Source organism: Mya arenaria, chromosome 9 (genome assembly GCF_026914265.1).
Source record: "Mya arenaria isolate MELC-2E11 chromosome 9, ASM2691426v1".
Taxonomy (NCBI): Eukaryota; Metazoa; Mollusca; class Bivalvia; order Myida; family Myidae; genus Mya; species Mya arenaria.
The window spans coordinates 58,078,985-58,223,163 of record NC_069130.1 but is presented as its reverse complement, the minus strand read 5'-3'; the positions used below and the strand labels follow the sequence as shown (position 1 = coordinate 58,223,163).

Here is a 144,179-nt window from a genome sequence, read left to right as displayed (position 1 = left end):
TGCCCATTCGACGAATGCTAATAAGACTTTTAATCATTTAAGTTTTTTGGAGCATTGTGCACAGACCGAATGTAACCCTGGTTAGAGTTACCCTGGTTCTTTAACGTGCATTAGTGTATAGCACTGTCATACAGGACCCCCATTTAACGTTCTTCCCGAAATACCATTAGTATTTTTCAGTGCGGCGCGAAATCCAACCTGCGACCTCTGGATTGACAATCAAAAGTGTAACCACTAGACCATCAGACCACGCATCCACCATTTGAACATAATCCTCGGGCTCTATTTCAAAATCAACTTTAACTTAATTTTAAAATTAGAAACAAAGTGTTTTGATTTTACTACACAAATAACTGGCAAATATACTAAATGGAATCACTGAGGCTTGTCTAAGTATAAGGATAAAACTGATATTGAATACAGTCCCTTTTACAGTGCAAGGCGTGGTGTTAATACGCTTGTGCCTCTAGTTCACTGTCGTTAGGAGCATTGCCTTGTGCCTCTGAACAGGGTTTATTTTTTTAATTTTCGACTTCTTGGTGTTTCGCTGTAATTTTCATTGGGTTATTATCCAAAAGGTTGCCATTGTTTTATAAAAATTATAACTATTACGCGGGAACATTATCACATAATACGGTGGTGCCTGTAGATTCGCCAACACTTCTTATTAGTTTTAAAGTGCATGTGCTAAATAAGAGTGATAGCCTGGCTTATATGTATTTCCCATTAAAGCCATGAATGGTGTCAACGAGAACCAAGGGTTTCATAGCTAATTACAAATAAAAGACATTCATGTATTTGAAATTAACAAAGAGCTTGATGTTCAAAGTTCTCATGTCTAATTACGGACTAGGATTATTAGCATGACGGTAACATTGCAATTGGAGAAGTACAAAGCACACTAAGCTGTTGCTGCAGACGGCGGAAGCTACACAAAAATACTCTCTAATGGAAAGATATGATTTAAATAAGCATCTGCTATCGGGGTTTACAGTTCTGCTCGCAGGAATGCACAGGAGGCACATTTAAGGTGAACACGAGGTTCCTACAACCCCAAAGGGCATTGTTCTCCGATATGGACGGATTTTAAATGATAAATACATCTCCTATATGTCAGGAACATATTCTCACGTTGATTTCTTTCAATTTTTGTTTTAACGTTTTTCTTGCAAAACATCTTAATTATAGCTTAACAGATGGTTATACTTTTTAAATGACGTTTTTTGAACGATTTCATAAACACCATGATATACGATATTTTATTAAAAAGAGATATTGCTTCATTAATATTTCATGACATTTGATCTTAGGCAAATGAATCGTCCCAGAGGGAATGCTTTAATTATTGAGAAGTGCTGTTCTCCAGTAATTAATATTCATGTCACTGGTGGACATTTACACTTGATCATGAGAAAGTGTTATAGTTTAGTTTAAACATAATTATTTTTACAACGATTGTGAGACAAGTTATTAAAACATTATATTAATCACTCTCGTTTGGCACGATTTTACGCGAGAGTGTGGTCTTGTGGTTGTGGAGGTCTAGAGAACCCGGAAGAAACCTACACTTATTCGGCTTGTTGACCACAAACCAAATGTACATGCGGCCAAGCCGGGAATCGACCCCGTGTCGCCTAGGTGAAAGGCGAGTGCGCTAACCACTGCGATAAACCGGACTAACAAAAGGTGTTATAACACATGACAGAACAGGTGGTTATGTTTAACATTTACCAAAGGACACAGACATGGCATTTAACACATCTACATACGAGTATATAAATTCAAATATATACAAAACATGACGATGAGCTCTCGCATACTTATATTGTGAAGAATGATTTAATAGTTTTAATTGAGTCCTGGACCGGTAAATCAAGCAATGTTGATATTCCAGGATACCATTGTTATAATTATTATAGGAAGTATAGGCATAGGCAGGCAAAACGAAATAGCGGTGGTATTGTTATTTTTGTTCGCAACACTATTAAGGAAGGTATTTCAATAGTTAAAAATAGGCATGATACAATTATTTGGTTAAAAATTGACAAACATGTTTTTTAACATTGATACTGATATATATCTTGCAGCAGTATACATGTGGCGGGATTCATCACCTATTGCTAGGTTGATAGACACTGATCTTTTTGCGAGTTTAGAGGATGATATAAACCAATATCAAACATTGGGCACAGTTATGATTGCTGGTGATTTTGATACCAGAACCTCATGTAAAACAGATAGCATTATTTGTGACATGTATGTCCCAGATATTGATGGTGATAATTATGTATGTGACAATTCCTTACCTAGATACTCAATGGACAGGGGCAGTAACTCTCATGGAAAAAAAAGTTATTAGACTTTTGTAAGGCCACTGCACTAAAAATTATTAACGGCCGTTTGGGAGCTGACTTTGGCGTAGGCAATTATACATGTTTCAATACAAATGGCTCAAGTGTTATCGATTACTTAATACTTAATCAACATAATTTTAATCTTGTTGATAAGTTTGAGGTTGGTCATTTCAATGATTTCAGTGATCATGCCCCATTGTCTTTTGATATTGCGTGCAATACACATATATTTATAGAAATACCATGCATAAGTGAATATCTAAAATGGAGTGATGAAGAAAAGGACGCATTCAGAAATGGATTAATTGCTAGAACTGTTGATTTTAACAATTTAGTTCAAAATTGTGATGTACAAAATGTTATTAATGTTGACTTTATGGTGAATACTTTTTCAGATATGGTTCGTGAGGTTGCCGACCCATTATTTGTTAGGCATGTAATAGAATACCCATGTTTTGAAAAATGTTTTATAACTGATTCTGCTAAATGGTTCGATCAAGAATGCAGAAATGCTAAGAACTTATATAAAAACGCCTTGAATGTTTATAATAATTCGCATAGTGATCGAGACAGAGTTGAATTGTGTAGATTGAAAAGTTTGTATAAAACTATTGTGTTAAAGAAACGTTAAGCTTTTAAATTTAAACGTTTAAAAGAGTTTGAAAATTTGAAACGTAATAGGCCTAAAGAATTCTGGAGATATTTTCGTTCACAGATCGCAAATAAAAGTGTTAATGTACCTCTGGAGGATTTTAAAAATCATTTCGAGCAAATGTTCGCTGATATTAATCGTGATAGTTATGAGGAAGCTGAAAACTTTAACAGGAACTATGATTTTAATGAATTTGATATTATTTTGGGAGACCTAGATAACCCGATAACATACGATGAAGTTCGTAAAGCTGTTGCCTTACTTAAGAAGAATAAATCTCCGGGTGAAGATAAAATGCTAAATGAGTATTTTATTGAAGCATGTGATATATTAGGTGGATATATTACAGAGATTTTCAATAGCGTTTTAAACTTCGGAAATTTTCCGATAGCTTGGACTAAGGGAATTATCATACCATTTCACAAAAAAGGCGATAAGACTGACGTTAAAAATTATAGAGGAATAACTCTGTTAAGCATTTTTTCTAAACTGTTTACATGTGTACTTAACCAGCGAATATCAAAATGGTGTGACAAAAATAATGTTATTTCTGCCGCCCAGTTTGGTTTTAGAAGAGGTCGGTCTACAGTTGATGCAGTATTCTTCACTCAATTGTTCAAAAATATGTAAACTTGAACAAACGATTATATTGCTGTTTTATTGATATGAAACGTTGTTTTGATTCCATATATTTGAATGCGTTATGGTTGAAGTTGTATAAATCCAATTTAGACGGTTAAATGTTACGTATTATACGCAGTATGTACCAGTCAGTTAAGTCCTGTGTAATAGTTATTCAGATTACTTTGATATCGCAGTAGGCTTAAGGCAAGGGGAGTTCATGTCCCCAATAATGTTTTCTCTATTCGTTGAAGACTTGGAATTATATTTACAAAATAGAAATGATTGTGGGTTAGCTTTGCAGGATATATGTTTATTTTTATTACTATTTGCCGATGATATGGTCGTACTTAGTGAAACCCCAGAAGATTTACAAATGTCACTAGATAAATTACATAATTACTGTACTACTTGGGGTTTAGAGGTAAACATTGCTAAGACAAATATTGTGGTATTTCGCAAAAGGGGTGGTACAAAAAGAAATGAGACTTGGATATATGGAAATGAAAACGTGGAGATTGTTAACGATTTTAACTATTTAGGCGTTACGTTGAATTATACTGGTAATTTTAATCTTAATACCCAAACACTATACGGTAAAGGTTTAAAAGCAATGAACACGTTGTTGTCTAATTTAAAAAAAGGTATGAATGTAAACCAAGGCTAGCACTGCAGTTATTTGATGCCTTTGTTTCATCTATTATTACATATTGTTGTGAAATATGGGGATTAACAAAATCTGCAAATTTGGAGAGGATACATTTGCAAAACTATACTTAGGGTTGGACAAACAACATCCAACGCTGCTATATATGGTGAATTGGGTAGATACCCGTTACATATTAATAGATATATACGGATTTTAAAATACTGGTTTAAACTTAAGAAAAGTGATAATATAGTTATTCAATCGGTCATTGAAGATGCTATGTTAGATATTGATAATGATAAATCAAACTGGTTTAGTAATGTGAAGAACCTTCTTGCACGATATGGATTTTATTATGTATGGTGTGTTGATTCACAGATAAACGAAAACCATTTTATCTGTATTTTTAAACAACGTCTTATAGACGAATATTTACAGCAATGGCAACGAAATGTCAACGAAAATGGTATTTTAACTTTGTATAGAGAACTAAAAACCTCCTTTGAATTTGAATATTATTTAGAAAATATCGCGTCCCGAAGACTGAGAATTGATATTACAAAATTACGTATTTGTTCCCATAATCAAAGAATACATACTGGTAACGCCTCGGTCCATGTACACCTTCGGGGGCTGACTGGCCGGTCCTTATAATGTCATATGACCCTAAGTGGTGTGTAATATTTCTTAAATAGAGGATATTTGTTGATTTCAGTGTAAGATCGTATCTATATCATGAGTATCTTAAAAACACAAATTTTCACGAATATAAATTTTGGTGCTCACTCGGTGAACTATATTACGATCTTACACTGAAACAAATAATTATCCTCTTTATATTCTGGAACAGTCATAGAACCCTTTAAACCCAAATTAAGTTCTACAAATGCTTCTGACGTGGGGTTATGTAACATTTGTAGATCTTTTCAAGATTTTATAATTATACTTTTTAACTCAATCAATTAAATTAAGTTTTCACCCGGATTATTTTAAGAGAATAAGAACACTTCCAGAACCAGAAAAAAAGATTAATGTTACAATGTGAGAGTTTAGGCTGTTTAAACACTGGCATGTAACCTGTCATAATTTGAAGTTGTGAAAATAGCATTGTGGTTTGCTCATGCTTTTGGTATAAATCCTTCTTTTGTTTGTTTTAAAACCAAGTTGTACACGTTATGTGATAGGTTTGTATTTGTTCTTCATTACTGAAATTTCCAATTTGTCCAATGCGTTGTTGAAAATAGCAAAGTTGTATCAAACCCTTTATTTCCCATTACGGAACTTAATCGTCATGAATCTTAGCCTTAAGTAGCTTGAATATGTTAAAATGATATTGCCTTCGATGATTGGGGTTTGGGGAGAGGACTCTGACACTGAACTATCATTTCACGAACTCTTTCACCAATGATAAAAAATCTCATTTCCAGTTCTTGCATTATTCATGAATAGTCCATGAACGATTCATAAATTTATCCATGAAGAATTCATGATATTTTCAATGAATTATGCATGTGTTAATATCCACATTATTTTTATCGCCCATCTTATGCAAAGGTAAATGCAGCAATAAGCTATAACTAGCATTGCAATATCAACTGCCTCTATTTTTGCCATCATTTTTATCTCCCTTGTATGGTATTTCTGGTAAATAGCTTAAAATAATATTGAACAAAATACCAACAAGGGTTATGCCTCTTTCTTTTTTCACCCCGTTTATATCTCCCTTTTCACGTAGAAGTATTTCTAGCAGCATTGCACATTAGTCATAACTATGGTATTATCGTATGTGGAATATTGGAATAATGTGTGTAGTATAACTAAATGGTTTCTGTCTTAACACTAAGTTATTTAGCACGTATCTACATAGCAGAACAAAGGTAGGTTTTATTTTGATCTTGCATTTTCATTGCTCTTTGATCTTGTAAATTAAAGAAGCAATTGATGTGATCACAATAATTTTGGTATCAATTTCTTTTCCTTTGTATAACATCATCTCATATGTCATCCATTTCGGAATCGTCTTATTTAAAGGGTTGAAGGCATGCCGTTTTAAATATTTCATTTGATAAATAATTTTCGGAAACCGTTTATTTGGATAATGAGGATATCAATCGAAAAAACGTATCTGACTCGGCTAAGTAACTTCTTAGAACTTAACTGACATTTTATTCAGACTTGTACAATGTACATCGTCTTAATGTACAAACATGTTTACATATATCATGTTAACGTGTATATACAACATGTAATTGTAAATGGTAAATATTATTTGATGTATTACACGGCAGTTTTCACGTAACTTAAGTATAAACAACATACTAATTGCAACAATAATTAGAGGTTGAAATAAACATCTGTCTTTCAACATAAAATTAACTATTTCTAATAACACGAGTTTCCATTATAAAGGTTTTGATTATCATTTGTATGACCTTATCCAAAAGGAATTCAAGAAAACGATATTAACGTGTTGTTGTTTTTGTACGTAGAAAATGATCGCCATTTTATTGTTCATGACGAAGCTTACCGCAATTATGCACAATGTACTAAACTTGAATACATAGTTTGCACGTTTGTATCAGTGCATTCGAGTAGCCTGGATTAATAAAATAAGACGCAAATTTAATCTTACATTGAAGAATGTTTGGAGTTAAAGAGTTTGTGAAATATAGTAAATGTCAAAAACAGATACAAACTTTGACAAGTTTGACCGTTACACTAGTTTCCGTTTTTTTAATACAACGATGGCCTTAAAACTGTTATGAACGTTACAGAAATGTCATTAAAACCGAAACAACTTCAGAGACGGACATCGCAACTTGCAAATATGCTTTAACACCGATTAGCTTGCAACAGAGTCGGTCATTATTATTGACTACAAATTCCTGTGAGACATAATTAAATCATTCCGTCTTCAGTGAGTACTTTTAAGGCAATATGATCATTGAAAAAGAGCGATTAACAAGGGACAGATTAGATTTGGCAATTTGTGCCGCTCTCTACAATTGTGTAGACGTGAACTCGCATTGTATCTTGTCCTAAGCGATGCCTCTGCGAGAGCTTTTTGGCGAAAACAGTATTGAATGAAAAACGTTAGTGTAGAACTGTCCGTAGGAAATACACTTGACAATAACTAAATATATATCGGACTGATTTTCCTTTGTTTTTGAAGGTAAACAATTGACAAAGTTACCGATACATACGTTTGATAGAAGGAATTGCGTTAGGGCATGTTATCTCATTTAATTGATATCACAATTAATGATAATCCTCTATGGAATATTAAAGTCGTACAAATTTTCTATCTTGTCGGGCGTAGGAATGGCTAGTAATACATTGCAAAACATTAAAAGATCAACCCTTTTACGATATATATCGATAAAATGTATAGAGGATATTTGTTAATTTCAGTGTGAGATCAGCGAAGCCACGAGTGAAAATATAGTTTTTCTATATTCACGAGTGAAATTAAATACGATCTTACATTGAAATAAACATACTTTATGTTTCTTTTATGCTTATTTTCGGAGTTTTATTAGTGTGTTTTTTTTTATTTATTATATATAAGCCTTTATACGACAAATATCAGAGAATCCCTGATCGATCTAATATTTACAAGACGAAAAGTCTACCATTATTGAAATGTCGTTCGTTTTATTCACCGAGCTGGGAACATGATCTGTTTCGTATGGTGGCAAAATACTGCCGTAAGATAACCTGATAGCGATAATTATCTTACTATCTAGTTAATATTCGCGATACGTTTTTGGTAAGATAAATATCAAAAGACTACAAAAAGGCTTAAAAGTGCCTAGAACTGCCACCTATTACCCTTTTAGAAATGGAATAGGTAGGACATAGCGTTATATCCGGAACATATCCGGAAAAGCATTTCAAAGGAAGAAATATTTTGAACGAATTGAAATGTTGGCTAATTGACTTGTTCTTATAATTTCGATTTTATTTTTAACCTAAATACAAAAATTTAAATGTAAAGACTTGTGAAGAACCTTACTACATCCATCATTTTTTTTCCAATCCTTGATGATGAAAAATAAATACCAAGAGAGATTTAGCATTCGTTTTATGTTGGCGATCGCTCAAAGGGTTAGTTAAAGTTTTAGCTCAAGCAAAAGGTCTTATATCCTCCAACTCAGTAAAATAACCAAATATATACATATATGGGTATTTGTTGTTTAAAGTTCGGTAGACAAGGAATTTGTACGCAAAAGTAGAAATTCAAATGATCGTTGTTTTGGTAGACAATTTAGCTCAATATAATTAAACGAACGACCGTCATAGTATTGCTTTGAACAATTGATACTACTTATAAGTTGTTCTATTATTCAGTGTACTCATTGTTGGGGAAAAATATGATTAACTTGGTTAAAATGTTATTGAAAATGAGTATGTCAACGTTGTTTATTTCCATCTTTGAACAAAAAAAAGTTTTATGTCAATAACTAATACATATTATCAATGATTTATATGTTTTCACATTTCTGTCCTTACTAAATATAATGAATTTTTTTTTGTCAATCCTATGATCGAAATATTTTTTTCCTGGGACATGGTAAAAATCAGTTGTCATATGCAGGTGAAACTGCAAATATTTATGATAAAATCAAACATAAAATAACCATTCGTACCATATTTGTGATTGTCATATAACGTTACTAAGAGCAATTGTCCTGATTGTTCAGATTATGAAAAAGTCTATAAGCTAGAATCGTCATTACATCCGTGTCACGGCATGTTCAAAAACAAACTATATAATTTTCCTCTCGTTAATGACTGTTTGATGGTGAAAAATGTCGCCAAGAGCACTGATTTCCTGATCCAAGGAGCGCTATATGATATTTTACGACCTCGTGTTAAATAAATGCGAAATTGCTTAAGGTCTTGATTTTATAGTTAAGCGCCAATTTGACCTGCACTTAATCATGTATGAACGGATTGGAACGATATTATAGAAGTGAACTTTTTGCAGGCGGACATTGAAATCGAAACCATACACAGTTTATAAATACAAGGGTACGGCATCCAAATAGTTCACAGTTATTCACAACCAGGATATTTCATCAAAACGTGTACTAAGTTAATCAATACCAGGGCATATGACATATGACAAGTATGACATTAACTTAACACAGCTGTATGTTGCTCTTTGATGTTTAATTGAGTACCTACTTGAATCCGATTGACTTTGAATTGTGTGCTTACCTGTTGCTGTTTGATTTTGATTACAAGATAAAATGATCCTATTTAACAAAATTTAGAAACGACCAGTTTCCACCACCAGTTGCCTTGATCGACGTATTGTGTCATTGTAATTCACATTAGAAATGCACAACAAGGTTCCATTCCTTTATTCACAGTCCTAATTTGCAATGTATACACTGTTAATTTATACAGTTCATGAAAGATAAGATTTTTTTTAAGTTTTCTTCAAAACTACTATCAGGAGTGTTCACGTGCAATAAAATGCGAGTTTTATTACACTAAATAGAACTCCTACCCATGACGGCGACTATTTCCATTTTAACTTCTGCATACAAATGCCTTGTCACGCAAACCTGGTTCAATAAATACCCCATTTATATCGCTATAATTATCTTAATGAGTTAAAGATATCAGATCTTTTGCTCATGTCAATACCTTTATGATCTCTTGAGTGATTGCATTCAAACAGATTATAAAGATGTTCGTATGAAATCTTTCCTCATTTATGACAAAAGGGTCGTGAAAAACACTCCCTGTGTGCGGAAATAAGCACTTTTTAAATATGCATTTACTTTTTTTCAGATTTATAAGCGCTAGCAATATTTGAACACTACATTTAAGTTATTTATCACACCACTAGGTCGGGCAATGTTTATGAAGACAATCAATATTTCCTAAAGACGGCGGAGTAGGGACATTTCGTAATAATTGACCTGAGTATCTTATAACGGCACAAGACGTAACACCAAGGCCAATTATCACACAACGGCATCCGCTCCGCCATGTACCCTGGTAGTGAATGACTTAGTACAGTTTTGATTCCTAACTTTGGTAATTTATTATCAAATGTGAACAGTTTCGGTGCATAGACCCTGGTATTTATTACCTTTTACATTTTTGATGGCATACCTTGGTTGCTGTAAACTGTGTACCGTTTCGATGTAGGCATGTTCTAAAATCTGGCCTGGCCTGCTGACTCAGCATTTTGAGTCGGGCCAGGCCAGGACAGGCCATATTTTTTACATACTGAGAGTGGAAGCACTGAATATACAGGAACACAAAGATATATCTTCTTTTAGAAATCAAACTGTATGTTTAATGTTATGTATTTTTGTTGCTTTATTAAGATAAAAGGTAGTTTAATTGAATGCATGGAGAAAATCTAATACTAATCGGATATTTTTTATTTAAGTGCACAGCTCTGGGTTTACAAATCGATTTTTAAAATCAATGTGTTCAGACTCAACTTTTACATACATATATATTTTATTTTTACATACATATGTATTTTATTTGTGACGATTTTTATGTTTTGTTTTTATTTAAAATGTAGAAATTCTATCTTACAGTTCATACAATAGTTGTTCATCAAGTTGTTCAAAACTACATGCATACTTTAATTGAAAACCTGATTTTTGTATAAGTAAATTAATTAATCATTATTAAACTACACTCTTTATCAAAATAAAACCCAGAATTTTTTTTTATATTAAACATTCAGTTTAGTTTTTAAATAAATGTAAATCATTGTGTTTCAGTATATTCAGTACTTGTAATCTTATTATGTATAAAATATGGCCTGGCCTGGCCTGGCCTGGCCTGGCCCGGCCTGGCCTGACACAAAATGCTGAGTCAGCAGGCCAGGCCAGGCCAGACCAGGCCAGGCCAGGTTTTAGAACATGCCTTCGATGTAGTACCCTGGAGATAATTAACTTGTAACATTGTTGATGTTATAACCTCGTTGTTATTAGCTGTGTCCAATTTCGATGCAATAGTCTGGTAATAATTAACTGTTCAGAACAGCTTTGATACCATACCCTGATAGTACATAAACTGGGTAAAGTTTGGATGCTATACCCTGGTATTCATTAAATATGAGCAGATGTTATATTTTATATTTTCGGTCCAGTTTCTAAAACTTCTTTATCATAGTTGAAGGTATGATTAAGCCTGATAAAATAGCGCTAAACTGTAATACCTAGATCTTTAGCGAGTTCCCATCAATGGAACCTAAACTCGTACAACATCATAGAACGCTTCCTCATTCAGTAAAACAATACCCTTAGCGACATTTATTCACGATCAAACAGCAATTAACGAGACACCATTAATATTTTGCTTTTTTGTTATAATTCAATGATTCAGTGCAGAAGGTGAAAAGAAGTTTCTAGCGCCAAGTTGTTTCTTGTAACGATGAATGATAATAGCAATTGGTGCGAAATTGTTTATTTACTTAATTCACTATTTAGGTTTGATTTTGCCATTGATATTTGAAAATTCGATATCGTTTGTGTTTATCATGTTCCTGAATTATTATTTTGACCTAATAAAGGGAAAAAAATCGGGTTGTCTTAAGAGATATATATATTTGTCGTGGCCAACTTGTGTTTGGATGACATGTCATGTGAAACCCGTCACGTAGTTTGTAAGAGAAATTTCAATGTACATTTCATTTAATGCGATTTTTATTCATTCCATAGTTTTTTTTAATATTGTTCAGTACCGATGACAGATAATCGTACGAACTCGTTTGCCCTGGTGCAGGCGAAATAAATGAGGTATTGTAGACTTTGTTTACTTTGATGAAGGTTTAATGTTTGCAAATCAATCTGGTCACACAATTTGAACAGCGAGAAATATTGCACCAAACAAATAAGTTACGCTGTCCTCTATACAGTATGGTCCTATGATCTAGTTTAGCCTTAAGTGTGTTTTATTTCGCTGCAAATAAGCTTTCATATCTGGGTAATTAGTATTATATTTCGTAATTTTGGCCACGACATATATATGAATCTATTAAAAGAACCTGATTCAGTCATTCGTTGGTCATAATAGTAATTCAGCCACATGAAAAAAAAAAAAAGCTGTCAAACCTATAAATATAAATGGTAAAATCAAATATAAAATAACAATTTTGTCCCCAATGTTATTATCATATAGCGTTTTCAGCATTAATTTGCCTGATTGTGCTCGGGCTAAAAATGTCCAGCAGCTAGAATCTCCACTTCACATTGAATTAACAAAATATAAACCATATTAATTGCCTCTCGTTAATGACTGTTTACCATGAATAAATGTCGTTTGGGTAAGTATTTTCCTATATAAGGAAGCTCTCTACGTGATCAGGTTCCATTGATGCGAAAGTGCTAAAGACCTAGTTATAACAGTTTAGCGTTAGTTTAACTGCACGTAATCATAGCTTCAACTATGACTAAGAGGTTTTAGAAACTAGTACAATATTATAAAACAAACATCTGCAGCCGGACATTAAATATCTCAACTGTTTAGTGTTAACAACTATAAGTGTCTGGATGTTCATATTAAATATATACCATGGTATAGCATTGAAACTGTACAGTTTATTTTCTATCAGGATTTGGCATCGGAACTGATCTGAACTGTTAATATTAGTAGAGTATTGCATCGTAATGGTGCACAGCCATGGTATGCCATCATGGATTTGCGGTCCGTCTCACGTTTGCACGCGATTTTATCTTTTCACATTGAAATGATCTTTTTACACTCTATAATTGTTAATTTTTCAAAGGGAAGCAAACGTTAATGCGGTACGGAACATATGATAGTGATCGATAACCACGCTGTAATATATCGGCGTCTTGTCTTTCGCGTTGGCAGTGAAAACAAAACAAGGTCAAATAATGCGACACAAATTGAATACACTGTACATAAGTTTCGACATCATGAAATCGAATTATTTTAGTTGGTGTTGTATTATTAGATCAAAGGTTGCGTGCTACAGTTTCAGAGTTATTCATTTCAACTGTGAAATTTAAATGATCACAAGAAAGGGCTACGATTATTTATAAAGAACACATTCGGATAAGACTTGTAGAGTGTTATTTAATGGGAAAATAAATTTGAAACACAATGATGTTTGACTTTTTAGACATGGCTTACTCTTAAAATCAAAATGTATTTGAGAGTTAGTGTACTCTTCTTCGGCAAGCCTGAATGTGATGAGAATACAACTAAAGTGGAGGATAACCTTTACAAACATATACAAGAAACTAACAAATGAAGAAAACACATTTTTATTAAGTTGGTTTAAACATGGCGGAGCGGATACCGTTGCGTGATAATTGGCCTTGTTGCTACGTCTTGGGCCGTTATAAGATACTCTGGCCAATTATTACGCAATGTTCCGACTCCGCCATAAAATACAAATTATCTCTTTATGGTAAATATTTCCCGCCCAGGTGGTGTTATGTTTTACCCTAAGAAAGTGGTTGAAATATTGCTAGCGCTTATATATGAGAATGGTGAATGTATATATGACATTATTCTGTTTGTGTATTCATATAAAGCATCAGAACGATCTTTACATAAAAAGTGGTGTACCCAGTAAGTGTTTTACCAAGTAAAGTTGTAACCTGTGTACCGGTGCTTAACACCAAGCATGTAAAAGAACAAAACAAGAGCTAGGGTATCGCACCCGGTATCCCACCACTTTCTCTTCCGCGTGATGTACATTCTGCAAAAACAAAAAGGACCGTGTTGGAAATAAGTGCTTGCACTTTCACCGTTTATCATTGACCAAGATTTCTAATAAAATGCACATACAAATACACGTAGCTATGACTTTGTTCAAATATATTAAAAAAAAGGTTTTACACCAACATTTTAATTATCTGTTTGATGACAAAAACTGAAAGGGTCAAAAAAAGTATAAACACGATAAAATGGTCTTATATCCTTAACTCATTAAGATAACTATATAGATACAAATGGAGTATTTATTGAAGCAGATCTGCGTGACAAGAAATTTGTACGCAGAAGTAGAAATTGAAATTGTCGCTGTCATTGCTATAGGTTTTATTCTGTGTTATAAAACTGGCATTATATTGCACGCGAACAATCCCGAAGTGTTTCTGAAGAAACCTTTAAATACTTTACCTTTCATGAACTATGTAAATAAACAATGAATGCTTTGTAAATAATGACTTTAAATAAAGGTATGGCACCTTGTTGTGTATTTCCAATTGGAATTACAATAACACTATACGTTATTTAAAGCAACTTGTGGATGAAAAAAAATATCTTCCAACTTTTCTTAAATTGGTTCATTTCATCATATTTTTAATAATCGAACAGCAACAGGAGATCTCTTATATAAAAAAAACCGCAACAGGTAAGAACTCATTTAAACTGTCAATAGCAACAGGTAGGCCCTCATCACAAACAACAAGAAACATCAAAATGCAACATACCTGTATTTCCTTATTTAAACATAAAAAATCAAAGGTATGCACTCAGTTAAACATCAAATAAAAACAGGAAGGCATTCAGTTAAACATCAAACAGCAACAGGTAGGAGCTCATTAAAACATCCACAAGAAGGTCAAGACCACATTTTAAAACATCAATTATCAAGTACGTTAGGTCCTTATTTAAACATCAGCAAATAGGTAAGACTCTCATTAAAAAAATTCAAACAGTACCAGGTTGCTAAAGCACTTGTTGAAAAACATCGAACAGCGCCAGGTTGGTATAGCTCTTATTCAAAAACATCAAACAGCAACAGGTAGATACGAACCTCATTCAAAAACATCAAACCGCACCAGGTAGATAAGTCACTAATGCACATAAAATCAAACAGCAACAGGTAGGTACGGACCTCATTTAAAAACATCAGATAGTAACAGGTAGATATTGCCCTCATTCACAAACAAATCAAACTGCAACAGGTAGGTACGGACCTCATTCAAAAACAACAAACAGCACCAGGTAGATATTGCCCTCATTCACAAACAAATCAAACAGCAACAGGTATGTAAGGCCGTCCTTTTGTTTAAAAGACAAACAACAAATATTTTCCAAAAAAGGGAGCACTTTTTGGTCTTTTTGATCAAAAGATTTCGATATTCTCATTTTAAATGCGGTTCACTATACTATACAATGCATTTAATAAGTAATCCTTTCTCTTTGCCCACATATAACTAGAATAGTCAATATTTGTCTGTATTAAACATGAGTTAGAGCTTTCAAAACAATTTTGCCTGGTACAATTTTACACATTTTATACGGATTAATAGTGAGTTTAATTCTGGTACGCTAGGAAGCATCAAATGACGAAATTTATTTGTTTGGAAATGGAATGGGATTAAATGTGTGTCCATCATTACCATCGAGTGCGGGAAAATAATGAAATGCTAAAATCTTTCCGCACGCATTGAAAAGATCAAATGTAGAAAACTATTTGAAGTCAATGTTTCGGAGTAATCAATATTCCATGTCGCTTCGTGTTGCAGGAATCTAGTTTCAGAGCATTCATTCAATACCAGAAAGGTGTTAATGTGTTGCAGACATCTTGTTTCAGGTCATTAAATGCCTGTCCAATAAGGTGTTTATGTGTTGCAGGCATCTTGTTTCAGGTCATTCAATACCAGTAAGGTGTTCATGTGTTGCAGGCATCTTGATTCAGGTCATTCAATACCAGAGAGGTGTTTATGTGTTGCAGGCATCTTGTTTCAGGTCATTCAATACCAGTAAGGTGTTTATGTGTTGCAGGCATCTTGTTTCAGGTCATTCAATACCAGTAAGGTATTTATGTGTTGCAGGCATCTTGTTTCAGGTCATTCAATATCAGTAAGGTGTTTATGTGCTGCAGGCATCTTGTTTCAGGTCATTCAATACCAGTAAGGTGTTCATATGTTGCAGGGTCTAGCCTAAGGTCAAACAATGTTTGCAAGATGTTCAGGAGTCTAGTTTCAGGTCATTCAATACAAGTATGGTGTTTATGTGCTGCAGAAATCTAGCCTAAGGTCAACCATTATTTGAAAGGTGTTCATATGTGCTGCAGAAGTCTAGCCTAGGGAAAAAAACAATATTTTCAAGGTGTACATATGTTGCAGGAATCTTGTATCAGGTCATTCGAAAATATTAAGATATTTGTATTGCAGGAGTCTAGCCTACGGTCAAATAATATTTGCAAAACGTTCATATGATGTAGGAATCTGGTTTCTGGTCATATGCTGTAGAAGTCTCGTTTCTGTTCATATGATGTAGCTGTCTGGTTTCTGGTCATATGCTGTGGAAGTCTCGTTTCTGTTCATATTGTGTAGGAGTCTAGTTTCTGACCATATGCTGTAGGAGTTTGGTTTCTGGTTGTATGCTGTAGGAGTCTGGTTTCTTGGAGTAATACTTACTTTAGATGGACTCAAAGATAAGTATCAAATGGACCGCCAATCAAATGTGGTTGCTGGATGGCAAAACAAATTGACAGTAAAGCTGTGAAGAGGAATTATGTAATGAATTATTTTACATACTTCAACCTAAAATTGTTTAACACAATCAGTTGGCATGTAAATGCTTATAATTTATGAAAGTCTATGTACTTGGTAAAAAAGGTAAGGTTTTATCAAAATGTTTATATAGTTCTCATTTCAACAGGTACATTTGACTTTAAACGTATGTCGAAAGGTGTGACAGCTATTATAACATGTAGATGGGCTTTTATATTTATTCAACTTTGTATGCAGAAAATTATCTGAGGCGAACGTGGATTTACTTCCTGATTTTGGCACTTACATTCATAGAAAAGACGTTGGTACAGAACCAAATCCAGAAATTCTTCGATGAACTTATACTTTAAATTATACCGATTGGTAAACCCGTCGATACACTAGGTAAACGGCTTAATGAGGTTATTTTTAAAATGTCCAAGTTTTGATAGGAATGTAGTAAAAAACAATAATTTGTTTGAACGTGATGTTGCAGTAAGTTTCTAATGCTGTTGGCAACGCAGGTAAATCTACGACTTTAGCATCAACTTTTTAATGGATATTATTTAGGAAAAAGGCGATATAATTAAATTTCTTTGCAGGGCCGATTTCGACAATTTTCGATAATTTCCACGTCATGAACTTCTGAAATACGAATTACGCATGCTGTTGTAAAGTGCATGTGTAATTGTACAACTGACATTCAACTTTGAATAATGAACAAATAATCCGTTCGGAAACACCCCCTAATGAGCAGATGCATGCATACAAAAGTTATAAATTACTTGTACCGATGATTAAGTATGATTGCATGATGAGCATTGAATGTAAATGAAACAAATTTGAGCCACATTGATTTACTCTTCATAGGCAAAAACGTTTTCAAATACTCAAGGTTACATGACATGGTTTTTTTTTGTATTTCAATATGCATAAGAAACGAGGTAAACATACGATTTTTTCCGTTGGCAATAATAAATGTCAAACATCCCGCTGAAAAACAGGCTCCTGTATTTCCCGTACAACGCTATGTCTCTTTAACGCAGTAGGATGGACGCAAATCTTCGACCGCGACAAAACTACCTCCGTTACTTTGTTATGCCTAGTTTTGTAGAAACCAATGAGTTCATCGAGTATCACCTAATTCAGATAATGTACCATATTATTATTCAATCAGAATGCTTGATCTTAAATACTTTTGCGACCTGGTGTGATTCCGTTAATAATAAGTACATTACTTGATCATCTTCACCGTAACTTCCACCCATTGCGTTTCAAATACTCGTTCATGTTATACCTCAATCTTGCTTAACAAGTTCTATATATTTTGAGAGTCTGCGTACCAAATAATGCCATTTGTTTTATTGAAGCGTACCATGTAGCAACCCCGTGGGTCCCGAGTACAGGGTATAACAATCCAAGTTTAGAGTGTCTGTGTACCCCCTCTTTATTATTCAACCGACTATCTGTTTCTTCACATGTATGTATACGTCGGTTTTACACATAAGGAACATTAATTTCATTCCAGAAGCCATTGATGACATAAAATATTATAGAACATTTACCTAAATTGTACGTGTGTACTTCACATAATATTCCAAAAATGTAATTGTTGGCTCAGGTTCTTACTTACATATATATCGCTAACTAAAGAAATCACGTCACTCAAATAATTCACCAAAGTACAAAGTGGCAACGACAATTATGTGTTCATCATTTACTCTCTACAAATTATCTGATTTGTGTCCTATGATCGTTATACGATTCCAGAAATATGGTAAGGAATTAGCTGTCATATGCGGGCAAAACTACAATTATCAATGATAAAATCAAACATTAAATATCAATTTCGTCCCTGTTGTGTTTGTGACATCACGTTACCAGTAGCATATTGCCTGATTATGCTGTGGCTGGAAATGTCCAGAAGCTACAATCTTCATTTCAACCACCACCTGCGTGTTATTAAAACAAATAACCGTATTAATAGCATCTCATTAACAGCTGTTTGATCGTCTATAAACATCGCCAAGGGTATTGTATTCCTAAACCAGGATACGATATGTGATGTTTTACGGCCTCCATTTCCATTGGTGCGATAGTGATCCAATCACAGCTTAGTGCTATTTTCCACTTCACTTGAATATTCCTTTCACTATCAATTAAAGTTTTTGAAATGTATGTATATCGTGACGTTGAACAGCTAATGACAACCAGGATATGGCATCGAAACTCTATTCAGTTAAGAAGAAAAAGAAATAAATACGAAAACCCTTCCACCTGCATTGAAAAGATCAAATGTAGGAAACAAATTGGACTCCATGTTTCTGTTAATTAATATTCCATGTAGGTTCGTGTTACATGAGGCTAGCCTCAGGTCTTAGAATACATGCAAGGTGTTCATTGCACGGTATTTCGGGCATTAGAGACCTGCATTATGACAGTTGTAAAGAACGTATGAATAATTATGTACAGGATTGGGACCAATTAGCCATTTTCATGACCTTTTACGAGGAGGTTATCAACGACTATCTCGTTTAATTAGTTGTTGTTTGCCCAAACTGATGTTGAACCGATACATTATTTAAGTCTATAGAATCGTAGACAATAGCCTACGCACAGCTATGAGGCCTTAAAGAAATGCTAACTATTTTGCGTATGGTATAATGTTTTATTAAAAAGATACAAACCTACATTGTTTTTTTCATTTATTATTTCAATACCATAATTGTCATTAGAATAATCGTGTTCGTCATAACCATCATCTGTATAATCATCTCGTCGTTTGCTTCTTCCTAATTGCCTTGCAGTAACAATAATAAAAGAATTGTATTTTGTAACGACTATGAAAACCAGTCATTAACTTTTGGCACTTGCAGTTTTGGGGTTGTGCATCATCATTATGTAATTGTGTTTCCCGGGCTGGCTTTTGATTACTAGTACATTAGGTTTCAGACAGACATTGGACAATATATGTTATTGTCATCAAATAGCACACGACCGTGGCTATACATAAAGATGGCCAGTTTTGTATGCAGGCACATGGTCTCACTAAGTGACGTCCCGTGTGTCCATAAAACAATTACAAATTTCCACACAAACAAACAAAAACACCAAGGTCGAACTCGAAAAAGATTTCTTATCGAGTTTTGGAGTTTTCTAGAGATGTTAGTTCGAGGGCTTATCGTGTGGCTGTTGTAACCCATTATATTTTTATATATTACTAAGTATTGTACCAAGACATCAAGTTACTTTTTGCCATGTATCCCATTATCAGCTCTATGCTCTGATATGAACCTGGTTTGAAATATAATCTTGCATGTAAGTACCATTCTTCAGTGAAATGACAACCTGTATAGCTGGTATCTAAATAAATAAACAACGACAACATGGTTGACCAGAAGTTTATACACCAACATTAAACAGAATTGTCCTTGCTATGCACAGTTAAAAGTATATGGATAATAAAAGCTGTAACATCGATTTAACAGCGACTGACATAATTAAAACAAAGTATTTTGTCTTGGATGTAATGCAAACAATCACACCGTTGCGTCAGTTCGTACTATGTCACGAAACTGTAAGTCGACTCAATATTGAGATAATTAAAGCGATTCTTTGGTTGTTATATTTGAAAGAAGTGCATGAGAATAGTGTTATTTTGTCAAAAAATTCTAAATTCATATCACACATTAACATAGTGTAACATAAAACCAAAGCATTTAGTATTCATATTACGTAATTATTGAATTGAAAATATAATGTACAAGAAAAATGACCGAAACTCTATTATGATATTTTAGTTGCACGAATATCATAAGATATATTTAGAGTACTTAAAACCCGCTATCCACAGCACATTTATATCAATGTCACCAATGCTTGCCCCCTTAGCACCGTTAGCGAAGGCACAGACATATACGCGTGTCGATGAAACTAAAGCCTTGAGCCGTTTGCAATAACATTTAACATTTCTATTGGCCACGTTTGGGTTTATTCCTCTTGGAGAGAAAGCTTGACCACTGGATCGCATCAAACATACTGCCTATCTCCATCTATGGTAGAGTCAACTACTTTTGAATGTGACATAAGTCATCTTTATACGATCAACAATCATGTGCGTCCTTCAGTTTACACCATCGAGTGTTGTCTTCAGCAAGATATCTACATGTATTTCTTAAGATGTACAACAATACAAACAAAATTGTGAAATTATTTTTATATGTTTAAACTCAGTTTTTTAAAGCATAACTGAAAGAGGGTATGTTGCCCAAGGAAACAGACACAACAGCCACAGAAAGTTGAAAAACTGTGTTGCTTCAAAGAAAAATGCGTATCACTCCAATCACAGGAAGACCAGGCGCCCTTCCGCGAATATTGGTTTTATCTGGCGTTGAGCGCTGCTGGCCCAGCTTCTCACGGTCTGGCACGTTTAAGAGCAGGTCCAACTATCCAATCGGCGATCGTCTGCTGGTTCACATACAAGCTAATTGGCACGAGCGCTCACTCTTTGGAATCATCTGGCTTGATAAAACCAACTGATATTATACTCATTTGTAAAAAGCCCTATACATTTTCGTTTATATTCTGAGCACTGTTTCGGTCGTTGGGGAAAACATTCTTAATAAATATTTGAATGTGAATTAATTTCAGTTTACAGGAATATTATTTTGGATGAATAAAGCTGAGTCATAAATCAAAATTAGACGTTAGAAAAAAACTGCAGTTTGTTGTTCCTGAGATAAAACAGTAAAATAGTAATTCTAGAATCACCCTCATTCCTCAAAATTCAAATAGTTATGAGAGCAAGGTTTTCACCGTATGGATTGGTAGTGTTACTTCTCGTGGCTGGAGCCAACTGTTCAGAGAAAAAGGTAAGAACTTTTCCAGTATGAATTTTCATAGCACTTAAATCACGATGTAAAGTGCTGACAAAAAGTTTGACCATATGTCAAATCACACCATTTTTTTATTCCTTGAATACCGGACGCATAAGGTTATTGGATTGTTTCAATAATGGAAGTCGACTTATTTGAATAAGTGTTCGATAATTTGGAGGAAATACTATTTTAACAAGCCCGAGGAAAGATATTTATTTGTGTGCCCCTGATACCGTAGCCTTGAGCTATTAAATTGAGCTTAACCCAGGCTTGTTCCGTTCGTTTTTATTGTATCATATAACGTAAAAATATCAAATTTAATATTGAAAGATGATTTCACTTCAAATGCTTTATTACTGGAAATGAATAGTTTGGATCTACACTTCCGTATAATAAAAATATCAGACACTGTAAAGTACTTTACGACACTGTTAAGTATTTTACGACACTGTTAAGTATTTTACGACACTGTAAAGTATTCTACGAAACTATTAAGAGTTTAAACAAACACGTGACTGAGACTAAGCATCCGATCTAAATTTCTGAGATGCCTGAGACCGACCACTTTTAAATTATAGGCGTCTTGCCCCTGCTGACATATGACAGTATATAGATTATAGTATTAAAAAAAAATCAAAATTGAAATTTAAATGACGCTGACGACAAAGTCAAATGTTCCTGTTCAGTGACATTTTCTATCGTTGATTTAGATACATTTGTCATTCGGTCGTAACATAAGCAATCGTGAAACATTATTTTTCAGAAAGGGAATCCATTTCGTCTAAATATTGCATAGTTCTGTAAATACTCAACCTTGGTATTCCCTTTTCCCGGTGGCAATGTACTTAAATACTATCGGATGGTTTACCGTTAATTGATTTTTCAACAAAAAAAAACATGGTTAAGATGTTAATTTTCTGATATATCTGATATATTTGCTTGTAATCTTCATTTCTTTCGAATTGCTGTTCACATCTTTGCTATGATATGAAATATAGCGATACAGAAAGTAACACACACATGAGTTTTAAATACTTAGACTTCCATTTAAGATAGAATCTAAACAAATATGACAGGTAATTATCTTTCAAATTGTCTTTTTCACTCAAGATGTGACGCGTTTAAAATGTTGTCACTATCATCTGTCTGTACAAGTTTGCTAGGTGAAATAGTATACATAAATATTTAGAATGAGTACCTGTGCGGAACTTTTATCTAGTAGATATGAGAAATCATCGAAAAATCAGTATATGATATATATCTTCTTAGAATCTAATATCGCAAAACGGTTTTCTGATGCGTTCGTTCATAAACCAGTTCATTGTATATTTAAATGATACATTTTCCTCACCGTAAAGCGTTAGATTTGATTTGGTTGCCAATAGTTAAATTCGCGACATTTCTTAAAGACCGTCCTTGCGAGTAAACATATGATTCAATGCAGAGGTAATGAAAGGCTTGCACATTTCCAAAGCGCATTAAACGAGACGCCATTAAATTTCAACAAAAGTGGATAAAATTTGGGAAGTTTATGTTGAATCGAATTATTGAACACAGCGTTTCGAAATTTTGTCATTTGTATACATAATCAATGTATCAAATATATGCATTAACAAAATAGACAAATACTTTCAAAAATACATATTAATACTCAAAGTGATTTAATTTTTTGTATGTTTTACACCTTTAGTGTTTTTAGCCATCTTGATTTGAATGGATATGTAATATTGCAATAGTTTGGTTTGATTCACATGCACCAATTAAATTAAAGATACATACTGATTGAAAATGCGATAGTACATCATTATCGGTATAGCTACAGCAATGTGTATAGAAACAGGTTTTTTACAAGTACATTTTCAAACAACAGAGAACACTGGTACGAGTCCATCAAATGAAGAATACGCACTGTGGTCAATGTTTGTGTTTAAGCTTAACCATGGATTGATTACAAACAGAAATCGCAGCACTTCTGCTGGCTTATAAGGTCATACCAAATTTCGTTCTATGTTAATTAAGCGTCCGCGGACGGATATGCGTTGGGCTTCCCGATCGAAAAAAAAGAACATTTTATACGATCAACGATCTCTCAAAATATTTGTATTTCCTTTTACTGAAATTTCGACTACAGATCACTCGTGTTAGCAACATGCTTATACTTTGTACCAGTATTCTTGGCATCTAGTATCAGAAAATGACTCATTATGTGTGATTCCCATGATCAACACGATAAAATACAAGTTTTATTTGAACTCATTTTGCATGGGAAATCCATATAACAATTGAGAATGGTCCAGATTGGACTAAGGAGGCTCTGGCCCCTTTATCACGAAAATACTCAAGTTAAGTCTCAATCTCAGTCTTAACTAATTTACCACATAAAAGCATGGTATTATTCAAAACCTTGTATTTTTTTATACTTTTTAAAAATGTATTTTCTCATAAAATATGTAACGATTTTGACAATATAATATATCAAAGAAAACTAATTCTAGAGCAAAAAATATACTTGCGTAATGGTTAAAAGGCTATGAATTTTACTCAAGTACATATCTGGCTGTAGAATATTTTTCCCATTGAATCTAGAACAAAGATTTTAATCAACATATTCAATGATAGAATGCGGTTTTAAAATCTGTAAAATCATATATATTTTTTAATAAATTTTGATGTTTTATGGAAAATGAGTTGAGACTAAGTTTGAAATGTGACTTAAGAATTCTACCCTAGATGCCACTTAAGTTTTTGTTTCTTTTCCGGGGTCCATTTTTTAATGATTACTAGATAGGTTCGTACTAATGTTTAACGCGAGTCAATATAAACGTTCAGACTGTCCATCTCACACCTAGTGCAGCTTGATTCTTGACAATAATTTCAAAAGTGATATTTAATGAGATCAAACTTGCTGAGGGTGGGATTCAATATTCCACTTAAGTACTTTATGAACTCATTTTGTCAGTTATTTATAACCAGTAATCCGATTAGCTACATGATTCCTAGATCCAATTTAGACCACTGTTAAATACAAGTCAAGAGCGATGAGATTCTTAATCTTGTCACGATACATCTGTTAATCCTGTGGGCGAAATGAAAGGCGATATTACAGAATAATTAATGATCATGGCAAGAATTTTCATGCCGATACGTGTTAAAGCTTTCGCTATTAAAGATTAGAAATGAAGGATTATTTAAAGCGGAATTTAAGAAATACTGTAATCTTAACGTGTTTTACTCCCCAGTGACAAATGAAACCCAGTATTAATGGTACGAAGGATGACGACGTTTCAAATAACCCAGCCTTGAGGCGTTGTTTGTTATTTTCTTTTACAGAGTTTGAGTTTATGTTTATCAGTTGTGGCAAGCAAACCCCGAGCTTGTTGATAAAGTCTGGATCCAATGTCACAAAAATGCATAAAAGACTTGTCTCAACTGCGAATGGTATTAAGTGTTGTATGAATTTGTAAAAGGGAAATAAATAAATTGTGGTTGTCTTAAATTCTTATTTATATTTTGCTTTTTGCAATATTTAAATGCACAAATCAGTGTACGATATGGAAAATAAGGTCATTGACTATGCAGACAACAAACTAAATACAGTTCGCAATTTTTAAAAAGAATGTTTTTTTGCTCTTGAATTTTTTCTCCCACCCCAAATAAGTAGATCCGATTATTTGCCCACGGGCAAAGATAAAAAGTAACCGTTTGTTAGATAAAATAAAATACTTCTTTACTATACTTTGTTTATCTGGGTTGGGAAAAATAAACATCTACCATGGCCGCTCGTGTAAGATAGGTCCACCCAACCATCGGCAGGGTGTTCTGCCTAAAATTGGTAAACCTCATTTCCATTGGAATGAACCTGTTTAACATAAGCGGCCATGGAAGGTTCGTATATTCTTCAGAATATTGAGGAAAATGCGTTTGTAAAAGGAGTAATATATAAATAATTTTGAAACATGCCATGCTGGTATGAGATTTTTTTTAGTTTGAGATTGAGAAATGACTGGAAGTTTGTTCCTGATATTGGTGTCTGGATTTACAAAGGATAGTAAAATAAAAGAAAAAAACATACAATCCAGACTCATGGAAAAACCATACTTATTAAAACTAATCCATTTTATTTTTACCCTAAGATTTAGATTTAGAAGCATTGTCGACCAAGTTATGTGTTTTGTTAGTTCTGCGCTGTTTTAATTTAATATAAAATGTGATACTAATCGAAAAGCTATAAATGGACGTTCCTCTATATCCTCATTAGTGTTAATATGAACTGAAGAAGTTCAAGTCTCTATAACAGGATTAAATTAACCTCACTTTTTGAATTACTATATATAGTCTATATCTTAAAATGTTTGTGTGTAAGAGGTTTTGGAATTTTAATGGATATTTCCTTGGTAATAATTAATATTGTGTTTTTGCTTAAATTTAAATGAGTAAGTTGCAAAATAAAATAAGCGTCTTGAAGGGGCTGTACTCGGTATGGAAAATAACGGAAAAAAAGAAAATTGTCGAAAACTGATATAAACTTGGTATTGATGTGTATAATGCATTGAAACTTACTAACTGAAGTACCACATAGTTTACAATTAATTAAGGTTTTTCGTATTTTTCCGTTAAAAATATTACCAGGTATGTCTACCTAGTAGAATTCATGCCTTATGCGTGATTGGCTAGTCAATGTTATCAAGTGATATTACCAAGCTATGTATATAGCTTAAATATTCCAACCGTTGAGAGTAACCTTCGTAGCACAGTGGATACACCACTGGAGTGTAATTTTGGCGACACCGACTCGATTTTTATTTACATTTTGGTATTTTTTTTTACAATTATGATATCAAAGAGTAAAACATTTTATTAAATAATTGTCCTGAGATTTGTTACAGAAAAAAACTGTTTTGGTCCCAATCTGGTGTACAGTCCATTTAAGCCTGTAATCTTAGTCTTTTTCGAGAAACTAGGCCTTTGTCTTGTCCATACATTGTTTTTCATGTATAACAAATTCAAGGGTATTTTTTAAATACAAAGAAGAGTTTAGTTGCGATAATAATAAATTCTTTTCTATTAAAAACCTTTAAACTCTTACAGAAGTAAATAAAACACAAAATATATCAGTACAATAATAGTGAAATTAGCTTGATTATGTTGTTAGAGACCTAGGTTAGTTCGAGAAATCGGCCAAATATCTTAAAAACTGGGATAGAATGAACTGAGATAATTCACGAATGCAAAACAGTGGCTCCAGCTCTTAGGAGCTGTGTATAAACAAGAGCCAGTGACACTTCCGAGCTAGAGCAAAAGAACGGATATCATCGTAAAACGTAAGTATGACTCGTTATTTTATTTAATATCACAATTATGAGGGCTTATTTGAGAAATCGGGGAATGCAGTGCCATATAAATACGTTTATTCTTCATACATATTTCGGTTATTTTGTAAACAAATTGTTTATGGAGTTATAAAACCGATTCTTTCATCAAACAAATGCATGTTTACAAACGAAAGTAGAACATTTTCACCAATTTTCAGCGGAATATCACTCAAGAAGCTTACATTTAAGCTAAAACCAGTATTATCGAGTGCTTTTATTTTGTTGGGAATAAAAATAACCGCCTGTTTACCGGAATAAGTATGTTTATACTCTTTTTGGGGGGTTGAGCTGGAGCTAAAAGCCAGGGAGCTGGAGCCAAAGCGTGGAGGCTGAGCCAATACGCTGTATTATATTGCACTCAACTCGGCATATTTGGAATAGTTGAAGTTCTGTTTTTATAACTAGTATTAAGATATTGCTGTATTTTTTAAAATATATAATTATTTATGAATATTTAATGCAACTCATCTGATAATGGGGGTTGCAATCTCAGAAATGTCGATGAAGCTAAACAATCCGTTCACAACATCTTTATAATTGTATGGCTACTGTTACCTGACCAGTGTTTTACTCCAATCAGATTCAAAAATAAATTAATTGTAGTGGATCATAGAAAGTGTGTCATTTAACATATCATTAGATAGACGAAAAACTGGTAAACTATGTGCTAAATTGCATCAACTCAGAAATGAAATGACTGCTAGTACACCAATGGGATTGAATACGTGTTAGTGTCATTTTTCTTATTTTTCTGTACATTTGATTAATATTTGCTATATGTGCATTCTTACAATAATGCATTGTTTCTTCGACCAGCAAGGTCGTAATACAAGTAAGCACACGATGTTTAACCAATAAACATCAGTGTGTGTGCGTGGTCTTTCATTTGGGATTGACAAAGTTAGTTGCTAGACATTGTGGGTATAGTGATGGTACACGTTAGTACAGCCAGACTTAAAACGAATCACTAATTGGTTTAAGTGTACATTTTTGGTCATTGAAAAACTACTGTATTTATTTACATTACGGTTCAAAAGTTGTACATGGAAGTTCATCGCATTTATGTCTTTACCATCCGACTTTGATTAAAACACTTTTTAAAATCCCTTAACCCTTTTAAGATATTGTCAAACTAATTAATTTATCATAATATAACACAACACGGGTTTGCTTTATTATAACGATGACTTAAAAAATAAGTATCCTCGCCCATTTTCATATATATAAAACAATGAATAAACATATATCTTTCAGATCAAAATAGCTCCCAGTTTTTGCTGCACATCTGACTTTCTGACTTGGAACATATCGAGGAGTAATACATATTACAGTTTTTTATTAAGTAATCTTTATTAATAAAGAATTTAGCGTTCGGAATTTCCCGACATTTCTCATCAAAACGTGCATATTTAAACAGCGTATTGGCTCAGCCTCCACGCTTTGGCTCCAGCTCCCTGGCTTTTGGCTCCAGCTCAACCCAGAAAAAGAGTATAAACATGCTTATTCCGGTAAACAGGCGGTTATTTTTATTCCCGACAAAATAAAAGCACTCGATAATACTGGTTTTATCTTAAACGTAAGCTTCTTGAGTAAATTTCAGCTGAAAATTGGTGAAAATGTTCTACTTTCGTTTGTAAACATGCATTTGTTTGATGAAAGAATCGGTTTTATAACTCCATGAACGATATGTTTACAAAATAACCGAAATACGTGTGAAAATTAAACATATTTATATGGCACTGCATTCCCCGATTTCTCAAATAAGCCCTCATAATTGTGATATTAGATATAATAACGAGTCATACTCACGTTTGATGATGATATCCGTACTTTTGCTCTAGCTCGGAAGTGTCATTGGCTCGTGTTTATACACAGCTCCTAAAAGAGCTGGAACCACTGTTTCGCACCGGTGCAATTGTCAAGAGCCAGAATAAACAGTTTTTATATAATAAGAATAGTAACAAACCGCGTACCCGCTTGTTTTAGAGCTGTTTTTTATTGCTTATTTTGAAAAGTGGTACACATGCAAAGTAACCGATCAGCCATTTTTGCATGTTAACAATTATCAAAGCTATGCATCGTTTTACGACCAATGCTTTATTCCTTACAAATGCATATGTAAATCAAACCAGACGTTTTAACTTCCGGTGTGTAATGAGTTAGAAGTGCTCAGCACCGTCTTGTCACAATGCATTTATTAATCCCGGGGGGAAATTAAGGAGGGCAAGGCGCAATTAACAACCATGACAACAATATTCACGCTGATACGTTTTAATGATCTTGATGTTATTAAAAGGAAAAAAATGTAAGCATGACATCTTGCGGGCGTCAAGAAATAATTAAGACGTGTTGTAGCTCACCAGAGTAAAATAAAATCCTATATGGATGAAGACCTTTTAAAATAATCAAGACATAAAAAATACATATTTTTGCGATCACCGCCTTGAAACGGTCACTTATTGGGTTTAAACATGTTTTCGTGTATACGACCTAGGCTGTCGCGCAGTGGTAAGCGCATTCGCTTCTCACCAAGGCGATCCGGGTTCGATTCCCGGCCTGAGCACAGCGAGTTTGGTTGGTGGTCGCCAAGTCGGATAAATGGGGTTTCTCTGGGTTTTCTTGTTCCCCCGCAACACAAGACCACACTCTCGTGCAACATCGTGCCAACGAGAGTGATAAAGCATAAGTTATTGCAACTTTCTTTACAATCGTTGTAAAATTAATAAAGTAAAAACTAATCTCACAGCTGCCCCAACATTGGGCAAAAATTACAAAAACAAAAAAGATATTACTTTAATAACATTAATATATCTAAAATGTAATTTCAAATATGGATATTTTTCATGACATCCCATGTACATTTGATTCGTAAACCTTGAATTGATTAGATAATATGCTAATTTAGTTCTATATAGTCTATATATTGTATGACTTTGGTTCAATGGCACCTTACAGAGATGCACTTCGCATACGATCACCTTTCCCATATGATTACAAACTATATTGCGCTATTACAATTGCAGTCGCTGAAATTATAACACTGGGCGGCGCTCGTCATTAGGAAAATTAGGAAACGGTTTGTGATATGACAATGATTTGTTATATTATGTTGTATTGCGTCTGTATTGTTCCATTTTGAAGCCGCATCCGCTGTCCGGTTTCGTTTTGCAATCTGTTAAATGGAATAGACGCATTTTACACAAAAGCCAGTGTGTTTTTTTTCATGCCCCAAAATGATGATTGCTTTTATCATAGCAATCGAGTCATACTTGCACATTTCTCATTTGGATATGTTTGATATGGATGATGAATTTCATTTGATTTAATTATTTTAACTAGAAAAAATACATAAATTATTTATATTTCATCAAACTATATGTTTTATTGCAATTGTTACAATTCAAAAATACAGTGGAAAAGATAAAACTGTGTTTTTATGTTAAAGCTGCCATCTCATAGATTTATTGTTTTGACTAGTTTGTCTTTAAATGAGCCATTTTTTGTCAATGTTTGAAAACCAGTTGAAGACTGTTGATCAAAAATCAAATCGCAGTGTTTATATTTACATTAAAAAATCATGGATTTATGACTAAAAGCGTTACTAACGCTCTAAGAAAAATGCATAAAACATCATTTTTTAACATAAATATGAAAACCTGCGATCTGTTTTTAGTTATAAGTCGTAACTGGTTTAAATGCATTTTCGCAATTATTGGATAGTTCCAAGACAAAAAAAATAAAAAAGGTGTCAAAACGTTCAATCTGTGAGAGTGCATTTTTAAGGAGTCTCTGTGTGTCATACTTGCGATCAAAATCCACTAGTGCCCCTTACTCATTTTAGCATCCAAAGTTCGTTTTTATTTTCTATACAATTACGTAAAAACCTCGTTGAAATGATAGCGTGTAATATTTGAGAGTTCGTGTAGGATAGTTAAAGTGACCTGATTCACTCTCATATCCCGTAATTAGACAAGAGAGATTATGATTAGCTCCACATGTGTGTTCTCTGACCAAGCAAACGCAGATAGCTTCATTTTACCTGGGAGGTTTTATTGGTCCAAGAATTTACCAATGGTTGCGATGCATGGTAAGTGAACCAGAATGAATCTTCAGTTAACCAGTTATCTATTAGCTACTTTCTCGACATTCGGAACTCCTCGGAAACAACCTCGGATGTATGCAGGTACATCAGTATAAGTAGTTCGTAAACTTTTAAATAACGGTTTTAATTATTGATAGTGTTTTAACTTATATTTTGTATGACTTAGTTTAAATTGATAGCTAGTGAGGTATATTATTGCATAAATAATTAAGATACCTTAGAGTAACGTCATTAAGTTTGACTGCTAAATTAAAATTACTACGCGATCTATTTGCAGCGTAGTTAATCTGTATAGATTTATGACATTGTAAACCGTCCATATACATCCGAGGTTCTTTTGATGGAAATTGTCCGAGAAGTTCCGGATGTATTCACAACTGTATTTATCCGAGGGAAACAGGTCTCACATAACCATCACACAAAATGTTAACCAGAATCTAGTAGGCATATTACTGGCTGTACCTAGGTCGATGTTATAATAGAAAAGGAAATACATACTTAATAAATAATAGGGAGTCATTTTATAATTCAAATAGTCCACTACATTAAATAGTCCTTCATGGTTTGTGCGCCAAATCTGTTTTGCAAAAAGGGAACACTTTGGGAATAGCATTTATACATTAAAAGTACGTACTTATGGAGAAAAGGTCATGCTTTTTTCTTGACAAACCTTCACGAAACTTGCTTGCATACCTATATTTTCTCAAAAGCAGTCAAATTTACTTTCTAGTGTATATCTTCATAGGACCAACTCGCGTAACTGCTCATTAAACCTGTAAGTAAATATGCGCCTGTTGTTGGACCGCCGGGTTTTATTAGGTAGGTGTTTTACTTACTAAACCATTGTGTAAAGTACGTTATCTGCTCTAAAAGGGACTAGTCACCAGATGTTCCCAAAATCGGCATATATAGTATTTCCTCCAAACAAGATTAGAATTGTCAATAGGAACTAGTATGAGGCCAATAATACATCATTTTACTTGATTGAAATTACACGTTTCAAAATTTCACATAATGGTTTCCCAGGTTATAACGTGTATACTTACCATGTGAATGTCATTTGATTAGTACATATAACATAGCTGGGATTTACGTGGTAGACAAACCCAGTAAATTATGAATTGGACAAATACGCAAAACTTCGAAAGATACATGTATCGTAAGCGATGTGATACATTAGTAAATAAGATTAAATGCGTTGGACACAACGATATTAACTTTATGTAAATGTTGACATTGTTTTGCGTTGCAAATCATCTAGTGTCTAGTCACTTCAAACTAAAACCTTGATATGAAAATCACTCGGACCACCAGAAACATGATAAACGACGAACATTCCTGGCGACTTCACAGCAAATTACATTAAGTTATTTAACTGTGAACGCGGTTTCAATTTTAATCTTTGGCTTCCATTAACTTCTTGCTGTCATCATTCAAAAGTAGTTACCATGGTTACTATTGCTTCGAATGTTTAAGATTAATGGCATACTTTATACAAAGTACACATTAAAGTCCTTCAGTTAATGACCTAAAGATTAGTTCTAAATTTTATGATGTTAAATAATAAAAAAATACCGATATGAAATACGAATTTGGTGGTATCACCATCTTAGTACGCATACATTTGATAAAAATATTCAACAAATATTTAAGTGATCAATGGTCTGATAATAGGTTAGAGTTTTAGGAAAAAGTGAACCTTTTTGTAATAATTTACCTGTTCGTTTATAAGGATGTAAATATCATGTTTGCGTATACTCTCTTGAAGTTGTTGTGGTTGGTTTAGATATATCGGTGAAATAAAAACAATTCTACACTGATTCAAACTGAAAATATGAATTTGATATTTTAAGAAGTTCTGAAATTTAAGCTTTAGCGCGCGCAAGTCTGGGTCACAATATAACCGATTCAAAAAGACGTTAAGTTCGCATACAGTTTAGCGCTCTTTGGGATCTTTTACTGAAACAAACAATTTACTTTATATTTTCACTGTTGATATTTTCACTGTTTCACTTAAAATATTTGCACTGGTCTTATAGACATTGTTCCCCGCGTTGCATTTTAAAAGAAGCATAGCATTCACTTTGCATGGTTAAATTGTCTTGAAATGACGCAACAATTATGACGTCACATTGCAATATTTCTCATGTGATTTTCGAATAAACTCCGTGCCACCTTTATATTTATATCTTTATATGACTTATCGGTTTTTTTATGACGTTAGAATACAACCTCCATTTTCAGCCAATAAATTTGCAGATGCACAATCATTAAATACTAGCCTAGCATTAAGAATTTCAACCTTCGAGGGTGTTTAAAGGTCCGCGTACTGCCATTCATCCGATAGACACTCCCTACGTCAGATTTGGCTCGTTTGCTACGCTCACTCCGACCATTCTTAAGCAATACAAGTTTACGTCATGTCATCTAACCATTACTTAAACGATTATGACGAAATATCCTCTATTCCGTGATCAAGTGTAAATATCGACGACATGAATGGCAATTACGTGAGAGCAACTTCATCCCCAGTGGGGAAGCTAAAAGCTATTTTCAATGGCAGATTCGCCAGGTTTGAAGATAAGTTGTTTTTCATATTTCATTTTTGTACCGGATATACACAGCTGCAATAAACGAAATCTTCACAGGAAAATGACATTTTCTAAAAAGAAAACATGAAAAGTTACTTGTGTCTGTAAAGGTTGTGTAATAATCATTTAAGATCCAGCAAACAGGCGAATGTTACCCTTGGGGAATTAAAGAGTCTCATTTTCACTTAACACGTGTCCTTCATATACCGTTGTGATCAGAATCCCAGATGACATACTCGTATGCTTATTTTCTTACACATTCACAGTAAGGCGCATTATGTGTAGCGCCGTCATTAGCGACACCTTAATGTCTAATCTTCCTTCTTCAATTACCATGTAACGACAGTGGTTGATGAAAGGAGCACCACGTGTTGCAATAATACGTATCAGATTCGTTCTCAGACAATTTAATGGGCTCTGAGCCACCCATTGTGGTGATAACAGCGATCCTAAAAATCCAAGGTGACATGTCCAAAGGCTGGCCGACCTACATTCAATCCCTCAGTCTTTTTCTGCTCTCTTTTCGAATGTTTAGCGTTTAAAGATGCACTATTACATCCAAATAAGATTTACCACAATTAATACAATTAATATACCAAAAAGGATGAATAAATGTCGAAAACAATGGTTCTAATGAAGGATACCGAGTTTATTTTGAAAGAAAAGTGCATGAAAAACGGTATTTTTACCTTATGATACAATATTAGATCCAATTAAAAAAACTCTATTTTGTGCAAAAAAACGCGTAACTTTGATGCTCGATGTACTCTTGTTATCAGTAATTAACATTTTCTATGAATGCAGTTTTTAGTAAGTAGTTACAGATTTTTAACGCAAAATGTATGTTTGTTATGCATGTGTATGTATGGATTTTGAATAATAATGTCACTTTAATGTGTTATTCAACGTTGCTAACACTATTTCGGCTCTTAGTTCTCCGGCTACGATTTCACGAAATTACAACAATATCAATCTCAACTCATTTTATTACATAAAAGCCTGGTATGATTTCAAACCTTGTATGTTTTAACGCTTTTCTGAATAGAATGCGCTGATGAACATGTTGTGACAACATTACAAGGAAAACTCATCCTAGAGGCTGAGCAAAACATAAACTTTCATTTACAAAAATATACTGATACTCAAGTACATTTTTGGCAGTAGAATGTTTTTCTTTTCAGTCTTGCCCAAAGCTTTTCATCAACATATTCTATGATAGAATGTCCTTTGTTAAGTATAAAACATATACACTTTTTAATAACTGCTATTGTTTGTAGTGAAATGTGTTTATTACAATTAACTTCAGCCTTTCGTGAAATTTGGCCAGATGATAGTAATTCCCCAATTGAGCATTCCGAATTACTCTTTGACATTGCAGACCTTATAAACTCTAACATCACAGCCAGAAATACTCCGTGTTCCACAGACTTGCTGTCGTTGTAATAACTGAAACGTCTCACTTAAAGGGACTCGCTGGACCTCATTTTTTCATGGTAATGCATCTGAAAACATTAATAATATAAATAGTTAGTTTACTCTTTGGTGTCGGATTGGCAGGAAAAAAACAATTAAAGTATAAACAAATGATCTGGTTTAAGAGACGAAAAAACCTAAGTCTCACAGACAGTTATTGAGAGACTCACAAAGTCAAAGGCCTAACAAACAGCTGGGTAGAGGCATTTGGTTCAATCGCGAACAAACACCTGTGTAGAGGAATTAAGTCCAATGGCTTACGAACAGCTGTTATCAGTGTTTGTATACCACGTGAAAAATTGCGTCATAAATGCTACGTCGGAAGGCAATATTTTGCTTTGAATGAAGACTTTAAATAAAGATAACTTCACGATTTCTTCACCATTTTAAATTAAACATAGTGCACTCTACGCCGCTTACGGAGCCCCGCCTTCAGTCTTTTACCAGAGTTTGATTGAGAGTTTAGTTTTATAAAACACTTCAACAAACCTTTTCACAATACGCCAGTCTCACGAATCACTGTCAAAACATTATTTTGGAAACAGGTTTGTCGAAGTGTTTGACGAAACTAATCACCTTATCAAACTTCGGTAATAAAACGAAGGAGGGGCTCTTTAAGCGGCATAGACTGCTCTTTGTTTTATTTAAAATGGTGCAGTAAAAAAAAGTTATCCTTGATTTAAGTCTTTATTTTAAGCGAAATGTTGACTTCCGACGTAGCATGTATGACGTATACACACATTGGTTTTGAGTACTTACACACACAAAGTCCAAGGCATAACAGACAGCTGTTTAGCAGCAAAATGTCCAAGGCCTAACATCTGACAGCAATTTAGAGACAAAGAGTCTAAGGCCAACCGATGTCACTTCCAATATAAGAGACTTTTCGTAGTTTTCCATTCATTTCGTTTTGACATATTGAAGAATATTCGACATTTTTATTGTTTAATTTTATTTTATTTTTTGGGAATTTGCCACCGAGTTTGTACAATTATGTTTTCATTATCAGGCTATGAATTCATAGTAATAAACCTTGAATTTGCTTCGGCGAACCATATTTGATGGCTGTCCTTGAATAACTGCATCATTCCTTTTAAGAGTTAGCACTTAAGCTCCGGCTTGCTTTATTCGTTTGCAGAAAATTTCGGTATCCGGGCGTTCAGTACTGGAAATTACTTTTATCAGTTTATATGGTTGGTTTTTGCTTAGTTCTTCGTTGTTTTCAAACTGATGCTGCTTCTGATTATACTTTTTTCAATATTCGTACAAATTGATAAATGTTGGCACAAGTGTGAGGTTATGAGAATACACACTGGATTAACTCTGGTTCCAGTGAAATCGTGTTCGATGACCTTTCCAGGGCGGTATTCCCATTATGTATCGGTAAAGCTAGTTTGATGTGTGTATGGTCTGTTGTGGTGTTTGTATGTGTGTGTTTGTGTTTGTGGGTGTTTGTACGTGTGTTTGTGGGTGTTTGAACGTGTGTTTGTGGGTGATTGTACGTGTGTTTGTGGGTGTTTGAACGTGTGTTTGTGGGTGTTTGTACGTGTGTTTGTGGGTGCTTGTACGTGGGTTTGTGGGTGTTTGTACGTGTGTTTGTGGGTGTTTGAACGTGTGTTTGTGGGTGTTTGAACGTGTGTTTGTGGGTGTTTGTACGTGTGTTTGTGGGTGTTTGAACGTGTGTTTGTGGGTGTTTATACGTGTGTTTGTGGGTGTTTGAACGTGTGTTTGTGGGTGTTTGTACGTGTGTTTGTGGGTGTTTGAACGTGTGCTTGTGTTTGTACGTTTGTGTCTCTCGTTCAGTGTTATTTGGGTCATTGCCTTTGGCCTTTAAGCATGGTGTTTTTATTTGAATTCTTAACTGCTGTTCTAACCCCTGTAGTTTTCATTGTGTAATGGAATCCAATATCATTGATTTTTGTTATTGTTGAATAACAGTCATGAACATAATTTTGTTGAGATGAAGCGGGGCTCCGTATGCGGCGTAGATCGTACTATGTTTCATTTGACATGGTGAAGAAAAAAGGAACTTCATCTTTGTTTAAAGTCTTCTTTTAAAGCAAAATATTGCCTTACGACGTAGCATGTATGACGCAATTTATCACGTGGTATATACACACTGGTTAAGTGCTCTTTTTATACATTGAATCATTCATGCGATTGATTTATGACGTCGTTTCCGGAATACTAAGTACAATTTCGTTGTTTTAAACTACGAACAGTGCGTGATAAAATGGGATAAATCGGCGAACACATATAATAAAAGGAATGTTACGATAGGACACTTTTCTTGCTACCTAAATAACGTCTAGTTTGGCGCAAAAACACGCGTCTGACTCGCGTCTGTCTCGCTCCCTACACGCACTTTATGGGTGCATGGATCACGACGAACTCAAAAAGGGGTCCTATCATAAGAATCTCCTATATATTTAGTATATTGTGCTACAAAAGTCATTCAGAGGCGTATCCTTTCGCCCCTCCCCCCGATTCGGAATATATTTGGTCAAAAATGGTACCAGAGGGGTTTGGGAGTTCTCCCTGAAGACAATTTTAACAATATTATTATTTCAAGTCTGAAGTGGTGCATTTTGAGCGTATTTTATTACTTTTTTCTCCGATATCACCATAAAGAGTAAACTTGTTCGAATGTGAAATTTAATAGAAGCATTCGATGGATTTCACTTGCAGTGCGTGCAAGGATATTTTTGAAATCTGAAAGCGTGCAATCAGAAAAATCTTAAAAAAAAACATATTGTAACTTAAGTGGAATTATTGGAATTGTTAAATTTCTTTAAAAAACTTGTTACTTATATATTATATTTTTTTTTCATTTTTTAAAACTTAAATATCCATTTTTAATTGCGTTAAACATGTATACACTAAGCATAACTCTTTTTATCAGTAAAAAAAGACAGTTAAGGAAGTTGTTGAATTTAAAGTGACTCTTTTTCAAAATCAATACATACACATGTATAACAAACATAAGATTTTAGTGATAAATCTTCACATACTTACTAAATAATTATTGATAACAAGGTTGTAACTGTGTATCTAATAGCTGAAAACGCAAAAATATTAAATGATTGGTGAATGCTAAAAGATTAACTGTGATCTACTATCGTCTCATAAGGTAGAAATACCGTGTTTCATGCCCATTTCTTTTTAATTAAACTCGGTATCCTTCACAAGAACCATTGTATTCGACATTTATTCATTTTTTTTGTATATTAAAACAATTGAATCAATTTTGGTAAATCTTATTTGGGGGTAAGAGTGCATCTTTAAGGAAAATGTACAATTTTAACTTATGTTTCAATTCACCGATGAATTAAAATACGAAAACATACAAAACCTTCAGGAATGCGCAATTTAATTTGAGTAGCGTTTGATTACCCAATGATACACCGAGGGCAATGAATCAGCACTGAACATTTTTCATTCATTTGTTTGGTAACCCGGGCATGATTTAGTTATTCTTCGTCACGAACAGCAAAATTACAACCATTCACCGCAACAAAATACATTTGGTTCGTTTCCTTGGATTTCGTTGTGATCAGGTCATGAAAATAATTACCAAAGCCTCGCTCATTACTCTAGATTATTTTAGGGAATATTTGTTTTTTTTTCAAACCATTCAATTTGAAATACTTATTCTCCAAGCATGTTTTGTTAAACATGGTTTTATATTTAATCTCGGACTAAATTGGTTAAACATTGAAAATTATATCACACACATAATATTATTCTATGGTGTCGAAATGCGAATACCCTCCACATATGTGGAGGGGTTTAACAGCGCAAAGTGGCAGGGCGAAAATAAAAAAGTGCAAATATGCAAGGTGTGGCAGGCGAAGGCGCGAAATAAAAAAGCGGTGCATTTTCGCCTCGCAAATTGGCGCACTATCACATTTACGGTTGCCAAGAAAAAAGCACATGTTTTTAAATGTTCGCGAATTCGCCACGCCACTAGGAGGAGCATTTTCGCGCCACACCTTGCACATTTTCGCACCGACACTAGGAGCATTTTCGCGCCAAATCTTGCGCATTTTCGCACCGACACTTAGTGCATTTTCGCCCAACACCTTGCGCATTTTCGCACCGACACTTGATGCATTTTCGCCCCACACCTTGCGCATTTTCGCACCGACACTAGGAGCATTTTCGCGCCACACCTTGCGCATTTTCGCACCGACACTTAGTGCATTTTCGCGCCACACCTTGCGCATTTTCGCACCGACACTTAGTGCATTTTCGCACCACACCTTGCGCATTTTCGCACCGACACTTGGTGCATTTTCGCGCCACACCTTGTGCATTTTCGCACCGACACTTAGTGCATTTTCGCCCCACACCTTGCGCATTTTCGCACCGACACTTGGTGCATTTTCGCCCACATCTTGCGCATTTTGGCCCTGCCACTTTGCCCTTTTGCATTTCAGAATACCCCTTTTGTTGATTTATGGCAATTTTTTATTTTTTTTATAGTTTGCCTTTCTTACAAAACTCAATTTGCTCTTAACTTTACATATGATTAAAATAATGAATGCGATTAAATTCATTGTTTTCTTAACATAATGATATCGGATCTTGTTTATATTTCATGACAGTTGATCTAGAGAAGTATCGGATTATGTTGTTCTCACGTAATTGCTTTTTTATGTCACTCATGGGAATTTACACCTGATCGCGTGTAGGAGTTATTACAAATTAAAGATTCTTTACTTCTGAAAACGAATAAAAAATATGTATCTATTTTCAATAGTTGTGTATCCATTATTTATGTAGCAGAATAAATGTTTTGTTTTGCTTAAATCTTTGGTCAGTATCATTATGGTGGCTGATTTCTGCCATTTCTTGTTTTCGCAAGCAATATTATTATGCGACGCACTGTCACTTGACACATGTTCGCCTTTTCAAGTGGTTTGAAGAACATTCGAAATGATCCTAGTTATGGGACGAAATTGCCACAAGAGGCGAGAGCAAAAAATCCGGTATCGTTTTGTTAAAAAACGCTTAATTTCATCCCCTTTATTATTTTAACAAAATGTAAACTTTTAAGGAAAGATAGTTTTTTGTAAGAAAACTAAAGACACATCTAAATAAACAGAAAAGAGTAAAGGGAAAAGCGGGAGTGCGTTAATGACAGGTTAAAGATGTATTAGTTATTTAATTCCGTCCTCATGGAAAAATCTGACATTCGGGGAATTTAAGACACTCGTTCTTCCCCTAAATGTGCCCAAACGTATGTGATACAAATTGCGAATACCGATAACATACGCTTATTTTCTTACATCAACATCTTAAGCCGTACTTAATCTAGGAGCATATTGTAAGATCGAGAATTTCTTATCCAATATTCTTGTTTGAAATGTTCATTTTAAACGTATAAATATAATGACACAAAACGGATTTCTTGGCACGGTCAACGAAACAAAATAATTCACTGTTGTTGTTTTTGGTGTTTCTTCATAAATTGTAATCATAGCTAGTAACATTAGAATACGGCATCCTTAGTTTATATGGCATGCAACTAGTCCGAGTCATAATTATTTATAAAAAAAAAATAATATCTAAACATCGTGTGTTGTTCATGTCATCCGCTGCATGTCCTTATAATAGTGTAGAAAACCCTCTTTCATTGACGTTTACTTAAAAATGTATGAGTATTACAATGAAAACCGACAGGAAGAAGTTCAGCAGTCAAATATTCAAATATATCGCACCAGACAATTGTAACCACGCCCCCAAAGTCCGGGGGTGAACTGGGGATAGGGGGAGATGGGCCGTGTTTTACCGTCCAGATGGCCCCGCAGTGCCGAATGAATGCGGTTTCGTTTTCGCGCCGAAAATGGGCCGTGGTTTTGTGCCGGGAAATATCCGTTTAAATAATCATCTGTTATCTTAAATAAACACCAATATGAAGTGAACACAAAACGTATGTTTTAAATGTGTACATTATAATAGGCCTTACGTAGGATGTCCCCAGGGTTCTGGGGCATTTGGCGGGGATTTTACCAGCAGTTTGTCTCTGCAGGGTGGGGATCTTACATTGGATTGGCTAGTAGTGGACTGAAAGTCAAAGTCCCCGCAATTCCCCGGACCTGGGGTGGGGGCGTGGTTACAATTGGCTGGTGCATATAGCCTGTTAAAGGTACAAGGTCAGGTCCCTAGGGGTCAAGCCATAATGCAGCCACTATAGGGCGCGGGCAGACCTTTATAAACTCAACAACAACAACAGGTCGGCTCCCTTAACGACACTGAATTAGGACACAAATGTACAGACACCTCAAACAGACCACAGTCACATCAAAATAGCTTTACCGATAAATGATGAAGACGGAATGATAAAATTACCCTTTCAAACGGTCAGGGAAACTCGAGTGTCTTATTTGTATACAAAAAGCTACGGTTTTAACATCTCAATATCATGTAATGTGTCTATATGAAATAAATCAAAGCCAGCTTTAAGTACTTCATTACAAAAAGATAGGAAGGATTGGCGAAACGGATGGCAGCACGATTTATCAGATTTAAATCTTTTTATCACGATGTTCACATGATCTATGGTAATAGTTCACTACAGTGGCCACGACATATTCCATCAAACCTGCATTAAGAACTTAAATATGTGTTAACTTACCCCTTAAATTTATTAAACATCAGTATATCATCAAATAATAGGATAATTAGGTTCAGAAATTTGCATATTTTATTGAGTCCTGTATTAAAAGACAAAACAATGTCAAGAATTATGCAGCTCGTACTAAATACTATAAAAACTTTTCAATCTCAACTACTTGGACACTATAAATGGTTAATACTCGAACTTCATGGCCATATATCAATGGTATTCTGCTTAAAACATCAGTTACATTTACAACAGCTATAAAATCAAAGTAGCATTTACATATACATGGCGTGTGTCGTTTGCCTAAGTAACAGACTAACGGTTTAACGGCCCATTGCGAAACAGATCATGTTCCCAGCTTGGTGAATGAAACAAACGACATTTCAATAATGGTAGAATTTTGGTCTTGTTTAAATAAGATCGATCATGATTTCTCTGATATTTGTCGTATAAAGACATATATATTTATGTTATCAATGTACCATTGTAAAAGTATTGATCTTATAATGTTTTGCAATTATGTTACTAGCCATTCCTACATCCGATATGATATTAAATCACCACTTTAATATTCATTCAATCGAGGGTAGTGCCATGTCGCATTGATTGTCATATCAACTTATGGTGATAAAATGCCCTGACGCCATTCCCTCTTTCAAACATATGTATCGGTAACTATGTCAAATGTTTTTGTTCTTAAAACTCAATTCGACATATATTAAGTTATTGTCAAGTCAATTTCTTACGGATAGTTCTACTCTTATGTTTTTTTCATTCAGTACTGTTTGCGCCAAAAAGCTCTCGCAGAGGCATCGCTAAGGACAACAAGCAATGCGAGTTCACGTTTACACAATTGTAGAGAGCGGCACAAATTGCCAAATCTAATCTGTCCCTTGTTAATCGCTCTTTTTCAATGATCATATTGCCTTAAAAGTACTCACTGAAGACGGAATGATTTAATTATGTCTCACAGGAATTTGTAGTCAATAATAATGACCGACTCTGATGAAAGCTGATCGGTGTTAAAGCATATTTGCAAGTTGCAATGTCCGTCTCTGACGTTATTTCAGTTCTAATGACATTTTAGAAATGTTTGTAATAGTTTTCAGTTTTAACAGTTTTAAAGTCATTTGATTAAGTCTTACATGAGCTAATGGTAAAACACAATGACCTACATATTTGCAAGTTGCTATGTCCGATCCTGAAGTTGTTTCGGTTTTAATGACATTTCTGAAACGTTTATAACAGTTGTAAGGCCATCGTACCGACCGAACATAATTGTAGAGAAACTTCGTAATGCTCAAACTGGTCAAAGTAGATATCAGTTTCGAAAATATACTATATTTGACAAACTCTTGAACTCCAACATTCTTCAATCTACGATTAGATTTGCATCTTACTTGATCAATCCATGAAACTGGTATGCACTGATACAAACGTGCAACCTATTTATGCATTTTAGAGCCCTGTGCATTATTGAGTTAAGCTTCGTCCTGAACGACACAATTACGACCATTTTCTACGTACAAAAACATTTAACATCGTTTTCTTGGATTCCTTTTGGATAAGGTCATAAAAATGATAATCGAAACCCCATTCGTCATTCTAGATTGACAACGTATTTGTGTTTTTGTTTTTTTGTCTGGAAGTGTTTTAAAACTTAATTTAGTCCTAATAAATGTACATTGAACATGGCTTATACCGGAGTTACGATAGTTTTATGGTGAAGTTATGTATTTTGGCTCTAGATAAATGCTTCTTGGTTTAGTTTTACCAGTATGTATTTTGAAAATATAATAAAATGATAAACATAATATGAAATAGACAGATTATCACAATGTAATCATGGTAGTCAATATTTTTAAGATATCAATATTTAGTCCTACTAGCAACTAGGGTACACATTTACAGAATTGAAAAGTAAGCATAATTTTTTTTTATCTTAGTCTCTATTCTGTATATCTTAGATAAAATGACATGTGGTGTGACAAACCAGAGTTGACGTGTTGTCATTTTTTATTCATAATTTACAATAATACACTAAAGAAGAATAAACAAACATTGGTAATTGTTAAAGTGGATGGAGTAATCGCGACGCAACAAAGAATTTGATATACATGTATTTCTATATGCATAAAATAAAGAAATCTTTGACGCTGTGTAGTGCAGGAGATAGAGCAGGAGTGAATAAATAGAACGGAAAGAGAAGATTGAAGGGAATGTGAAGTTACTTAGCCAAGTCAGAGACGGATCTTGGATTGATATCCTCATCATCAAAATAAACGGTTTCTGAAAGTTATTTTATTGAACGAAATATTTAAAGCGGCTTGCCTTTAAACCCTTTTAATATGATGATTCCGAAATTAATGGCGTTAGAACATATAAAATGATAGTATTAAACGAAATGAAATGTGTACAAAACTATTGTGATCACACCATTTGCTTCTTTAAATTACAAGATAAAAGAGCAATGAAAATACAAGATCAAAGCAAAACATACCTTTGATCTGCTATGTAGATACGAGGTAAATAACTTAGTGTGAAGACAGAAACATGAGTTATAATACACACATTATCCCAGTATCCCAGTATTCCATTTACTATAGTTATGACCTATGTGCAATGCTATTAGAAATACTCTAAAAGGGAGATAAAAACCCTTGTTGGTTTATGTTTAATGTTACTTTAAGCTATTTACCGAAACTACCCTGGCATAGAATGGGAGATGAGCACATTCACGAATATTTCATGCATGTTTGAAATTCTTGAAATATGAATGAACAGTTCCCAAAGTTCATGAACTGTTTTAAAAAATCATGACCTTTTACCAATAGTTTTTCATTAACTGTTCTTGGAAGTCATTAACATATTCTCAACAGGGTTTTTATTTGTTTGTCAACAGATAAAAAAAAAAAATACAACGATATTTAACGCAGAAGAGTTTACATCCGTGAGGAATCAAACGTTATTTGAAATGCTGATTTAGACTTTAAATTTAGAAGACAAACGATTAAAGTTCAACTTGCATTGTAAAAAATGAAAATTGTTGTTCTGTATTTTTAGATTTTAGCAAGGCATTTGATTGTGTTAAGAATACATTGTGGTCATAAATGTATTGATCTGACATTTGAGGTAGAATTATAGAAAATAATTATAGAAAAAACAAGTAATTAAAAAGGTAAATTCGACTGTTACAGTGTTAAATGCTTTTTCTAAATATGCAATTGGTTTGATTTTAAGAGGACTTACTTTTTTAATTCCAAACAGATATGATTTCAGGCCTGAATAGAAAAACTTATTTGCAATTGACATGCTTATTCTAGGTAACACATGTGAAGATATAAATAAGTCAGTATCATTGTTATAAAAATGCTTTATTAAATAGACAACTTTAATATTACTGACACAAAAGCTATGGTGCTTCGCCAATGAGGTGGCCTGTTAAGGAAATAAAGGTTATGAGCAAAAACTGACACATGTAGTCAATGATATCACTTATTCGGGGACAGTATTACATAACAGAGGTGTATTTTCCATCAATGAAGAACATCACGTTAAGAAGGCCCTTATGATATATATTGCGTTGTTAGTTTATTGTTATAAGTAAAGTATGAAACCAAACATTTTGAGGCTTAAGCTAAAGATCTGAGGATTGAGGAATTGCATAAAAAAGAAGTGAATGAACTCATTTCATGTTTGTCAAATGATGTAAAATATCAGTCTTAAGGCGTTTAGTTTTTCAGTGCGCTGTATTTGGCGGATCAATGCGTAATGTTTATATCAGAAGAAAACGCAATAGGTAATATATTATGTAAGAGCAAGCATATACAATTTCAAAGAACAATTAACATCTGGAAATAGTAATTATTTATGTAAATTGTCTAAATATATTTAAAAAATATCGAATACTTAGAATTTCTCTTATATTAGTATATGACAGCCCATCGCAATGTTTTGTATCGATGAGAATTTATATTTATACACTCACGGCAACTTATTTATTACTATACAAGTTAGATATTTTCTGTCTAGTATGACATGTTGAATTGATAACCTCGTATATAAACGTGTTGAATGCCATGTCTGTGTACTTTGTTGGTATACGTTAAACATAACCACCTGTTCTGTTCTGTAGTATAACACCTTTTGGTTGTCCGGTTATAACAGTGGTTAGCGCACTCGCTTCTCACCTAGGCGACCCGGGTTCGATTCCCGGCTTGAACGCATGTACATTTGGTTTGTGATTACCAAGCCGGACAGGTGGGTTTCCTCCGGGTTCTCTGGACCCCACAACCACAAGACACACTCTCGCATAAAATCGTGCCAACGAGAGAAATTAATTTTGTAATAACTTGTTTCACAATCGTTGTAAAATAATAATGTTTAAAATAAACTATAACACCTTCTCATGATCAAGTGTAAATGTCCACCAGTGACATGAATATTAATTACCGGAGAACAGCACTACTCAATAATTAATGCATTCCCTTTGGGACGAGTCATTTGCCTAAGATCAACTGTCATGAAATATTAATGAAGCATTATTTGTTTTCATATAGTATCGTATATCATGGTGTTAATAAAATCGTTCGAAGAAGCGTCTCTTGAAAAGTATGACCATCTGTTCAGCTATAGTAAAAAGATGTCTTGCAAGAATAAAACGAAAAAATGAGAAATGAAAAAATCGATGTGAAAATATGTTCCTGGCATATAGGAGATATATTAATCATTTTAGTTCTGTCCATATAGGCGAACAATGCCCTTTGGGAGTGTAAGAACCTCGTTCTCACCTAAAATGTGTCTTCGCAGCATTTCTGCGAGCAGAACTGTGAACACTGATAGCAGCTGCTAATTTATAACATTACTCCCCATTAAGAAGTTTTATGTGTAGCTCCCGCCGTCTGCAGCAAAGGCTTAGTGAGCTTTACTACTTCTACAATTGCTATGTAACGGCAGCGGTGGACACACCAAATGCAACGTGTTGCAATAAAGCACATTATTTTGACCTCTGTTTGCTCCTGCTTTCGTAAAATAAACAATTTTAATTATTCTGGATTGAACTGGATTCGTGTTTAGCTTATGTTCAGTTTGTATTCAAAATACAATTCCAATTTTACCAGTTTATCGTTGAAAATGGTGAGGAAAATATCAAATAATGGTTTGACTTTCGTGAATAAGAATTACTGTCTATTGTAAAATAAATCTTAATCATATGACAATTTTAGATAAAAGGCATGCTTCTAATCCTAGTCTTAATGAGTAATTAATCAAGAGAACTTTGATCTGAACATCAGGCTCTTCGTGTCATATTATTGCTAATTCTAAAGTGCGGATGCGTGGTTTAGTGGTCTAGTAGTAACACACTTGACTGTCAAAGCTGGGGTCGCAGGTACGATTCCCCGCCGCACGACTAAAACATACTTATCGTCTTTCGGGAGGGACGTTAAATGGGGCTCCTGTATGACCTTTCTATACACTGATGCACGTTTAAGGACCAGGATAGCTCTAACCAGGGTTACATTCTGTCTGTTCACTTTGCTCCTTAACCCTTAAATAGCTAACAACCTTAACGGAGCACTCGCCGAATGGGCAAGGCCTGAGTGCGGGAATAAATAAGCTTACACACCATCGTGTTCAAAGGCAAATGACCAGTGCCGAACAAACACGAACGAAAGACACAAAATGTCACAAGACAACACACAATGCACATATATCAAAATGTCACCGTTTCTAAATATTGGGAAAACCACCTTGGCACTGTCATTGACAATTAAACAAGAACTCAATGTGTCTATCCCGCTTGTGGACGCAAATATTCCATTACGTGTTGTATCTGTAATTAGAAAAACCTTTGCATTACGATAACTAACTTTACTCTTTCCTGTGCATTATATTTGGTCTTATTAAAAGGAATTATAATCAAATATTTAAATTAGTGCCATTAGATTGTATTGTGTAAAACATGCAGTAGAATGAAACTTGGTTTTTAGATTCGATCGTATCTCTTTTCCAATTTTATATAACACAACAATTTGACGCACTCGTACTTCGTTATTAATGATACTTGCAATCAGACCTACATGTTTCAGGGGAGCAGCTGCCGGTATGCCATGTAGGCCGCGGCGTACGCTTTTTTTCCAAAACACCGTTAGGAAATGTACGACAAATGCGCGTCCAACAATCTAGATGAAAAAAAATCTCCGCACGGAGAAATCTGCCCACGCATCATTTTTTCCAAAACTACGCAATATATAGTGATATTTTTGCTACGTTAATACCAATATAAACACGCCAGATATCAAGCTGAATGTGCTCTTAAAGTCAGTTACGTAAACAGCAGTGGTAAAACCAAAGCAACATTTACATAATGAGATGCGTGTGCCATGTACAAAAGTATGTGATACGGTTTAATGTTCAATGGCGAAACAGTTTTACATCATCTTTGGATGATGATACCGTTTGCCTGGATTGAATGGACGACATTTCATTTATGGTAATAGTTTCTTCTTTTCCAGAGAAGTGATCGATCAGTTATTGTCTGCTATTTGTCGTAAGACATATTTATGTTCTCAATATAGGCTCATAAAAGGCTGGTGTTTTGTATAAAATGTAACAGATAGCTGTTAAGAGATGACCTTAGCTTATCGGTGGTGGGTAAGAAATATATGGTGATTGTTAAACATCAGGAACTAGGCATTTTAAGTTTCAACCGATGAAGTCATTTTTCATTTTCATTTGGTTACTAATTAATTAGTATCTAATATATTGGAAAGTTCTGTTGTTTGTTCTTAAAAAAATATTTTATTATTTTTAAGAAGTTAAACATAGCATACCATAGCTTAAAGCTGCACTCTCACAGATTTATCGTTTTTGACAACTTTTTTATTTTTTGTCTTGGAATTAGCCATTTTTGCGTAAATATCAGCAAACCAATGATGACCAAATATCAGATCACTGTTTTTTCATATTTGGGCACGAAAATTAATATTTTATGGATTAAACCGTTACTAACGGTTTAAGAAAAATGCAGAAAAGATCAATTTTTGACATAAATATGAAAATCTGCGATCTGATTTTTTGTCAGCAGTCTTATATCACTCGTTTCCATGCATTTCCGCATAAATTGGCTTGTTCCAAGACAAAAAATAAAAAAGTTGTCAAAACGTTCAATTAGTGAGAGTGCAGCTTTAAATGTCAATGCAGAAAACACATGTATAATTAACGTATGGTGTTGTTGTTTTTTTCAAAGTTTATAACTGTTAAATCTGTTTACATTTTTAAATATCATTTACAAAATATGAATTTCAAACTTTCAAATCAATTCACCGGTAAAAAGTAAAGATAATTTTATGTTTATATTTTTCTTAAAACGTTTGAGTTAAACAATCTGCTTACATTATTTAAATATATGTTTTCAAGCGTATAGAATCTGTGCATAGGTAAATAATCGAATATATGTAGGTAAATCTCTTCTTCTATGAATGGTTTACTGAAGTTGTTTATCCTAGCATATTACCAAAAGAACGTCTCAATTAACGGCAACAGGTGTTTCTGAAGTAATCGTTCATTGTTTTGTGAATAAAATATTGTGAACATGAATTTCATTCGGTTCCAATCCTGGTCCAAAACAACTGGTAGGGACGGCGCAATATACCAATTCAAATATGTGCCTTCTTCAATAATTACATTGCCACAATTGTACTCAATAAAAAGGAAATGGTTTAATTCAGTTTCTTAGAAGCTTTTTGTTTTTTTACATTAAAGGCATATGTTTGGCGCAAAAGCATGTCTGCAAGTGACGTTGTCTGACTCTTAAGTTATATAGGTTCTAATGGAACTTCCTTATAATCACAAAAACGTTTGTGACAGTTTTATGTTTTACAATATACTAAGGCAATCGCCGATAGCACAAACGATTTTTAAGAAACTTTGCAACCACAAATTATATCAGTTTTGAAAACACACAGTATTTTACATTTTTTGATTTCCAAACCTTCTTAAGTTTGCGTTTTATTTTATTAATCCCCGACACTTCGCTAGCAATGATTCAACCTTGCACACTCTTCATTTATTTTAGTAAGCCGGGCGTGACAAGTTATGCTTTGGCACCAACAAGAAAATTACAACCGTGCACGACTTAAAAATACTTTTACTTCGTTTCTTTTTTGTGATCAGGTCATAAACATAAAGACAATTATCAAAAAACCTCGGTGTTTAACACTAGCTCGAGGTTTGAGGTCGAGCTCCGGCGTCCTCGTGTCAATGCAGTTTTACTGAAGATTGTCAATGAACAAATACAAATGTAGTGTTTAAACCGTCTTTGTCTAAACAATTACTAGCTCAATGTTTGTCTGCTATAGTATAGTATACCACTGTAGCCTTTGCTTGTCTTTGTAGTTTCCATTTTATTATGAATTATACAAGTCCAATTATTTAAGCAAAAATCCTGTACAGTGGAACACGACTAGAGCCCTTAGAGACACTGCAGCCTGCTTCAATACAGAGTTAATCTTTGCTTCACCACATAACCTATTTACCTTGATATCTAAATAAATAATTTTAAAAATTATTTTGTCGCATATATTAAATTGCTTACAAACCGTATGTCAACAGTAGTTATAGTGGTACTACAGTGTTGCAATCGTCTGTGTAGGCATGACCTCTATGGCTAGCTAGTAGCATGGTCTCAAGGACAGTTACTATTGCTTGTTCTGTTTTGATATAATATTGCATTTTTAAAACCAGGGAATTAATTTTCCAAGTACACAAGATTCAAATACCTTTTGGTGAAAAAATTGTAGTTTGTCAGTCTATCTACGTGTATAGATTAAACACAATTTATGGACAAAAATATTAAAAATGTAAACGGTAATAGAATACCAAATATGACTTTGTTTTACTTCTTTAATAAAAGCGAAATATTTTGGTGTCTTTGTCATCATACCATATACACTTTCAAGTGTAACTGGCCACGAGGTACACGAAATAGCAATTAATCGGGAACAACACCACCCAATACTGTTAACAACATTCCCCTTGGAGCGATTCATTTGTCCAATATCAATTGTGATGAAATATTAATTAAGTGTTCTTCGTTTGTATACAATATCCTGTATCACCATGAAAGAATGTACTATGGTATCATGTTTAAAAGACTCTCTTGTCTGTGTCATCTTTTATATAATAGCCCTTAGTTGCTTTAACCGTGTTTGGTGTTCGCACATATTTGTGGGCCAATGACAATCGAAGATTATCCCTAGAGATACCAAAAGGTTTTGCAAAACCTCGAAATAAAGATTTTAAATCAAAAAGACACAATTAGAATGTTCGTTCTACGTTCTTTATCGTCTCAGTCATTCAAGGTTTGTCCATACATAAGACTTTTATTTCCGAGGAATTTACGAATTTCGTTTTCACCTAAAATTTGTCCCTCGCGTGTCTTTGATCAGAGTTGCGCACCCGATGGCTCGCGGACACTTCGAAATTAAGACGCATCATGTGTTGAGCCGTCTGAAGCAACGCCTTTATGTGTTATGCATTGTCATTTGTGGACATGAAAAGTGCCATGTGCTGTAATAAAACGTCTTTCATTGACTTCTGTATAATCTTGTTGTCATCGAATAAATCATTTGCATTTTTTTATGTCAAAGGATATATACGTTGATGGAAAAAACAACAAATGAACAATGGAAAACGGCTGGCTATAACTTACTTAATGGTAAACAAGGAAAAAAGTTAAGTTTAGTTTAAAACAATTTATTAGCATTATTAAAAGAGATTCAGTTATCTGAACATGATGAATTTTCATTCCAGATGTATATTGGAATGCATAATGTTAATACTAATGACAAAATTCTGCAAACAGTTCAGCTTACTGTCAATCATTGTCTATCAATTAAAGTATATATGTATAATGAACTCATTTTCAGTTATCACATTGTTTAATATATATTCTGTCAAAAAAGTTATTTAGAATTAACGTCACCCACTTGTTTTCTTACATCGGATGTAACCCGTGGTGACCAATGTGAAAAACCCTTTGAAGTCACGTGATTCCACATCCTGGTATAGAATGAACGACATTTCAATAATGGAAGCATTTTGTACTTGCCAGAGAAATAGATCTTTCAGCAATTCCCTGAATATGTCATTGGATATGTTTATGTTATCAGTGTGAACGGGTTGACCTTTTAATGTTACGCGATTTTGTTCCAGTCCCTTTCGATATCGATAAGAGATTTTCGCACAGTCGCATTGAAGATATTGCCCAAGTTGTGGGAACACTCGCTAATATTTGACCCATCGCATTCGAATGTTTGAAAAAAATAAACACCAAATCTAACTCCAGTCAAATAACGAAGACTTGGCTCTTTAAGAGGCATAGAATGCTCTTTGTTTCATTTAAAATGGTATAGCAAAAGAAAAAATATCTAGTGTTAAGTCTTTATTTTAAGCAAAATGTTGCCTTTCGACGTAGTATATATGATCACGTGGTATACACACACTGTATATGTTTAGCAAGAGTACCACCAACTTCGGCATTGTCATGCTGAATTTAGTACGAAAATAATCCTGCACAAATTAAAAAAAATGATTGATTAAGAAAATGTATTAGCTGTTTTAGTTTATCAGCATGCAACCCTGGAATGGAAACTGGTACCGCAATTGCTGATGGAATTAATAAATGTTGCTCGTCAATTATCGTAGAAGTAGAGAATCATTTTATGTTATGTTGTACATTTAACAATGTATTAAGACATACATACAAAGACAACATCTCCTTCTCTTCTATAAATATGTTAAATCTCTTTTACTAAGCAATTCGACTAGAAAATCGCTAAATACGGTAAAACAAAGTTAAAATTGCAATTGAAATTACAAATTACAAATTACCTTGGATCTTTGACTGTTTCTTAATTATACTCTAATAAGTTTATATAAATGATTTATAATTTGACTGTCTTACTACTGTGATTTTGGTGTGTGTTTTTATGGCATTATGTTCTCTACTGTACTACATAGCCTGTGTGCGTGTGTTAATGTGTTTGTGTTATCACCATGACCATGTGTTTAATGGCCACAGACATTTGTATGCTGTTTTTTTCCAAAACAACTTTAGACTTGAACTTCCAAGTATTAATCTATATCAATGAAACTATATAGTACGAAGCGTTTCCCTCTATAAACAATATGTGGCCGTATTCATAATTCATTTTAAGTCAATTCTGAATTCAGTCATGTTCCTGATTTTAGTATCTCATTGGTTTTATAATATAATTACTTGAATTTTTTGACAACTTCTAAACTACTTTATTTTCGCCGACTTTATTTAATACACTTTTATATTAAGAAGAAATTGATGGTACACTTCCCTTTGTTTCGACGATAATGTTTTTAAATGCTTAAGATAGAAAATGACTGAAAATGGTGTGTGTGTTTTTATTACGTCCAAGTACATAAATCTTGTTTTCTTGCATAAAGGCAAAAAGGAACACAACATGGAGCCATATGTAGTGAAAATTAGAGCACATGTGTACATTTTATAACGGTCATTAAATCTCTAGTACCATTCATTCAAAACTTGTTTCGCCCAATAGCTCATGCAATGGCTTCGTTTATGACCAAATTTGTTTCAGATTATTGAAAAGGACGGAACGAATGGCCAAATGTAATCGTCCCTTGTTAACCGCTCTTTATTCCATGATCTCATTGCCTCAATAGTACTCAATGAAGAAGGGATGATTTAATTTATCCTCTTAGAATGAGGCTTTTAACCAAGAAACATTCTTGTGGTAGAGAAGAGATGCCATGTAAGTTTTTCATTAATATCAGTGTCGTTTGTGGCCGAAGTGAATCCGAAAATGGGCCCTTTTTACAAAGAAATAGTTGTGTAAGCATTCTAAATCGTAATTTATTTTGTCACTTGCACACTAATTTACCCGAGAATAGGGCGCCTAATGTGTTAGGTCAGTTGACCACTAGATTTTTATATACGGTCAGTTGGTTACGGGACAAGTTCTGTGAACTTCATTAGAAATGAATAGAGGATTTGTAGTATTTATCGTCTTCGACTCACCCAATATTTTCCTATCCATGATTCGCGCCAAATATTCTATATCTATCTGTGATGTTTTGTGTTGCACAATATGACGTTGGGTTCTTTTAACTATACGTCCGTGTCATTTGTGCAAGCTAAGTAATGAATTGTATTCATGACATCCACTGCGTCTAACCTCATCCCCCGCGATCACGTTCAACTGCATATTGATTTAGCCGATTCCAACTCAATCGTGTGTAATTCTCATGTTTCTTGTAGTAATCCAGAGCTTAGTTATTTATTAATGCTTCGTCACGAACAACAACAATTACAACCATTCACAACCGATGGATTTTTCTTTATTTCATTTGCAATTCACAAAAAAAGGGAGATGGGCGTAAAATAATTCCGTAAAATAGCCAGGCGTTTTTGTTAGCATAGCAAATACAGAGAAAAACATCAAAATTGATTTCAACTGATCCTAAAATTGCCGATCTATTTTTTGTTTGGGAATTTCACAATTATCTTCATTTATATTATCATTTACCGTTGTTGTTTTTTATTTCATTTGCAATTCACAGATAATGTTCATGAATGTTATCATTTACCGCGATACTTTCTTTCATCGGCATTCAACGTTTTTTAACATTAGGAATGTTGAAACTTAGATTCCTACGCCTTGAACCCTTCAACAAATGTTGATATATGCTCAAATATAAGTCTTTGAAGTCAATGAGTTTTAATAGCCTCACTAATGCGATTCAATAAAAGCCTTAAAGGTTAGAAGTTCCTCTCGTTCGTGTAAGAGACCTTGTGGGCGTTTGGTTTTGTTGTCAGTTTTCTAATTGTTACTTGTACCAGCGTAGATTCGCACCCCACTAAAACAAGGATATTTTTAAAATACTTTTTTTAAACTTTAAGTGTATTTTTTCTGCAAGTTCGGTATCAAATAGTTAAACAGTTATATTAACACAAGTGTTTTCTTATGCATTACCGGGAAATAAAGGCTGGTTCCAAAACATGAGCGAGTCCGTTTAAGGTAATCAATGTACAAGGTTTGGAGTTGTTGGTTCCTGGTGATCACATATTTATTTTGCATCATTTTAACGAGTTGTCTAAGGTACGTTATAACTAAATGTCAAGTGCCCGGATGTTGTCCAGGATGCACTTTTTATGTTTAAGATTGAGACTGCTACTTTAGGTTAATATTTTAATTAAGTTTCGTTTTACTTTGAACTTAATTCACTACCTGCAATAAATGGTGCTTCACTTCAATTTGAACATCAATGAGAGAGAACTTTCAACGGACAAAATGACATAGATTGTTTATTTCTTTTAACAATTAAATTTAAAGGAAATGAATCGATGTCATATACGTGAACCTTTAGAACCGGTACTTCTCCAATCGGAAGTTTACCTATATACATTGAAATATTTAAGAAAATTAATTAGTTTTGTAACCTTTGTGAGGTGACACAGACCACGTTAGAAATGTACCAAACAATTTAATACAAACACGTATTTTTCACCTGAAAGGATTGCTAAACATGTCCTTTTACGTCCGATTTCGGTTGAAATGAAGAACAAAATTATAAATTGCAACAACGTTATCTTTCACAATTGCTCGGTCATAGTGTTTTCATAGGCTTTCAAATGATATCAAAATGATGGGTGGCCATTTAGCATTGACATTAACCTAAAATGCCTTTTTCGCTTGGTTTAACTAATTCAGTCTTATATAATTTGACCCAGTACTTGTTTCATGTAGAAAACGGAGTTACGTTATATTTCTTGTTTTTCGTCTTCTAAACTATTAAGTCCCGGCGCCGACTTAATTATATACAAGGTCAAAAATAAATAATACCGATCGTATTGTTGACGCGAAATGTCAATCAAGCCAGCGCGTTTGCACAAATCGCTGTAAAATCCAATAAACCAACATAAATGACTTCATGAAATTTTTGCGGTGTTTTTTCGTCTGAAGCTTTTGAAACGATTAAATCAGAATCCGCCCTGTGATCCTAATGGAGAAGACATGAGAGTGAGAACTAGGTTTAGTCATAACAGCTAATAGCTGGCTTGGAATAAGAAAAAATGCATCCATTAAAATAAGACCTGATCAAATTTCTCGAAAACTCTTAAGCGTAACCCACTTAATTATCTTATTTCATTTAGCAATATTACAAACATTCATATGATTTCATGAAACAGCAAGAAGTTTGTCTTATTTATCTCAAATATTATTTCCTTTAAAGCTGCACTCTCACAAATTGAACGTTTTAACAACATTCTTATTTTTTGTCTCGGAAGGAGCAAATTTTTACGAAAATCCATGGACACCAGTCATATAAGACTGCTGGCAAACAATTGATCGCAGATTTATATATTGAAGTTCAAAAATTGAGGTTTAATGCATTTTTCTTAAACCGTTAGGTTTACTCCATAAAAAATTAAATATGAAAATCTACGACCTGAGTTTTTGTCAGCAATGTTATATCATTATTTTAGCAGATATTTACGCAAAAAATGCCCCTTCCAAAACAAAACAAAAATAAAAAAAAAGTTGTGAAAATGGTAAATCTGTGAGAGTGCAGCTTTAAATGCCTCAAAACTCTTTAAATAGAGAATATACTAGTAACACTTTTTATACCAAATCAAAAAAAAAACTTGTGCTGAACTTGATCCTGTGATAAGGGACTGAAAATGTTTAAAAAATTGGGGCCTGAGTCGGTATTTAATAAATATCTTCATATCCTAGTAAAAGTCATTTTCCTAAGTCAAATATCTCACTTATCATATGATATGATAAATGTATACTATCTAAAATACTGTATTTTCATTAATTTAGAGTTTAAAGATGCACTATTAGTCAAAAAATACGATTTACCACATTACATGATATTGTTTTAATTTCCCAAAAGGGATAAATAAATGTCGAAAACAACGGTTCTTATGAAGGATATCGAGTTTGATTTGAAAGAAATGAGCAGAAAACACGGTATTTCTACCTTATGAGACTATAGAATATCACAGTCAATATTTTAGCATTCACCAATCATTTAATATTTGTGCGCTTCCTGCTATTAAATACACGGTTACAATCTTCTTATAAGTAATTAATAATTTCCATAAATGCATTATTTAGTAAGTAGTAATAGGATTATAAGTCAAAATTAATGTTTGTTATACTTGTGTATGTAGTGATTTTGAATAAGAGTGTCACTTTAAAGTCACTGGTACATTTATTTCAATCTAACTACGGAAATCTTAGGAAATCGACTTCAGATAGAAAATTGACTGAAGATGTTTTATAAATACCGGCCCTAATGTACTTAACATATTTATACAGAAACTAAAATGCATTTTATTGCAGTAATGCAAATATCATCTAAAATGTCAATGCATTTCTCATTTTGCACCCATTCTCCGCATTATCCCGTATGGTTTCCGCTCTATCTGTGGTACAACCCTTCTAGGAGGTAATCAAATGTTTCCTTTGCCTTTTCAAATTAGGAGCAATTAAGTCATTAAAGTGTTGTAGGGTTTCCATTAATGTGTTATTTCTCTCTATGGCTTCATATTTCCAACAACAGCCAATAGCTACTAGCTTGTTCATTATTTGCAGTAAACACCAAAACATTAGCTTTCAGCTTGATAAAATGGTATAAAAACACTATAAATGTCACACTGTATATGAACTATTCGCATTTAGTATTTAGAACTTAAATACAAATCAGTTTGATAAGGAATGTGAAGTTTACAATATCATCAAATTGTCACATAACATTACCAACACTATTTATTGCATACCTGTTCAATTTCCGTCTAAAATATATGGAAACCGGGATAAAAACCGAATTACACCCTTTTTCTGATTCCATACCACACAGCTTTATAAAGCGCATGCGCAATTCTACTTCCGCAATACTACGCGAAACAATATCGACGAATGTCGTCGAATGTAATTGCTGCTGCAAAGAAAATAATTGGTGTTAAATTACTTACAATGTATGAAGTGAAATAAATACTGTGTGAATTGCTTGATCTGAGGGATTGTATCACTTCTCGTTGCTTCGAAATCGACGTTTGATATTGTGCCACATGGACTTTATGCAAGCTGCTCGACGAGATACAATCTTACGGATCAACCGACTAACATAATATTCCCTAAACACATGTAGACATACTGACAGACTTATGACATTTGAATTTGTTAAATCTCTGTGCTGTTTTGTTTGGTGTCATATTTAGTGTGCATTTGTTTTGTGATTTGACGAACGCAATAACATCTACACGAAACTGTTCTTAACACAGTTAAAAAATGTCTCAAATTCTTCACCCGGGCTTATCAGTTCATCCCAGCCGGTTGAAAGATAGTGTATAAGAAAGATGTACTTTTATTTAAACTCTTTGAAATGGTTAACTGATATTTATTTTATCTGTGAAAATAAACGATAACATCATCAAACAGGAAGCAAATACACTGTTTATTATGACTTCACCTGTCAAGTGCAAATAAACAAAATCACAGACCGACCTATTTTAATAAGTATTTTCCATTATTTCGCCATCAACATAAATACATTATGCACTTACATACATTGTATGATAAAAAATGACCATGTCCAGCATTCCATTTCACTTGATTGTGATTGAGAAGTTCAGTTGATTTATTTCATTTTTAAACCAGAAAATATGAAACATATACATTTTTATAAAACCAACCAACTACCTTTTACACAGTAACACGTATAAATAAGTACAAAGTAACGTATACCCAGGGGAATTATACAAAAAACAGGGTCGTATTTCGCCTAATCATTTTTAGACTATCTGCGCATGCGCTCAGGTAGTCTTAAGACCGCAAAATTCAAAGAACTACTTCTTTTCATGTTGTTTTAACCCAATTTGTTTTGTCTCAAACTGCTCTATGTTTAGCAGAATGACGACGAGATTATAAAAATAGATTAGTTGTATTGTGGTCCGAGTATGAGTTTGTGCTTGTTCGGCTATTTCCGCGCTGTATTTCTGTGTCTCGGTGTTTTATTTTTAGCAGAATAAAACTATTTTTAGATAGTTATATTTATCAGATTAATGTGGATCAAAATAATAGAGGCTCTGGTAGGACGGTAACATACTGATATTCACTCTTGAGTTTAGACAGGGTTTGTTATAATAACCTGGTGTGACCCTGAAGCACGATTATTTTTAATGGTGTATTTTTGATATTACTTTTATGAGATAAGAAACAAAAAAAAAAAAAGTCAAAATAGTTGTATCTCAGGTTTTTCGTTGCTAATGCTTCAAATACTATAATTTGCCTGCTATACAATAACAAAATACTATTCATTCTATGATTTTAGGCGTATACTTTTCTAATACTAGTAAGATGTTTTCATTTTTTGCGTAACAACTTCGTTCCGGTGTTTTCCTGGCATATTTTTGGACATAAGGCTTTCAATTTACTTAAACACACATGCCCTGATACGACAGTGAGTAATGCATAAGTTTGATGATGCAACGTACTGAAAGTAGTTCGGATTTAACCTGTAAAACATCTAAAGAGTGCGAAGCGTTCATAAAAGCACTAGTATTATTTCTCCACAGATACTTACATATCACATAAATAACATTTATAAAAAAATCATATTGCCATTCTTAGAACAGACAATTTCCGATAATCTAAGAATAGTTTCAACTACATTAACTGACCGATTTTCTAAAAATAGTTTCTACATACATTAACTGACCACATGTTTGTCCTCACCGCGGGAAAACGACCATCTGATAAGCTCTGTATTTTGATAGAAATTATTTCTGAAGTTGCTCGTAAAAATCATTTTCCTTATACAATTAAAACGTGTTTGTTCATAAAACTTGCCATAAGTATAATATCTAATCAAAGCACCGAAAAACCTTTAGAAACGATTGAAAGGGGCATGCATTGTAACATTAAATACATGGGGATGGGTGATTACGACGATTGTCAAAGTGACATTTACATAAACAAAATGACACGAGACGCCATAAAATAGATATAGATATGTGTTTCCTCGCCCAGTGTGGGCACAAGCGCTCTTGGCCCTCGGCACATTTTTATCTTTTATCTGTGTGCCCTTCACCCATTCCCATAGTTCAAATACAATTTGCAACTCTCACATATTTGCATATCTTACACGTTCACAGTGTAAATATAAGAAAAAGGATCACCAACCTACTTAGTATTTGTCTCATTACAGAATTCAGGAGCATTTTGAAACCCGCTGCGTAACCAACACATTATCATGTATTAAAATTTGTCTCATTACAGAAGCGGACGCCCCTGGTGTTGAGTCAGTTCTACGATGCTCTCGCATCGACAACCACGCCCTCTTCATCCGCAGGTGGGCAATGGCCCTGGTTTGAGGTCCTCCCATCACCCTCATCCCCCATATCGGATTTCAAACGCAGGGACGCTGGGCAAGAACCACAGGTATTCTGTCATGTCTGTTACCAATTAGTAAACATATCCCTCTGTGGATCTGTAACTCATGAGCAAACATCTCCCTTGTGTTTCTGGTAGTCGGTAGCAAACATATCTCTCTGTGGGTCTGTTATTCACGAACAAACACCACCCTCTGTGTTTCTGTTGCTCATGAGCAACATCCCCCGATTTGTTTCTGTTACCAATGAGAGTGTAATTTCCGTCTGTCAGTCTGTTACTCTTGAGCAAATCATTTCCACTGTCATGTCGTTACTTAAGAGCAAACCTCTCCCTCTGACTTTGTTACTTAAGAGCAAACCTCTCCCTCTGACTTTGTTACTCATGAGCCATCATTTCCCTCTGTGTGTTTGTTTGTCTGTTGCATTCTTCCCTTTCGTGACCTTATTTTTGGTTCGCTTTTATTGTAACTAAACAGAAAACAGACTGCCTGCTGAAGAATTGGAACCAGAGTGGTTTACCCTCGTATCTCTGCATGTTAACTGCGCTTTCATTGTTTTGCTTACTCTTCATTTTCCCTTGCGAAAACTTTAACTGTTTTTGTTTGCTTTGCGTAGTTCCATTACTCTCACATTATAATAAATATTTAATTGTGTAAAATGATTATTTTTTATTTATTTATTTTCTAATCTTGCATCAATTCATCATAACCCCAGTAACGTTGTTCTTTCGTTGAACAAACCACCAGTTTGAGGTGTGTGTTTTTCAAACAGTTTAAATATTGGGAAGTTCATTTAAGACGACATTGGTATTTCCACAGACGTCGGTCCAGTTGAGAGTTTAAAGATGCACTCTTACTCCCAAATAAGATTTACCACAATTGCTTTAAAGAGGATGAATACATGTCGAAAACAATGGTTCTTATGAAGGATACTGAGTTAAATTTGAAAGAAATGGGCATAAAACACTGTATTTTTATTCTTGAATGAGTTCATTGTGTAGGTAAATCCAATAGATTGATAACATATTCTTCAAACACTACACTCACTTTTTAAAGCTGAAATTTTCGTCCAACACTGTGGACATCATCAGAGTAACTGGCCTGACTATCGCTCACTCGCAGCTCTGACACTCGGGACTTCCCGCCGAATTTCCGTAATCCGGCGAAAAGTGGCGGCACACAGAGAAACTTTCACGTTGGCTATCTAAGAAAAAGGAGTCATCGGAACCAGATTTATCTGGTAGTCAGCTCAAAAAATGGGTAAGAAACATTTCATCCGTTACACTTTCCCCCACACAAGAAAAAGTACTGTCTAAAGGTCTGAACTTTGCAGTCTCCCCAGAAAATGTACCGGTGTCAGAGTACATTTGTGCCACGGAAAAAGTATGCTCATTTCTTGACAATAATGAGGCGGATATTGTGCGAACTGAGGTTGTTGGGTTACTAAAAAACGCCAAGTTGTCGAAAGGGAACATTTCTAAGGAGGAAAGAGTGGCTTTGAGAGAGTTGTCAAAAAATAAGGATATCACTATTCTCCCAGCCGACAAGGGTAAGTCCACCGTTGTATTGGATACCACTGACTATGAGGGGAAGGTGAGAGTGATGCTAGGTGATGAACGGACGTATGTGAAGTTAGATAAAGACCCCACATCAAATTATAAGAGGAAGTTGGTTTCTATATTGACAGGCTTCAAAAAAGATGACAAGATTACAGAAGGACAGTATAGACATTTATACCCTACAGCAGAGCAGGTACCTAGAATGTATTGCACTCCGAAAATTCACAAGGAGGGGAACCCACTCCGACCGATCGTCGACTATACAGGATCTATCGGTTATAACAGCTCGAGGCTGTTAGCAGATGTATTAGGTCCACTAGTGGGATTAAGTGAGTACCATGTGAAAAACTCTAAACATTTGTCAGACTCGTTGAGTACAGTGATGATTGAAGACAACGAAGTGTTTGCCTCACATGACGTGGTGTCACTTTTCACCAACACCCCCATCGACAAGGCCCTATCAGTCATAAGAGACCGCCTAGAGAAAGACAAGACCCTAAAAAATAGAACCAAGCTGAGTGTGGATGACATCATGAATCTAACAGACTTTCTTTTGACTACAACATACTTTCAGTTCAGAGGTGACATATACCAACAAAAGTTTGGCACCGCTATGGGAAGTCCAGTATCTCCGATAGTGGCTAACCTGTATATGGAGTTTTTGGAAAGAGAAGCCATTGCAACTGCTCCGGTGACATGTAAACCAACCTTGTGGAAACGCTACGTAGATGACATATTAGAGAAGATTCAGAGAGGACAACTACAGAACCTCACTGACCACCTCAACACTGTAGACGTTACCAATAACATCAAGTTTACCCACGAAGAAGAAAGCAACGGGGCCATTCCATTCTTGGATACTCTCATCACCAGGAAGGAAGATGGTAGTATCAAACTGCTAGTATATAGAAAGAAAACCCACACGGACCAATACCTGAATTTTTCATCCCACCACCCATTACAGCACAAGCTGAGCGTGGTCAGAACTCTATTAGACAGGTGCTACAACCTCGTCACCGAAACTGAAGATAGAGATATAGAGGAAGAACATGTAAAACAAGCTTTAGGCCAGTGTGGGTACCCTGATTGGACAATAAAGAGGGTTAAGACCGAGATTTTGAAAAGAAAAAATGAAAACAAGGACAAGAAAAAAGTGAAACATACAGATAGAGACAATAAATCTAAAGGGATGGTGGTTATTCCGTATGTGAAAGGGCTATCTGAAGCAGTGAGCCGGGTGTTTAATAAACATCGAGTCGCCACGGCCATGCGCCCACATCAGACACTACGCAACATCTTAGTGCACCCCAAGGACAAACAGGAAACAACAGAGAAAGCAGAAGTAATTTACAAAATACCTTGTAAAAATTGTGATAAAGTCTACGTGGGAGAATCGGGGCGAAAATTTGGAATAAGACTGAATGAACACAAAAAAGATTGTGAAACAAACTCAAATAAGGCATTTACTAGATCAACTAGAAAACAATCAGAATCGACAATAGAAAAAAGTGCAATCACAGATCACCAGAACATAAATAATCATGAAATAAACTGGGAGGGGGCACGCGTAATAGAGAGAGAATCAGACTGGAGAGTGCGAAAAACGAAGGAGGCTATTTGCATCAAAACTGAGGGGGCAGTTATGAACCGGGACGAGGGGGCCTTCCTTTCTGGGATTTACAACCCACTTTTCGCCGGATTACGGAAATTCGGCGGGAAGTCCCGAGTGTCAGAGCTGCGAGTGAGCGATAGTCAGGCCAGTTACTCTGATGATGTCCACAGTGTTGGACGAAAATTTCAGCTTTAAAAAGTGAGTGTAGTGTTTGAAGAATATGTTATCAATCTACTGTATTTTTACCTTATGCGACTATAGTAGATCACAGTAAATATTTTAGCATTCACCAATCATTTAATAATTTTGCAACTTCTGCTATTAAATACACGGTTACAATCTTGCTATCAGTTATTCATATTTTCCATAAATGCATTATTTAGTAAGTAGTTAAAGTTTAATCAGTCAAAATTGATGTTTGTGATAGATGTGTATGTATTGATTTTGAATAAGAGTGTCACTTTAAGTTATGCTACTAGGTTGTGGGTCATAGTGCCCAGGCAGATTGTAGTCCTGGTCAAGAGCTACTCTCTATTTAAATTGAATTGAATTGTCACTGTCACTGTCATACGGGAGACCGGTTTAAGACAATTGGTAATTTTATTGTTGATGTGGGGGCTAGGGGCTAGATTGTCACATACGTGTATAAACCACTAGACCACGTATCTGCAACAGTTTTGTGTTGACACTAATGTGACCATTAAAATACTATTTCTTAGCGACAAAAGGACAATTATTGATATTAAAACATGACATACTTATGGTAAAGCAAACCCATACTGTATTTATTCTCCGGTATATCTTCTTCTTTGATATTTGTTCGAATTTTAACTGTCATAGAACATTTGTATCGATGGCATAGTTACTTTCAACTGATATGTGGAGGCTGATTTCTGCTTTTTCGTGACGGCGAGCTTTCGAGCTATTCACGCGCAAGGGCAAAGAGTTGACGAGTTCAAGGCGAAACAACGCTATTTCTATAGGAACGAAAACACGCCAAGACATGATGTCTCATTACAAAAGCAAAGAAATATGTGGCTGTAGGTTTAAAGCATTCTCGTACAACAGAATGATGATGCTATGCGTACTACAGTTAGATCATTAAATCCCTGATAAATGAGAATGGATTAAAGCTTGAAAGCGTTTACGTTACATGTCTTTGTAATTTTTTTCAGAAGAAAGAGCGACAACTGGACACGCTAGGAGGCATTTACCTCAATGACCACAGGCCGCCAAGAGGTGCTGACTCCGGTAAAACCGCTTTGAAAGCATATTTTTTAACACCCATTAATATGAATAATTTCTCTTTTGTTCAATGTAAATTAGGCTTAAAGGGATTGTTTTGTTTTTTGCAATGTGTAATTTGCTTCATTGTGTATGTCCTTGCCCTTCAAAATATAATCTATTTATATTTGTCCGTGCGTTGTCCGGTTAGCGCAGTGGTAAGCGCACTTATTTAAGCGATCCGGCTTGGGCGCATGTGAGTTTAGTTTTTGGTCCACGTTGGACAATTGGGTTTCCTCCGGGTACTCCGGTCTCCCCCACATAACAAGACTACTGTATACTCTTGCGAAACATCGTGCCTAAGAGAGTGATTAGTATTATGTTGTTATAACTGAAATATAATCTACTTAACCGTCATTAAATCTATACATGCATGATATCCGAATGCATTCTTACATTGAAAAAAAAACAATGTTTATTGTGTAATTACATGAAGCATAAATATGTACTTAAGAGAATTTCTTTACTGAAATGATAGCAAATCTATCTTAAACAATTCAAAAGAATGTATATTAGATGAATGAATTCGAACGAGACTATGTACCACACTGTTTGTCCGTCAGTACGTTTTATCACCGTTTTTGTATTTATATTTTCTGTTTACCCAACATATCGATGTTGATTTCAGACATGTATTACTCAGACGATGGGGAGTTCGAAGGTGGACGATCGGAGGAGGACATGGCAAAGCGTTCTCTGGACACTCTTGGAAACATGCAGTTACACGGATACAAGCGGGCTCTGGATACACTTGGCGCCATGCAGCTTCACGGCTACAAACGCTCCCTAGACACTCTTGGTGATATGCAACTGCACGGATATAAGAGGGCATTCGACACATTAGGTAATATGCAGCTTCATAGCTACAAGAGGAGATTTGATACACTTGGTGGCGCTAATTTGCATGGAGGCTATAAACGGTTCCTGTCGTCCCTTGGAGGCACTGAAGTCCATAATTATAAAAGAGCCATTGATAGCTTAGGTGGGACATATTTGCATGGCTATAAAAGATTGTCACCGCTAGGAGGAACCAACGTCCACGCAGGATTTGCGAAGCGGTTTCTGTCGTCTTTGGGGGGAACTTACGTACCGTCGGACAAACGATCATTCGACAGTCTTGGGGGCGTAAATTTGCATGATGGCTATAAACGGTTTCTAAGTTCACTTGGAGGGACTAACATCCACGACGGAGGTATGAAAAGGACTCTCTCCTCTCTTGGAGGGATGAATCTACATGGAGGGTTTAAGCGGACATTGGATCCCTTAAGTGGAATGGATGTCTATAATTACAACCAAGGCGCCGATAGCTCAAATGAAGATGATACTGACAACAACACGGAAAATGAGTATGGAATTATGCGAGTAAAACGAAGTGATCATGTAAATCCGGAGAGTGCAATACAATCTGAGGACATGCAGGAGAAAAACTAGATTCCATTGATGGACTCTTTATGTTCTTGTGTCATTCCATTAATTTCTCATTTTGTAGATGACGCCTGGAAGTAATAATTGAAGTGTGTAACTGATGCCTTCATATTTGTTACGTAATATCAGACATGTTACTTGAAACGAAAACAAACAATTTCAAAACATGACAAATTGTGAAAACTCTGAAACGGAGCAGATTACATGGGCATAATTGTTTAAATGATTGAGAGTGCGGAATACCATTGGGGGAAAAAGCAACTATGAGTGTTGCGTTTTATGACTTTTGGGGATTATATAATACCTTTTTAGCGGGCATTAGAAGCCGTTGATAGTACTGCACATACCATTAGTGTCCGTAAAAACTCCCAAATAAATCGGGGCTGATGTATACATACCGGGGGCTGGCCTACGACAAGCATTATATTGATTATATTGAATACCCCCCCCACACACACACACACCCCTGCACACACTGTCAGGTGTGTCCCGTTACATAACTTGTATTAATCTTCGATAACGCTTAACGGCTATGCTTATATTTATCTTTAGTCTTCTTGCTTTTTCATTAATGAATATGGAATACATTAGGTGAAATTGTAATGCAAAACAACTCTTTGGCCAGTTGTGTGCTCTTTTTTAATAATGTTTCGTTGCAATAAGTATATATTCTGACGTGAGGATGTAGTTGATGTTTTGTTCCTATAAAAGCTGTTCGTACTCTTAGACATTGAAAGCAAACACAGTCGTGCATGATATTGTAAGTAAAACGTTAACCTTTCTAATGACAGTAACTCCAATCGGAGATCGTTATTTTCTTACATTTGGAATATTTTGACCAAAACATGTCAAAAGATTCTATCTGCTTATTTATCTAATGTCACTTAGAACCTTTTGCTTTCTCTCTTTGTGCATAACAAAATACTAATTCTCGAAACAAACACCACCTATAAAGTGCTACTCAATTAGTTATTCCATGTAAAAATGGTATTCCAAGCATGTGTGTTGTCTGATCCTTGTCATTCGGTGGTTGTCCAGTCAATTCTCTATGGATATTACAATTTATGAACAAATTAAGACCTATGTTTTGGAACTGGGACTATTTTGGGCAAAAATATTTTTGTTTCCAATAACATCTCGAACAAAAAAGGACCTATATCATGGTATATAATAATAATAATAATAATAATAATAATAATAATAATAATAATAATAACAATAATAACAACTTTATTTATATCGATACTGTATATTTTTTTTAATATTAAATGGTCAAATTTAACATGTTTACTCAAAAAAACATATTGTTTAGGAAATTACACTACGGCAAAAAGTGTAGGGTCGGGAGAAAACAATAGGGTCGATCGGCTAAGTGGAATAGCATGTTTTACACCTAAGAAGTTAATATTCAAACTCAGTAACCATGTAACTTAAAAGTAGTATCAATAGAGAACGTACTTTGCCATTTTCTCGTTCTCCGTGTTCTGTTTTATGTTTTCGTTTACATTACATTTATTTCAGTCAGATTTAGACAATATCTTCATAGATCAAAAACCATGTCTGAACATTTTGAATACGCAATAAATCTTACTTGAAGCGATTTCTGTGATTTGAGCATTAACTCTCTGCAAAACAGACCTGTAACTTTTGACAATCACATAACAAACTGTATTTTCATTGCAACATTTGATGGTCTTAAAGAATTATTAAAAGTCTGAAACCTATGAATATGTTATTTCTTTTTTGTTGTTGTTTAAGCATCATGTTTAAGATTGTAAGCAGTTAAAATGGATATAGGAGAATATTTAGTTATCTTGAGCTGAATCAAAGCAGCCAAATTGTTAGGTTGGTTTATTCTTGACTTGCAAAATAGCCCAATCTCTTTAGCTAAATGGGTATTATAAATAATAAATTTGAAATAAAACACACATATAGCTAATTATCCTTTATTTCATATTAAACGTATATGCATGGATATGGTAACCATGAGTTAACATCCGAGACTTCTTTTCAGACGAGTTGTGTATTTTGAAAATAATGTTAGGTGATAAGTGTAACTCAAGTTTTGAAAACACTGTAAGGTGTTACTCAAGAGACTTGAAAAACTATTTCAAGAATGACATCCGTATTATTTATACTATGTTCTCCAGTGGCCTAGTCTTTGATCTTAACTTAGTGATGGGTAGCTTCCTAATGTGGCGGGGAAGAGTCCTACTCATACACTGCAAACAAGCAATACTAAGTTTAGAAAAACACAGCGTGATGCCACGAAAATTCAATTTTCGACGAGCTTAACAAAACGGCAGAGCTGGACTACACAAACTGATATGGAAACTTCTTCGATCAAAAACTCCCAAAAAGTCAAACTCGTGTTCAGAGATTATCTAAAACAACACACCGTATATTAATCAATCGTTACGGAAGGACTTAAGCACCACTTTCCGAACGTATTTATCTACTTAAATGGAAAAGATATCCGCAATTGCCATGAAAGTGCTGAGTTTAACTAGCTATCTTAATAATAGTGACGGTCAAGGCCCTTATCAGTATATCACTCAACCTTTCACGACAGAAGAAGTACAATAGGTCACTAAGCGCTTGCTAAACACAAAAGCCAAGGTCATGATGGCAACCTGTACGAGATATCTTACTAAGTGGACCAACATTCATAAGAGTACTCGCATATTTATCCAATGCAGTTATCAAGCACCAGTCAACTCCACACTCATTGAAAACCAGCGCGTTTGGTCCCCATCTACAAAGGCAAAAGCAGCGATATGCGAGATCCCACAAATTATGGACAAATATCCCTTAAACCTTGCTTTCGTAAAATAAAAAAAAAACTATTGGAATGTTGTTTATTCCTCACTGGGCTCTTTGTAGAAATAGTTAGATTATTCCGGTAGACACAACTAAGGCAAACTATTATTCAAGGTAGAAATGAAGGGCCATTTACTCAATCAAGGTGTAAATGAACTATTAGTATTTATATCAATTTACTTACAATAGAAAACATTAAGTGGTCAACAATTTCTTTTGTCCAATGAGAATGCAGTATTTTTCAAGTTTTCCGAAACATTTATTCAAGTTAATCAGCCGTCAGTCGTTATTGCTTTCAATCATGCGAAGCGATATATATAATATATATATATATATATAAACAATGCCTGGCTTATCTAGAAGGCAGTTTACACAAGAAAATGTGTACACTAAAAAGATAAAGGTTGTAAGTCACTTAACTATTTCATTTTCATAGTACATACTAATCCATTTCTATTATAACTTGGAGGAGGCTGCAAAAGGAAATCAGGTATCATCGATCTACTTCTTGGCGTGACATGTTTAAAGAATAAATGCGCCGAAGTCAGACTAGTGGACGTTTGGTGTTATGCGGTTTGGAAAAAAGCGAGTTAAAAGACCACTTTATTTAAATACGTTCATAAGATTGTAACGTGAATGTGAATTTAAAAGCAAGTCGAAGAATCTTGATAAATCTTGGCGAGGAACTGAGGGGAAAATGAAAGTATAGATAATTACGCAGAAAATTGAATTGTGTTGACTAAAACTTACATACTACAAACAGTCAAAACGTTCTGTATATACGCCGTCACAAAACAACAAACACTAAACAAGAGAAATACGCAGTCACAAAACAACAAACACTAAACAACAGAAATACGCAGTCACAAAACAACAAACACAAAACAAGAGAAATACGCCGTCACCTTACAACAAACACTAAACAACAAAAATACGCCGTCACAAAACAACAAACTCTTAACAAGAGAAATACACCGTCACCCAACAACAAACACTTAACAAGAGAAATACGCCGTCGCCCAACAACAAACTCTTAACAAGAGAAATACGCCGTCACCCAACAACAAACTCTTAACAAGAGAAATACGCCGTCACCCAACAACAAACACTTAGCAAGAGAAATACGCCGTCACAAAACAACAAACTCTTAACAAGAGAAATACGCCGTCATCCAACAACAAACATTAACCAAGACTGGCAAGAGACAAACGACGTCATAAAATAACACGCATTACCAAATTGTCAAACGATCGTCATTAGTTTAGGTTGGGGTGCCTGTTATTAATTAATAGCAGAGATTTTAGTAATTTAAAATAGTAGAGACGGACATTTCGGAGACCTTTCTTAAACAGACTTCGCTCATTCGACGTCATTCTATTGGAATTAAAACGTATCTCAAAATAATACTAGCATTAGGCACAGTATCAGTCAGAGGTGGTGAAAGAAATTTGATTTCTTCCACCTCAGAAAAGTAGATCCAATAATTTAACCATGCTAGACATTCTTTTCTCCCACCTCAGATTAGTAGATCCAATAATTTAACCATGCTAGAAATTCTTATGTTGCCCACGGGTGAAGATAAAATGCCCATATGGAACTCCTTTTTAATGGTCACCACATTGTAATTACCTCCCTTGTTGAAGACTGTCGTCTGTAGCATCATGGAAACCTTGTCTTGTGGCAATATTTAGGATGCTAATTAATTACTTCTCGCTTCAAATGTCACCATAAAACTGTTTTCACGCACCTTTCAAGAAATAATGCTTCACTCTCCTTAGAACTATTTAAAGACCGATTTGACTATTAACATAATCTGAATCACTGCGCGCATATCCATGACAACCACGAATTATTGCATATCTATATGCAATTATTTTCACTAAGCACAAAAGAGTTCCAGCAAAGAAAAACATTATTACTTAATTTTGTTTAGCTGAGGTGGGAGAAAAAGTATCTACCATGGCCGCTCGTGTAAGATAGGTTCTTCTCGACCCTCGCGCAGGATGTTTTGCGGAAACTCGGTTTACTTAAAATTTTATATATGAAAAATATCATCCCTTACCGACACTGCCTCCTATGAATACTAGTGTGTAACTTAACGAAATCCAATGAGGCAACAAAATATGTCACGATCTGGCATTGAAATGACAAGTGCTGCCAGAATAATGTATCACATTCTATTTATATGACCAGTTAACAGGAAATATTGATATATAAAATGCTGACGAATTGCACTGAATGAGTCCCTGCGTATGTTTCAGTGTCAAAGTGTCAAAACAAACCAAAGCGTTAAACTCTGTATGAAGGACGATGCACTTCGCGCACTGGTGATATAAATAATTTTCGGAAGTTTAAAAGTACACAAAACCAAATTGGTACACGTTAATGGATATAATCTGAACGACCGACAAGAAAAACGGAACAGGACACATAACATAATGTTGTTGTTTTTTAACTGAGTATAAATAGCTTATCGTTATAAACACACACACACACACACACACACACACACGCACACACACACACACACACACACACACTTGTCAGCATGTTTTTAAGAAAAATGACCAAACAACAACAAAAAGACGAAGAAAAAGTATATCTTGGGATATAAGTCCGTCGATTGTCGCCATACATTGGACAACCTAAAACAAAATGAAACACATATTCTATATAATTCAAGTTACAGTACATTATTACTTTTTCTCCGCGTATTGACATAAAAAGTAAACTTGAACGATTTCAGAATGTGATAGTGCATGTGATAAATCAGAAAGCATAAGAATATCATTATGATACTGCGTCAATATGACGAAATTTGCCCCTAGGCTATATTTTGGACGTGTATGACTTGTTAATAGGGCAATTGAGAAAAAAATGACACTTTTCAAGAAAATGCCAATAGTTTGTGATGAAAGTACATGAGGCATAATGATGAAGCTAATACTACTAACGGGTGATACTATATAGTATTTGTTACGAGTCCTCATATAATGCACGATTTTATTTAACGAGTTCATGAAATTTGTTAGTAAGCGAGCCTTTCGGAAGCTGAACTACAGCGTGTATTTTATGATGAAGAATGTCAGTATTTTTATCACATGCTTTTTAAAAATAGCAAAAAATACCTAGATCTGCCTGTTTCCTCTGCGCTTAAGATATGCCGAATACCACAATTTGACAAAGCTAAGTGAATAGGAGTGGTATAAATAACATTTATCAGGGGCGTAACTAGCCCTCTCTATTCGTGCGGATTCATAATTGTGCTAGAGGGGGTTAGGGGGCATGCCCCCTCGGAAAACTTTGTAAACCATGGTGCAATCTGTTGCATTCTGGGCGTTCTTAGTACTAGAAAATGGACAGATTTAGGAACATGTCGTCAAGTACGCATACTGCAACTTTGGCTGTTTTATTTATGTGGATTCAGCCGCGTACTCGCGTATAGGCAGCTACGCGTCAGTTTATGTATTATAAAAAGTTATACATTGTTAATATGTGTGAAGTTAGCATAACGTACGACATTGGACATTCAAAAATGAAAGTCGTGTTGGTACGACATTGGACATTGGACATTCAAAAATGAATGTCGTGCTGGTACGACATTGGACATTTGACATTCAGAAATGAAAGTCATGCAGGCACGAGATTGGACATCCGGTACGACATTTGACATTAAATATTCAAAAATGAAAGTCGTGCTGGCACGAAAGAGGAAATTCAGCACGACTTTCACTTTTGAATGTCCTAAGTCTAATGTCGTGCTGGCACGACATTCTTTTTTGAATGTCCAATGTTCAATATCGAGCTGGCACGACATTCATATTTGAATGTTCAATGTCCAATGTCGTAGCTAACTTCAAACAGCTGAACAAGGTTTGACGTGTTATAATTACATAAATGTTGTTGATACCACCTTTATTCACTAAGAGATGTAATGTTGCAGTTATTTCTTGTAAATAATTAAGAAATATGTATGTCTTTCAAAAATAGTCATATTTTCAACATTAAAACTGCATGTTTGTTTCATTTTAAAAACAAATTACGAATCAAGAATGTTTTGTGATTTATAACTTCCAAAGGATCAGCTGAAGTTGCAGTACAATAGCTTTTAATTCATTGTATTCAAAGGTTTAGCACTTCACTTTGATAACATATAAGTCATAAAGAAAAACCAAATAACCAAACCTGAAAACAAAATAGTTAAATCAGACGAACACGGTATGTCAAACATTGTGAGGAAAGAGACTGCTAAGAACTTTAAAAAAAGAAAAAGAAATAAAGTTGTATTTATAAAAATGTTCTTGCTTTGTTGTTGTTCTTAATTTGTAAATTGTTAACTGAAAAATCCTGCCAAAATCGAACTTAACCCAGGGGCATAGCCATTTTTGCGTTTATGTGACATGAATTACCAACGGGGGCAAACTTACCCAACCTCAAGACTTTGGACAAACTTTCGCCCGACTGTAAATATTCCCCGTGGATATATACGTTAGTACGTGCATATCTTTCCACCGAGCGAAATATCGTCATATAAATGCGACATAAGATGATACAAACAAAATACATTTCACTGTAATTTCTACTAGGTTTTTTACATCATGGTTATATTTGCTTTTATTATCTCTGATACTGTTTCATTATAAATCATTATCTCTACCAAGCTTCATATTAGTACCTCTAGTAGTTTCTTACAGAATCTCTTGTTTTGTTTGCTAAAATCATCTCTACTATGTTTCATTATATTATCTCTACTATGTTTCATTATATTATCTCTACTATGTTTCATTATATTATCTCTACTATGTTTCATTATATTATCTCTACTATGTTTCATTATATTATCTCTAATAAGTTTCATTGGAGTAATTCTACTAATTTTCATAAATATCTCTAATTTTGTTGTTTTGAATTATCTCTAATATAATCTCGTTATACCATCTATATTAAGCTTCATTATATAATCTATAATATTAAAGTTGCACTCTTACTCCCAATTTAGAAAGTACCACAATTATTACAGTTGTTTTAATTTACCGAAAAGAATGAATAAATATCGAAAACAATGGTTCTTATGAAGGATACCATGTTTAATTTGAAAGAAAGGTGCAAAAACACGATGTGTCTACCTTATGGGACGATAGTTGATCACTGTAAATATTTTAGGACCCACCAATCATTTTATATTTTTGCGCTTTCTGCTATTAAATACACTATAAGAATCTTGTTATCAGTAATTAATAGTTTCCATAAATGCATTATTTAGTAAGTAGTTAAAGGTTTATTACTTAAAATTTATGTGTGTTATATGTGTATGAATTGATTTTAAATACGAGTATCACTTTAAGTTTCATTATAGGATCTTTAATATTGTTTCGTTACATTCTCTCTAGAATCGATGAAAAACTATTAGAGATAATACTGAGACTTAGATGAGATAATGTAAATACCTTTTTATTGTATGACGATTAAAAGGTAAAGAGGGATGACGATAATGCCAAACATAACTGATAAATATTAGCCCCCCCCCCCCCCAACCTCGCACCAACCCCATTCGCACTCACCTTTAAAACAGATATTTGTTCAGTTGACATGCGATCTATTTTAAATTATTTGGTGACGAACTTTAAAACGTTGTAGTTTCCAAACGTCACAACGACAGGGGCGTAAACATGTTTAAAATGTTTGTAAGTTGATACACTTCCATAAAATTATGGTCTACAAAATTACCCTTGGGGGTGGGGGAGCAAAACCTTTTTCACCTCATAGTTTATTTCATTCACATAAAATATATTAACAAAAGCATTTGATATACGTTGACAATTTGACATTATGAAAGAATCAGTATAATTATGGATAAATGATATAAAATATAACTTTAAACAAAACTATTCATTTTAAACCGTTTACAATTGCTTATCAACGAAAATCCTAAGCATTGCTAAAATAATACACTGAAAAATACGTTTCTATTTCGAAATTCCATTAAGGTGAATCAGAACCTCTCAAAATTCCTTTGGAAAGAATCAATCGGAGTCACCTTACACGTCATCGTGATGAATGTGAAAACTGACTTAACTTATTATTTGCTCTTATGCCAGAAAAAACTCTGCCATTTTCCTAATTAAACTAAGTGTATAAAAACAAGTCATTGATATCTTATTTACCCGTAAAATACACTGTAACCATCAATTGTGACTATTAATCTATCGCTGTATAAGTAAATATTTGACGGGGGTTGCGTGTTTGCTTTCGTATTAAGCGAACAATAGAACGTCTTAGGAATCACCGTTTCAGAAGTAAATAGTAACATTTTCACACTTCAATAATGAAAATTTATTTGCGCACTTTTAAAACACACACAAATTGGTCTATAGTGTATCTGTGGGCTGTCAAAATAATTTTAAAAGGACTTCGTTATTATTTATTTCTCTACACTTAACGTAAAAGATACGCGTCTTCAAATACTAGTAAATGTAGAGTTGATACAATCATAGAATATGCACACGTTCCGTTATAAGGATGGCATTTGGAGGGACACATTCACACATTTTATGTTGGCAACGTTTTTGTTGTTTTTTTTATAAATTTTACATTTTCCATCGAAAACAACCTTTGTAAAATTTGAAAAATAATACAAATACCCAAGAATAGAGTTAATAAGTTTAACTGCTAACTAAAAATTACTACGCGATCTACTTACAGCGTTGTTAAATGTAAAGATTTCTAACATTGTAAACCGTCCATATCCATCCGAGGATGGAACAAACCGAGGTGTTCCGATTGATAAACTCGGGGTGTGAATAAACACCAAACAGCAACTGGGAGACACTCACTGGAAGAGTATTTTATTAAACTAGAACTAGAATGATTCAATTTTCAATAGACTTACAAACGCTTTTCGGCATAATAGAGAATTTGTGCTCACATGTTTAAGAATTAATTAACAACAGAGCTTTATTTTGAATCTGGACGATGTTTTACCACAGAAACAATTATTATGTTCACATTTTACAAGTAATAAAAACACGATATCTGACCCTTCAAAACGTAAACGAGACTTCTTAATATTCAATCAATTTGTATCACCAGTCGTCTATCAATCTATATTTTTTTTGTTTTTCATTTTCAAACAAACAAATGTTTTATATTCATGGTGAAATGTTTGAGATTTGTTTACGTCTGATAGTTATGAGACGGATATGCACTGGGTTGGAAGTTTTCTATTGTTTTATGTATTCTTCTTATTTTCTTTCCTGCAGTGCATTGATATTTTGATATATATATATATATATATGCGTTGTTCTTATTTTATAATACTATAATTTCAAGGTAAATATAAGAACTATAACGCTTAAACATTGCTGATAACCAATATCATTTCAAGTTGTAACCTCGAGATAGGTGATACTAAGCATGTACAGTCGACCCCGTTGGCTCGAATTCGCTTGGCTCGAATTCCTCGTTGGCTCGAGGTATTTTCGTCGGTCCCTGGGAGTTCGAGCCAACGGGGATCGCCTGTATACGTTCTGAAATCTTAATCAAATCTTTATGTTTAAAATTTTAAACGTTTAATAATCATTTAAAGGACACGCTGTATATAATTTATTCTATAGTAATTGCAATAGTATCTATTTTTCTTTCTTAACTTCAATCAAAAATATAAAGAAACAGAAATCTACAATGATTGTGAAAAATTACAAACCATTTGATTTCAATCAAAACAAATTCCCCGTCGCTCTATCTATGTGGTTGAGTATACTCAAAACATTTCTTGTTCTGTTAATCCCGTTCGCAGGCCCAGAGTCATGTTCCTAAACGATTAGAGGCCGGGCCCTTCAACTAATAACAGTGTATCATTTATTCCTAAATCCAAACATTTCATTTCATTTTGAATGAATTTATTTAAATAAAGTGTTACAATCCATATACAATTTGCTACCTGCCTTTAGATGACTTAAGTTTTCGATGGATATATACATGCAGATATTTATGCAGAAAGGTGGATGTTGATGAAAAAGATCACAGTTGAAATTAATTTTGAAATATTTGTGATGCAAAGCATATTCAAAGGATTTAAGATTATCATATGTGCGCGCATAAAATAATAATAAAAATGAAGTGCGATAAATTGAATAGTTTATTTGTGACCTAAAAAATATTTCTGATATAACAATTTACGCATTTTCACATAGTTTCTGGCTTTGAATATATAAATATTAAAAGTGATTTTGTTTCAATGAAAACTCTTATTTTTGTCAATAAACTCTGCAATCTACGTCCGGGAACTCGTCTATTGTTTACAATACCCGCACGCAGCACGTGAGACACGATGATTGTACCGCCGATGTTGATGTTATTTGTTCCGCTCACCGTTGGTCTGCCCCGAGTGGGCCCGGATGTTTTATCAGGGACCGAGTACGTCCCTTCCTACAACAACACCGTACCAGGTAATGGGAAAGCATGGACAGAAAACGTAAAGAAATTCACAGTGTGATAATGTGCATGTTCGATTCCTTTCATTTCATTATATTTACATTCGCACCCAAGCTTCTGTATTTCTGTAAAATTTGGCCTTCATAGTGTATGAATAGGTCGACATTTCGTCACCTCTGTAGGTAGAGTTTTGCAAGAAGGTCTGGGTCATGCATATGTTAAACACGACTAAAATCTCGTTAATTTTCTCGATAAACGCGAAGAATATAACAACCGAATCATAATTACCACAAAAATACAATTATTAAATGGATAAAATGTAAATATAGGGAACGATTCTTATTTTTCACGCGTCCATGCAGTACGGCGCGTTTCATTGATCTGCAAAATCGCTGGTAGAATCATAAATAGGGTTTAGGAAGTGTCTATTCCAAGTAGGATAGAAGCTTAAAAAGGGTTTAGGAAATGTCTTTTCCACGTAGAGTAGAATCATAAATAGGGTTTAGGAAGCGTCTTTTCCAAGTAGGATAGAAGCATAAATGTGGTTTAGGAAGTGTCTTTTCCAAGTAGGGTAGAAGCATAAATAAGGTTTAGGAAGTGTCTTTTCCAAGTAGTGTAGAAGCATAAATAGGGTTTAGGAAGTGTCTATTCCACGTAGGGTAGAAGCATAAATAGGGTTTAGGAAGCGTCTTTTCCAAGTAGGGTAGAAGCATAAATGTGGTTTAGGAAGTGTCTATTCCAAGTAGGATATAAGCATAAATAGGGTTTAGGAAGTGTCTATTCCAAGTAGGATATAAGCATAAATAGGGTTTAGGAAGTGTCTATTCCAAGTAGGATAGAAGCATAAATAGGGTTTAGGAAGTGTCTATTCCAAGTAGGGTAGAAACATAAATAGGGTTTAGGAAGTGTCTATTCCAAGTAGGATAGAAGCATAAATAGGGTTTAGGAAGTGTCTATTCCAAGTAGGATAGAAGCATAAATAGGGTTAAGGAAGTGTCTTTTCCAAGTAGTGTAGAAGCATAAATAGGGTTTAGGAAGTGTCTATTCCAAGTAGGATAGAAGCATAAATAGGGTTTAGGAAGTGTCTATTCCACGTAGGGTAGAAGCATAAATAGGGTTTAGGAAGTGTCTATTCAAAGTAGGATAGACGCTTAAATAGGGCTTAGGAAGTGTCTATTCCAAGAAGGGTAGAATCATAAATAGGGTTTAGGAAGCGTCTTTTCCAAGTAGGGTAGAAGCATAAATGTAGTTTAGGAAGTATCTATTCCAAGTAAGGTAGAAGCATAAATAAGGTTTAGGAAGTGTCTATTCCAAGTAGGGTAGAAGCATAAATAGGGTTTAGGAAGTGTCTATTCCAAGTAGGGTAGAATCATAAATAGGGTTTAGGAAGCGTCTTTTCCAAGTAGGGTAGAAGCATAAATGTAGTTTAGGAAGTATCTATTCCAAGTAAGGTAGAAGCATAAATAAGGTTTAGGAAGTGTCTATTCCAAGTAGGGTAGAAGCATAAATAGGGTTTAGGAAATGTCTATTCAAAGTAGGATAGACGCTTAAATAGGGCTTAGGAAGTGTCTATTCCAAGAATGGTAGAATCATAAATAGGGTTTAGGAAGCGTCTTTTCCAAATAGGGTAGAAGCATAAATGTGGTTTAGGAAGTATCTATTCAAAGTAAGGTAGAAGCATAAATAAGGTTTAGGAAGTGTCTATTCCAAGTAGGGTAGAAGCATAAATAGGGTTTAGGAAGTGTCTATTCCAAGAAGGGTAGAATCATAAATAGGGTTTAGGAAGCGTCTTTTCCAAGTAGGGTAGAAGCATAAATGTAGTTTAGGAAGTATCTATTCCAAGTAAGGTAGAAGCATAAATAAGGTTTAGGAAGTGTCTATTCCAAGTAAGGTAGAAGCATAAATAAGGTTTAGGAAGTATCTATTCCAAGTAAGGTAGAAGCATAAATAAGGTTTAAGAAGTGTCTATTCCAAGTAGGGTAGAAGCATAAATAGGGTTTAGGAAATGTCTATTCAAAGTAGGATAGACGCTTAAATAGGGCTTAGGAAGTGTCTATTCCAAGAAGGGTAGAATCATAAATAGGGTTTAGGAAGCGTCTTTTCCAAATAGGGTAGAAGCATAAATGTAGTTTAGGAAGTATCTATTCCAAGTAGGGTAGAAGCATAAATAAGGTTTAGGAAGTGTCTATTCCAAGTAGGGTAGAAGCATAAATAGGGTTTAGGAAGTGTCTATTCAAAGTAGGATAGAAGCATAAATAGGGTTTAGGAAGTGTCTATTCCAAGTAGGATAGAATCATAAATAGGGTTTAGGAAGCGTCTTTTCCAAGTAGGGTAGAATCATAAATAGGGTTTAGGAAGCGTCTTCTCCAAGTAGGGTAGAAGCATAAATGTAGTTTAGGAAGTATCTATTCCAAGTAAGGTAGAAGCATAAATAAGGTTTAGGAAGTGTCTATTCCAAGTAGGGTAGAAGCATAAATAGGGTTTAGGAAGTGTCTATTCCAAGAAGGGTAGAATCATAAATAGGGTTTAGGAAGCGTCTTTTCCAAGTAGGGTAGAAGCATAAATGTAGTTTAGGAAGTATCTATTCCAAGTAAGGTAGAAGCATAAATAGGGTTTAGGAAATGTCTATTCAAAGTAGGATAGACGCTTAAATAGGGCTTAGGAAGTGTCTATTCCAAGAAGGGTAGAATCATAAATAGGGTTTAGGAAGCGTCTTTTCCAAATAGGGTAGAAGCATAAATGTGGTTTAGGAAGTATCTATTCAAAGAAGGGTAAACTCATAAATAGGGTTTAGGAAGTGTCTATTCCACGTAGGGTAGAAGCATTAATAAGGTTTAGGAAGTGTCTATTCCAAGTAGGATAGAAGCATTAATAGGGTTAAGGAAGTGTCTTTTCCAAGTAGGGTAGAAGCATTAATATGGTTTAGGAAGCGTCTTTTCCAAGTAGGGTAGAAGCATAAATAGGGTTTAGGAAGTTTCTTTTCCAAAAAGGGTAGAAACATAAATAAGTTTTAGGAAGTGTCTATTCCGAGAAGGGTAAAAGCATAAATAGGGTTTAGGAAGCGTCTTTTCCAAGTAGGGTAGAAGCATAAATAGGGTTTAGGAAGTGTCTTTTCCAAATAGGGTAGAAACATAAATAAGTTTTAGGAAGTGTCTATTTCAAGAAGGGTAAAATCATAAATAGGGTTTAGGAAGCGTCTTTTCCAAGTAGGGTAGAAGCATAAATAGGTTTTAGAAAGTGTCTTTTCCAAATAGGGTAGAAACATAAATAAGTTTTAGGAAGTGTCTTTTTCAAGTAGGGTAAAAGTTTAGATAAAGGTTTGGAAGTGTTTATTTCAAGTAGGGTATAAGCATAAATAGGGTTTAGAAAGTGTCTTTTCCAAATAGGGTAGAAACATAAATAGGGTTTAGGAAGTGTCTATTCCAAGTAGGATAGAAGCATAAATAGGGTTTAGGAAGTGTCTATTCCACGTAGGGTAGAAGCATAAATAGGGTTTAGGAAGTGTCTATTCAAAGTAGGATAGACGCTTAAATAGGGCTTAGGAAGTGTCTATTCCAAGAAGGGTAGAATCATAAATAGGGTTTAGGAAGCGTCTTTTCCAAGTAGGGTAGAAGCATAAATGTAGTTTAGGAAGTATCTATTCCAAGTAAGGTAGAAGCATAAATAAGGTTTAGGAAGTGTCTATTCCAAGTAGGGTAGAAGCATAAATAGGGTTTAGGAAGTGTCTATTCCAAGAAGGGTAGAATCATAAATAGGGTTTAGGAAGCGTCTTTTCCAAGTAGGGTAGAAGCATAAATGTAGTTTAGGAAGTATCTATTCCAAGTAAGGTAGAAGCATAAATAAGGTTTAGGAAGTGTCTATTCCAAGTAGGGTAGAAGCATAAATAGGGTTTAGGAAATGTCTATTCAAAGTAGGATAGACGCTTAAATAGGGCTTAGGAAGTGTCTATTCCAAGAATGGTAGAATCATAAATAGGGTTTAGGAAGCGTCTTTTCCAAATAGGGTAGAAGCATAAATGTGGTTTAGGAAGTATCTATTCAAAGTAAGGTAGAAGCATAAATAAGGTTTAGGAAGTGTCTATTCCAAGTAGGGTAGAAGCATAAATAGGGTTTAGGAAGTGTCTATTCCAAGAAGGGTAGAATCATAAATAGGGTTTAGGAAGCGTCTTTTCCAAGTAGGGTAGAAGCATAAATGTAGTTTAGGAAGTATCTATTCCAAGTAAGGTAGAAGCATAAATAAGGTTTAGGAAGTGTCTATTCCAAGTAGGGTAGAAGCATAAATAGGGTTTAGGAAGTATCTATTCCAAGTAAGGTAGAAGCATAAATAAGGTTTAAGAAGTGTCTATTCCAAGTAGGGTAGAAGCATAAATAGGGTTTAGGAAGTGTCTATTCAAAGTAGGATAGACGCTTAAATAGGGCTTAGGAAGTGTCTATTCCAAGAAGGGTAGAATCATAAATAGGGTTTAGGAAGCGTCTTTTCCAAATAGGGTAGAAGCATAAATGTAGTTTAGGAAGTATCTATTCCAAGTAAGGTAGAAGCATAAATAAGGTTTAGGAAGTGTCTATTCCAAGTAGGGTAGAAGCATAAATAGGGTTTAGGAAGTGTCTATTCCAAGTAGGATAGAAGCATAAATAGGGTTTAGGAAGTGTCTATTCCAAGTAGGATAGAATCATAAATAGGGTTTAGGAAGCGTCTTTTCCAAGTAGGGTAGAATCATAAATAGGGTTTAGGAAGCGTCTTCTCCAAGTAGGGTAGAAGCATAAATGTAGTTTAGGAAGTATCTATTCCAAGTAAGGTAGAAGCATAAATAGGGTTTAGGAAGTGTCTATTCCACGTAGGGTAGAAGCATAAATAGGGTTTAGGAAGTGTCTATTCCAAGAAGGGTAGAATCATAAATAGGGTTTAGGAAGCGTCTTTTCCAAGTAGGATAGAAGCATAAATGTAGTTTAGGAAGTATCTATTCCAAGTAAGGTAGAAGCATAAATAGGGTTTAGGAAATGTCTATTCAAAGTAGGATAGACGCTTAAATAGGGCTTAGGAAGTGTCTATTCCAAGAAGGGTAGAATCATAAATAGGGTTTAGGAAGCGTCTTTTCCAAATAGGGTAGAAGCATAAATGTGGTTTAGGAAGTATCTATTCAAAGAAGGGTAAACTCATAAATAGGGTTTAGGAAGTGTCTATTCCACGTAGGGTAGAAGCATTAATAAGGTTTAGGAAGTGTCTATTCCAAGTAGGATAGAAGCATTAATAGGGTTAAGGAAGTGTCTTTTCCAAGTAGGGTAGAAGCATTAATATGGTTTAGGAAGCGTCTTTTCCAAGTAGGGTAGAAGCATAAATAGGGTTTAGGAAGTTTCTTTTCCAAAAAGGGTAGAAACATAAATAAGTTTTAGGAAGTGTCTATTCCGAGAAGGGTAAAAGCATAAATAGGGTTTAGGAAGCGTCTTTTCCAAGTAGGGTAGAAGCATAAATAGGGTTTAGGAAGTGTCTTTTCCAAATAGGGTAGAAACATAAATAAGTTTTAGGAAGTGTCTATTTCAAGAAGGGTAAAATCATAAATAGGGTTTAGGAAGCGTCTTTTCCAAGTAGGGTAGAAGCATAAATAGGTTTTAGAAAGTGTCTTTTCCAAATAGGGTAGAAACATAAATAAGTTTTAGGAAGTGTCTTTTTCAAGTAGGGTAAAAGTTTAGATAAAGGTTTGGAAGTGTTTATTTCAAGTAGGGTATAAGCATAAATAGGGTTTAGGAAGTGTCTATTCCAAGAAAGGTAAAATCATAAATATGGTTTAGAAAGTGTCTATTCCAAATAAGGTAGAAGCTTAAATAAGGTTTAGGAAGTGTCTATTCCACGTAGGGTAGAAGCATAAATAGGGTTTAGGAAATGTCTATTCCAAGTAAGGTAGAAGTAAAATAAGGTTTAGGAAGTGTCTATTCCAAGTAGGATAGAAGCATAAATAGGGTTTAGGAAGTGTCTATTCCAAGTAAGGTAGAAGTAAAATAAGGTTTAGGAAGAGTCTATTCCAAGAAGGGTAGAAGCATAAATAGGGTTTAGGAAGTGTCTATTCAAAGTAGAATAGACGCTTAAATAGGGCTTAGGAAGTGTCTATTCCAAGAAGGGTAGAATCATAAATAAGGTTTAGGAAGCGTCTTTTCCAAATAGGGTAGAAGCATAAATTTGGTTTAGGAAGTGTCTATTCCAAGTAAGGTAGAAGCATAAATAGGGTTTAGGAAGTGTCTATTCAAAGTAGGATAGACGCTTAAATAGGGCTTAGGAAGTGTCTATTCCAAGAAGGGTAGAATCATAAATAGGGTTTAGGAAGCGTCTTTTCCAAGTAGGGTAGAAGCATAAATGTGGTTTAGGAAGTGTCTATTCCAAGTAGGGTAGAAGCATTAATAGGGTTTAGGAAGTGTCTATTCCAAGTAGGGTAGAAGCATAAATAGGGTTTAGGAAGTGTCTTTTCCAAGTAGGGTAGAAGCATAAATAGGGTTTAGGAAGTGTCTTTTCCAAGTAGGGTAGAAGCATAAATGTGGTTTAGGAAGTATCTATTCAAAAAAGGGTAAACTCATAAATATGGTTTAGGAAGTGTCTATTCCAAGTAGGATAGAAGCATAAATAGGGTTTAGGAAGTGTCTATTCCAAGTAGGGAAGAAGCATTAATAGGGTTTAGGAAGTGTCTATTCCAAGTAGGGTAGAAGCATAAATAGGGTTTAGGAAGTGTCTTTTCCAAGTAGGGTAGAAGCATAAATAGGGTTTAGGAAGTGTCTTTTCCAAATAGGGTAGAAACATAAATAAGGTTTAGGAAGTGTCTATTCCGAGAAGGGTAAAATCATAAATAAAGGTTTGGAAGTGTTTATTTCAAGTAGGGTAGAAGCATAAATAGGGTTTAGGAAGTGTCTAATCCAAGAAGGGTAAAATCATAAATAGGGTTTAGGAAGTGTCTATTCCAAGTAGGGTAGAAGCATAAATAGGGTTTAGGAAGTGTCTATTCAAAGTAGGATAGACGCTTAAATAGGGCTTAGGAAGTGTCTATTCCAAGAAGGGTAGAATCACAAATAGGGTTTAGGAAGTGTCTATTCCAAGTAGGGTAGAAGCATAAATAGGGTTTTGAAAGTGTCTTTTCCAAGTAGGATAGAAGCTTAAAAAGGAAGTGTCTATTTCAAATAGGGTTTTGGGTATTTATTTTAAGAAGGGTATCGCTTTAATAGGGGTTTGGGTGTCTGTTTTTCAAGTAGGATTTTAGAACTGTAGGGTTTTATCTTCAAAGAATTTTTAAGTGTCTATATCAAGCAGGATAGAAGCTTAAAATGACATTTGAAGTGTCTTAAGTAAGAAGTAGAAGATTAAATAGGATTTTGCATTGAATCTACCTGTTTAAAACCATTTATCTGGCTCAAAATCTATGTGTGTTCTAGCATGCCTGTGACGTCATCCATTGTTCTTTTTGCATTCTATATGTTTAGGTTCAAGAACTGTGTAAAGTGATCATCATTTCTACTAACTGTCCACTTTCTTAATCATGAACTTACCATTTTTAGGCTGTAGGCCGCTAAGCCTGCAGACTTTTATAACCGTATCTCGGAAATCGCACCGGCAGATCGACATAACATTTTAAACTTTTGGCGAATTAATGCGCGCACGGCTTATCAACCCCAGCGCGGTTAGAACTGCGGTAGTTAACGACCTAATTTTCATTAACATTTACATCGAAAATACCTAGTTAGCAATCTGCTCTAATAGCTACGGACTGCATTCTGCATATTAATTAGCTAGCTAAAAGTAGCGCTGTAACGAGTTTTCAATCTATGTTATTCGGTTAATATAGTTCGAATAAGATGCCTTTTGCGTATAATATAATATAATTATTTTATTATCGGCGAGTTACACAACGCAGTATTTAAAGCATAATCTGCAAATAGTTTAAAAATGACGCGTACTGTATCAAATAAATACAAGTATGTATTCTGTATACCTGTAGATTTTGCTGCGGCCGAGGGCCGATAATGTACATTGCAGTTAAGAATAGAATCTGGGTCATCGCATTCGGACAGGTTTATTCCCCGGAGATAAACTCTGAGCTAAATCCCGGAAAAATATGGATCCTATTATGATGCAATTAAATGCTAATTATGCACCAAATATCAAACAATGATGTGAAAATAGAATAGTTATACATGTACTTCATTTAATCCTAAATCAGTTTTTTGGTGAGTGTAGTTTATTCATAAGTATATGTCTATGTTTTAAATTGCCTAAATCGGCTATTACATGACATTTTTTATTGAGATTGTTAGTTTTTACTTGTGTTTGTTAAATATGTGTCGCATTAAACCATTCTCTTGTGTAAGTACATACTAACAACCTTTTAACCATAACTAAATGAATATTATACACTTTTACCATTCAAATCAAATCGCGTAAAGCGTGGACAGGCTATCGACCTGCTACAATTTGTGTCATAGTCATGTAATGACGGTTGAAACGGAAAGTTTTTGAATATTTCTCAGTTTGTCTCAGTAATTTCAGTCCAATATCTTGAGCATGTAGCATAATGCATATGCATATTTAAAAAAAAAACTGATGTAAACCTGATCATTTTGTCCACGAGTGACATATGTTGAGGGCATTATTAAGATACATGTACATCAAACATACAGGGAATAGATACTTTGTGGGTGATATGATCCAGAGGTATATGGCGATGTAGAAAGAAGCCTTAAACATAAACCTAATTAATATGTTCAATGCATTTTGCTGGGATGCATTTGGTTTAGCTGGCATGCCCTGGTAGAAAATTAAATACGCCAAAGTCAAGGTAGATTTTACTAAAAAATCCTTAATGCTTTATCCGTGGCAGTGCATTGCTTATGAAACCAAAGCTCCAATGAAGGTTTTATATGATATTGAGAATTACTCCGATACCTTATAAGTAACTATTTGACGTATTCCACATTTCAAGTGACTTATACTTCATGATCTCCTTGAGAATCAACATTAAACTCTAAAAAAAATCGAGAAGGAAATTTTGAGCGGGCATCTAATATCTTTAGATGTTTATGTTAATAATTATGTTTTACAATTACATGGCTATACTCACAAAACGTTGCAGGCTGAAAGCCATTCAACGCTTTAAGCGCTTTGATTTATAATGGAAGTCGTTGTTCAAAGATTGGACAGTCAGTAGACACGTCCAGCGTTACTTACTACGATAACCTTTATCTTGTGAACATAACAATGGATTGCAGTGACTCAGCTAAGCGAGTTCTGACGATCGCACTTACAGTTTTTTACTTAAACGTTTTGTTTTGGTTTTTATCGATCGTTTTTCTTTTAAACTTAACATTCTTTGTAGCACAGTGGAAAGGTGTGTCACCGATCTTATCTTAAAGATCAAGGTCAAACTTTGAGGTTAACATTATACAATATGAATTTCATTACAATGATTCGAGTCTTTATCAATGTATTTTAACTAATAAAGGGAATTCAATCAAATCCGTGCCTCAGTCATAATATTTTATCATGTATTTGGAATTAAATCAAACTTCAAAGAATGACAGACAACCTTGGGAATGTGGGTAACGCAAAAGTGCTGTGTTCTTAGCTAAAAGATTAAGATCACACTTTGAGGGTTATGTCATACAATACGGATTTAATAATAACATGTCTTGTCTAACTTCTATCTTTTAAACTTATAAAAGGAGCTCAATCACACTTCGCAGAATTGTTTAGCACCGTACGGTGTGTCTTGTTCCATAATTATGCTCTAATCTCAAAAGTCAAGGTCATTCATGGAGGTCAATGTTATGCAATATGGACTTCCCAAAATTCTTTTGCCACAACTTTGGTGTTTATAACGGGAATTCTATATTTCGCATAAATGTAAAACTCCCCTGGAGGGTGTAGTGCATGCCTTTTGTGTTCACATCCCAAAGGGATGAACTGTATGACTTTCAGATAAGGATTGTTGTTAATTGTATGAATTTCAGTATCTGCAGATAATAAAATACGGAAAATTTAGAATGCTTGACATATCTAAATGCTCTGACATAATGGACAGTTTCCGGCGTTTCACCGTTTTAATCGGAATGACACTAGCAAGATAGGAAACAATTTATTGGTTCCTGCAATTGTTTGGTTGATTATCTTGGATATCATCAACCATGGTTAGAACTCAAATATAATGCGGTAAATCGAGTAAAAGACTACATGTTGTTCTAACCCGTACATAGTATGCACACATTGTGTAGTATGCCATTCTACATCAAATAAACCTGTAGTTTTAACAGCAATTCAGCATAAAAATCCTGTATTTGTTTAGGGGAATCATCTTCATGCCAATGATTTCTTTACTCCAGGTTGTTGGTTAGGGGAGCAGTTCTATATGGTGGGAGACCGCTGGAGTCCACGAATAGAACCCCAGGGAATTATGTACTGTGTGAAATGTCAATGTGCACAGGTGTGTGGATTTATAAATCTCATCGGTATAGGGTGTTATTTTTTCAAGTAAAACAGACTACTTAGTTTTTGCTGCCTGGGAGACGTGTCACCATGCTCTTGTTTTTTTATATATGATCAAGATATTTTGTTCAAAGAGAGAGCAGTTTTTCTTGAGTTTTCCAATACATTTATTTCAATAAGCCGTTAAAGATTTTTATTAAGTGAAGCGGTAGATATAAACGGTGGCTGGCCCTGCGATTGTTGACACTCCCTAAGCATTTAATTTAAAATCGTGATTTTACAACATAAGATCGTACAATCGTTGAAAATATGTTTCCGTTGGCGCAGCGTGTTGAATATGACCAGGCCGAAAAATATTGAAGATGGACGAAAAAAGATTTAATGACATACATATCTACAATTTACATTGGATTACCTTTTTGTCCTGTAGGTTGTCCGTGGCGGCCGGATACAGATGGCGGGCCGGGTGTTGTGTCAGAACGTGGCGTCCCAGTGTCCGCGGTCCGCGTGTGAGCGGCCTTACCTGCCGCCCCGTGCCTGCTGCAAGGTGTGCCCAGGAGAAGGTAGACACATTCCAGTTCGGTGTACTACCTATATCATGTGTAACACTTGATTGACATATATATTGGTATATGTTATAAAATCATGCACCAGTCAATTGTTACCACGGCCCCCCAGGTCCGGGTGTATACCAGGGATAGCCGGGGAAATGGGCCGTGTTTTTACCTTACATGCGGCCCCGCAGTGCCGGTTGAATGCGGTGGTTTCTTCTATGCGACAAGTATAGCGGGTAAATGGCCTTATCTAGGGTCCCTGGGGTGCGGGGGCATTTGGCGGGGGTTTTACCAGCAGTCCCCGGTATTCCCCAGACCTGGGGGGGGGGGCGTGGTTACAATTGACTGGTGCATTAGGTGCATTGGTTAGGTGATAAAAACTTACTTGTGGCTGAAACCACAACCACACCACCATAACGGTTTTAGTCTGGAAATGATAGTCGAAAAACGTAATTACTGCCATTAACCGTCAAAGAACTATGTTCCGCATTGCGTTAACTGCTTCCAAGAGTACTGTCGATAGACAATAACGGATGCGGAAACGTCCTGATAACGTCCTGATTGCTGTTGTATGAACGAAATTAAATAAATTTGCAGGCGACTTTTATATTAGTCTCAAGTCAGCGGCGTAGCTTCCGCTAGGCCATAAGGCCCGGGCCTGCCTATCAATTTGCCTTTTTTTAAACTTCTCGAAAGTCTGTATTAGTCTTCGATTTTTAAGCCTATTTTCCCTTTTGATACACGCCAGAATGCACCATTTGCAAGATTTGAACATCATTAAAAGGATCACCTTGGCCATTTTCCATCGAAAAGAACCTCGGATGTATATGGACGGTTTACAATGTTAGAATTATTTTTATTTTACTACGCATCAAGTAGATCGCGTTGTAATTATAATAAGGACGTAGGCCGTTTATCTTAGGAATCTTAATTATTTATGTAATAATACACTTCCCTGGGAACCAATTTGAACTTAGTAATACAAATGCCACGTAAAAACCACTACAAATAATTAATAGTATTATTATCAATTTTACGAACTACTCATGCACCGGCATACATCCGAGGTTGTTTTTTATGGAAAATGGCCGAGCTGTTCCGACTGGTAAATCACTTGCGGTACACAGACGTCAATGAGCTCGCACATGGCATTGTAAAAAATGTGTTTACCTAACATTTATTGTATATGTAATGCTGTTTATATGTTTTATTTCAAGTGAACTTATACATAATGTCCAGGTTAAATTCTCGTAACTTCAGACACAGTTGTAACGCCTTATGAAACAGACGACACTGATGAAGAAGCGCCTACAGGCAGTGATGAGACTACTGACGCCTATCCCAGTAAACCGAATCTTAGTGAGTATGACAAAAGAGATGTAGGTAAGAAACAATCCCATTATAGCGCAGATTGTCCAGTCCCCAATATCACAAAAATACTCAAGTTTAATCTCAATAGACTCAACTCATTTCACCACATAACATGGAAGTTATTACAAATCGGATATGTTATTACACCTTTTAAAAGACCATTCTCTTTAATATTCATTGATACAATCGTTGGTGGAGATTCCAAAGAAATAATATTTTACAGCATAAAATGTAATTATTGAGAACCACTCAATGTGTTTTAACAATTACTTAAGTACATTTCTGGTTCTAGAATTAGTTTTCTTTGAAATTTTGACAAAACGTTTTCAGCAGGACATTCTATGAGGATATATGTTGTTGGCAATTTTAAATAGTAAAGACATGCAATATTTTGAATCATACTCTGCTTTTATCTGAAACAATGAGTTGAGACTAAGATTGAGATTCGACTTGAGTATTGTTGTGATTTTGAGCCCAGTATCATGAAAGCGAAATAACTCAAGTCAAATCTCAATATCAGACTCAACTAATTTTACCATATAGCATCAAAACTTAATGAAATAATAGATTTTTTTACATCTTTAAAAACCGCATTATATTATTAAATACATTGATTAAAACCTTTGGTCTAGATTCCTCGAAATATCGAAACATTGACATTATCTTTTTATTAACACATTCTATGAGAAAATAGGCTTTCAAAAAGTATGAAATCATACAAGATTTGGAATCATACTATGATTTTATCTGGTAAATTGAATTGAGAATGAGATTTGACTTTAGTGTGTTCGTGATATTTTGGGCTTTATTAAAGTTATCAACGTTGTAATGGCATCCTTGTATTTTTAAGCGTGAAATTGTTGATGCGGCGGTACCCTGTAATAAAACACACATAGCAGAAACAGTTTTAACAATGTGTAAGATGTACAAAAAATCACAAGTGTGTCCATCAAACTTAAAGCTGCACTCTCACAGATTGAACGTTTTGACAACTTCGTTGTTTTTTTTTGTCGTGGAACGACCCAATTTGTTCGAAAATGCATGTCAACCAGTCATTTAAGACTGCTGACAAAAGATTGCAGATTTTTATATTCAATTTAAAAAAAATGATGTTTTATACATTTTTATTAAACCGTTAGTAACGGTTTAAGCCATAAAACATTAATTTTGGAATGGAAATATAATAATCTACGATCTGATCTTTTGTCAACAGTCTTTTATCATCGGTTTGCGGATATTTACGCAAAAGATGCTAATTCCCAGACAAAAAAATAAAAAAGTTGTAAAAATGGTAAAACTGTGAGAGTGCAGCTTTAAAGAGTAGTAAAATATGTTCTTAACTTGAGCTCTAAACAATTAACTCTATGTTTGTGTTCTGCAGCCAGTTGTATACCAAACAAAATATTATTCTTATGATGTAAATTGATGCATAATCGACCCCATGCTAGCTCGTATTGACAATTCTATGCTTGTTTTGTGGAAATAATGATTATTCCAATTTCGGGACCATCTGGTGTCTAGCTCCTTTGAGGTCTTCAGATTTTGATACTAACAGAGAAACAATTTTTCTTTCAAAAACCTGAACAATATTACACCAAATATGTCTATAAATAACGAGACGGCATAATTATGTTCACCATTCTTATCAATATAACTGTGGGCTCAATCACTGGAGTAAAAGGACCATTTGAATAAATATTCCTCTTCAAACCACACCTTAAAGTTTGGACGTCAATTAACTTCCAAATGAGATTCGTCCATGACAAGTGGCCATGATTACTACGTTATTGCATTTACGAGCATTAAGCGCCAATCATCATTACAGCAGACGACATCATTATAACCGCCTTAACGATTCCATGAAACTACTCACTAAAGTCTATATTCGGTTATATAAGTTACGAAATTTTACTTATTTGATTGAGCATGTGATTTATTAAAGAAAGATTTGAATTTACAGGTCGCCCAACCTAAGTGTCATTTATGAAATAACGACTGGTGCTGAATAATCGGGATATTTGTCACACAAGAGGTTATTTCCCTCATTTGGAAATATGGGATTAAACTGCATGGTGCTCCCAGCATAAAACTTTATACAATATTCATTCTTTTACTGAATTATTGTTAACAATAATGTTTCATTGCGCCTCACTTCAATATATGAATTATTTGCAGTTGTGACAGCGGTGTTGGCTGGGCGCGGGTTGGCCGGCCGGGGAGAAAAGGGCGTGCGCACGCGGGCGGCGGCCGTCTTGCACGTTTTACGCGCATCAAGCGACGCTGGCCTTGATTATGCCATCCGGTTTCAAAAGTATTAGTTACAATCACATATTCCTATAATTCAATATCTGTTATGTCAGTGGTGAAACTAACATGCACTTTTATATATGAAATAAGCAATAGGGCATGAGATAGTTTAAAGGTTCAGAATTAAACTGCTGGTAGATACAATTTGTAATACATGGTGTTAGAACATGTCAGGTAAATCTTAACGATTAAGTCAGTAGTCATTAAGAATTAACTGAATATGTTTAATATGACTTAGATTGTAGCCTGTATTTAGCAGGCGTGGAACCTTATAATAAAGTTATGTATGTTAAGTTGTAAAACTTTAGAATTTAACGACTGAACTTGGGACTTATTGGAAGCTGATAGGCGATTACACTGGCTTAGGTGGGATGTAGGTAATCAAAGTATTTATAACAACGCTTGTTGTCTTCAGATTACACAAGCCACGTTCGCTGTTGTTCAAGGACCAGGCAGGAAATACGGTCCTGGAGCAGAGGCTTCCAAAACAGACCAAACGCACCGGCGTAGTGAGTTTCTCTCTGGTAGTTTTGGCACGCTTTCAAAATAAAATCTCGTTGGCAGAATATAATGTTTTCACCTGTAATGCATTAATAAAATGCTTCATACTGCAACTTTATAGTAACTAAATTAGTTTATTCTTTCTTTTCCAAAAATATGTGGGTATTTTTAATCATAATGGGGCCGTATTCACTAAGCAATTTAGATAGATCTTGAAGCTGCACTCTCATAGATTGGACGTTTTGACTTTTTTTTTTATTTTTTGTCTTGGAACGAGCCAATTTTTGCTAAAATCCATGGAAAGCAGTTATATCACTCTGCTGACAAAATATTACATCGCAGATTATAATATTTAAGTTAAAAAAATGATGTTTTATCATATTTACACAAAAATTTGCTCTTTCCAAGGCAAAACAAGAGTTGTCAAAACGCTCAATCTGTAAGAGTGCAGCTTTTATTTAGGAAGCAAAATCTGAGTATTAATCATATAGTGCATTCAAAACAGTCGTATTTCAGTTTTATCTTTAAGTTAAATCTAAGGTATTTAATGTACACGGCCCTGGGCTGGAATTCACTACCTGTCTTAACTGGACTTAAGAACGACTTAGCTAATCGGATTACTTGTTAAAAATAACTGGCCAATAGAGTGAATGACGTCAATGATGTATGACCATAAGATTGACTTGAGTCGCAAATTGAATACCACCCCATGTCTATAAATTCTATATGTAGTGATTTGTTTAAGTCAAAACATTATTTTTCATCTGAGTATTGCAATTTATTTGTAAGATATGATTTACATAATTTCGTTCCAGTTCACTTACCGTTTAGCAACTTAAAAACGTCAAATATTGACACCCGGACAGAATGTTCGAACTTTCTGGTTCATTATCACACAGTAGCAAATTGCGCATTCGCAAATCTATTTTTCGCAATCATGTGACTACTCACCAGGTAGGTTTTGGCATGGAATTAAAGCAATTCTACGTTAAGTGGTTGATTTGACTTTAAGCAGGCCACTCGAAGTACAGGAAGTACAGCCCACAGACCAACAATATTCTATTTATGTACTCTTCTTTTTTTAGATATATGGCAGCATAAATTACGTCACCAATGACATCATTGATCTCGTGACGGAAGGTGGACTGGCTGTAATACTTACAACATCAAAACACAAAAAGGGAGGACTATTTGGAGCGCTTTCCGAAAACGAGTTAGCCAATATCGGTATGAAGTGAACTGTTGAAACTTTCGTGGTTGTTTTCATAAAGAAGCAAGAAGAAAAAACAATATATGGGGGCGTTTCAAACTGACCAATTACAATCTTAGTTTCGAAGAACATATTAAAAATGTTCCAAAATATTAATTTGAAAAAGTGATCGAACGATACATGCATCGATTAGATGGCCCAAACGATTTAGTTTTAGCGTTATCTTAAATCTGTAAACACGTCATAAATCGCAACACATTCTTCGATTTGTTTTATCTCCTAAATTTTATATTGGTCTTTGATACTTCCTTAAGTTCAATCAAATTAAATTATTATTAATACAAATCATGAAACTGTGGGACGTAGCGCATTTGCGACTACAGTCGACTAATATCTTATCTTACATCTGAAACGGGCTTCAGGTGCGAAATTTCATATCTATATTTTTAGAGCTTTAAAGTCTTCAGCGCTTTTGCATCAAGGATAATAGGATCAATTTCATGCTTTTGATAAAAATCTCTTTTTAGTACGAAATCGTTCCTAGGTTTGTTGATGACATCGGCACCGAGTCCTCTTGTTTATACACACTTTCAGAACTTTTAGCACTTTGATTTTTAAAGTCGTCTGTATGCAGGTACGTTTGAGGCGGTGTTGGCTGGTGAAGGAAGGCGGGGCATAGCGGGACACGTGACACTGTTCTATGACACGCACACACACGTTGCCTCGTACGTCGTGAGCATGGCGGGGCTGTCTTGGCACAAACTGGGTAATGTATAAACATTCTGGAATCCAATGCATATATCCCGAATGAGTTATCTTGTCAAACAGTGATGGGCCACTGGTTTTTCGCTTTTAAAAAAGTATAACAATAGTAGCATCGACATACTGAAATGAAAAACTACAATTTGTTCTTGGTTATTTGAATACATCTTCTTAATATATGGTTTACTCTCTTATAGAGTGTGAGCTGCTTTTCAAATTATGTTATTAAAGCTGCGCTCTCATAGATGGACTTTTTTGACATTTTTTCAATTTTTTTACTCCGAATCAGCTGATTTTGGTATCAATGCCTTCAATTTTGTCATATAAAACTCACAATAGAACACATCTCAATTGTTTGGAAAACAAGCAAATTTCGAACGTAAGTATGAAAACTGCGAACTGATCCTCTGTCAGCAGTCTTGTATTACTTGATTCAGACATTTACGCAAAATTTGGCTCAGCCCAAGACAAAAAGAATGTTGTCAAAACGACAAAAAAATGTTGTTAAAACGTTCAATCTGTGAGAGTGCAGCTATGTATTGTTGTCTTGTCCATCGATGGGTTTGGTAAATTACAAGATTATTTTCAATTGTTTTATTTTCAGATTACACAGACTTTGTCGTTTCATTCGAGAAGTCAACTGAAATAAAGTATCAGCACGTACTGAACATATCTCCTACGGTAAGAAATATTTACTTCGAATGTAAGCACGTGCAGGAGACAGTCGATGGGAGATAAACGAAATAGCAGAAAATAACACAATCTGATTTCAAAATAAATGTCATTTAAAAGTTGCTCACGTAATGTCTGCCCCGATACAGTATTGACGGATAGTGGTCACGTGGATGGATACCATAGTAAAAATAACCGTTAAAATACTGTGGAACTTGTATCCAAACAAAAATATTGGTTACATTGTAACTAGAATTATTTCATGCCCTCACAATCATGTCACATTCATGCCGCTTTTGAAGGTTAGTTGTGCTTTAGTCAGCGTCAGAATGAGCTTTTGACACACTTGATGTTTTTACGAACTACAGTTTTATTAATATATAAATATCAAGGGGCATAATTCTGGTTAAAATGTATGAAGAACTAGACTATTCCTGTACGATCATCTGCATATAACGCCTGATCATCCGTGATCCTACGAATTGTGTATAAAGTTTTCAACACACAATATGTTTTCGCTATATCCTTCAAAAATAAAACATTCAAAGGGTCATAATTCTCATCTAACTGAACTCAACACAACGTACTTCGTTCTGAACATAAATACTATCTGCTTGGCCTTCTGTGAAAGTTTAAAAATAAACCTCCAATAGATAAACAGGGAGTTCGGCATGCAAACGTTCAAATCATAATTGAGAGATAAAGAAACCAAATTCTGGTATGATGGACGCAAGACAAAGCATTCATCACATTATACCTGATCATTATTAAATTTAAACTAATTCCTCAAATTGGTGAGATATGTGTATGACGCACACTATGTTTTAACTTTACTCTATATATAGAAAATAACTAACGAGTGACCATATCTCTGGTCGGAATCCACACAGCGCAAATTCAGTCTTGTAAATTCATCAGCACATGATGTCTGATCACCTGTAATTAATTAACCAAATCCTTTAAAATGTGTATTAGCAGCTCAATGTTTCACTATAGTTAACATAAGAAAAACATGTCAAAGACAAAGGGTCATAATTCAAGCCAAAATGGACACAGCACAAAATAATTCCTTCACGCTAGTCTATTTATGCGAACGCTTAGACACGGCCTGTAAACGCCAGCTCCACCACTTTACGGTGGTGCAAAGAAAAAGAGCTGTCGACACTTCCGTGGTGGAGCTGTGCCCTATGTTTACATGAACAAACGTGAGTATGATTTATATTTTATTTGATAATTTCATTTTACTAACATATTTCGCAATCGGAGAATGTGGTACCGTGTAAGAACACTTCTACTGTAGGCTGGTTACTATTTCGTTTCAATATTGTGCAAACTGTGGTGTCAGGAGCTTTCCTCCCGAATCGGACTTGTGCATATTTTGTGATCTGATTGCATAGCAATTGTACATTTCGGTGCTTACACACCCCGTAAGAACATTCTCACGCATGCAAACATAACTGTTATGTATAGTACTTATGCCGGAACACAACAAAACTGATAAGCACTTCTTAAAGGAAAAGTGCACATATTTATAAAAGTGGTGGCGCTGTTGCCCTAGTGGTGCCGCTATCGAGTATGTTTTGCACTCGAAGTAATATAAAAAGTTAACGCTTTTGGAACGAATACAACAGTTGCTATGTTTATCATTCATTGAACATTATGCTGGTTATGCATACTACTTGCGGAAACAAAACTCTTCGCGAACTACCTTAACCGTACTGAAAACTGTTTCGAAAACAAGCGGCTAGGTGCTGTTAATTTTACCATATAGATATAAGTATCTATCATGTGTGTCCGGTACGGATAGAAAATCCGACCCGAGTGCACGCGCGTAAGCCGGTAAAGAGGTTTACCGAGTTACCGGCCACGTAGCGTGACCGAAGGACCGATTTTTCTTTCCCTACCGGAAAAACGTGATTGATATTTTTTCTTGCATATCTAAAATTATCAATTTGTGGGAGAATTGAGATAAAAAACGCACTTTTGTACATTTTACCAAAAAGCGCGTGAAACGTTGTTTACTGACGTCATAAAGCGCAGTAATTTTAAATCACTATTGATGTCAAATAGTAACTATTTAAATCGCGTTATTACGATTATTCATTATATATTTCAATTAATTGCATACTTATAATTGATTGCGCTTTATTGACATGAAATAATGTACTTTTCATAAACCATACAATAAAAGAAATAAGAAGTAGCGCGTTGTGGCGCATAACTCATCTTACATGGTGGTGTAAGATGCGTTTTTCCAGCACTGGTCAAATGACCGGGAACACACGTCCGGTATGCAAGAATACCTCTCTCATAACCGGACCCACATGATAGATATTTATAGTTATATGGTAAAATTAACAGCACCTAGCCATTTATTATCGAAATAGTTTTCAGTAAGGTTAAGGTAGTTCGCGTAGAGTAGTGTTCAATGAATAATAAACATAGCAACTTTTGTATTCATTCCAAAAGCGTTTACATTTTATATTACTTCAAGCGCAAAACATACTCGATAGCGCCACCACTAGGGCAACAGCGCCACCACTTTTATAAATATGTGCATTTTTCCTTTTTAAGAAGTGCTTATCAGTTTTGTTGTGTTCTGGCATAAGTACTATACATAACAGTTATGTTTGCATGCGTGAGAATGTTCTTACGGGGTGTGTAAGCATCGAAATGTACTTGCTATGCAATCAGATCACAAAATATGCACCAGTTCGATTCGGGAGAAAAGCTCCTGACACCACAGTTTGCACAATATTGAAACTAAATAATAAACAGCCTACAGTAGAAGTGTTCTTACACGGTACCACATTCTCCGATTTTCGAAATATGTCCGCTAAATGAAATTATCAAATAAAATAAAAATCATACTCACGTTTGTTTATGTAAATATAGGGCACAGCTCCACCACGGAAGTGTCAACAGCTCTTTTTCTTTGCACCACCGTAAAGTGGTGGAGCTGGCGTTTAGAGGCCATGTTAGAGCAATACATTTGAAAAGTGTATGAGGATTCTTTGGGACCGACAGTCGAACGGACAAGAACAACACTGTTTGCCTCCAATATTGTTTTCGTGAAGGCGTAACTCGTTTTTAGATTAGATTACGTAAGCTTTGAAACATATGTACGGTTAACATTTTAGACCCGGCGGTTGGTGGGTCAAGTGAACGTGGATGGAGCCATGTCCAAGCAGATCGCACGTGGAAAGATTCATGTGCGTGTGACGTCACGGGACGGTCAGACCATGACGGGGCAACTCAGGCCAAGACTTATACGAACAAGTAGGATCTCAACTGTTACAATGAGTTCATCTATAATTAATTATGAAATACACGCCTACATTTAGATTCCGATGAAACATTTGGCACCGAACTTTCTGTAGAGATAGATGTTATAACTTATTTTTGTTGTTGTTTTTATGGCAACAAGTGTAAATCAATTAAATGAGAGGCATTGTACTGAAAATAGAACGGGAGAGATATAAGAAGGAACCAAATAAAACGACCAATTACGGTAACGCTATTTCATTTTAAACTGCTATAATATATTCAGTGAACCGCTTCAGTCACCCGAAATACTAATATTTACATGTTGTTTAGAATGTCGAGGTAAGATGTTTCAGGCCGGGTAACGTGTTTTATATGCCTTGTAGGTGGCGTATCGCTGCTGTCCAGCAAGTCCGGGAAAGGGGCGGTATCAGGTCACGTGACCGTTAGACTAGCCGAGGATGGCGCACTGGAGTACAAGGTCAACGTAGTTCCGTTTTGTGATAGATATATTGTATCTCTTTAGCACACGTGTTGAATTGATAATGCAATAGCTGGATAATGCATTTTAGTCTGGAAATTTCGGTGAAATTAGCGGGAAGTTGGTTCGTCGAGTAACATGTTTTAGGAAATACGGGTTTGAAATTGCATTTGTTTTCGTTAAAACTGTACATTTTCTTAAAGATTGACACTAACTCTACAAGGAAAGTCCAAAAAGGTAGAGTTTGGTTAAGATTTGATAAAGTTATGGCTTCTTAAACAGGGTCATATCGGCAAATATATGGAAATTCAGGGTCAAGTCGTCACCCTTTACAAAGATAATAAAATAAAAATTAAAAAAAAATAAAAATTTGTCAATTGTCACAAGTTACAGTTACCACATCATATTCTTACTAAAAATTGATAAAAAAAATAAATAAATAAAACGGACGGGGGCGTGGTGTGTCAAAACAAGGCAACCTGCCCCTGTGGGCGTGACTACAAACTCCCGTCAAGAGCGTGCCATAAGCATTGTAACGTAACGATGATGATCATTAATGAGGTTGTCAACGTTGCTTACATAACTGCATGAACATACCTTGTTGTCCGTGCCTTTCTTCAAATATTGTTTCTCCTACGATATGACCAATTTAGCGTCACATGAAGCTCCGCTTATTGCTAAGTCATAGCACGACAAGGTCAAATTAAAATGTCTATCAACAACTTATATTAAGGCTATCCGTAGAATAGAATAGGAAATCTTGCTTTTTACATTATCAAAAGATAGTAAACTAGGATGAACAATCCCTGATGGGTTGTAGCTCATCAGGCGAACAGGCGTTTTACGACAATGTTTATGGCAAATTAATCCAAACAAATACCTTACGACATTGAGCCAGCTAGTTATCTATCATATAGCTGAACGCTTGTTTGGTTAATTAGACCTCAAGTTTGCGTGGCTAGTCTATTGATTCGTCTTATGAAATACTGAAATATGACATTTGTCTGTGCTGACTGATTCCGCGAAAATCTTTCACCATAAAACGCCATGAAATGTTCGGAGATAACACTAACCTTGAGGAATTTGCATACGTAATCGTTTAATATAGCTTTTAATTTGCAAGGAAATACAGATAACACTCGGATGGCAATGATAATAGGAGAGTAATTGGTTTGGTCAAGTCATCGTGCCAACCGAATAAGATACAGTAAGCTTTTTTAATGCCGGGTTTACAACAAAAGCATTAACTACATTAGCGATTGTTCCGACATATACTGCCGGAACGTGACATATTCCAAGGCCTTACTATTTACCGAGCTAACGTGTCAACCAGACTCTACCGTGCTGTTATACCATTATTCATTCAATTCTTGTCTTATTAGCGTACTTATCTTAACATCGCTGTTTTTTAGATCAGCAATGCTAAGAAGTAATTGATATTTTCAATACTAAACTTTAAAAATCGCTAAATTTGTTACGTTGTTTTTAAACAAAGCTGAGTTGATTATGCAGGTAAATCGTTCCATTAAGAGCAAATATCACCAATTCGGCATTGACTTCTCAGTTAACATGCATTTTTGTTTTTTTAACACATGCAAGTGAATCAAGAGATCGTAATACCATCTCAGACCATTGGCTAACTTTCCATCTTAGTAGGTTCTGAAGCTAAAAGTTTTGTGATTTAACACATATGTTTTCACCGAATTGTTTGACCTCTTACACCGAGTTGGTCACTTATTTATAAAACATAATGGTTCAACCACTTTTTTCTGACCTCGCTTAACGTTTTGTACACATGTGGAACTTTATTCCCATGTGTTAGGGGTCGTGAAACACTAGAACTATTTCGGATTTAAATTTGTCAATCTATACTAGAATTTATATAAAAATAGTATTTGGTGATCTCTGACCTTAAAGCTGCACTCACACAGATGGACCGTTTTGACAACTGTTTTTTGTTGTCTTGGAATGAACACTTCTTTGAGTTAATATCTGGAAACCAGCGATATAAAACTGCTGACAAATGATCAGACCACAGTATGTCGCCTTTACGCGATATAAAACTGCTGACAAATGATCAGACCACAGTATGTCGCCTTTATAAAACTGCTGACAAATGATCAGACCACAGTATGTCGCCTTTACGTTCGTGTTTTCATCAATGAGTAGGTGTTTTAGAGCTTTGCAAATGTTACGAACGATTTCGACATTATTCAGGTCAAATAAACATTTCCATTCATACAACAGAAATGCCACAGGCTTAGGAAGACTTTCAGACGCTAAAATATTTGACATTTTTCCATGATCAATGTTATGTTGTTTTGTGACCGTTGCTTCTTTTTAAAAAAAAAATAATTTGTAACTAGGGAGTGAATTTAAGTCACTATTTGTTCGATAATATAATCGCGCGGTAGTGTCAGGTTGAAACTCTAGTTCAGTGAAAAGAAGGCTTTTATCGAAATCATGTTACATTGGTGCAGCAGAGGGCTGGATCTATCAGAGAAATTACCGTTGTCGAAAACCCATCTGCACTCAGGCTTGAGGGCAAGCTGTATAAATAGTTGAATTTTATGTCATGAAACAATAAGAAACCAAATAAATCTTTCTTTTATTGTATTATGTTAATTTATTTAACTAAATGGTTGATAATGAAACAGAAAGTTTGTCGGAGCTGTCATCTATTCTATGACTGCTTAGTAGTTGCCTAGATCTGCCTTTCTATTAAGAGTCTTAAAGTGAAAATAAATATTTATAATAAGTATAATAAAGAAAGTGAAATTGTATGAACCCGGAGCGTTTAAAGAAGATAAATGTGCAAAACACAGGGTTTGAACAGATCAATGTTTTATTATCAGACTAAACAGCTTAATAAGTTATATTCTCCAAATGTAACTGAAAACATTAAAAATATACATAATGTGCGCCAATTATAACCAGGTCCAACAAACTCAACATGATAAATAAAAGACACGAATATATGTAACGAAAGAGAGGCATCGAGTGCGGCCCTTAGCAAAAATTATATATATTAATTTAAAATTGTACCTATAAGGATTGAACATTCATTTTCTGTATTTCATGAACTTCATGTATTGGAAACAAACGTCTGATTATGTTTAATTATATTTATTTTTAATAATTTTAGAGGTTCTTTAAAACGCAGGAAACGAATATTCAGTTCCTAATTGAAAATATCTTCGTTAGGAGTTTGATAGCAGAATTGGAATATCTCGTCGTTAGACTACTTATTGTACAGATGTATTGATGGTGAAGGAGCGAGGGAAGTGCTATAAAAGGGGAATAGCCTTTGCCAAATTGCAAACTGATTTTTGTTCCACATTGCTCTTCAGGTTTCGGTGAGTGGGTCTGAGGGGACACGGGTCGTACTACAGAGGCAACACAACCGGAAGGGCACTTGGGATGATTTTCGGTCGCTCATCACACTTAACTCTACCCAACTTCAAAAAGACAGGACGGTATTGTGGTCACTTCAGTTTTTGAATATATATTCAGCAATAGCTTTCATTATAGGTGTAAAAATGTATATACAAGTTAATATCGTTCTATAAACATTACAAAATTTATTATAATATTTGATCGGCAAAATATCACTAAACGTGGATGGGGATATTACAAAATATCAACACATGTTCCATGGATCTGAACGCTTTGCCTAGAACATACATCCCCTTAGTGCCAGGATACTGGAATTTCAATGGATAGTGTTGGTTCTAAGCGAGTCACTTTGCTTGGCTTGCCGATGTATTTCAAGTTACATCGTATCGAATATAATAACTGCAGGTATCAGGGCGCGTGAGGAAGATGCGGGCTCGTGACACAGTGGCGGTGCTCGGATCCCAGATCCGCCTCGCAGTGGTCGGTGGGAGCCAGAGGGATTTCTTCTACTTTATCAGCTACCCGCACTCCGCTAGTTTCATATGGCAAGGTATACCAGGCTAGGTTATATGTTTGATATGATGCGATATACAAGTGCAAATGCACATTACTGCAACATGTCAGTTTATTGTGCTTACGATCAACTTAGTTTAGTTAAAACTCATTAAATTATAATAACATTATAATTTATCAATCACTCTTGTTGGCACGATGTTACGCGAGAGTGTTGTCTTGTGTTGTGCGGGAACCCGGAGTACCCAGAGGATATCAACTTGTCCGACTTGGTGACTAGCGCTCACCAAACTCACTAGCGCCCAGACCGGGTATTGAACCCAGGACACCTTGGTAAGAAGCGTGTGCACTTACTGCTGCCATAACCAGACCAGACAGCCTCTTTATAGCAATTTACTCAAGGGGTATTGGGTTCTAGCAGGTTAAAGTTGTTTAGTATCGCGTTGAGAATGAAAAAAACGGCCTCAAACTACTTTGATATTTTAGTATATTCCGGTCATGGTTATGGTGCTACATTTTTACCTTTGGTCAGCTTAAGGCAAGTGCAATTTTGGCTATGTGGGTAAAAACGTTTCTACAATTTACCTGCAATGTCCATATTTAGCGGCCCCGGATGTATTGCTCCCGAAAGCCAGAGAAAATTGTACGGGAGAGGCGCGGATGTTCACTTCAGTCAGCCCGGACTGCTCTTTCCGGTACTTCGTGGCGTTGGCGGACACTAGCTATGAGGTGGGAGATCCCGTCACCATCACTATGGTTTCCAGGACTCTCGGTGTCGTCGGCAGGGATAAAGATGCGGTATGATGTCACACATTTTGTTTTGATAACCATCCACCATCAATCCATCAATCCATCCATCTATCCATCCAATCCATACGTAGATATATCTTCTATCCATCCATCTATCTACCCAATTCATCCATTCATCTATCGATTCATCCATTTATCTATCCAATTCATCCATCCATCCATCCATCTATCCATCCATCCGTCCATCCATCGATTCATCGATCCATCCATCCATCCATCCATCATCCATTCATCGATTCATCCATCCATCCATCCATTCATCCATCCAAACCCATCCACCCACCCACCCATCCATCCTTCCTTCCTTCCTTCATTCCTTCCATCCATCCATCCATCCATCCATCCATCCATCCATCTTTTAACTACACACACGGGTTCTATCAGCCTTAAATGTTTTTTTCGCAAGGTTATTGTTTTTATGTTGATTAACTTTACTGTTTATCTATTTGCAATATATCTGATGAACCAAATGTTCCAATATGTTACCAGTGGTGTATATAGCACTGACGCAACCAGCTACTGTGGTTTACGATATGTTACGATCTACCCGCGCTCATTGGCAATAAGGCCTGACCCGCTTGCACTCTTGGGCCATGCTGTTGACAAAGCCCGTGAAAGCCTAAATGGGGAAACATGCCTTTAATAAAGGGTACAGCCGATGGAAACATTATTGAACTCTCTTCCTTCTCTATTTTTCTATTCCATGTGATTTTAACTGCTCTCTTCATATTTACACACTGGACGCGGATGCGGCGGAGTCCTATTATTATACAGCTAATGAGCTCGGACAGAATGTTAAAAGCTTGTTAACTGTCGATCATTTTCATTGTCTACTAAATATAAACTTTCCAGAAGGCACGTGAGCACTATGATAGGAAAAATGAAGTTTATTTTATCACTATAGAACATATTGCAGTGAAAAAACCCTTAACATTGAATTTACCTATATTAAAAAGCATACAATTTATAGTACACTTTTACACAGTAAACAGACCACACGCATCAGAAAAACTTGGCAGATAATTGACAAATCATTACTGAGGTATAACAATTATGAATAAAAGGACACGCTCATTGTTTACTGTTGGCGTCTGGGCTCGTCCATGGAAATTCCTTTGTATTATTAAAATTATATATGCATACAATTAAAATGTAATCAATCAAAACACATTTTCGTTCAATTTTCTTGCATGATAAACGGTTTAACATACTTTGAACATTAAAAAGTGCCTCTTTTCAATTAACAAAGCTAATTTATCATAGTTGAGCCTATATGGTTTAGAACTGTTGTTTGAAGTGAAAAATAATGGTACAGAACTTTGTCTTAGTGCGATGCCTGAACATTATTGCCATGCAGTTATTTAAAGTATAATTATTCGTTATCATTGAATATGTGAATATAATACTGGGCATTAAGCCGGTGCTTTGTGACATTGGCCATGTTGAATATGTTTATCGCTGTTGATAAACAGTTTGGATCATTAAAACTGCTATTTCCATACAGCGGATATAATTCATGGTTCCGGAGGAGTGTTTTTCAAGAATGGTGTAAAACTCCTTGCATTTTGTCACAACTTTTTATGAAACAGTTGTGTGCATGTGAATAAGGTAACTACGATTACAAAGACAAGCCAAGGATGTAGAACTTCCTGTCATTAATGTTGAACGGCACAGCGCTGAAACTTATTTCTGGACCGAACCACAAAATACAACCAAAATACAACCAAACAATGAAAACAATAGTTTCGGTTTGATTAAAAATATTCATTTTTTTTCAATTTGGTATCGTGTCACAGTGTCAAAAGTCACCTAGCACCAACTAAAATGGTTACAAAAATAATTCGACAGATATATCCAATGGTTACAAATGATCAGGAATGAAACATTTATAACGCCGGCGGAGTTTGGGGTGATTGAAATGCAAACGACAATAAATCACATACACATACCAGAGTGGCCGAGCTATATATTTCATCGATATATTTAGAGATTAACATACCCCAAATAGCACAGTAGATCAAGTTCACAATGAAAAGGTATATTTAAAAATTATATTCAAATACCTGAAGATGAAAAATTATTCAACTAGCAAAATCCAGCGCAAATAACATACTTTTTGTTTGCAATTGTTAAAATTACATAAAAAAAGAAGTTGAATATATTTCTTTTCCTTGTACAACGTGGTTGTCTACATGTAAATAAAGTTAGTAATACGCAGTGCTATTGTGTTTAGTTATACAATAGCGCACACCGATAGAGTCCGACAAAGGCAAACAATTAAAATACCAAGAACAAAAAAAAACATTTGATAAATTCATTTTAACTGAGAGCAGATTCAAACTCACGGTTCACTGAACAATATACTGGCATATCGGAATTTTAAAGCATTATATTAAAAACAGCAGCAAAAAAATATCATTTGAGTGGCAATACCCGAGAGTGTTCTACAGAAATAAAGCATCAATCTGATACAACATGTTGGTAATACCCATTAGTTCTCGTGATATGTGAAACGTCATTGTCGCTATTTATTCTTATTTACTTTTTGTAATGGACCATGATAATTTCCGTTTGCTATGCGGGAAAGCATCAAATCATCACCATTAAGGCATGGTTAATATTTCGCTGATTTCTAATCAATCTTATTCTGTGATATTTAACTAATTTCCACCAGAAAATCTATTAGTCCCATCACGCATGCAATACATCTAACGGGGCTGCTGACATAATGCTTAATCAACGATAAAAATATGGTTAAATGATTTCATGGTCATTTGTTTCGTTTGTAATAGCTGTCGTTTTAAATTGCGTAGCTGTTCAAATGAGGTGATGCGGTCGATACGGCAGGTTACGCTCTTTCGCCAAGCAATTTAATTATACCGTCCATTCATTCACCGGTCTTTTTAATACTGGTTATGATTTGCTAGACCTCATTCTCTAGAACGAATACAGCTTTCTGATAGTAATATCTCCTTTCCTCTGGCGATATATCTCACATTTGATGTTTGATAGTTCATAAAAATGATTTAGTAATAATTTGATTATCAGCGTGAAAACATGCACATGGATTTAATTGTCATGGTATTCGTTATTCCTTTATCCGTCCACGTTAATCATAAATTGAAAATGACATTGTGCTACGTCAATAACTAAACATAGAGTGTGTAAAGGACAAACATTCAATAAATCGTTCGGAACTCCTCGGTCATTTTATTTTAAAACAGCCTCGAATGTATGCCGGTACATCAGTAAAAGTAGTTCGTAAATTTTTGAATTATATCATTAATTAAATGTAGTATTTTAGCTTGTATTTATTGATATAAGTTTAAATTGATTGTCAGTGAAGTGTATTATTGCAAACATTATTAAGATTCCTACGAGTTAAGTCATTAAGTTTAACTACTGAATTAAATTACTACGCGATCTACTTGCAGTGGACATAAACATTCCGATTTCTGAGTATGTAAACCCTCCATATCAGTGTGTGTATACCACGTGATAAATTACGTCATATATGCTTCTTCGGAAGGCTTAAAATAAAGACTTAAATCAAAGATAACTTTTCCTTTACTTCACCATTTTAAATAAAACAAAGGGCAGTATTTGCCACTTAAAGAGCCCCACCTTCGTTGTATTATCGAAGATTGATAAGGTGATTAGTTTCATCAAAAACTTCGACAAACTTGTTTCCAAAATAATGTTTTGACAGCGCTCCGTCAGACGGCCGTATTGTGAAAAGGTTTGTCGAAGTGTTTTAAGAAACTAAACTCTCAATCAAATTCTGGTAAAATACCGAAGGTGGGGCTCCGTAAGCTGCGTAGACTGCGCTATGTTCCATTTAAAATGGTGAAGAAATAGTGAAGTTATCTTTGTTCAAAGTCTTCATTAGAAGCAAAATATTGCCTTCCGACGTAGCATTTATGACGCAATTTGTCACGTGGTATACGCACACTGCATATTCATCCGAGGTTGTTTTCGATAAAATGGCCGTTGAGCTCTGAATGTCAATTAATATGATACCACAATACAATATGCAATACAATACAATACAAACATCTTTATAACACTCAGGTCACACATACATGACAACATGAGGACAGATAAGATTAGTTAACTAAGTAATTTTAATGATCTTACATTGACTGTTCTGTAAACAGCCATGGGGCGAACTTTCTGAGCTGCCGGAAGCCGTGTTCAAGGAGTTGTCGGAGGGCCGTGCCCGTGTCATGGTAAACGTGTCTATAGACGTGTGTTCAACGTACGAAGGACAGGTAAGAATATGTTTTCATTTAGAATATTTAGGTTATCTATTTCGAAGTTAGAATGAAAAGTTTACAAGTCTATTGTGGAATTTAAGATTAGAAAAAAACACATACTAAAGGCGTTAATTCACTATATGCTTAACGTCAAACATGTAGTAATTGTAATTGTGTTTTTTTCTACTTAAAAATATAGACCACTAGATATCCTTTATATTCTATAAAAAATATGCCAATTTGCACGCGAAATAATCCTGATTTCCAGTGTTTCACGATCCGTATACCATATAATGCTAGAACATAAAACAATGTTAAAAAACAAGAAGATCAAGCATGTTCTGCACGCGTTTAAAATTTTCAATCCATTAAGCTTCAAAACGTATAAAGATGGAACGTAGCCTATGGTCTGAGATGGTATAATCATGCTTTAGCTCACGGTAATGTATTGAAGAAGAAGAGAAGTAACACATGTTGCACTGAGAAGTCATTTCCTTGCTTGTGTAACTTGCCCTTATATTTATATCAAGTGTGTAATTGATTAATAAAAAATGACTAGTTACCATTTGCTTTTTAAACGAAACAAATTCTCCTATTGGTATGACTTATTGTCTCGTGCAAAAATTACATAAATTGATAACACTAACAATGTTTGTGTTAATATATAAAGCTTAGACTTCCAAACCACTGCTGGGGTAGCGGATCTAACACATTTTGGACAGACGACGCCAAGTCCAACGACATTGACGAAACTTCAGTCTTCCGCTGTTACTATGGCGGCAAGTTTTACGCGCATGCGCAGTCCTGGATTCCTGATGACGGGTCAGCATGTGTTACATGCAGGTGCAATGTAAGATGATAGCATAATTATACGTACACAATAACTGTTCCTTGATCATGGATATGACCTAACATGATAATTGCCTAAACATAACATCTCCATTTGAATTAGATTAAAGTTCATTGACAAAGCATCCCTTTTAGCAAGGCATGGCGCCCGTATCATTGAATGTTTTTAGTATAATAACTTTCAATGTTTAATTCATATCTTGTTTTTCTTTCTCAGCGCGGAAATGTCCACTGCGATGAGGTGCCGTGTCCAGCGACCACCTGCAGATACCCGGTACAGCGTCCAGGGGAGTGTTGCCCAGTGTGTGAAGGTAGCATGGTATTTGGTGTGTTATTCACATGAAAAAGTCCGCCTCTTTGAAAACCGAACATTTATTTTCGGTCTGCGCAGCCATCGCCCATGGCAAATGCGTCATGCGCAACAATTGGACTAGTTTCACGTTTAATTTCATGAGTTTTCTATTCAAACAAATCAAAGGAGCAACATCAAATAAATGATAATGCATCAACTCTGTCACATTACCATCTTTCTCTTATTTTTACGTCAATTGTGAGTTCAAAATACTGCGCGTTGTGACGTCAGTAAACAACACGCATTTTTTGTTGGTTGAAATATACAAAAAACTTAATATTTAACGTAAAATATTGATAAATAAAGTGAAGGTTAGAAAATAATTATTTCAATCGTTGTTTCCGATACGAATGGAAAAATTCGATCCTTCAGCACGCTTTGGCATACATCATTACCGCCTTCATTTTATACTCTTGCGTTGGAAATTCCAAACAGCAATGTACCTTAACCAACAAAGGCTTCCACGAGTCTTTGGCAAGAGAGTTTGGAGGGCCCTCTCCCCAGAACAGTATAACTTAGTTTAGCCCAAAAGTGTGCATACTTGTGTAGTGTATGCACATTTCATCTATCAAATTGAAAGGTTCACTTTGACGAAAGTTTGGGGCGCCCGCGCCAGGTGCGACCCATCCTCTGGATCCGCTTTTGTTTATTTATTAACACATGTTTGTGCTGTCTATCTTTTTATGTCCACAGGACACCGAAACCAAGAGGTGATGCAAGGATAGCTCCAAATACCTAGAGGTTAGACGTTGGGCCTGCCATATCCACACCCTTAAATCCCCTATTGTTTAATTGTTGTTGTTTTTTTGCTTAATTATGTTTGTGTTTTATTCATTTACAGAGGACAACGAGACCGAGAAGCGACACAAGGGGAGCTGCTACTACCCTGGGGATAGACGCTGGCACCGTGTCGGCACCCAATGGCACCCGTATGTGCCCCCCTTCGGTTACTCCACGTGCGCAGTCTGTAATTGTGTGGTATGTTTATTATCAACAAATATTTTGGCATAAAGATGACAGATTGGTAAACTTGAATAACTGTCTGTGAGGTGTTGGTTTGTAAAGCTATGATAGCGCCGAAATGGCGTGTTTCGCACGTATTCTTAACAAGGCAGCTTTTTTGCAAAGTCACTACATTTTTTATTTACATCATTTATAAACCGATGCATACACAAATACATTGGAGAACATTGCCCCGTCTATACAAACACCAGATGTGATGACAACGGTTCTTCCAGTATTAAAAGTAAACAACGTCAAATGGAATGGCGATTAGTTTCAACAAGACAAACTCGTAGTGTGTATGAAATTGTCATAGCTTTATAATTGTACGTGCGTTTACAATTGGAAAAGAAGAATGAAAATAAAAGGGCGTGATCAGTTGCATAACGGGTTAACGCAATCTAGTGTGTATTTGCGCAAATGTGCAGGCGCGGTTGATCTAGTGGTACCCATTAGTGGTCAACCAAACCTACCTCAAGTACCCATCTAAACGACCATCGAGACCACAAAGTACATTTTTACAGAGCCTTCTGTATAATATTTGATTTTCCATGTTGCATAGCAATGTTTGTATACATAGCAATATCCCTTAACAAATGTTCATTTTTGTATAGATTCAAATAGCACACTTATTAAAAGTAGCATTTTTATAATATGTATTTGGTAAGTGTTTTTTTTTCAAATATTAGAATAAAAATGATATTTAAGCAAAAGAAATGGTATTCTGTTTAACAACATCCTTACTTAATTCACAAAACCTTTGATCTCGATGAATATTAGAGTATCGACCATATTCAATCTCAAGGTTATGTGATGAGCATTGGAAACAAGCAAGAACATTTCTATATTTGCGTATATTGACGCAGTCTAAGTATATTTCATGACACAAAGGGCATTTAAAATAATAGTAAAAGTTTTTTAGAGACTATAATAAAATAATGCCATTCCTGGCGGTACTGGTCTTAGTGATTGATTCAACAAAACAGAGAAATGATCTTCATTTAATTTGTTTTGGTTATACCAAACGTATCCAAATCTATTGCATTGCAATATATTCTTTAAATATGACATCCATGTAAAACTATTTACAGCTTATATTGGTACACAACGAAAATTCCGTTCTTCATAGTGTGCCACCAATTTCTTCAACCATTAGTCTAGTCCTTTTGATGTTAACAAATAGTTTATATACACAAAAGCCACTGAGTTTATTAATTAGACGCTTAGGATATATGCTAGCAAACTAAGGTAGTCAGCAATATAAGATTTTTAAAACTAATGTTTCCGGAAAACATGTATTCCGTTGTATTTTGTGGGTAGACTAAGGCTTATGACGTCATTTAAAACGTCATTTAAATATATAAATAGTAAAGAAGAGGCCATGTATCCTTGCGTTTAATCTTGTGGGTAATAAAAACGTTCTGAGAAAGTACATTACCTCTTGGACAGCGAACATGGGCTTTCACAAGTTTGTACAACCACAGGTTTGCAGAGTAAAGTCGCACGGCAATATCATTCCAATTCTTTGTCAAATACATTAAATCGGCGAAATCTTTCAACAAAATCAAATGCGATTTGAAAATCCACAAACGCAACATAATGTGTTCTGCCCTTCGTTTTGAAAATCCACAAACGCAACATAATGTGTTCTGCCCTTCGTTTTGAAAATCCACAAACGCAACATAATGTGTTTTGCCCTTCGTTTTGAAAATCCACAAACGCAACATAATGTGTTCTGCCCTTCGTTTTGAAAATCCACAAACGCAAAATAATCTGTTCTGCCCTTCGTTTTGAAAATCCACAAACGCAACATAATCTGTTCTGCCCTTTGTTTTGAAAATCCACAAACGCAACATAATGTGTTCTGCCCTTCGTTTTGAAAATCCACAAACGCAACATAATGCGTTCTGCCCTTCGTTTTGAAAATCCACAAACGCAACATAATGCGTTCTGACTTTCGTTTTGAAAATCCACAAACGCAACATAATGTGTTCTGCCCTTTGTTTTGAAAATCCACAAACGCAACATAATGTGTTCTGCCCTTCGTTTTGAAAACCCACAAACGCAACATAATGTGTTCTGCCCTTTGTTTTGAAAATCCACAAACGCAACATAATGTGTTCTGCCCTTCGTTTTGAAAATCCACAAACGCAGCATAATGTGTTCTGCCCTTCGTTTTGAAAATCCACAAACGCAACATAATGTGTTCTGCCCTTCGTTTTGAAAATCCACAAACGCAGCATAATGTGTTCTGCCCTTCATTTTGAAAATCCACAAACGCAGCATAATGTGTTCTGCCCTTTGTTTTGAAAATCTACAAACGCAACATAATGTGTTCTGCCCTTCGTTTTGAAAATCCACAAACGCAACATAATGTGTTCTGCCCTTCATAGGTAACTGACGTAGAGAACATGCATAAAGAATAAAATCATTGCCGTAGTGCAATATCCCTCTCTTAATCCTGCATGAGACTTCGAAATCTGGTGGTAAATACACGTGGAGGTAAATACATGTACATGCATTGACATAAAACGTTTTACGTTTATATAAAATACTGGTTTATATTGAACCCTTAACGTTTAACAACGAAATGTCTTGGTATGTACCAGTAGAGTTTGTATCACTTTTTTAATATATGAAGTAACACAGCTTCGCACCATTGCTCCGGGTATACTCGAGTGATAAATATTGTGTGAAAAGGATTATCAACAGTGGAATAATATGATCTTTACTACACTGTGTATGAAACATTCTGGCACTAAACAGTCATTACCCTCACTATTTACAGTTTCAAGCAATTGAATAATTTCGTCATCTCGATTTTTATCATTTAAGATTATGTCTGTTATTTCATTAGTTTCAATTTCTATAACTTCTGGATATGTCTTTTCCGCAGTATTGTTGAATTTAAGCAAATTTTCAAAGTGCGTTTGCACTCTGAAATAGATATATTATTTATAATTCATCGAGAGCTGAATTATCGTTTAAATATAGACCAGAAAGATTTAGTGTCATAGCAGTTATCTATCAAGTCGTTCCCTACAGACTCATTAATATCATATTTCATTTCTTGCTAATATATAAGCTTTCAAATTTATACCTGACCTGTCTCTCCTAAATTTTCGTAACATTATCTGTTGATGATACTTAAGTGATGTGAATGTTTAATCAAACCACTTTGTCTTTTGCGGTTAAGTAAATACAATTGTACCTTAACAAACTTCACTGCAGTGCATCGTTTCAGTGCATTTGTAAACAAGTTTACAACCTCATCAATGTCAAACTTAAAATCAGTTCAACATATTTATTTTCAGTTGTTTGTTTATCTAAAATATTCTATTGAGTTGTGTAATCCCTGGGTAATAAGGATCTTCCATGGCCGAGAGTGTAAAATAGATTCATCCCAAACCGAGCGTAGAGTGTTTCGCGGAAACTAGGTTTATGGAGTTTCCGCAGAACCCCCTGCTCGAGGGTAGGTTTTCTCCCACCTCATTTAAACAAAATATAGAAAAAATGTTTTTATTTTTTACGTTCATGTACTTGTTTTGTCTTTACCCGTGAGCATGATAATAAGTATCTTCCATGGCAGAGAGTGTAAGATAGGTTCATCCCAACCCAAGCGTAGGGTGTTTTGCGGAAACGAGGTCTACCGAGTTTCCGCAGGACACCCTGCGCGAGGGTTGGGATGAACCCATCTTACACGAGCAGCTATGGTAGATGCTTTTTCACCCACCTCAGTATTTTTTTCTCTGGAACTCTTTTGAGGATAGTGAAAATAAATGCATATAGATATGTGATAATTCGTGGTTGTCATGGATATGCGGGCAATGATTCAGATTATGTTAAAAGTCAAATCGTTCTTTAAATAGTTCTGAGGAGAGTGCATCATAATATCTTGAACGGAGTGTGAAAAAAATGATTCCATTTAAAGCGAGAAATAATTCATTAGGATTCTAAATATTGCCACAAAACAAGGTTTCCATGATGCTACAGGCGAGGATCTTCAACAAGGGAGGTTATTGTGTGATGACAATGTAAAAGGAGTTCCATACGGGTAGTTGTTTTATCTTGCTCGTGAGCAAGATAAGATTTTCTAGCATGGTCAAAGTAGTGACAAAATAGGGTTCGTGGAGGAGGTGCAGGAGGTGCTAGTCCCAAATCCGGGTCAGGTCAATCCTACCAGGCTAGGTCAACCCTACCAGGTGGTTCTGGCGCCAAAACCACCGCTACGACCCCTAGTCAGCAGGTTAGTAGGTCAACCCTACGTCATTGGTTCAATGTATGATCTTACATTTCATCCGGTTTTATCAGAAAACCACAAGTCATAACTCTATGCACTTTAGATTTTATTAATCAGGCATGGTCAGTAGGCATTATCAGCATTATCAGCGGGAAACATTATCAGCATTATCAGCGGGAAACAACAAGGTGGCCTTAAACATTTGAGTTACTAAACTTAATACTTTCCACCCGCGCTATTTACACTGATCGTATCAAGTGACCTTAAAATATCTCACCATCTCATTCCGTTCACACACGTAATTTCAAAGTCGCGCTACAGCGTTATGAGTTCAGTCTTAAAGGTTTAAAGTACACTCACACACACACGCACGCACACGCACACAGGCAGACACACAAATCACACACACACAAAACAACTCTGAAATACACTTACTTTAAATATTATTTATATACTTCTTTAAAGTGTATATATCGTGTACCTTGTGTTAAAATTAAGTCTTCGATCAGAAGGAATTAATTTAACAACATTCTTACTTCAAAAACTTCAAAAATAGTAATCCTGCTGCTTACAGCGGTCCACAAAAACTGTACAGAGTTTTAGAGAAAAATATTATCCAGGAGTGTTTACTCTGTATTTTATCAAAACTTGGTAAAAAACCAGGACAGCTATTCTCTTTCTAAAGAACTACTAACAATCTCTATATATAAATGATTTAAAGGGTCAGCAGGCTTCATTCTTGCAAAAAAATCAGTGTTACTAACACATGACTTTGTAAGTGCATCATGAATTTTAAATCCTTTATTCCTGAGGCAAAAACCATAGTTGAACTTTTTCGTCCAAAACAAATTCCACAATCTAGAGTTGAAAAACAACAGACACTCATAAAATTAACATCACCAGTTGAAAGTGTTGTCGATAGAGCCAAATCAGAATTAGATCGTATAAACAAGTCTGAAACTCCTAAGAGTCTCATTTCCTCATCCGACTCTCGAGACGAAGGGTCACCAGGAAAACGAGCATCAACAGGAAAGAAACTTGCAACAAGGAGGAAAAATACATTTAACAAGTTATTGCGCGAAGAAAGACAACAACCAGGGAAAACATCGAATGAAATCACAAGAAAATCGAGGAAAAACAGTCAAAATCCAAATAAAAACACTAAAAATTCAAAGAAAGTACTCTTTAAAGACATATTCGTGTAGATATCCCTAGATATATTGATATTTTCTCAAACATGAACTCTTGCGACAAATGTGATGCGTCATTTGATAGGAAATACAACTTGGATAGGCATGTACGAAACATACATAATCAACAATTAAGCGATATGGAGGAACCAATAAGTACATCAGACACCGAGGAGGAAGATAACCCCATGGACACGCTTGTGGAACAAGGTTTTGAAGAACTTCACCCTCAATATGAAGAGAAGGTTCTAGCACGAATTAATCGAGAACAAATCTCGGAAGAGGATGCGAGGAATTTAGTGTTTGAAAGCACTGACCGACCTATTTACAGACAAGCTTTTGTGGTACACGTCACTAAAAGACAGTCGCTTGTTTCAAGCAATCAAGAAAACAGCAGAAAATGTAATGCAGTCAGAAGACTTTGATAGAGAAGAGACGTTAAGATTTGCAATCAATAAAAGAAAATTCTATTCGAAGCCCTTCTAGATGATTATAATCCACCAGAACTCACAAATTAATGCATTTTGACTTGCAATTATCCTGTGTTCTTGAGTTTCTTGTGTTATTGATGTAATTCTTTCATGTGATTATTAAAATATGTAAATTGAAAATAAACATTGTATAAAATATACATAATGTTGTATTGATTTGATGATAGTGAAAATGGATACACCTTTTAAACAAGCCTCACACAAGTGCAAATGTCTTCCTATTTGCAACAAAATAGTATATGCACTATCCTTCGGACAGCAGATGACTTAAAACTCTTTTTACTGAGCACTACGTGAGAAATTGCTCTTTTTGTTTCATTGGTACTTGTTTCAGTGATTTAATGCCGTTTCCAAACCATTTATTAGTTATAAACCCCACATCTTTCAATGAAGCACCGCGTAAGAGCATTAGTTCATGATATATCATAACATAACATATATTTATTAGCATAAGCGTTTACAAGTTAATTACCATTTACAGAATGGTAATAACAAGATGACAATTATTGGAGAAAAGCATTCACACATTACATTTACAAACATAGACATAAAGCAATGCAAGAATAAACAACGGCACAGTGTATGAACAACATGTAAATATATATTAATTAATTGTTTATTAATTATTTTGAATTAAAGCTGTCTTGTATTAATGATAGAAAACAAACAATCCGTCGGAGAGCAGATGTGAGTAAACAATGAATAATTGCTCTTTTTACTGAGTACCACATGAGTAATTGCTCTTTTAATTGAGTAACCAATGAGTAATTGCTCTTTTGTGATTTTACAGTTTTTTGTTTAATTATTTTAGACAACTTTACCTATGTTTTCTACGAATCATTTAATGTATACTGTGATTCTGTTGTATTGTAAGTTATGTTGTACGCAAGTAGTTATGGAAGTAGTTATGGAAATTTACACAAAAATCCTTGAACGTTTTCCCGCTTAGATGATCTTGATAATACATACACAATGATATCACTTGAAACTTTGTGACATACATACCATCAAAAATGGTAATCCGCAGTTTTCCCTCGAAAACCAAAATTTTACCTGTTTGAATATGTATTTTACCTCTATCAGAACTTTCAATAAGATTAACTGTGAAATATGTACACTACGTTTCCAAAATCTTGAACATGGAACAAATTTGATGATGATAATCTTAACATAACAACGTAAGTGTAAGCGATAACGCTTCACCCACTCATATGGTCACCTTGCTCTTGTAAAAAGTATATAGCTTATAGGGACACAGTAACCATAACATATCAAATTTGGTTTATGCAAACAAATGAATAGGTATAGGGTAATTGTAACATTGACATAACCAGGACACATGATAACCAGTGCAGCTTATCGGCAATGGGATTGTTGTTCAAACAATGTGGTGGCTTCACAAAACATCTGAGTCTGTAGTGAATTATGTTATGTTCGAGACGAGCTTCATGGTTACGGTGAACAGGTCGCACAGCACGAACATTAAGTATGTAATACGAGGATGACTCTATTCGACATAGAAACTTAGACAGATAAAAATGTTTTAATTCAGAATAAGTATAAGTAATGGAAGACAACTGTTGATTATATACTAGTGTACCATAAGGACTAGGGTGGTATCGCTTCTTTGAAGCCTTACAGATACAAGATACAAGAATACTTAATTAAAGTCGGGTGTATGATAACACATAACATTTGCTCAATGAGCTATTTTCCGACATGAATAACAACATACATAACAAAAATAAGGCGAAACAGTGATTGGAGCGCTGGAAGAAAAAATATACAAAATTAAATACATGAATGATTAATACACTGAAAGAAAGTTATTATTTACATTATCAAGACGACGTAGGCTGACCTCAATCCTGCAATCGTGAACTACTTTGGCATAGGTTATGCCCTAGCACACTGACCCGGATCTAGGACTAATGACGTAGATTATTGACCATTACTGTCGTTATCTTCGCGCCTTGAGAGAATTGACCATGACCCGGATTGGGACTAGCACCTCCTGCACCTCCTCCACGAACCCTATTTTGTCACTACTGGTCAAATTTTTGGATCTTCATATCTGAGTTGGGAGAAAAGGATTTCCAGCATGGCCAAATATTTCGATCTACTTATCTATGGTGGTTGGAATTGTGTGTACACTCAGGAATGGGAATACATGAAGTACCTGGATCATTCCCGAAAAGAAATCATTTATGATATACTTTAACCATTTTGGTGTATTGCTAAAACTTACTAAACCAATCGGAACACACAGGCTTTCCCATCGAAAAAATCTCGGATGTATCCCGGATTTGTTAGTACTAGTTAACATATATGTGATTCGTAACCGTACATGTAAACCATGAACTTAAGTTTTCATTACGTCGTCAAAAACAAAAAAAAAGCCCTTAAGCCATAATATAACGACAACAGTACAGAAGTTAAAAACAATCACTTATTAAACAATTCGGAAAGCTCAAACTTAACATATATCTTTTAAACCCAAATACGAACTTGGTTAGTTTCAACCAACTTTATTTGTTTTACATCGTTTGTGAAGAAAAGTAAATTGAAGTATGCTCAGTCTCTCTCATTGACATGCTGGGTGTGGTCATGTGCTGTGGCTGAAACCGAAATGCTCGGGGGAAACCGACTAGTCCGACTTTGTGAACACCAGGAAAACCGACTAGTCCGGCTTTGTGAACACCAGGAAAACCCACAAGTCCGGCTTTGAGAACACCAGGAAAACCCACTAGTCCGGCTTTGTGAACACCAGGAAAACCACGCACGCCAAGGCAGGGAATCGGACCCGGAACGCCTTGATAAGATGTGAATGCGCACATTTACTTCAATTATGATAATTCATGCAGCTAAGAAAGGCCTGGAAAACATGGTGCTTTTAATGATGGTGTTGGTCAGTAAACATTGCCTTAAATCGCCAATGCGAAATTTACTGTCCGAATATTCATGTTTTTTCAGTATAAACACAGGCAGCAAGTTTGTTGTGAATTATTATATCGCTGTCGCAATCTCTAATATCCATTTTTGAGAGAATTTGCTTTGTTTATGTCAATATAATGAGTCCCATATCGGAAAGGTAACAAAAGGGCGAGTTTAATCGTGCAATTTATATCATGAGCATAAATTACAACGCTTTTTAACTTTCAAACGCACTCTAGCCGTTTTAATGTGACCCTTGACAACTTTGTACAAAACAGGTACTTCTTCCCTTGTTCTTAAAATTATACAATTCCGCTGAAGGGCTCCTTCTTGCATACTTGTCAATATTTTAATTGACCAGATATGTAGGCCATGTGATTGCTTTGTTGTCTCATTAGTGACATGTAAAACCCCAAATTAAAACTTTTGACGTCTCTCTATTTCAACCGATCCCTACATCAGCCACTACAAATGTCTGCTTTATTTGTGTTGGAAAACCCACTTTCATATGTGGAAACGTCATTTTATTTATGAAATGACGGGAACGATGTATTCAAATATAAGGAATCATTCGAGACAGATTAATTACACTCAAGGGTGGGTATAAAAATGACATGAAAACATTAAAAAAACTATTTCGACGGGGAATAACAAACACACCGTCACATAAATAAAACATAAGTACAGACAGAAGACCTTAATTGAATGTGTACAGTTATAATTAATACAACAGCAAGCTCGTGAATAATTATGAATACATGTTATACATCCATATCAAGAAAAAGATAATGGCTGGGGACAAGGTGGTAATAAATATTTGATAGTGTGGAACCTAGCCCATTATCTTTATATCTAACGGTTTCTATTCTCAAGGGGCATATTTTTTAATCATTAAAGATAGTGTATCCAGGACTTCTCTTTCTCAATTCAGTTTTAGTGATCCAAATTACAAATTGTTTGGCATTTTTCTATTTCCAATGTACGCAACATATGTGATCAGGTTTGTTCCAAAGTAAATCATGCATAGCTAGATATTTTTATTCCCAATGTGTTAATCCTTTTATGTTATCCCTGTCTGTCTCAAGGACGGAAGCCTTGAAGTGAACTGTACCCGCCTGCCGTGCCCGGAGCTGTCCTGTCCGCAACATAGAAGGGTTCGGCGACATGAGGAGGATTGCTGCCAAGTCTGCATTGGTAGGCATACACTTTGAATATTACCATGTCGTGCTGACAAAACAAATTATTTGGAGGGGTACATCTAGAGGATCATATGAGAGAGAGCTTAACTTTAACAAACATTGCTTTTTGTAAATAGGACTGTGGCCAATGAGGAAATATTTAGTTTGTTAGTAATATCTTGGAACGTCGTAATTGAATTTAAAAGGCTTAATAGATTAAAGCATTTTCATTTAGTTTTCATTTTATTCATTCAATGTGTATGAAACGTTTTAAATCAGATGGAAAGCAGTCAATTTGATGGCGGAAGGCCTTTTGCGGCACAATCTTATAGCTATTAAACATTTGAAACACTTTATTTCAGTAATCAAGATATGTAAATTTTTACCACGGTTTCATTGAAGAATTTGAAATGTACACTCGTTTTTGAAAACATAATAAGGTTGAAATATGCAATTATCAATTAAAATTGTTATAACTGTTGTCTGTAATGTATGAAATTACATATATGTATGAAAATGTATACATGTAATGTTCTTGTCTCCATTTTGTACGATATTCGGCCATATGGGTCTATGGTAAATGTATGTTCTGTATGTTCTGTTAATTTCAGATGAAAATTTTGAGAAAGCATTCTTAAATCGACATATAAAGGCGCAGAGCTCATCAGGTATAAACTATTATTGTACTACAGTATCCGAATGATAAGCAACAAGCGATAAGAAACAAAAGTACTACCACACAGTCGTCGTCTAATTGTTTAGAACTATGTTCAAGTCAACATCGTTGTTTTTACAGCTCTTGAATTTTTCATGATACCATTGATTTATGTGGTATTTGGGACTGATTTAACTGACCCTGTTTGTATTTTGATATATAAGCACATCATAAAACATTTTATTTTTTGTACACATACAAGACATTTACAACGCCGTATACTTTAACAAAGTTCTGAACCAGAACCAATAAGTTGTCCACAGGTTCAGTTTGGTTATTTTACACACTTAGATAGATATTGACCAATCAATAGCTTTATCGGCTAACTTTGACCAAACCAAAAAATAACCACGTGTAAACAATTGGCTGCTTATATCCATGTGAACGCAGTATATCGATATGTACTTTTATTATATGCCTATCAAATTCATCTTCCATATCCGACAGTGAAAATACAGCACGCCGTATTGAAAAACCCGTATCACCATACTGTCGTTTTCTGATTCCGTATCATGCAAGTATCGTGTGTATTCTCGGAACTACTTTCGCGTTGCTAAAAACAGCGTGACCGAAAACACTGGTAAAACCTGTCAACTTTTAAATACATAAAATAATCTAACTTTTAATACTCACGCTCCAGAAGCATGTCAATATTCAGGAACATGGTTATCATGTTCTTCAAAAACCATGAGGATAAGCACGAAGCAGAAAGCACTTGAAATCAATCTAGACAGCTACACATGTACTTCAGTGAAGTAGTTGTTTGCGATTTCGAAGTACATAAATTGTTGCATTGTCCATGTTTATTAAAAAGAATATGAGCAGCTCGCCAATACAAAGAAGAAGGCGAATTCGCGTCATTGATAGAAACAGCGATTGACTCACGAACTTCCCTCAATTCTGCATGTTATGATCGTCAAAAAATCCCACGCATATTAACTTTGTTAAAAATGGCCACGTTACGTCTACAGGAAATGACGATTAGTGAATACTCGTAAAATAAGTACCGTTTTGTTGTTGTTGTTTTTGTCCTGTGACATTTAATAATTGTTTTCGTATTAGCAATTTGTTAATTTTGCTAAAACATAAACTATTTTGTTCTTATTTTGCTCAATGAAGTGAATTCTGTAACTTCTGACTTCGTCTCGCTGTAGTAACCTCCCTTGACTTCATTACACCAAACTACGTAGCACATTCGAATTCATACGCGCGTTTGACAGATGGCGGTAAATTTGATTCAAATTGAATGCGAAAAATAAAAAGAAATAATTAAAAAGGCAGGTATGTATTAATTGGAATATTACGATAAAACGATTTTCTGGTGACCTGCATCACGTCTCGTTCGGTGAGTAAACATGTATCCTCTCGACCTGCGGTTTCGACGGATACGTGTTTACACACAGAACTCGACGTGATACAGGTCACCAGAAAAACGTCCTATCATAATATCCCCTATGTATATGCAGTGCCATAGCAAATAATAAACGCAAATGCAAAATGATTTTAAATTTGTTTGGTTATAAAATAAGATGCATGTACGAAACTGCATGTAGTAGCATTTGTCCAATCCCATCTGACCCAATACTGCTTAACATTCAGCTTGTATGTTTGGGGGTCAGCGGTACGGACACGGGGACAAATGGCACCCGACCTTGCATCCCTTTGGTGAAATGAAGTGCTATATATGTTCGTGTAAGGTAAGTTGCATCCCTTTGGTGAAATGAAGCGCTACATATGTTCGTATAAGGTAAGTTCGAGTATTAGGTACGTTTTAGATAGTACACTGTTTATACTTGCGACCGGATCTGTCTTAATCTAATTATCCTGCAAGTGTATGTATGTTTCTTTTTATGTAGGACTCCATTCAAAGAACACTATATGCCATATGCACAACTGTTCTGTTAAGTTTGTAGGGAAAATGATTTTATTCCAAGAACACACGGTCATATCAGAACGAGTTTCTATGAAAACAGCACTATTAAGACACTATTTTATACCTGAAAACAATCGTTGGTGTTTAAATTAACCTATTTTTTATAGTAGTTATTGCGTATTTTGTTTCTGTCTCAAACTTATTTCGAGATGAGCGGCACAAGGTCTTAAGTGGTGTTGAATAGAGGGGCGCATATTATCGCTTTCACTCCATGATATATGTTTTTCTCAATGATACGTTGTGACAAGTCTGGTGTATCTATTCTTGTTTAAAATATTATTATTTTGAAATTTGAACTTGTTTCTGGCAGAACGGGAAATCTCGGTGCCGGAAGATGCGCTGTCCCGATGTGGAGTGCAGCAAACAGCACGTGCCTACGGATGCCTGCTGTCCCGTGTGCTCGGGTAAGTTTGCTGACATATATAGCCAGGCAAACAAAATACGATATGTTGTTCACACACAATACTTAAGAAAGGTCATGCAACTCTAACCGTTCTAAAATAAAATCAGACACGAGCTAAGTAAAGTTGTTTCTTTAGTTTTTTGTATCGAACTCAGTGTTCAAACAATATGCTGTCTACTGGTCTTGGAATGGCTTGTTTCTTCGCTCGTTTTTTTATAGCTACTTGTAGCAGATGCACATATGTATATTGCATAATTAATGACTATTCTGTAGACGGAATGATGAACACTTACTTCGAGCATGGTCACAACACATTAATTGTCAATAATAACAATTGAATTCCAAATTTCGAGTCAGTGTGTCATCGGTAGCATAAGTTCTTGGACATTGTAAGTCACTTGTGTTGTCGTAGTTATGGTGGCTGAATTCTGCCATCGTTGGTGTTTTGGTGCAACTTTATTCATCGTTCTTATGGTATGTATTGGTGCCCTTATTTGGTATTTCTGTCGTGTTGGCGTGTTGGTGGACATACCCAGAATGAGATGACAGAAGTCAGGCACCCAACATTATCTTACCTTTTCTATATAAATGTGCTCGTTCTATGATAAAGGTATTCCATCCATAAGTCTGTTACTAGTATTCTGTAACCAAATTACATATAGTTATATGATATTACCAAGTATTCTCATGCTGGATGGAAGACCTTTAGTATTGAATATTACTCTTTTAACAAAAAACTTTGCATTCCAGATCAGAAACTTTTGACACGTGAGGATGGAACGTGATTGCAATGACGTCAGCGATGAGATTTACCTTCGGGTCACAGATAATCATTTATTGTGCTTATATTTCGATTTCGTTTTAAGAGATTATTTTTTTTACACTGAACTGTTAATATTATTGGAATTATAAGTTAGAAGATGATAAAACTTATGCATGTATTTTTGCTCAATTATTTAATACTATTTTGAATATTGGGGCCATCAACGAGCGTTCGACAACATATTGTGACATCATGAATTTAAATTAAATATATAGTGGCTGTCACAAAATGAATTGGATAATTTTACAAAAAGAATGCGACTGAAAAATAATATATACAATGTATATGATATAGTGTATATTGTCCAGCTATTATAGGTTTTACAATTAGAACTAATTTTATGAATTGTGTATGTATTTTCTCTACATGAATTATTTGAATTGAGTCCCATATTTCTGAGCCATACAACAGAAATAAACTGATATGAACTGACCAATAAAGCTATAAGTTTCGTAACAGATATTACAACTAATCAGAAATATCCTTTCCAATGAAAGTGATCGTGCGGTAAGTGCGTTGGTGAGATGGCGTCACTTCGTTATAATTGACATACTATTTATAATTTGAAAAATTAATTTTGAAATCACATTTGTCTAAGCATATGAGCCATGTACGTTATTTTGTAAATTGATCATAATTGTGATAAAGTAAACCCTTTATATTCTTGTTAAAGCTAAATAAACATATTTTTGTTTTTGTTTTTCAAAATTTAATGTATTTTCTACATTTTCTATTGACATACAACTATTATCATGTAAATACAACATAATAATAGAGGAGACATTTCCGTGATAATGTTGTTTTTCACGTACGATTTGATAGCAATGATGTATATTTGCGAAGGAGAGCGGTCTAGTGGTATAGATTTTTGAATATCGACCTCGAGCCGGACTCGATCCCCATCAGGGATCATTAAAAAAGGACACAGTATACAAATTTCTGCCCAGGAAACAGACTCGAGAAAGATTAATATCAGCTGTCAGTTGTCTTCTCTAATTGAGCTAAAATAAGTAAGTATTAACCAACCAATATGTTCATGCTATTCTATCTTTATATAAATTAGTCGATTACCTTCATTCGAATAATATAGAACAGAACAGACGTTTGTTTCACATTCACTCAATGAATTAGGTCAACATGACCCTTGATTATTGCAGACATATAACAAGTTCATAAAATGCATGGCGATCAGATCAGTGATTAACAAATGAAAATGATTAATAAATAAATGTATTATTAAGGTATATGAATATTGATTAGTTTCGTAACATACATTGAAGAATTGACATGTGTACGAGTTACAGAAATGCTGCTCTCTAATATCGAGAGCTCTTTACACAGCACGGTTTCAAATGATGTTCGCATTCTTTGGCATACATAGTTCAATGGATTTAAACATACTTGGGTGTCGGCAATAATAGTTTGTCTTTATGTTGAATACATGCTACATTAAAAAAGGAAGTGGAATTCATCTTCCATGATATTACACGACAGACATGTTCTATTATCAGTATCAGAACTACACCATAAACCGTTTTCAATACTTTGAAGCAACCATTCCCAGGTAGGTGAAAGTATTCTCAATTTCAATGGCTGTGCCATTGCAAAAAAAATCTGACGCTCTAGGTAATCTTCCGCCTTTTTTAATACAAATGCTTTTGTCTTATTTATATTGACTTTGAGCTTTTATTGTTTACAGTAATCATATCGTATTTATTTATGATTCTGTTGAAGTTCTTCCTCAGAATTGACAAATACAACAATTACAAATGTCATCAGCATACATAAGCAAGAAAAAATTAACAACCCAGTATCAACCTCTTTAGCATCTTTAAAATATAATATATCTTCCAAATCATTAATCTTGAGAGAAAACGGTACGGAGAAAGGCATTCACATTGCCTTAACACTAGGTGGCTTTCAAATACTGCACTTTCATTTTGGAACTTCACTCGTGTAAATACATGCCTATAAATTGATTGAATAACGTTTAAGACCCTCTCACGAACACCTAGTCTTTATATTTTAAACCAAATATTTTCTCTTACAATATGGTCAAAGGCTTTAGTAGAGTCAACAAAAGTACCAAATGAATTCTTATTGTGATTGATAAAATGTGTTACTCAGTCCATGCAGAGCAAAACATGTTATCAGTGGTTTCCATTTTAGCCCTATGTTTCTAGCAGGACTTGGTAACTTTCTACTCAAATTGAAAGCGTAGTATAGGTCAAATCAGTACAATGAGGCATTCAGTCCATTTATCAGGAAAATATCCCTTATTCAATATGCTATGTTTAATGAATGGCGACAGTTCATCATTATCATTGATATAAAAAAATCATTTAACATTAGTTCTGAACCTGCACTCTTTCCAGTGTTTAATTTTAACATACTCTTAAGGAATTCATAGATGAAAATGGAGTATCCAATTATTTGAACATTTCATTTAATTAATAACTATGTATTCATAATAATATTATTAAAAAATATCACATCATATCAGGCTGAAAAAAATCTATCGTTAGGGTCATTTATTAACCGGAAGTTTTGCGTAAATGTGTGCATACCGATGTTAAGCGGTTTTTGCTGACTACTACCTTCATTCAAAATTTTCCAATATTCCTTCGTTTTTTTGAATTTAGCTTTATTCATCTTAGAGATATTTTCCCTCATTTTCTGAAAATCATATTGTCTTGCAAGAAAATACTTGCCTTAAACTTGCTTATTGTTCTTATCATTAATAATTTGTTATCATGTGATGTGATCACATATCGGCATACACTGTTTGTTTTTGTCTATATAACAGATAAGAGTCATTGTTCAAATTTGATTTGGAATTTTTGAAAACAATGGTTGGCAAAGAGTGTTCAAATAACTGCTTAAGTGGTGGTAGTAGAAACAGCAGCAGCAGTTAGTATTATTCCATTATTATTATTATTATTATTATTATTATTATTATTATTATTATTATTATTATTATTATTATTATTATTATTATTATTATTATCATCATCATCATCATCATTATATTTGTATCATTATTATGATTGTTTTAATTTCCATTCTATACGATAGTATATATGATATACCATGGTAAATTAATTACAGAGATCATTAAAAACTATTTCGTTATCACTCGTATCGTGATTAAGATATTGATTGTGTATTGTACTTCCGTAAAGATAACATACTCCATGGATATGCTAGAGTACAATATTGGCTCTATTTTCCGTAAAATATACTGACTTAAAGACGCACTCTTACTCCCAAATGGGATTTACCACAATCAATACAATTGTTATATACAAGTGTACGTACAATATACCAAAAACATGAATAAGTGTTGCAAACAATGGTTATTATAAAGGATACCTTGTTTAATTTGAAAGAAAGGTGCAGAAAACACGGTATTTCTATCCTAGATTTTATTGACCATACATAAATGTAACCCCCAATATATTAGTTTAATAAGTTCACTTTTTACTGTATCTGTACTTTACAAACATATATCTTTTATTTGGGTAGTTGGCTAAATTTAAACTTTTTTTATTAGCGAACTTGGTAGGTCATATGATAAGGTCAGTGCAAGTATTAATGGTTTTGTATCAAGATAAGCGTTAGGTATTGGATGGGTATTGTAGTTGACAGAGCCTGCAAATTTATCACTCGAACCTGTATTCAAATCCTTTTGAAATCGAAATCCATTACCATACCCCTTTTCGTTTAAAATCTTTATCTACGCTCAATTTATTATTAGATTCAATTTATATTCATCGATTGTTCCTGTTCTTTTGTGGCTGTCTGGGAGTCACAAAAATCCCACCATTGTTTACTAAACTGAGGATGGACGAGGGTGATGTTTAAACTTCAGGGGGTTAAAAGGCGCACAACGGCAGGAGTGTATACTGAAACAATATGGATATGAGGCAAAGTGTCTTCCGACGTCGAAGAATTACTATTGTTCTTGGTACCTCTTTGTTGGTGGTAGCAATGTTCGTTTTCGGTACAATGGAACGCTTTCCAGGTAACGGATTTCGTCAATTCACGGATTTTGTGTAATAAATCTTATGCATAATAAGTTATATAGGTACAAGCGATCACCGTTGGTTCGAACTCGCTTGGCTCGAACTAACTTTAAAGGACCGATTTCTTTTAACTGAAGGTAACCCTTCCCGCTTAGCACGAACTTTTCGAGGCTCGAAGTAATTTTGCCGGTCCCCGCGAGATCGAGCCAAAGGGTTTCGACTGTACAAGGGTGAGTGTGGTCTAGTGGTTTAAGTTCCACCTCACACCCAAAAGGTTATGGACTCGATCTACGTCATGGTATACTTTCGCATGACCTTTCATAAAGAACACCAGCAGCTAATTGAATATAAGTGTTTAATTCTAAAGTTTGGTCAAAATTAACTTAAAACTTTATTGATAAGTCAATATTTATCTTAAAATGTATATCAACCAATGAAATCATTTCAATGTGCAAACTAGCCAAACTATATCCTGTGAACCAAGCTCTTAACCAAGTTTCATACAATTGGCTGCAGTACTTCTTTAACAGAAAGAAAAATGTGTAATCTAAATTATATATTAAGTAAAATCAACAATGAACTTATTTCCACAAAATGGCTATTTCATTTGTGTAAGAAGATAATTTGCGTTTACTTTCAGATGTAGATATCCAAGTATTTATAATGAAGCAAAGAGCAAAAGCAGAACTTCTGAAGAACACATCCGTGGCATATTCCAAATACCTCAGAAATCAGCCTGCAATCATACACGTGAACGAGGAAGAAAAGGAAACAAAATTAAGCGATGCCAGTCGGGATAACCCACTACAAACTACTGAAGATGTAAACAATGCAAAATCGGAAGAAGACAAATCACGGAATATTCTCAAAATAGCTGCTAAAAAATCGCCGGTAAGCGTCTTTTTACCTCTTCTATTTGACATAATGTAACCGAATTACACTGGTTGTAGCACTTACAAAAGCAAAGCGAATAGTAGAAATGACGTTGAACATATTTGTACGTACTATATAGTCATAATGATAATATGGATTGGTCAAGAACTTCAATAGCTGACATTCAACCATTGTAGCCCATTGCAATACGTAAAATGCATACGCTCAGCGGAACTCAATTCGTATCAAACGTACGCTCAGCGGAACTCAATACGTAACAAGCGTTCGCTCAGCGGAACTCAATACTTAACAAACGTACGCTCAGCGGAACTCAGTTCGTAATATACGTACGCTCAGTAGAACACAATATGTAACATACATATCCTCAGGGAACTCAGTAGCTAACATACGAACGCTTAGTGGTACTCAATAGCTAACATACTTACGCTAAGGGTTATTCAATAGCAAACATCTGTACGCTCAACGGTTCTCAATAGCTAACATACGTCCGCTCAGCGGTAATCAATAGCTAACATCAGTAAAGCCCAGCGACAATCAAAAGCCAATATACGTACACTCAGTGGTACTCAGTGGTACTCATAGCTAACATACGAACGCTCAGTGGTACTCAATAGCTAACATACTAACGCTCACTGGTACACAATAGCTAACATGCCTATGACATAAAAGCTAACATGCGTACGCTCAGTCAGCGGTACTCAATAGCTAACATACATAAGTTCTGCTAACATACGTACGCTCAGCGGTACTCAAAAGCTAACATATGTACGCTCAGCTGTACTCACTATCTAGCATACAAACGCTCAGCGGTACTCAATAGGTAACATACGTACGCTTAGTGGTACTCAATAGCTAACATACGTACGCTCAGCGGTACTCAAAAGCTAATGTACGTAGGCTCAGCGTAACTCAAAAGCTAACATATGTACGCTCAGCTGTACTAACTATCTAGCATACGAACGCTCAGCGGTACTCAATAGGTAACATACGTACGCTCAGTGGTACTCAATAGGTAACATACGTACGCTCAGTGGTACTCAATAGCTTACATACGTACGCCAAGCGGTACTCAATAGCTTATAAACGTGCGCCCAGCGGTACTCAATAAGTAACATACGTGCGCTCAGCGGTACTCAATAAGTAACATACGTGCGCTCAGTGGTACTCAATAGCTTACATACGTGCACTCAGCGGTACTCAATAGGTAACATACGTACGCTCAGTGGTACTCAATAGCTTACATACGTACGCCAAGCGGTACTCAATAGCTTATATACGTGCGCTTAGCGGTACTCAATAGGTAACATACGTGCGCTCAGTGGTACTCAATAGCTTACATACGTGCGCTCAGTGGTACTCAATAGCTTACATACGTACGCCAACCGGTACTCAATAGCTTATATACGTGCGCTTAGCGGTACTCAATAGGTAACATACGTGCGCTCAGTGGTACTCAATAGCTTACATACGTGCGCTCAGCGGTACTCAATAGGTAACATACGTGCGCTCAGTGGTACTCAATAGGTAACATACGTGCGCTCAGTGGTACTCAATAGCTTACATACGTGCGCCAACCGGTACTCAATAGCTTACATACGTGCGCTTATCGGTACTCAATAGGTAACATACGTGCGCTCAGTGGTACTCAATAGGTAACATACGTGCGCTCAGTGGTACTCAATAGCTTACATACGTGCGCTCAGTGGTACTCAATAGCTTACATACGTACGCCAACCGGTACTCAATAGCTTATATACGTGCGCTTAGCGGTACTCAATAGGTAACATACGTGCGCTCAGTGGTACTCAATAGCTTACATACGTGCGCTCAGCGGTACTCAATAGGTAACATACGTACGCTCAGTGGTACTCAATAGGTAACATACGTGAGCTCAGTGGTACTCAATAGCTTACATACGTGCGCCAACCGGTACTCAATAGCTTATATACGTGCGCTCAGTGGTACTCAATAGGTAACATACGTGCGCTTAGCGGTACTCAATAGCTTACATACGTACGCTCAGTGGTACTCAATAGCTTACATACGTACGCCAACCTGTACTCAATAGCTTATATACGTGCGCTTAGCGGTACTCAATAGGTAACATACGTGCGCTCAGTGGTACTCAATAGCTTACATACGTGCGCTCAGTGGTACTCAATAGCTTACATACGTGCGCTCAGTGGTACTCAATAGCTTACATACGTGCGCTCAGTGGTACTCAATAGCTAGCTCATCTTATGTTACCACATGACAGCCTAGCATGGTTCAATATCCTTTATGCGTTTCTTTTCCTATTACGTTGCATACAATATCAGCTCAGTAAGTAGTAGATACTTTTCATGGAATTTGGGCCAGGTTTTCCAAAAACTGCCAAACTCAATAACCCAATAAAACCCCTTCCGCTCCTATTTGGCAATATAAGAGCATCTATAGTTTACTCAGGCGTGATAAAACTCACTTTGGTTTGTTCCTTTCCAGGCCGACCCTGTGCTACAACGGTTCTTGGAGCGCAAGGCCGACGTCCAGAGAGTATGCGATAACCGACCTGAGCTACAGGAGATCACCTTCCCGTACACGTGTGGGGAGGAACCAAGGAAAGCCTTCCTCAAACAAGACACCATGCCATTAATGTATTGCGCCATTGAAAAGACCGGAAGTACATTCTGGAGAAGGATACTCCAAGTGGCCGGAGGGGCGAGCAGCGGACGCCCATCGCTGATACGTACAATGAATGCGTACAATGAGAACGGCTACCATAACATGTTGAATACGCCCTACAAAAACATTGAAGCAAATTTCAAAACCATGACGAGCATAATGTTTGTCCGAAGCCCTTACCAGCGCTTATTCTCCGGTTGGTTGGATAAAATGTATTCGCCAAATTGGATCTTCTGGATTGTACTGGGTGATGAAGTTGTGAAAACCCAGAGAAAAGTTGATCACTTTAAGAAACATACATGCGGATATGATATTACATTTTCCGAGTTTATAGCGCATACAGTAGAAGACCTAATCAAGAAAAACTGTGTGAACAGTCATTTCACCCCGAGTTTTTACCATTGCTTCCCTTGTATTTATGATATGGACTACATAGGAAAATACGAGACGTTTAAGGAGGATACCGTTTACCTAACTAAAAAACTGAATATGTCTGTTGTGCTGGATAAGTTTGATCACGACGCTACCACTGATGCGATAACAGACGCAGTGGACTTTGTGTATAATGAGCGAGTGGATATCGTCAAATGCAATGTATCGTTCCGCTGTGCTTTGTTTAAAGTTTGGCAAAGACTAAAAGCCCGTGGCATTATTGGATTAGACTGTGAGTTTCCGTACAAAACCGACAGCGAAGCGAATAAAGCTCCATACGGAGACTTTTACCACCGGATTGTCAAGGCCAATGCAGATAGCGACAAAGGCGAACTGAAATTAAATAGAAAGAAGGCGTACGTCCAGGCAATACGTTCTTTGTCGGACGATCTGATCAGTAAGCTTGCGGAGTCGTTTGAGGTGGACTTCACAATGTTTGGCTACGATACAGACCCTCTAGGCTCGCTGTCAGACATAGACACCTCAGGTGTGGATTTTTTCCCACAGTGTCCATAGAATGTTAAAACGTTTAGACAAAAATAAATTAAGTGCTAATAAACAATCGCTCCTTAATTAATGGCGTTAATGCATCCATTTCGAGTTCTTTCGTTAAAACCCCTGGAAGGTGAGCAGCTTTTGTGGGAAAAACAGCGTAAAGATTGCTTTATTTAACGATAAACTCAGTGCGCCTGTAGAATAAACATTTGCACACACAAAAACTAGTCATATGGCGCAGATACCTTGAACAAATAACAAGACTTCATATATCATTAGCTGATAAAATATATGGTCGATTTTGTTTATTGCAAGACAGTTTCAAGAACATTTCACGTATGGTTATCCGACAATGGTTCAATAAACATTGCAATTTTAGACAAATACACGAGCAAACACACTATAGAGTAGCTGAAAAGGTATATCATTTCAGCAAACAATTAAAGTTTAAAATAAATAAGTTAACAAATAAAATTATGCTTTCGTCAATTTTTACCACATTCATGTATATGAATTAATTAAAACGACTTCTTAGCACACATTCATAGAATACTCGCAGTTTCGGACCTAAGGGTTTCCGGGACTGCAGCTGTCGTTGTTTGAAAATATACGGGTCCTAGTGTTCGTAGCGTCATATTGCAGGCGTTGTCAGGCCGTCTAAGAAGCCTCCTCTCTAACACTATCGACTTCTCTTTCGTTGCGTCCTCATTTTCGGGGCCAGGTTGTCCAAAAGCAGCATTTTCCATCGTAACAACTTCAATTTCGTCCACTTTTGACTGACGCCTGGACGTAGATTGTGATTTGATAGATTCAAGTGGGTCTTTTGTGGCCAGCCATTTTGGATGGTTCGGTGGGTAGTTGTAGTCACGCCAATGTTTTCTGTCGTGAAGCATTTTATCAAAGGTTTGATCATTGATGGTACGATCTATTTCAACATTCTTAGACCAAGTGTCATCCAACAGCTTTTTCTTGAACGTCTTATACTTGTGGTTTGGATCTAGCATTCGTATTTGACGTCGAACTTCAGGCCTCATGGATTTTACATTGAATCCCGAGTTGAATACCCTTGTTTCTATAACATACCGCCTCGCAGTCTCGACGTCTTCAATCTGGCTTGGGTTAAAGTCCTGTTTCATTGTAATGAAATTTTTCACTTTGTAATCGTTTTCAAGCAGTTTCAATAACGCCCGTTTCTCTGTCAACGTCTTGGAGGCTCTCTGCATCACCTTGTTACGAACGTTGTTAGAGAACCGCTTCTCTTTATCAAGCAGGCGTTGCATTCTCTGAAGACGTGCTTCCTCCGTTTTGTTGATAAGGTTTGCCCTGAAAAATACAGATAATCTTTGATGACTTAAGCCAGGTAAGTTTATTAGGGACGAGGTAAACTTTGAAGTTGTATCTTTTCGAACTACTTTCCTATTGTGTTGCAGCTGGAATAGACATTAAATGCGTTATCAAATACGGTAAAGTTTGAAAATAATTCTTTGATAAGGTTATCAATGATGAAGAAAAAACTCACCAAAAACGAAATACAATGCCATATATATAATTTCAAATTTGAATGTTTGTATAAAAAGCAAATATGTTAAATGTTCTTGGAGTAAATATGTGTACAAAAGGTTGCTAGGAACCAAAGTGCATTGGATGAGATGATTTAGAACATCAGGCCCCAATATCGCTAAGATACTCAAGTAAAATCTCAATGTCAGTTCATTTAACTGCATTAAGGCATCATATTATTATTTTATGTTTTACCTCGTTTTAAAAACATATTTCATCATAGCATTTGTTGACTTAAACATTTTTTTTTCAATTCAAAAAACAAAGTGTTGTCCTCAATAACATTTTTTGCTTGATGATAATATGGTTTGAAAGTCTTTAATCAGCATATTCGATAAGAGAATGTGCATTAATTTATAAAGAGAGCAAAAACATGTACGAGTTTGAATAATTGTTACCGGTATGTATTAAATGGCTTAAGATTGAAATTTAAGTATGTATTGGTGAAATTGGGGCCAGGCATAACTGTATGCACCATATATGACATTGCTCACGTTGAATTGCCATAATTTAAATGAATAGCTACGTGTACCCCTAACAAACAGTTACTGTTAAACCAAGTTATAGGATTTGTACATGTAGATGCAACTCCTGTTAAAGATGTTGAATGTAATGACCTGTTGGGTCAGCGACAACGGTGCGCCTACAATAGTTATAAACTGGAAGTACCTTTCCCTGGTAGCATTGCTTATCTTGAGGACATGGTTGAACACGGTGCCCGGGCCCACGGGAGAAAACTCCTTCTCCTTAGCAACCGCCAAGTTAGTCGCCTGAGGCATCTTGGCAACGGGCTCTGAAATGAATTATACACCCAGTCGTAAAGTAATCATACATCAACAAATGTCGCAGAGTCCTCTTCGTCTTCGTGTCTAGACAGTGTCTGACAATCGTGAGAAAACTCATTCTGCTCAGCTACCCCCGCGTTTGTAACTCGGGGCATCTTGACAACGGTCTTGGCAAAAATGAACAATTAGCATTCTACAGTTCAAAGCCAATGAATTAAATACATGTTCAAAACAGTCGCATATGAATTGTCCTGTTCGAATAATGCCAGTTCAATTGTTGTCCTGTTGAATGTCATTGCAAATTGTTAGTCAAGAAGTTAAAATTTGCAGTAAATATTTTTTATTTTTGTGAGAAAGTTTACCACAGTTAACCTGTTTAAATGAATTTTGGGAAAGATTTGGAATTCATATGTTTTAGATATGCCATTTGAGAATATGTCGAGTGCTTTATTGTTATTTATGACGTGCATTGTGTTATATCAAACAAGTTGCATATTTATTACACTATCTCAAATACCTACGTACTGCTAACGTCGCTATGAATTACAAAACAATTGCCGAAGCATAATTTGTTATTCGCCTGCAACATTGGAATTTATTCATTAAACTGTGAAAAAACATTACCACAAGTCCTCTATCATGATCTCTTTATACACATATCAACATTTGAGTGACTGCATTACTGGTCCCATATTAATTCCCGTGGTATACGCGTATCACAAACACTGAAAATTAATATAAACGACATTAGCCATTTTCTTCCAAACAAGACTTATAAAATATTAACAAACCTTCGTTTAACCTGCCCGTCGGCAGATTTTCTAAAATGGACAACCTGCTACTGTGTGCACTCATTTTTATATTTTTTCTCCCACTCAGAAATCCACTTGACGCAAAATCAAAACACGCAACACTTTTTATTTTATCTGTATGAAGTTCCCGTTGCTCTGCATCAATTAATCCGTACAATTGAAATGAAATATTCCATGGATAAAACTTTCTTTCAAAAAGTGTTTCGTTGTAAATTCTCTGGACAGATATAAATTATGAAGTACAAGTTCGTTTTTCATCTTAAGTTTAAGAACTTTATAAATACGACTTTGTCTTATCAAGTAAACTCATTGAAAACTTGTAAAGAACTTCATCAAATATTAAAGCACTTATTATCAGAGATAGAAAGGTTATTGGCATTTTCAATCTATCTGTTGACTGAATTTAATATCACAAGTAGCATTAGCGTTGACTTTAGCAATAGTTTCATTTCACGTGTCAATAAGTCAATTGACTTTCTGAGAGTATCGTTTACTTTATAAAATTCGAACGTGGTCAAATAGTCTTACATAAGCAGTAAATTATGCTTTGTTAATCAGACTATAAAGAAACAATTGTCCTAATTTGACAGGTGTTAACTATTTAAAGCTATGTATATGTTTTAAAATAGTTATGTATCATTAATTATTATAGATTTAAATGCAGTTTTGAAAAGACTATATTACACGAATTCACATAATGCAAAACTTAAGTTTTTTTTCGATAACATACTTTTAAGATATAGCACATGTTCAAACTGTTTTACTTAGTGAATTTAAAACAGGGACGGAGCGAGCGCATGGTTAAAGTTTTGAAAAGATTGTATACAATATGTTCTTACTGACTTAGATAAAAACGTGTTTTAAGCAGGCGGCGAACTAAATCATGTCAAGTTTTAAACGCCAACAGTTGAGAAAAAAAGGAATATTTTTTTCATCAAAAAGAAGATTTTAATGGTGTAAGGGTGACATCCATCGGTGTACGGCTCCGATTATCATCGGATGGGATGACTCGAGGCTCTAAACATCCTTTGGGTTGACGCGTACAGATGAAGGTCGGCCTCATTTGAATAGGGCTAGCGTCTCCTTTCTATTTCTCTTCGCTATTTTTATTTATTTCAAACCGCATTCAATAATGAGAGTAAATTCCCCCTTTCGGCTTCTAAATTCCTCATTAAACTTCAAAGACTTTGGGAGGCGGTGATTGTCAAGCCGTTATGCACTGGCAGACTTTTGAAACTAACAAAAAGAATTGGGGAAAAAACATTACCGGTTCATTATCAGTTTTGAAACTATGGCAAAATTAAAACCCCGAAGTTTCCATATACTGCACGAGTGGCAATCTAGATAACAAATATTTAACACGGGAGCCTGGCCGGGATCCCCTAAATAGTCCGGCAGATTAGGTCAATATTAAGAAAAATCGTTCAGTTTGGGATACAAGAATCAAAATTTGCATAGGTATTCCTATAAGGTAACTTGTTCGGAAAAACCCGTTAGCCATCTTTTTTTTTTGAAAATGACGGCCATTTTCAAGATGGCCGCCAATCTCGATTAAAAAAATAATTTAAATACAAAAGTTGACCAAACAGTTCTATCTTAATGATTTTGGTTTTTGATACAATCATAAATATTTGCATAAGAATTCCTATTAGGTTACTTGTTTGGAAAAACCCGTCAGCCATCTTTTTTTTCAAAATGGCGGCCATTTTCAAGATGGCCGCCAATCCCAATTGAAAGAAATTATTCTAGTACAAAAGTTGACCAAACAGTTCTATCCATATGATTTTGGTTTGTGATACAAGCATCGAAATTTGCATAAGTATTCGTATAAGGTTACTTGTTTGGAAAAACCAGTTAGCCATCTTTTTTTTACAATGGCGGCCAAGTTCAACATGGCCGCCAATCCCGATTGAAATAAATTATTCTTAATACAAAAGTTGACCAAACAGTTCTATCAAAATAATTTTGGTTTGTGATACAATCATCAAAATTTGCATTAGTATTCCTATTAGGTTACTTGTTTGGACAAACCCGTTAGCCATCGTTTTTCTTTCAAAATGGCGGCCATTTTCAAGATGGCCGCCAATCTCGACTGAAAGAAATTATTCTTAATACAGAAATGACTAAAAAGTTATATCATAATGCATTTGGGTTGAAACTGTTCATTTGCTTTTATAGAGAAACAAAATTATATAAACCTTTTTGGAGCTCTTACTATCACTTACGACAAAGCACAACCAGGGCACACTGCCGTAAAACTCAGCATGTGGTTTAATGTCAGCAAGATAATCTCTAATAAAGCTAAGTGTCCCAGATGCTAAATAATAAGCCCCATACCTGTAGTCTTGTTAAATGCAGGACCAGTAAGATAATAATTAATATTATGAAAACTACAGGGACAAGCCCAATAGTCGAACATTCAAAAATGAACTCTTTATAGGGACAGGCAAACGCCTAAACGAGAATGAACTATAGACACAAACATATAAACATCACATACACAAATACAAATACAAACACCCAAAACAAACTAACACCATATAAACAAATACAAACACCAGAAACAAACCATACTATCATCAACATTGCTTTACTGTCAAATGATGGGAGTACCTTCATTAGAGCAAGCATCAACTTAAAAAACAGTATAGAATAATTAAAAAAAACATATAAACTGATGAATTAATTTAAAGTACCAGGGACCAGATACCAAGATCGTTTGTCAACAAAGCAATCAAGCCGTAACAACAGTGCTAGCTCTTAAGAAATACTATAAAGTAATTCAAAGACAACTATCTGACATGGCTTGCCTTAACAAGGTTTAAAATGTTGTCTTCATTTAGTCAAACAAGATGGAAAAACACAATCTACGCATTAGCAAAACAGTGCCATTTGCCTGAAAAGAAAGCTGAAGACAAGTTTGGCATGTCTCGGGTCTGCATATTGAATAGGTGGCATTTCAGTCCACTGGAACCATCAAATTATGATAAGGATAGGAGCCGTTGCTGAGGCAGGGACTACTTCCTCAGGGACAGCAAAATGCTTTCTTCCTGCTTCAAGTGCCACTATGACACGGCAAATGCACCAGCTTACAGCTGGCACTCTCTTCAAGCTACTTAAAGACGCCTACAGGCTGTACAATGTCAGTGATTGTTAAGGGGCCAATGAACATATGTATCGTTGACTGCTGTAAAAGGCGCAAAACTAAAAGACCACTATATTAATTTAGAAATCTAGTGTTGACAATGGAATTAATAATCTTACCTGAAGCAGATTTTACTCTATACCATCAATTGTTGTGCGTGCAGATACCCCTCTTTTTTGCAAACAACAATGTAAACTATGCGCGATGGCTCCCCATACATCTCAGACACATGATGGTGCTTGAGCATACACATCCTCAGCTGGGTGCAGAATTTCATAACGGAATATCTGTTGTTCACAAATCTAATATTTTCAGCGTAAGCTATTGACCAAGCTAATGAGAAAGCTAGTGCTGTTAATTAACTTAGGTGATGGTGGTGCCATTTTTGTGACTGAAGACCCATCCGAACAATGACGGTGGATGGTACCATGGTGCTGAAGTCAGTCACTTGGTTGCTCAGTATGAATTGGCATTTGAAGTCATGGATGCAAATAAAAATAACAGACATTACGAACAGAAAGAACATACACAAAAGGCCTTCGTTGATAAAATACAGAAGCTGTACACTAAAATGATATGGGCAATGCTGCTACTGGGGAGAATAAGAATATTTTTACACTGAATACAACACGTTTTGCACATCTTAATGCTGCTGAAATGGTTGCTTCTCATTATGATCACGGCTTCAATAACTTCCTGAAAGGGATTGATACAGTGCTCATGTTATTAGCCAAACAAGAAGAAAACGACATATTTCTTTCGGCAAAAGCCAGAGCCGATAGCGGATGATTCATAGGGGAAAATCTTAATAAGGACGACTGTTGTCTGTTTTCTACACTTATTCTGCCTGTCTAGAGAATGTGACCGTTTTTTCTTCAGCATAAGAGTACAAGCACGTAGCTGTACTTACGCGGGAATATATATTTTGTTTGGCGTATACTGGTCCTCTACTTTTGAAATTTGAAACATGAACAATGCGAGGCATAGGAACTAGACGCAGAGTGACTGACAAAGAAAATCCCACAATATTGGCGTAGCGTCTTGAGAGATAAAATGCAACAAGACTGAGCTATCTAACTTTCTGGTGGAGAATGGTAAAGATGTGTCCAAATAATAGTTAACAGTTGTAGTTACTCAAGAAGATGGTGTTGTCTGCAATCAGTCAATAAGTCTTGAAGGACACAAACATTGCAAGAGGAAGCAGACACATGAATCTTCTTGCATGCAAAACACACAGCAGCAGACGGTTACAAAACCATTATGATTAAAGCCAGCTACACAGACGTTCTTGTCATTGCGGTCAATGTTATGCCAATTCTCCAGCTTCTTGATGTAAAAAAGCTGCGGGATGCATTTGGTCAAGGATAACACTTGAGGTTCCATACATCATATAAGTCTGTCATTTGGCCCAGAAATCCAACGGCCTTCTATTTTTCAATACTTTTATTGAATGTGATGTCGTATCTGCATTTTGTTGACAAGGGAAATAGAGTGCATGGCAAACATGGAATGTATGCTTCTATTTTTTTTTTATAAAACTCGCCAACAATTGACAAAAAGGATCATAATATTCATGAAAAGTTGTCAATATGTTTATAGTTGTAATATAGTTCTAGCGCCACTGATAAGATTGACGAAGCAAGACTGACATTGTTTGCACAAAAACAAAGGTTCTATGAACCATTCCTTCAATGCAAGAAGCTTTTATTCAACATGTTAAGCATGCTGCATACTAAGCAAGATGCATATGGGGACTATCAACTAAATGTCAAATGGAAATCGAAAGCCCTGCTGACAAGAGCTGTAAAAGGCACGGTGATATGTGGCAAATCTTTTTGACAGCACTTCCACCAAGTCGATTTAGACTCCCGCGTACAGCTCTGTGTCAATACAATTGTGCAGGCTAGAATGTATTAAAAGTCAGGACTTGTTCTTAAATAAAAAAAGAGATTTTAACAGAGAAAAGGCTGAAATTTTTTTTAGAAAAAAGCTTATATTTTTTTATGAAAAACATAAAAAAAAAATACAAAAAAATACAAAAAAATACATCACTACATGGAAAATCAATATTTTAATTCTGGTAAATCTTATTTTTTTAAAAATATGCATTAAATAAATAATTTCTGATCACAACCCGTTTAGTTTGGTCATGCATGTTAAGTTAAATAATAAAAACAGTAATGATTAACTTGAATGGCGGCCATTTAAAAAAAAAGCGGCCATTTTGAATTTTACGTGGCTAACGGGATTTTCAGAATAAGTTGATCCAAAAGAGTCTCCATGTCAATGTTGGTGCTTGTACCACAATGTGAACGATTTTTTCACTAATCTGCCGGGCTAACTGTCTGAGTACTCAACTACGCTTCTGCGTGTGTCCCGAATTTCATTTGTGCACAAGGAAGCCAGAATGGCAGACGACAATACAATTAGAATGACTCGACTTCAAATTATTTCCTCAATAAAACAAACCACTTGCGCAATGTTGTAAAATTGGTTTATTTAATAAAAAGCGATGATAATGCGTTTTCCTTCATTGACAGTATTACATATTCCATATTGTTTTTAAAAAATATATTTTTAACACATGTTTAATTGCAAACCTGGGCAAACGCATTTGACACGATAAGAGAGTTAATTAATGTTTTAGCTATGCTCTTGAAACATAGCGATCCCGATAAAAAACCGAAAGTAGTTTGTTGCCAATAAAAAAGCCCATATTATACTGAGATTATTAGATAGTGCCATGCACTTCAATAACATTTATAGGAAGTTGGTCCATTATTTCAAAAACAATTTTATTTATATATTTTTTTTCAACCTCGGAAACACTAGAGATACGCTCGGTCGGATGTTTAAATTATTAAAAAAGAACAACTTATGTTTGATCGGCCTGATAGTATTAGAGATACGCTCGGTCGGATGTTTATTAAAAAAGAACAACTTATGTTTGATCGGCCTGATAGTATTAGAGATACGCTCGGTCGGATGTTTATTAAAAAAGAACAACTTATGTTTGATCGGCCTGATAGTATTAGAGATACGCTCGGTCGGATGTTTATTAAAAAAGAACAACTTATGTTTGATCGGCCTGATATTATTAGTCCTTTGAATAAAACGGTTTGAATTTCTAGGGTTTATCAAACTGGCAGGAATCCTAACAGACAATCCTTGTTATTGGACATTTGTTTAGTTGTTTCTTCTGTAACATTGTAATACAACTTACCCCCGAAACAAGTATCTGTTAAAATATCTCTAACAGGATAGTTATGTTCTCAAGAATCCCTGTTGTTGTTTTTAAATATATTTCGTTGATATTTTCTCATTTAACAATAGGGAATGAGAAGCAATAGTATACGTTCGATAAAATTGTTAAAAATCGTACAAACAGAGTATTGAAAATTACAATATGATTTTGTTGTTACGTATTTGAAAATAATATATAAAAAGCACTCCCTTTATCAGTGTAAACAAGATTGTTTCCAGTTAGGTCCAGTTGAAACGTGTACATTATTGTATATTATTATTGAATATTACATAAACATATTGCCTGAGACATCTAGCATCAAACATATAACCTCTCTTAATCATCTAACTACCTAAAACATCTAACATAAAACATCTTACCTAGCTGAAACATCTAGCATAAAACATATAATCTCCCTTAATCATCTTACTACCTAAACATCTAACATAAAACATTTAACCTACCTAAAACATCTAACATAAAACATCTAACCTACCTAAAACATATAACCTAAAACATCTAACCTGTAAAACATCTAATTTTAAATATTTAACCTAAAAATCTAACCTAAACCCTAAAACATCTACCCTAACCTTAAATATACAACCTAACATAACCTAAAACATCAAACCTACATAAAACATCGTAGTATCTTAGGTTCCAATTGTATTTCATCTGCAAGATTTGCTAAGAAAAGAAAAACACTACGACAAAAAAATATCAGACACTTGTTGATATTTGTAATACTAACAACAGGATCCGTGTTAAATGTTATTGTATTTTTTTTATTTTTTTCCAATCGTCAAAAATAAGATGAAAACAAAAAATGATAACGTTTCTGAAAGGCTTTTTACCTGTTAAAAGTATTTATATCAGCACATATTTGTACAGCCCCAAAACATCACACTGGTTAAATTACTTTTCCTACTTTGTTGAAAATGTTTCTATGCTTTCTAGAACACATTGAAGGACTAATTAGTAAAATATAAAAAGAAACATAAGAAATACAATTATTTTAATTTATAGCAAAATATGTGCATATGCTGAATATAATGATAAAGAGTGAATCCCCTACCTTATTAAATTCCTCCTTCCCAATCACACAGGCTGTTCAAATGAGATCATGCAAGAGTTAAAATCTTAATTTAATGAGAAAATAATACCAACCAGAAAATATATCCAGCCATTAAATCAGGGATTAGGAACAAAGTTCAACAAAATTTTATTATGCGTCCGTCAACATCAATAAGACTGCGCTACGATGCAACCATAGCGCCACTCAACAACTAACGCAGGAATTTAATGACTCAATAAATTTTGCTTCAAGAGTTTTTCGAAAAAAAAAATGCTGTCAGGTATTCGTTGCGTATATATTTGTTTGTAATCATAGACTTGGCATAACATGGATATTTACTTTCCACTGATATGGTTTTGACCAGAGAGATTAATGGCATGAGATTATCTCAAATAAATAAAACTATAATTGTTCATGTTATCAATTTATTTTAATTTTGTGACATACGAAATGAAATGAGAAACCGGTCTAGATGTTTGTTAATATTGGTTTATTAGTTTGTTACTTTATAATAACATTCTTTTTGCCGATGGTTACACATTAAAACATTAAAAGTATTTAAACAATAAATCTGAAGACATATTTGTTCAACTTCAAAAAATAAATCCGTTTATGAATCAAAACGAGAATATAGTTTTATTGTGGAGTTTTTTTGGATACGAAAATATTTGAATATATTAAAATCTGCGTTTTTGACTGGTCTGTTACTAAAGCCATCATTGTTGAAAAAATACGTGCGGTACGTTTATAACTGAAATTAACTGGCATTTTGACAAGGAATTGCATGGTCAAACGTTTCATTCGTCATGTTTCAAGTTTTATTTCAAACTAGACCCATCTGAGTTAAAATACATGAACACGCAGTTTTTGAAGTTATGGTTAAAGATTGTTAGTATATTCTTACAAAAAAGAATGGTATTAGTGGCCGACATAATATTTTGTCCAATTAAAAGGCAGTATTTCTCAAGTATTTCAATACATTTATTTCGGTAAATCAGCAGTCAGCCGTTATTGATT

At 35.1% G+C, this 144,179-nt stretch overlaps 4 protein-coding genes across 4 annotated transcripts; 3 read left to right on the top strand and 1 right to left on the bottom strand.

Annotated features, from left to right (window-relative positions):
* The first annotated feature begins 21,263 nt into the window (after nucleotides 1-21,263).
* Nucleotides 21,264-67,844, top strand: LOC128245484 (feeding circuit activating peptides-like). The gene is made up of 4 exons (XM_052963666.1): nucleotides 21,264-21,611; nucleotides 60,131-60,292; nucleotides 64,589-64,664; nucleotides 65,326-67,844. Exons 1-4 carry the CDS (start codon nucleotides 21,537-21,539, stop codon nucleotides 66,126-66,128), a joined length of 1,116 nt encoding a protein of 371 aa, XP_052819626.1. The 5' UTR covers nucleotides 21,264-21,536; the 3' UTR covers nucleotides 66,129-67,844.
* Nucleotides 67,845-77,014: 9,170 nt separating this feature from the next.
* Nucleotides 77,015-124,550, top strand: LOC128245391 (chordin-like). The gene is made up of 23 exons (XM_052963530.1): nucleotides 77,015-77,389; nucleotides 87,725-87,825; nucleotides 88,258-88,390; nucleotides 89,642-89,740; nucleotides 91,928-92,063; nucleotides 92,475-92,568; nucleotides 93,646-93,787; nucleotides 94,405-94,536; nucleotides 95,137-95,213; nucleotides 98,345-98,483; nucleotides 98,855-98,949; nucleotides 102,300-102,425; nucleotides 102,751-102,895; nucleotides 103,463-103,656; nucleotides 107,826-107,939; nucleotides 108,595-108,774; nucleotides 108,991-109,084; nucleotides 109,967-110,103; nucleotides 120,068-120,176; nucleotides 120,772-120,828; nucleotides 122,475-122,572; nucleotides 123,119-123,212; nucleotides 123,962-124,550. The coding sequence occupies exons 1-23, from the start codon at nucleotides 77,272-77,274 to the stop codon at nucleotides 123,994-123,996; spliced, it is 2,649 nt and encodes an 882-aa protein (XP_052819490.1). The 5' UTR covers nucleotides 77,015-77,271; the 3' UTR covers nucleotides 123,997-124,550.
* A 2,326-nt stretch (nucleotides 124,551-126,876) lies between these two features.
* Nucleotides 126,877-132,663, top strand: LOC128245337 (carbohydrate sulfotransferase 9-like). The gene is made up of 4 exons (XM_052963464.1): nucleotides 126,877-126,944; nucleotides 127,906-128,058; nucleotides 128,700-128,950; nucleotides 131,435-132,663. The coding sequence occupies exons 2-4, from the start codon at nucleotides 127,950-127,952 to the stop codon at nucleotides 132,560-132,562; spliced, it is 1,488 nt and encodes a 495-aa protein (XP_052819424.1). The 5' UTR covers nucleotides 126,877-126,944; nucleotides 127,906-127,949; the 3' UTR covers nucleotides 132,563-132,663.
* Nucleotides 132,664-132,843: 180 nt separating this feature from the next.
* Nucleotides 132,844-143,265, bottom strand: LOC128245396 (uncharacterized). Its single transcript, XM_052963537.1, has 3 exons — nucleotides 143,255-143,265; nucleotides 134,771-134,894; nucleotides 132,844-133,864 (listed from the first exon to the last, which is right to left on the bottom strand). The coding sequence occupies exons 2-3, from the start codon at nucleotides 134,878-134,880 to the stop codon at nucleotides 133,084-133,086; spliced, it is 891 nt and encodes a 296-aa protein (XP_052819497.1). The 5' UTR covers nucleotides 134,881-134,894; nucleotides 143,255-143,265; the 3' UTR covers nucleotides 132,844-133,083.
* Nucleotides 143,266-144,179: the final 914 nt, after the last annotated feature.

What these genes read in the sequence shown, in the direction of transcription:
- LOC128245396 (XM_052963537.1), bottom strand. Translation starts at nt 134,880, where the DNA reads ATGCCTCAGGCGACTAACTTGGCGGTTGCTAAGGAGAAGGAGTTTTCT. An exon ending in AGCAATGCTACCAGGGAAAG is followed by an intron (nt 133,865 to 134,770) that starts GTACTTCCAGTT and finishes TGTATTTTTCAG; the next exon opens with GGCAAACCTTATCAACAAAA.
- LOC128245484 (XM_052963666.1), top strand. Translation starts at nt 21,537, where the DNA reads ATGAGAGCAAGGTTTTCACCGTATGGATTGGTAGTGTTACTTCTCGTG. An exon ending in CCAACTGTTCAGAGAAAAAG is followed by an intron (nt 21,612 to 60,130) that starts GTAAGAACTTTT and finishes GTCTCATTACAG; the next exon opens with AAGCGGACGCCCCTGGTGTT. An exon ending in ACGCTGGGCAAGAACCACAG is followed by an intron (nt 60,293 to 64,588) that starts GTATTCTGTCAT and finishes AATTTTTTTCAG; the next exon opens with AAGAAAGAGCGACAACTGGA.
- LOC128245391 (XM_052963530.1), top strand. Translation starts at nt 77,272, where the DNA reads ATGATTGTACCGCCGATGTTGATGTTATTTGTTCCGCTCACCGTTGGT. An exon ending in TCCCAGTAAACCGAATCTTA is followed by an intron (nt 89,741 to 91,927) that starts GTGAGTATGACA and finishes AATTATTTGCAG; the next exon opens with TTGTGACAGCGGTGTTGGCT. An exon ending in TTGCTGCCAAGTCTGCATTG is followed by an intron (nt 120,177 to 120,771) that starts GTAGGCATACAC and finishes TGTTAATTTCAG; the next exon opens with ATGAAAATTTTGAGAAAGCA.
- LOC128245337 (XM_052963464.1), top strand. Translation starts at nt 127,950, where the DNA reads ATGGATATGAGGCAAAGTGTCTTCCGACGTCGAAGAATTACTATTGTT. An exon ending in TACAATGGAACGCTTTCCAG is followed by an intron (nt 128,059 to 128,699) that starts GTAACGGATTTC and finishes GTTTACTTTCAG; the next exon opens with ATGTAGATATCCAAGTATTT. An exon ending in TAGCTGCTAAAAAATCGCCG is followed by an intron (nt 128,951 to 131,434) that starts GTAAGCGTCTTT and finishes GTTCCTTTCCAG; the next exon opens with GCCGACCCTGTGCTACAACG.